General features: G+C 39.0%; 6 protein-coding genes across 6 annotated transcripts; 2 read left to right on the forward strand and 4 right to left on the reverse strand.

Annotated features, from left to right (window-relative positions):
* Nucleotides 1-1630: 1630 nt before the first annotated feature.
* Nucleotides 1631-32523, reverse strand: cep76 (centrosomal protein 76). The gene is given in 16 exon segments (XM_028470780.1): nucleotides 1631-2000; nucleotides 2002-2071; nucleotides 4935-5152; nucleotides 5501-5674; nucleotides 9418-9577; nucleotides 13463-13629; nucleotides 19130-19147; nucleotides 19149-19262; nucleotides 19264-19326; nucleotides 20297-20425; nucleotides 23075-23172; nucleotides 27706-27891; nucleotides 27970-28194; nucleotides 28277-28361; nucleotides 28478-28633; nucleotides 32261-32523. Coding segments are annotated over 16 exon segments (1995 nt in total). The 5' UTR covers nucleotides 32324-32523; the 3' UTR covers nucleotides 1631-1931.
* A 3160-nt stretch (nucleotides 32524-35683) lies between these two features.
* On the reverse strand, nucleotides 35684-58353 carry LOC114478451 (tyrosine-protein phosphatase non-receptor type 2). The gene is given in 11 exon segments (XM_074783834.1): nucleotides 35684-36640; nucleotides 36643-36724; nucleotides 36837-37027; nucleotides 39378-39503; nucleotides 39505-39543; nucleotides 45214-45423; nucleotides 46252-46388; nucleotides 48535-48637; nucleotides 48786-48886; nucleotides 48977-49067; nucleotides 58041-58353. Coding segments are annotated over 11 exon segments (1248 nt in total). The 5' UTR covers nucleotides 58098-58353; the 3' UTR covers nucleotides 35684-36529.
* A 2381-nt stretch (nucleotides 58354-60734) lies between these two features.
* On the reverse strand, nucleotides 60735-82336 carry zufsp (zinc finger containing ubiquitin peptidase 1). The gene is given in 11 exon segments (XM_028471791.1): nucleotides 60735-60870; nucleotides 61953-62173; nucleotides 62805-62962; nucleotides 69419-69584; nucleotides 70675-70749; nucleotides 70752-70862; nucleotides 72111-72279; nucleotides 74684-74793; nucleotides 74899-75009; nucleotides 76419-76908; nucleotides 82254-82336. Coding segments are annotated over 10 exon segments (1650 nt in total). The 5' UTR covers nucleotides 76900-76908; nucleotides 82254-82336; the 3' UTR covers nucleotides 60735-60822.
* Nucleotides 82337-82851: 515 nt separating this feature from the next.
* LOC114477962 (importin subunit alpha-6-like) lies at nucleotides 82852-91983 on the forward strand. The gene is given in 13 exon segments (XM_028470699.1): nucleotides 82852-82954; nucleotides 86060-86193; nucleotides 87115-87203; nucleotides 87306-87350; nucleotides 87352-87391; nucleotides 87484-87588; nucleotides 87701-87733; nucleotides 87735-87797; nucleotides 87799-87834; nucleotides 90874-90962; nucleotides 91045-91100; nucleotides 91103-91143; nucleotides 91816-91983. Coding segments are annotated over 12 exon segments (894 nt in total). The 5' UTR covers nucleotides 82852-82954; nucleotides 86060-86064.
* A 2672-nt stretch (nucleotides 91984-94655) lies between these two features.
* LOC114477961 (importin subunit alpha-6-like) lies at nucleotides 94656-100600 on the forward strand. Its single transcript, XM_028470698.1, has 5 exons — nucleotides 94656-94734; nucleotides 94831-94955; nucleotides 95034-95161; nucleotides 96580-96758; nucleotides 99414-100600. The coding sequence occupies exons 4-5, from the start codon at nucleotides 96611-96613 to the stop codon at nucleotides 99599-99601; spliced, it is 336 nt and encodes a 111-aa protein (XP_028326499.1). The 5' UTR covers nucleotides 94656-94734; nucleotides 94831-94955; nucleotides 95034-95161; nucleotides 96580-96610; the 3' UTR covers nucleotides 99602-100600.
* Nucleotides 100601-111642: 11042 nt separating this feature from the next.
* Nucleotides 111643-124153, reverse strand: LOC114478452 (G-protein coupled receptor family C group 6 member A-like). The gene is made up of 7 exons (XM_028471549.1): nucleotides 123883-124153; nucleotides 120902-121193; nucleotides 118560-119363; nucleotides 116697-116912; nucleotides 116394-116517; nucleotides 112969-113948; nucleotides 111643-111708 (listed from the first exon to the last, which is right to left on the reverse strand). The coding sequence occupies exons 1-7, from the start codon at nucleotides 124122-124124 to the stop codon at nucleotides 111643-111645; spliced, it is 2724 nt and encodes a 907-aa protein (XP_028327350.1). The 5' UTR covers nucleotides 124125-124153.
* Nucleotides 124154-144179: the final 20026 nt, after the last annotated feature.

The following is a 144179-nucleotide window of genomic DNA, read 5'->3' on the forward strand; positions in this document are numbered from 1 at the left end:
TCATGGCTAACACCCTATTTCTCCTGGGTCATAACTACTCTGTAACATCTCCGCTGCATAACTGCTGCGCTGTCCGTCAGTCCCTTCGCCTCCGTCTGTGATGTGTATCTGTTGCAGCAACGACAGGAGATCAATTACATTTTTCATTTACAATTACGTTTCAACTACCCCAGGGTTTAATTACAATTACCAGCATTTTTTCCAATTACAATCAAATGACATTTTTTTTGACCCCTGAAAGTCTATTAAACATTATGTTTTCAATTACTACAGTTTAATACAATTACTGAGTCTGAAATAACCTAATAAAAGTTAACCTTCCTCTTGTGTTAGTTTTCTGTTAGCATCTCATATGATAGCGAGTCCAAAATCAGCTGTTAAATGCACAAAAAACAAACATCTATCAATTCATTCCTGTGATATAGCGAGTTGTAGTGAATACAAAGAGAACCACAAAGCCATACAAACAGTTCATTGTGTCCTTAAAAATGAGCAGAAAGAAATCGACTCGGTCCTGCCCTGTAGATCTTTGGTTTTTGTTGAGAGTATTGTGATTCAACCACGGATAAGAGCAATATTTATATGTGAAATACGATCCACTGCGTGCGTTGGAAATTGACACACTGACTTTAAAGAAAACGTATCAGCTCCGTTGCTGTTACGCAGCAGAGATGCATCCAGTGGATATTGAGGGTAACAGGTCAAGTTTGTAGTTTTGCATGCTAGTGATCACATCATGGTCTTTTTTCTAATATGACATGTGCTTATGTATACTGTGAGTTTGTCTTTTTGACATTTTTAGGTGTACTCTGAATAATACACTAAATACCTTGGCATTAAACTCTGCACAGTGTAGATTTATAGATCATGAGAAGCAACCACAAAGACATTCTTATGCACAGAGGCAGCATCTGCCTTCTTTAGAATTGTCCTGCAGCACCATCTAGTAGTTAAAATACATAATGCAATTTAGAAAAAAATCTGCATTTCTGATATTGGCAGTTACCGGTGCTACAATCAGGGATAGTGATCATAGTACGAGATTATTCAAATTTTAAAGGCTTGTAACACATTTCTATTGCTGTTAATAATGATAAAGTAGGTTGAAATGATTGAGTATCCATATAGTTTAAAAAAAGATTGTGATTAAATGCGCAATATGGATAGGATCCTGATTAAAGTTGGTGGGATAATTGGGTAACAAACCCCACATAACAGTGAAATTTCATAAACATTTGTCAATTACAAACCAAGATATGAATAGATGAAATTTTGCATATGATGAGAAATAGGGGTTTTTCATTTTTGAAAATGATCCAGAATCAGTATATTGATCCGGGTCAATATGGAATCTTTCATGGAGTAAAATCTGTCTTTGGTTAAAAAAAATTCAAAATCCTCAAAGTACTGTTGATGTAATTCTGCTAACAGACAGACACCAGTGAATATAATTACCAGTACCTCTGATAAGTAAATAAACTATCTATTTAGTAAATAATGCAGCTAGCAATGCTAGCAGCATTTTAGTTCTGTAAAGTTAAAATATTTTTTTAATCGTTCAATGTTAAGAAATCTCATGCATCAAAACAATTAAATGTATATAAACAGTATTTCTTATGCAAATGAAAACGCCTGTGTAAATTAGTTTTAATATATCAAACAGGAGAAAAAGTAGATTTGTAAAGTACAAAACAGATAACATGCTTTTAAGAGCAAATAAAAATCAACTCGATGTATTTGCAAAAATAAAGTGCAACCTATTTTACATAACAAAAGTGAAAGCATGACATACAATCGAAATAAAGCCATAAACATCTGTACAACTGTCGCTAGTCGCCGTGTAGCTGTTCTGACAACAAACGCAAAGCGGTTGTCCTGTGATGTCGCTTTTATAAAAGCATTTTTTGGGGGACATATCGACCAGGTGGGGGTCAGAGCACAGAGCGATATGTACATGCAAACATGAGCCACACAGCACAGACGTTCTCAGGATACGCAAAAAACTCGCACACGAACGGCCAGCCTCACGTGGTCTCCACGGCAACATACAATCTCCTCACAAAATGGAGATCTGCAGAAACAAAAAAAGTACAAAATTGTGAGATTGTATGAAGGAAGGATGTTATTTCTCTTTCTCTACTCTTGTTACCTCTCTGTCCTACACCATGCACATTAGGGTAAATGAGTGACCTCAATATATATATATATATATATATATATACAGTATATATAAAAAACTTTATTTCAGACACACGATTGGTCCATAGATAAAAATAAAAAGTATGAAAGAAGTACAATACAATAAATAACATAGCTTACAATAAAATTATGTAAGACTAAAACGCCAGTGTTTCCAGAGGCTAGACATACATCTATAACAGCTTCTCTTAGGACTGGTTAACGCCAGTATGATCCCATTAACAAAGCAGTGAAGAATAGAATAGATGTGTGTGTGTATATTAGCATGTAGAGATGAAAAAAGCATAAATGTAAGTAAGTTCACAATGTTGCTAATTAGTTTTCTTAGTTGCCTTGGTAGATTCCTGAAATTATCCTCAACATTTGAACAACAGTAAAAAAGATCTCTTAATTCATACAAATAGCAAAACACCATGAATGTCCTGCAAAAACCAGTCACAAAAACATGGCTAAAGTTTTGGTTGTAAATTGTCAGCCTTAGTGTATGTGGACATTGATAGCAGGAGACTATCTACTAAGATTCACATTTTTACTGTTTGTACTGTAATTTGTTGATGGACCATGTCATTGCAATACAGAAGGGCAAGGCAGCACTGCATGGCACAAAGACCAAACACTATAGTAGAATGTGAATGATGACAACCTCCTTGGGAAAGCGTACATGCAGTGCTCAGTGTTGCCATCGATGAAAAGTATGATGATTGAGGACACAATTGTTGTCCCAAACTTTGGCCGCACCCTTGATCCAGCCTCAGGCCACTGGCAGCCCATGATTAAGGAGAGCATTAATAAGAGTGGGATTTATCTCATCGGCCCAGTTCTTCAAAAGGTTCTGGATAAAACTATCAAGATTTTGAAATCCCTTTTTTGCTTATCCAAGCTTTCAAGTTACCGAAGCATTAATGTGCCTTGAACAACTTTAAATAATCTTAACCCACATCTTATGATATGTAAACCATATTAGCAAAGTAGAACTGACAAAAACAGAGCACTTGGTCATTCAAGAAAAAGAGATCATTTTATTCCGTGTACCCCACGCTCTTTAGTTATTTAGTTTCAAAACCAAATAAAAATAAAAACAGATTGTTTTTTTTTTGTTTTATTAATTTAAAACAGAAACAGGAAAATGAAAAAACCAAATACCAAACAAGCAGCGTTTTTCTGTTTTAAAATTAAACCTTTTTTCGTTTGTGTGATATTGGATATTTAAGGAGAAACTAGGACGACAGCTTCATGTTTTAATCTCACCACACAGAACGACTTACAGAGGACTTTTACTCTGCTGCGTTTGATGAAAATGATATTGTGTCATGTTGTCCACCTCACACTGATGGCAGAGGTGTCATTTGTGTGTCAATGACGTTTGTTAAAGAGTTATTGATGCTAGAAGTCTGATCTGTGAATATCTTGCCAACTTTACCAAATAGTATCCAAATAAACTGGTGAGTGGGCAGACATAAAAAAAGCAAAGCATAAGTCACATTAGTGGTTAAGTGAAATGTTATTAATACATAAATAAATTACATAAACATGCACATACTGTATGTGGAACAGAGGTGGTGTAATGAATCTACTGGTGCTCCTTGTTTCTTGTGATCAACTTAAGTGTGGTGTTGACGGCTGCTGCTAGCTGTATTTATAACGTACAAATAAAACATTTACTGCCCTGAAAAAAGCTGTTATTGTTTTTACAAAAGTGTGAAATCATAGAGTTTTAACATCTATTGTTCCTCACACCAGCCTCACAGTTGATAGTCCAGTCACCAGTTTATTTGGATACTATTGGACCATAACACCCGCGAAACAAAACATAAACGTGAGCAGCTTTTTACGAGCTAAAACATCCACACACTGAATGAAAACATGAGCAGGAGCAGAAAACTGCTGGAATGAATCCTAAACAGTCTTATTGTATTGTGTGTGGATACCTGGTCCAGGACCTGTGGAGGGAAACCAGGTGCAGCGGACTTCAGTTCTTGCTCTAATTTTCCCGTCACACAAACAGAACAAGTTTAAACATATAACAAAAACGCTGCTTATCTGGTTTTTCTGTATTAGTTTTTAAATCAGTAAAAACAAAATCACACGATTGTCATTTTGATTTGGTTTTAAAACAGAATAACCAAAGAAAGAAAAATACATTATTTTATTCAACATATTAATTGCTTTGTGCGGTTGTATATTGGTAAGCCTACAATGTTATGCAGGCTATATTTGAATAAATGTAACAATTTCATAAAATCATACTTATTTTGGATTAATGTTGATTTCTGAGCTGAAGGTGAGTGTGAGCAACCATTCTCAATGTGACTTTTTAGTTTCACTTTCTTCCTTGTAGCATGGTAGCCTCTTTTTCTTGATTTACATTCAAACCTTGTGATATTTGACCTTTTATCAGCGGTTTAGAGGCACAAAGAAAATAATTATAAATGTGCTTTAAGTAGTCCATTTTGGAAATTTGTAGTTTTTTCACCACGGCAGATGTCACTAACCTTCACCACTGTGGGATTATTACGTCACCTAGTGGAAGTGCGTCTGATTGTCAAAACAACGTGATGGCCTTTCCCTAACTTGTTAAGAAGTCTCTTAACACCTTTCCTTAATCCTGTGACATCATCCATGGGATTAAGGAAAAGTGGATAGAAAAGAAATAGAAGGGGCTGATTAGGAACTTGTTGGTGAAAGTGTTTATTATCTGGTGGATTTCCTAACCGTACACACCAACAAACACTTACTTGAGGCAGGTGACGAAGGCTCTGCGAGCGTTGCGGTGCAGGAAGTGGATGGGAAAACCTTTAAAGGTGTGTCCATCTGGCACGGCTCTCCTGACAGCATCCTGGAACTCATCATTTACCGCAAGAAATGCAGTGCAACGCTCTAGTTCATACACTGACAGGGCTGAAGACATCAAGTAGGATAAGTGGTCATTCCACACAGTGGCCAAGTCCAAGTCCTGAGAGAGAAGCAGAGAGGCACAGTCACAAAGCTCTCCACCGCTGCCTACTTTCTTACAGTGAAAACTTAACTTTGGGTCAAGCAGAGATCTAGTAACGCCCTTTAAAGGATCAGTGCAAATAAACCATGCCTTTATTTTGAATGGGTTTCATATGAGGCTGAAATTTTTGGATAGGCAATAGTTAGACCACAAAATTATAACTACATAAAACTAATTCAGAAGTGTTCTCTTTGCCATAAGTTGCTTATCTTATATGATCTGTTTAATTTCAGTTTTTTTCTCCATCATTTAACCTCAAATAGTGAAGTCACATGATCAGTGAAATATCTTGGTGCTCTGTTTTACCTTCCTGTGCTCTGACACGAGGTATCGCATCTCCAACTCCAGCATGTTACTAGCTGCTGCCGGATCCAGAGAAGGAGCACAGAGTGGGGGCAGAGGGGGCAAAGAGGTGGTGGAGCCTGGTGCGCACACAGACTTTAGGGCCTCTTTACTCATGGCTTTCCATCGTGACTGATTCTGAATATTAAAAAAAAAAAAAAAAAACACATCAAGCTGCAGTTTAGCCCACAGATAAGCTTTTGGGTGACTTGACAGGACAGACAATGCTGATTAATAATAGTGCGGCTTACTTTAATTCCCTTCCCAGTGAACTGGTTCCTGGCACACATATTGAAGATAGCAATCATGCTGCTCAGTGCTCACAGCTGCAGGCTACCTCTGCCCTCTATCTGACTTCAAGCCAGCACAATCTATTTCATCACACTGATCAGTTATGCAGCTTAAATGAAGCTGTACTAAAGGTAGTTTACTTGTACAGCCCAACTGATTAATCGGGCCGATTTTAATCATCATCGACTAATCAACATCAGTCAATAGTTCGGTCGATTAACCGGTCAGACTAAATTTTTTAACTGATGTATAAACTTTTTTGCTCCGTGAAGATTCTGTGGCTGTGTGATGTGCTTTCAGCATTATAATAAATGATCACAAAACTACAACACTGGGAGAAGAACACTACTTACCAGTGCCAGAACTACTTCTAGTACCCTACTATATAGGGCAAGCATGGCTCAGGTGCAGAGGGGTCATCTACTGATCAAGAGGTTGGAGGATCGATCTATACCCGTCTATGTGTCCTTGGGCAGCTCAGTCCCACTGATGTGTAAATGTGAGTGTGAATGGTTGAATGAGCTGATATTGTAAAGCGGTTTTTGGACTACCTCAGTGGTTATAAAATGCTATATAAAGTCCATTAACTTCATTGTTTACATTTTTTCCTTTTTTATTTATCCATTGTTACTTTTTAAGATTTGAGCAATTTTAATGTGAAAATATATTTTTACATTGCATTCCAGAAATACAGTTTGTACAAGTTGGCCTTTGATTATCAATCAGTCCTTACTTTGACAGAGCTACAAACTTAGATTCCGTATTTCAAGTAGTGTTTTGCTTGTTTGTTTTGAATCATAATTTGGATTCTGTAAACTTTTCTGTTAATGTATAGTATATATCTTGTGTGCATATTAATGTTATTATTTCATATATCAGCTCTTGACCATCAGTTATTGTCAAATACATTGGCTATCAGATTTCCAAATCCCCCAATATCGGTATTGGTATCAACCCTAAAAAAGTCAGGCTTTATTTACTTGATCCAATATGGTCAGTACCACAATAAAATAAGAGGGGAGCTCTCAAATGTGAAGCCCCTAATTCATTAATAAACACAATTTACCAATGATGAACAGTCAGACTAATTATATTATGGTGTAACCCAGGGGTGTCAAACATACAGCCCACAAGGTGAATTTGCACAATATGAGAAAAGAAATCAAATTAACTGCAATGTCTTAATTTGAGCACCAGGCAACACACCGTTTCAGTGAGAGTGGGGTGTGCAGTAGTTGGGCGAGTGCACGTTTGCTCATTCAGCCTGTCAGTCATTCTGGTATTGTTTTCAGTTAAACCAATCAGAGCCAATAACACACACAGCGTGCCTGCAGAGCAACGCCCCTTTGACACCATTCTGATTACAAGAGATGGAGCTAAAATTGGTTATAGACATTTCTGTTTGTTATGGTCCGAGTCCTTTATCACTTAGGGGGTAAGCTACGAAGCGAGATTACCTCTTATCGCGCTAACTTCCGAGATTGAATCAGTGTGTGCTGACGCCTTATGGAGCTAAATCACCATGATAACATAGCCTGAACAATTAACCTGGTCGGGAGCAGTGTTTGTTCAGGCTAGGATCTGAGCAAGTGCTAAAGTCATGCCTCCTGACCAATCAGTTCTCTTAGAAAGCTTAGAAAGCTGTTCCTCCATTGTAAAGACGGTCGCTCTGCCAGGTTCTCTATTGATTGATCAGACACTGCAATCTCCACCCTGTTATGTGAGCGCACATGTACCCAGGCTGAAACCACTTAGCTTAAATTAGCGTTTTGTTATCGACCTTCATAGGACAGCTTCTCTCTGACAGGGAATGTTTGGTTAGATGAAGCCCGCTAACAGAGATTAATCCAGGATATAACTATCTAGCTCCGTGGCATACGCCCTGTATGTTTACTTGTTAACCTAAGCTGAGGTTTATGTTGGCCACAACGCAACACCGAAGGTTGTAGTAGTGTATTGGCTCTGAGGGAAGGTTTCGTGTCAATGCGGCTTTTCAGTTTGTATCTCTTACCTAGCACTATGAATGAGTTAAAAATCCTAAAACTTTAGGCTGCTTTTTCCAATACTACAACATTCAGATGAAGATATTATTTAAATGTTATCTCCTAATTATTTGATGTACAGGTATGTTCCACCATTGACAGCTTGAATTTACACTTGTAATAATCAAATAAAAATGGTAAATAGACTTGATTTATATAGCGCTTTTATGCCTACCCTGAAGTAGTCCCAAAGCACTTTACAATATCAGCTCATTCACACCAATGGGACTGAGCTGCCATGCAATGTGCTGGTCAACCACAGGGAGCAACGTAGGGTTCAGTGTCTTGCCCAAGGACACTTCTACATATAGACTGGGATCGAATCTCCAACCTCTCTATCTGAAGACGACCCCTCTACCACCTGAGCCACGGTCGTATTAGTTCATGTGATAAAGATTATCACATACTGTAGATGTAAAACTGTGTTCCCATTAAATATCATTTTAAAATGTTATTCTGTTATTCTGCTCAAAATGTATTAAGTCTAGGGATGTAACGATTCACTCAACTCCCGATACGATTCGTTCACGATACTGGGTTCACGATACGATTCTCTCACGATTCATTTTACAAATGGGACTGTACTTAAATGACTGAAAAATATTCCTTTATTTTAGAAAATACTGTATATTTTTCTTTTATTTTTTCATTGTCAAAAGAATCCCTTGATGAACTATTCAAACAATGCAATTTAACTAAAAATAAATCTTGAATGAATAAAATAAAGGAATAATACAAATGAAGAAGCCTATTCATTAAATTCTGGTTCCATAGTAAACAATACAAAACTGCATAATAGTTTTTTTTTTTTTTTAAAGTGCAACTGAAAAGTATTTTGTGACAACAATTGGACCTTAAAAAAAAAAAAAAACAGTCTGCACTATATTTGCGTCAGATATTTGTTTGAACCAGCAGAGGGCGATGGTAGCACAGTGGTCGGTTGGCATGCAGCTAAGTGCAGTGAAGAAAGAGATGCTATGCTAGCAGACAGAGTTAATAGAAAAACGTGACTTTTACAGATATTCACTTAGTATTACAGACTTCTTTGGTGCTAAAGGGGGATAAGGAATCATTTATGAATATGTTTAAGAGTAGAAGGCGGCCAGAAAGAAAGTATTCGCAGATTTCGCCCGCCGCCATGACTTCTGGTTAGCGCCCTCTGCTGGTTAAAAAAAGTACTGCGATTCAATTTTCACAGCATCGATGTGAACCTTGATACCTATGAATCGATTTTTAACTGCCTTACGATTAATCGCTACATCCCTAATTAAGTCTATATCATTAATATCCAGCTACATGTGACCAAATGTTGTTTAAAAAATGCACATTATTGTAAATAACACATTTTTACCAAATAACATTCAACAGATGCTAATGGTCAGAGAGGAAAATAAAGGTTTTTGGCATCATCTGGTCAATAAATAAAGGTAAGGCCTGCTTGAGATTAACTGTGCTGAATGCGGCCACTGAAACAAGATGACTGACACCCTTGGTGTAACCATTTGATTGTGGTGCTGCTGGAAACTGTAAGGAGAGTCATGCTTCTACCTGGAAATCAAAGACACAGAGCTCAACAGCATCGGATGGCTGGCAGTTGGCCAGGAAGGTTTGATGGTTGAAGACGCAGCCCACAGTGCAGTAATGGGAGGAGCGTTTGGGCTGAGGGGCCAGTGGCGGGGCATCTGGATCTATAGGCCTATGCAGGTACCTAAGAACCAAGTGGGTAAAGAGACAAATTATTACTAACATGCTGCATTTCCTATGGATGAAAGATGATTGAGTCCTTGCCATATATAATATTAGTTACTAACAGTTACTGACAGAACAATACTATTTCCTTTTTTTCAGTGGATTAAATTCAGAAATATTCCATTATTTTTGTTGAGTGCCAACTTATTTTAACTTAGGTCTTAACTTTTTACGTCTAAAATTCTAAATGGAACATAGAAGTTGTCCAATTGATTGACAAATTACCCAATCGACTGATTAATTATTTACCCACTTAAAAGGTGCAGTATAATGTATAGCAGCAACAAATTTCAAATGTATCATTCCTTTACTTATGAAAAATATTTTTTAAATGTCATATATATGATATTTATATTAAAAACAAAACAACTATTCTGTATGTCTGAACTGGACATTTTCTTTAACATCACTTTCTTTACACCACCATATGGAATGTACACAGTCGGACTTTCTGGACGAAATCACAAAATTGATCAATGAAAACGGTTAAAGGTGGAAATGGACAGAATCGACATGAAACGCCGTCACCATGAGGCAAGGAACATTTTTTTAATGGGGAAATGCCAGGAACTCCAGGCTTGTCTTAAAGACATCACATCCTGGATGAGCCCTAACTTTCTCCTTCTTAACCAGGATAAAACCAAAGTGATTTTATTTGGTCCTCAGAGAGAAATTATCAAAGCAAATAGTGTGGATGTCATTACTCTGTCACCCAGCACCACAGTAAAAAACTTAGGCTTTCATATTTGATACTGACTCATCCTTTAACTCTCATATTAAGCAAATCTGAAATACAGCCTTCTTCCACCACCCGTAATATCTCTGAAATCAGGAACGTCTTGGCCCAGCGTGATGCTGAAAAACTAAACCATGCATTTGTAACATCTAGACTAGTTTATTGTAACCCTCTACCGTCAGGATGTCCAACGCTAAAATGTCTCAGTTAATTCAGAATGCTGCAGCTAGAATACTAACTGGAACAAAAAAGGAGAGCGCATATTTCTCCAGTATTGGCTTCCCTTCATTGGCTTCCAGTACAAATCTAGAATATAGTTTAAAATCCTCCTCTTAGCCTACAATGCTCTACATAATCATGCCCCTGTATATTTTAAAGACCTGTTAATGCAGTGGTGGCCAATCCTGGTCACCCCTGAAATGACCAGGATCGTTATCAGGCTTCTGCAGAGCTTGATGATGCGTTAATCATTTGAATCAGGTGTGTTGGAAGAGGGAAACATCTAAAACATGCTGGATAGTGGCTCTTGAGGACCAGGATTGGCCACCCCTGTGTTAGTGCCCTATCGTCCAGGCAGATCTCTCCGCTCTCAGTTTGCTGGTCTACTGGAAGTTCCTAAAATGTCTAAAAGTAGAACAGGAGGCTCTTCGCCTTTGGAACTAGCTTCCAGTCTCAGAACGGGAGGCTGCTACTCTCTCCACCTTTAAGGCAAAACTCAAAACCTACTTATTTACTAAAACTTATACCATATAATAGTGTAAACCTAACCACAAGGAACAAAGCCCTAACCCTAAACAAATTAGGAACTAAAAACTAAGATCATGTAGTAGAACCCCAACACCATATTCAACCACAATCCACCATCTACACAAAGCTCTGGTTGCAGCCAACCCCCCACTTCTGAACCTTGTTGTATTAAGATTAAGATTAAAGATTAAATCGGGGCTTTCGCCTTTAATTGGCCATGTAATGTTATTACATCAATGGAATTTGTCCTCTGCATTTAACCCATCCCTGAGGAGCAGTGGGCAGCCATTTTTGCGGCACCTGGGGAGCAGTTCGGGGTTAAGGGACTTGCTCAACATCCCACAGTGATGGCCCAGGTGAGGCTTGAACCGGCAACCCTCCGATTACAAGCCATCACACTACTCACACACCATTTACACTGATGTCTACCCCATACTCATTCTCATTCCACTCACATACAGTTTAGCACCAAGTGTTTCCATGCAGGCAGACTTGCTAATACTGTATCATGTTTTTCTGCAGTCTGTGCTTTCTCCTCGCCCTTCTCTCTTTTCTGTTTCAGGTGTCTTGAAGCTGGCAGTTCCTGATCAATGCTTCATGGCTCAACTAGTCTGTGACTCTCAGATGTTCTATCTCTCTATCCTGTTCTGTTCTTCTTCCTGTCCACCAACCCCAACCAGTCGAGGCAGGTGGCTGCCACCTCTGAACCTGGTTCTGCTAGAGATTTCTTCCTGTTAAAACTCCATTTTTAAAAGGGAGTTTTTTTCCCCACTGTCACATGCTTGTTCATGTGGATTTGTTGGATTTTTTTCCTTTTTATTACAAATGTTATATTTTGATAGCACTTTGAGATTGAATTGAATTGAATTATTTAAATTAGGTTACTTTAAATTAAGTTGATCAAAACTTAAACAATAAACCTGATCAGATTCAGTAAACCATTGATCCCTGAGGGGAAATTGGGTGACAATGGTGTTCCACATCTTTATGACATATAAGTAATTAAAAAGGAGCAGTCACAATAAACCATGTCGCTACAACTTATATCTACCTTTTAATTGTATCTTCCTTTATTTTTTTAACATACATTTTTGTTAAATTATGGGGTTTTTTTTATTTTGTTTCCTCATAGGTGTTAAAAACTAACATTTTCTGGAAATAAAAAAATTAACATTTCTAAAAAAAAAAAAAAAAAAAAAAGAATTGAAAAAAATTTAAGTGGAAAACACAGAATTTGGGAAAAAAAATTAAACGGAATTTGGAAAAAAAAAAAAACTGATTTTATAGGGCCCTAAGTCGGCTGCAAAAGAAACAGGATCCAAATAATTCTAAGAACAAATGAGAAGCAAAGTGATTGGAATCCATTAGTTTGGAAAAGGTTACAAAGACCTATCCAAGGCTTTGGGACTAGAGCGAACCACATTATCCATAAATGGAGAAAACTGGGAACAGTGATGACTGTGCGGCTTGTTACATCTGGCACATTTGAGAAAAAGAACACTATACTAACAGTGAAGCATGATGGTGACAGTTATTATCTGGAGCTGCTTCACTGCTCAAGGACCTGGACAACTTCCTGTTATTGAAAAAACAAATAATGCTGCCATCTACCACAAAATCCTGAAGGTGAATGTCCAGCTATCAATTTGTGCCTTAAAGCTGGACCGCTCTTGGGTTGTGCAGCAGGGCAACGAACCAAAACATGCAAGGAAATCAACCCCTGAATGGTTCAAATAAAACCAAATGAAGTTTTTAGAGTGGCCGGGTGAAAGTCCGGAAATCTCTCCAATGGTGATGCCGTATTGTGACCGTGAACAGACAGTTCCTGCTTAACACTTATCAAATATGGTTGAGTTAAAACTTTGCAAAGAGGAGTGGGCCAAAATCCCTTGACAGCGATGCAAGAGATTTGTCATCACTTATTGCAAAGGCTTGATTTCAGTTAACTACAAACGGGGACAACACCAGCTATTAGTTTCAGGGGCAACTACTTTTTTACATTGGGTCAGATGGATTTTGGATTTTTTTTCCCCCTTAATAAATTAAATAATCATTTAGAAACTGCATTTATATTGACTTTGCTTGTCTTTGTGAGATAATAAAATTGCTTTGATAATTCGGGACGTTTAACTGTGATAAATATGCACAATATTCAGGAATAAGGAAGGGGTGAAATACTTTTTCATGGCACTGTATATTTACGTAGGGGCAAAGTGAGAGGCAAATTTAATTCCTCCTCCTGACAATAAAGTGGACTTTGACAACTGTAACCCTTTTGAGTTTTCTACAAGTTAAATTTAAAAAAAAAGGAGAAAGCAGGAATCCTGAATGACATTTAGATGAATATTGGAAAAAGTTTGCCTGTGTGCTGTCAAGCTTTCCCAGAAGGTAATGCTCCCATTCGAACTGCAGGTCAGGACCCAGGCATGAGGAACTCCTTTGGCTTTTGTCCCCACACACACGTAAGCATCCAATCCAAAGCCCAAGAGGAGACTGCACAGCAGAGTTGCATGGTCCTCACAGTCACCCTAAAGAGAAGAGACAAGGAACAATTGGGCAGTGGGATCTTAAACGCTGGACCATGAGCATTTTTAGGACCAAAACAGATTGGCAGTCTGACCTCAGCAAGAGTTTGGTAATTATTGGTTGGCTCAGTTTGTCAGATTAAGTTCTCCAACCACAATGTAGTTACCACCCTGAAAACACATATAGTCGTTTTGTCTGAGATTGTCAAGCAGACTATGCTACTTCACCTGACATTTCCAAAAGAAAAGCACTTTAAAGAGGTCATTTGAAGGAAATATACAAAAATATTGAACTGGTCAGTAACTGGATGGAGGGCGAAGTGCTTTTTTGTGAAGGTGCAGGAAATCTGTGACAAAATATATCAACATCGCCGATTCAACAAAAAACCCTTTTTGTGGCTCGAGTTCAAGAGAAGTACAAAATGATAGTAGTAAGAGGTCTGGAGAACCCTAACTGAGTCAGCAGAAAGAGAATGTATGATGGTAAATGACAAAAGACTTAATAAATGTAATACGTTTCAGAACTCAGGTGACTCATTTGGACGCACAGATCAGACACCCGAGTGTGTAAAAACTGTTGAGGACTTTTCTAACAAGCCGCTTAAAGCTGCAGTATGTAGAATCGTGATGCTCCATGCTCCTCCACGTCCTGACCAAAACCTTAACCTCCCTTACACACAGAAACTTCACATCCAGACTGTAAATGAATTGCGTCTGTTCCCTCCACCTTGGATTTGTTTCTCTTAGTTTTTCCAAGTTTTCCCATCTGTTATCACTCTCTCTCTGACTCGTTTTGTAGGTCAGACTGCATGCGGACTGAAAGCGGATCAAGCGCAGTCCGCTCCACATACCGAATCACAAGGACCTTCGTAGAGTCCTTTCCTCCGTAACACATTTGTGCCCTAAGACTGTTGTCTTCTTGCTGTGCTGTGGAACCATTCTGTCTAACGCCGCAATGGGTACTTCTGCTGGGGACGCCATTGCCCTTTCCCTACCCCCTCAGATCTTGAACGTGCATAAACTTTTGACGAGCAGGTCGAGCAGCCAAAAGTAATGCCCAAATAACTCATGGATCACTCAATTTCTACAAGGATCTCTGATTGGCTGAAGTCCAGCGTCACACTAGGATTTATGAAGCCTATTTACAGGGCCAAGAGAAGGAGAGGAGATTCACTGTCCACTCAGACCACTTTGAATTACAATATGCTCAAACTCGGCTGTGCAGTCATCAAATTGTAAATGATACTAAGCAACTCTTATTTTACGAATACAACTCTTTTTATGATAAGAGGCCCAGGTGAATGTAGGACTGTGTACTGGCTCAAGCTAACGGGCCGGTCAGAATGATAGATGTTCACCTAAAGTGCTAATATAGATGGCGGAGATGGAACAAGCTGGGGACTGATGAGGTTTAATTAATTTTCCCTGGGAATGAAAGTCGTAAATCACAGATGACAAGGGGCACTTTGTGAGAGTTGTGTTGTGTCTGTCTTTGCCAACAATCACGGAGAAGAGCAGAGGGGAACATTTATCCTATGGTGGTATGGGAGATTCACAACTATTTGGTGGATAGGTTGAAAAAGTACCAGTTGGTAACCTCAGTTTACCAGAATTGACTCTGTTTTACTGAGAAGAGGAGGGATTGCAAACAAAGCTCAGTTTGAGTTTACATGAGATGGATAAACTTTACTTAGCCGGCGAGCACAACGCAAAAGTGTGGCATTATTTAAACACTGCAGTGTAGCCAGCAGAGTTAAAAAAAACACACACATATTATAATGCAACATGGATCCAAATAAATCAATTATTGAGGCACAAATGCTAGAGTTAAAAGCACTACAATAACTTTAAACAATATGGGAGCAGATTCACTAAATGTCTGCGCCTGTAAAAATGTGTGCAAATGTCACTGTTCTGAAGGCAAACAGGACTGCATGTAGTCTTTAGTTAAGGTGTGTTTCCCAGGCTGTCCACTAGGTGACACAGCCATTTTAAGTGACTTGCATTTATCGAACCTGTTCTGTTTTTAGCAGTTCATAACTCTCAGCTTTAAACAGAATGATGGCTGCAGTATTATACAAGGAGAATACACAGGGAAAATGAAAACAACGGATGTTTAATGCTCCAGTATCTTTTTGGTATCAACTGATCAAAAACAAATTATATAAAACTATAGTCTATATACCGTAAGCTCTATATTGTCCCTGATAGCACCCAATTTTGTTGTACTTTTTTTGTATGACATTAAAAAATTCTGATTTTGATAAGCGGGTACATGGATTCATCTGGATGGATGCACGGAAGTGGACCGCTGTCCCACTCGGGAAGGGATGCTATGGTGTGGCGCACTGTCTTTTTTTACCCTTGATATTATGACAAATTAAATAGCCTGTGTGACACTACTTCCTATTTTTAGGCAGCACTTGCTGGGTCACTGTGTTCCAGGAGCTAGAGCAGTGCATGCCACACAATTCCTCCCCGTTGCCTTCCCTCTACTCTGCACAAATGAGATTTTGTGGTTCACCAACGTCAACTGATGTGACACGAGCAAGTGTCAGCAAAAACCGCGTTGACAAGCAGCATGATGTGAAGACCGATGGGCCGAGTGTGCAGTCTGACACAGCACCAGGACAAGGACTGCTCTGACCTCCTGGGTGATGACCACTAGCAAATTTGTGCAGTGCGACGAAACCCAAGGGACAGTGCCATGAAAAAGTATTTGCCCCCTTCTTTATTCTGCATATTTATCACACTTAAATGTTTGGGATCATCAAACCACTGCTGCCCAGACGCTACACCGTGGCTGCCCACTCCTCCTCAGGGATGGGTTAAATGTAGAGAATTTTTTTTTTTTTTATATGTACCTATACATATACAGTGGCGTGAAAAAATATTTGCCCCCTTCTTTATTCTTGATTATTTTGCATATTTATCACACTTAAATGTTCTGTATTATCAAACTAATTGTAATATCTCACAAAGACAACCCAAGTCAATATAAAATGCAGTTTCTAAATGATTGATTATTGAGGGTGAAAAAAATCCAAAACCCATCTGACCCAATGTGAAAAAGTAATTGCCCCCTGAACCTAATAGCTGGTGGTGTCCCGCTTTGCAAATAACTTGCAGTAACTGGAATGAAACATTTTCAAAAGCGATGACAAATCTTTTTTGTATTGCTTTCAAGGAACTTTGGCCCACTCCTCTTTGCAGAATGGTTTTAATGAGTGTTACAATAGAATAGCTTGCTTAGGCATTGAAGCCGTTTTAGTTCTCCACTCTACTAGACGACAAAATGGGAAAATATCTGTAATTTTATATACGTGGTCCAGGGTTCTCACCAGCGCTGTTGAGTGTCAGGGACCCATACAGTGTAATTTCCGATCCGAGCAAATCGCCTGTATTAAATAGACGTATGTGTTTCTTGGTTATGCAAAATAAAAAGAAAAGCCCTCCTAATCTGGCTGAAACACATCGTAGGGCAGGGGTGGCCAATCCTGGTCTTCAAAGAGCCACTATCCAGCATGTTTTAGATGTTTCCCTCTTCCAACACACCTGATTCAAATGATTAACTCATCATCAAGCTCCGCAGAAGCCTGATAACGATCCTGGTCCTTTCCAGATTAGGAGGGCTTTCTGTCCTTTTTTACTTTTCAATCGGTACACCGTCGTAATATTTTTTGCACACTTGAACTTCCAGGTGTGCTCGTGTTTGTTTAACTTTCTTTTATTTTGCATAACAAAGAAACACATACGTCTATTTAATACAGGTGATTTGCTCAGATGCTCCTGTCTTTACCTGAGGACCCTTGCAGCTAATTAGCGGCGCCCGATGGTTGCTTGTTTGCATTATATGCTTGGTAACCGTAACCACCATCCAATATAAACATGTGCCTCATCTGGGACGTAGCGTGTAGCGTCATATGAAGCTGCTTGTCATGTTTCTAAATTGCCCCGGATCATTCTACATGCACGTGTCGCGTATTGATGTGGATCGTGTCGGATTGAAACGGGTTTGGGCTTAAAAAGACATCAGCTTCATTTGGGTTTAAGTCGTGTTCTGTCGGGCTCAGGTCTTCCTTTTAGGCCTGATTAAAGCTCCACTGTGAGTGTGTGCATCCTCCGCTTTGTAACCCATAATCACCGTCTAATATAAACTGTGCGATTTATAATCTCAAAATGAATGAGTTAGGGCGAGGGTTCCGTGTTCATAACAGTCCCAATATTACTACGGGTCCCACATAATACCTCATTTAAATATGAAAATAGATTTCAGATATATCAATAGATATCATTGACCCACTGAAGCAGAGGATGAATGCTGTAGCAATCAGTGAAGAAGTGCACTCACAGCTGTGTGATACACATTGATCAAAGTTTCCTCTTAGCCTGTTGTTCCTTTTTATAAATTGTCTTGCGTCAGTAAATTTAGGGCCACATTACTGAATAGATTTATCACTTACATTTGACACTACATAGATGTTTATAAGTGTGAATGAAGTGATTCACTATAAAAAATAAGACATGAGGGCACAACAAATGACTTTTTAACCTTGATTAAAGTCACATTTTTATGCATGTCAAACATTGATTTCGATTGTACATGTGACATATACACATTCTGTCAACTAGACCTTCCAAGCTGTTGGGGGCTGTATAGGAAGAGGGATGCTGGACGTTTGGACACACTAACTAAGAGGAGAGCTGGATCTGTGGTGGACACAGAGCTGGACTCTCTGGTGTCAGTGTCAGAAAGACAGACATAGACGCACTCTCAGAACAAGGCCTACCAAAGAGCCCTCGGACCTCCTGTATGGCTCTAATGACCCTGTGACCCCAGATGTCTTAGCCCCATGATGCAATTGGCTACGTGCACAATATGGCGTCCAATAACTTCCGGTCACAGTTTGTGAGGGCGCTGACTTTATAGCAGCAGATAAAAGCTGTTAACAAGCTGTGAGCTTATTTTTATAATATTTTATGTATTTTTTGTTTGAGAATATTATTATTACCAGGCAGCACTTTACAACAGTATAGTATTTTTTTTTAACTTCATTTCATATTCTGTATAATGTTAATACATTGTTGGTTCCTAAGTTTCGAATAAAACAACAAGCAAATTTATGTTTTGCTTTTTGTTCCATACTGTCCGGAAAATGAACTGAACCGTGACCTCAAAACCGAGGTACGTATCGAATTGTGATTTTTATGTATCGTTACACAACCCCTAGAAATTATGTTACCATGACCCCAGCTCCCTCATCCAGATAACTGCGGACATCTGTCACAGAGGATAGTTGGCGCTTGGTGGAGGTCTACAGTAAGTGCCTTTGTTCTGTACTTTTTACAAGAGCAACAAATTTACCAGGTCGTGCTACCAAACTGTGGCCTTATGTCGGTGACCTCTGACTAAAAGATAACAATGCAAATGTTGTCCTTGTCTTGGACAAACACAACAGTAAAATATATGTTTTTAAAGACATTTGTGAAGGGGGCTCCTTACCTTCCCTCTGCACAGGAAAAGCCATGAGTGTGCACCACTGCCTCGTGCTTGCCTCCTCCTTCCCACCACAGGAGCTTTCTCATAGGCTTAGCAGGCTGACAAAGCGTGCCGCTTGTCTGGGGCTCTCCAGGAGGGCGTCCAGCATGGAGTACGCGTACATAGGAGCACACAGGTCTGTTGATGCCATTTTCATCATCCTGCATACACACAAACATACATGAACAAAGGTGGTGGGAGGACACAACCAGACACATAAAAAGTCTATTGTGTTTTGTTAAATCACTATTCTTTTTACTGATAAGTTGTAGCTACACTGGATCAATAGGAAGCCATTAGAATCTATCAAATTGCGATATCAGAATGAGAAAAGTTTTTATCGCCAAGTAGAGTTTTGAAACAATACAAGGAGACTCGGTTGGAAAGAAGAACAAGGATCAGAGGAAAGCTTTTCGTTGTGACCAGAAGAATCACCCAGAAGTTAGACATTTCTGGAGTAAGACGGGTTGAGGTCTCATGAAATTAGAAAAGTATGGCCGGGTTATATTTCCTTGATACGGCGATATATCGAGATATTTTTTTTGCACAATCGATTATCAATTTTGGTTTTTTTTTGGATAGCTTTTCACTGAAAATTTTGTCAGTGTTTGTTGAAGGAACCAATATTTTGTTTACTAGAATGTTGCAACTATAATGGTGTCACTAGTAAAAAAGACCCTATTTTTTGTTTACAAAGAAAGAACTATTGGAGATACCTTATATGTTTACATTGGTATGTTACATTTTTGGGCCTCGGGAGGGACACTTATTGACACTTATTTACAGAAATGTTGCACTAAAATAGTGTCACTGTTCATAGGACACTTTTTCAATTTCTTGTCTTTCAGTGATATAAAATAAAAATTGTATTTTTTCACAGTCTTATTTTCTTATGTCATAGATTATCGTAGATTGATTTCTGACCAATATATCGATAATCACAGCATCGTCATATCGCGAGATAATCGTAAATGAATAAAATCGTGAAATGAATAAAAAAAAACGATATTTGGCGGCAGTATATCGATAACGTACCGCATGACAAAATATTACGATATATCGTATCAATATTTTGGCACACCCTACTACAAGCCCTCATTACAAATGAAATTGCTCATTTTTCAGTACAACCTGTGCAAAGATCTTGACTAGTTTGGACTGGTGGGATGGTCGGATCTCCAAGAACTCCCTCCACCATTGTTTAGCATAAACCAGGAAGAGTCTCTCTTTCTCTGCTGTCCTCTGCCTTTCCAGGGATTGCTAGAAGACAACAAGTTGATAACACCGTTGACGATTTTCTGGTTACTTTGACAGTGCTTCTGTTCAAATCTGGGACACAAAGTGTGAAATAGAATTGGTTATACATGTAAATGTTTTCAAGATTGCATGATTGTCCTGAGGGGTATTCCATAAAAGCGGGTTATGTTCAAACTCTGAGTAATGTTCGGGCTCAAATGAGGGAAACTGAGTATCCCATTTCTAAACGTGAGGTATGTTCTTCTCTGAGTATGTCACCATGGTAACCATGGTAAGTGTCGTGAACTAAAACTGGTCGCTGGCAGGTTTATCAAAGAACTCTGGGTTTCTACCTGGCTCCGCCCACCTGAACACCATTTTCTCAAAGAACACTTTTTTTTTTTACTTTAACTTAACACTCTTCTCTGAAACACATTAGTAACATCAAACACCACAGACGTGCTCACAATCATATTAATGTTGTGCTGCTTTATGTTTTTTTTAGTTTTTGCTAACGGTAGTTTTTCTTTATAACATTGTGGATGCAGAGCATTAGGTAAAAGACACTGAGAGGTTGATCTGCATTACAACGGATTGAAAAGTGAATTATAACCCCGCTCTTGAAGCATAGTGTCGTGGGTTCGCGTCCCGCTTCAGTCTTTTTTTATGACATTTTTTGGACATTGAGATGACTCTGGTGACAATATTACATCAAAAATCAATATAAATGATGCAATATTAAGCGCCAGTCACTGTCTTTATATCCAGTGTAACAGGAGGGCTCTCTATGCAGACATCCTATGCTGCTGCCACGTCTCCTCAGACACATTTTATTCATATTATTCACCGCTCGTCACGTCACTGAATCAACAAAGTGATGAAGGGACCAAAAAGCGTGACTAATCACAGGTGATTTAAGCCACTATAGTCACTGAAGTGGCGTTCTGTGTGAACACACCTTTAGAACAGGCTCATATTCCACAAACGCCAGCTTATTTCACCCATCAGGGTGAATAAATCATCCTCTTCTGGGTGGTTACTATGGTAGTTTGCGTAACCTTTGATCCATTGATGATGGCTTTTTATCGCGCACGTGCACGGAAGTAACCCAAGGTTTGCATACTCAGGGTTGATTGACCCACTTCATACCAGCTGTAATGGAATCCGATACCCGGAGTTTCCCATCGCGGGGTATGTTGACCCAGAGTTTATGGATAAACTCAGAGTTTCTTAACCCTCCTTTATGGAATACCCCTCTGGTCGAAGTCTCCCATTTATTTCAATTTAGCTCATTCTTTGGCCAGGAATCATTTGTGTCTGGGTAATGGCACGTCAGTGCAGTGTTCAAACAAACTGTTAAGATTTCTGCTTGACGGAAGAACCTCCAGTCGTCCATTCATATTTTTTGTCTGTTGTTTATTTGGGGCAGGGTATGAAATTAGGAAAATATTATGTGGGCAATTTTGGCTGCCATAGCTGACTCAAACAGCTCATGGGCTGATATTTTATGCTATATATTTGTGCATGTCAGGCAATATATAGTATTAGTGTTATTCTATGCAATTCATTTTCTTCCTCATGTAAAACCAAATTATTTTCTAAAGAAAAAAAAATCACATGAAAAGCAAAAATAACCGTAATAGTGTTTTTACTGTTTAATATAAACCACTGCTGCTGAATGTTGATTATTTTGTATCTAAGAATAAGTTGCATAAAGTTGCTAAATATCACTGTTTTCCTATAATTAAACCAGATCAGGCTTGATGATTTACCGGTTAATCATTAATCTACTGAGAGCAGTACTAAAAATATATATACAGGTGCTGGTCATATAATTAGAATATCATGAAAAAGTTGATTTATTTCAGTAATTCCATTCAAAGAGTGAAACTTTTATACTATATTAAGTCATTACACACAGACTGATATATTTCAAATGTTTATTTCTTTTAATTTTGATGATAATAACTGACAACTAATGATCCCAAAGTCAGCATCTTAGAAAATTAACATATTACTTAAGACCGATACAAAAAAAGATTTCTAGAAATGTTGGCCAACTAAAAAGTATGAACATGTACAGTACTCACTACTTAGTCGGGGCTCCTTTTGCCTGAATTACTGCAGTAATGCAGTGTGGCATGGAGTCTATCAGTCTGTGGCACTGCTCAGGTGTTAAACACTTTTTCACACAGGGCCATGTAGCTTTGGATTTACCCTTCATTTAAAAACTGCATTTTGTGTTTACTTGGTTATCTTTGACCAATGTTTACATTAAAACACTTTCACACCACTGTATATATGGTATATCACACATAATCAAAATAGCTGCATTACTGTCTAATAAGACCAGCTTTGTCTTGTGAACATATTAAATATAATTTAAAAATATTGCATTGACAGTGAAGATTAATGCTTTTGATACGTTTATTTCAACTAGGGCTGGGACTTTAACACATTATTGTGATTAATTAATTACAGAAAATAAAGAACTAAAAAAATAACGCAGTTAAACGCTTTTTTGCACTCCAAACAGTGCGGAACCGTTCTCAATAGACGAGTTCCCGGTATACCCATATACTGTAACTGATGCACTTAATACAATTGGAGAACCTGAGAAGTTACATGTATTGGGAAAGGGAGAAAACAGAGTAACGTAAGAATCTATCAGACCTGTGTGTTGATGACATCAGTGCATAGAGTCTCTGAAAGTGGAGGATATAACTCCAGACTGACGGTTAAAATCCCAGTTGGAACTTTGCATTCACTTCCTGTGGACAAAAAAAAAAAAACAATTGCGAGTTTGTAATTGCAAATGTACTTTTACTAGAAGTTATTTACTACATTGCACACAAGAAACAGTTCTATAGTGTATGTGACATGTGTATGTTTGCATCAGCTAAAATCATCTAAAAAAAAAGACTTAAAACCATTTTTTAAACAATAAAATATAACACTAAGGGCCTTTTTTACAAACAGTTTGCATGTGAAGTTCACAGCAAGCATTAATACTTGTTATTAATAGGATACAAAAGATTATATTATACAAAAACAGTAGATGGGCAATATATCAACATTTATGTTTTAAACGATTTTGAAAATTACACCAATAATTACGTTTTTATTTTATAACTTATTTTGTAATAAAGGAACATAGGGCAGGATTTGTGAAAACTTAAACATTAAGTTTAAGTCTTTTAATGCTGATGATTGATGAATGGTTGATGAAGCGCTCATAACCAAAGAGAATGAGCCCACATATTTCTCCTTATTGCCTTGAACTGATTGTGTGATACATTTTGTTCTGCTGTTCTCGGTGTAAATTTCCCGCGCAGTTCTGCAGACGTAATGTCAAAAGATGCTGGTACGTGTTCTCAACAGCTTGGAGCAGAGTCTACTCAGCTGAAAATAAAGAAGAATGAGAAGAAGATGACTTGGAGACTGAAAGAAGACAAGCACAGTGGACTAAACTACTGTTTGGTTCCACAGTTGTACGCAGAGGCATGTGCACAGGTCTTACAGTAAACTGTCACAAGAACAGCGATTAAATAATAACCATGTCACAGTTGGAGTGCAAATCAGGCCACATTTTGTCGTCCGAGTCCGACCCGACAGTGATAACCACATTTTTTTCCCAAAGAAATGACATGTTGATGATATGTTTGAGTGGTACGCACCGATTATTAACAAACAGCTGTTAATGTCAATATCAGATCAGCGCATGTGTAACAAGCGAAACACAACAGGGGCCCAGTGCACACAAGAGACCCATCAGATCTATTTACATAATACATGAATCAAAGATGTTTCAATATAATATAATATAATATTCAATGTTTCATTTATAATTGTTAATAATAATTGCTCTATTCTTCCTCTACCACAGATCACAGCTCTCACTGTTACAAGTTGCATTCTTCAGAGTTACAGCAGCTGCAGCAGGAAAGGAAGAACGCTGCACACAAACAAGACTGTGACCAAACCCGACCACCAGTTTTAAATATCTGTCCGAACCCTTCTAGATCCTTCCCTATGCTCCTTTAAAATACTCGGTTTAGGAGTCGCTGCTTTTGCTACTGCTCAGAACAGCATTAAAAACACAGTTTGATGGATTGCTGCGTAAGCCCTAACCAGACCTATCCCTCAACAAGCTACACTACAGAACTCACTCACACGTGCTGTCCCTTATAGGAGAAAAAGACTAAAGTGGCACATATTGTCCAGCTGTTTGTTAAATGTGCTTGTGTAGCATTTTGCATCAGCAAATTTAACACAGAATTGTCTTTCTTGTAAAACTTTATTGAGTTAAACAATATCAAGATTTATATTGTATATCGCCATTTTGAAAAAAAAAAATATTGAGATATGAATTTCACGCAGCCCTAGTTTATGTGTAAACATAGTTCAGACTGTTAAGAAACAGGCACAATTTTCACTTTTTTTTTTTTTTCTTTTAATTTGAAATGCAGTCCCATCCTTATTTTGTGAATGGGAGAGCATTGTGTCTATAGTTATATGTATACTTTCAGTTATATTATATACAATATATTAAACAATGGGACCGCCCAGACTTCATCCCCCCTCAAACCTCTGACCTCCTCATCACAGCAGCACAGCTGGCCACAGAAGCTCTCCCCTCCTTCTCCTCCTCATCCCCTGCCACAGTAACACCTTTCTTCATCCAGAAGAAGGAGGTCAACAGGCTTTTCAGGAGACAGAACCCCCCATAAGGCAAGTGGACCAGACTCTGGCCCTGTTTAGACAACGTTTTGAAGTGAAAATGTAAATGTTCTGGGTGTCCGTTTACACGACAACAGCGTTCTGGTGCTTGAAAATGGAACCTTTTGAAAATGGGCTCCAGAGTTGAAGTTTTAAAAATGCTTCCCTCTCCATCTAAACAGGGAACCGACACTTTCTGTGTCACGGGCATGCACACTGCTGTTGCCACTGCCTCAGAGGCACACTGAGGCAGTGCTCTTTGGAATTTAACTGTACTTCTCCAACATCACTTGGATCAGCGGAGATGTATTTCTTGCCTGCACCAGATTCTGACGACAAACACAGTGCTGCAGTCCTACTTAGAGCTTTAGATATTTGCCGAAACCTGGGATCGGCTTAATTTCTATCTTTTTAATACGGACTCTGGTTGTAAACAGCCCGTGAGCTGCAGCGGAGCAACTTACAGTGGGTTTGTTCCAGAAGAGAAAACACATTTAGTGTTTCCTCAAACATCTCTCTTCCAGCTTCCAACACTCAGAACTGATGGAGTTTTACAGAGGACAGACAGACATCTGCACTGAGCCTCAGACAGCCGCTAAAACAGAGAAATAGCAGCACAGCTCCTCAAACTCTTCATGCACGAGGAGCATGCTTCTGCTCTGACGGAGCTCTGATTAATTCTTCGGTGTGTCTGTACTGCTGACACAAGCCTGACTAGCAAATGGTGTGATTTGGCAGTGAAAAATTTTTTTTAGATGTGCCGTGTATGGGTACAAAGACACATGGCACAGACAAGGCACCGCGAGGAATAAAGTGTACACTACAGACAGCTCTACGATTTCTCTTGGCAGATAGTCATGTTTTAATCCTTCATGATCTAATATCGTCAGATCGCACACCCCTAAGGCTACATGACAATAAACATAATAAAAAAACATAATTGTACAGAATTAATTTGATTTAACAATCAATTATTGATAATGTGTAGATGTTGATATAACTACAAGAAAACTTAAATACAAATTACAAAACATGATTAGACATTCTGATTTTTCTGACCTTTGCTTCAAAACACTTTTGCTTCTTGGACCTTCTTGACTTTTAGCTGAATACACTTGCTCTATATAGACCTAGCAAGAATGTGTGTGTTCTTGATGAAAACGTCATGTTTTTTGGTCTAAGTTAAATTAAAATTGGGAGCAAACCATGCAGTTGTGCAAACTTTTTTTCATTGCATCGTAGGCCTTTTTGATCCTGCACACTGCTTTCAAAGGGATGTGCGTGTTTTTTGATTGTGATACAAACAAAAAGGTAACATGTTCAGTGAGCCCCATGTCTCACAGACTAACCCTGGATTTCCACTGGATGCGTATCTGCTCCGAAACTGCAATCTGCCATTCTGCAATCCCCACTGCCTCTGGTTTTGCTGCGCATCTGTTGCTGCCGCTAATTCACGTATAATCACGCAATATATATGTGACTCAACCATGGATGAATGCAATATTTACATGTGAAATACAATTTTAAAAGTGTTCGAATCCGGCCAACCATGCTATCAACGGAAAGGTCTGGTCCCCCATACGCCCCTCCTCAGGGTCAGTCAATAAGAAATGAACCCAGTCTTCTGTAGGTAGGTTGATAGTAATGACTAGGGATGTAACGATTAATCGTAAGGCAGTTAAAAATCGATTCATAGGTATCAAGGTTCACATCGATGCTGTGAAAATTGAATCGCAGTACTTTTTTTAACCAGCAGAGGGCGCTAACCAGAAGTCATGGCGGCGGGCGAAATCTGCTAATACTTTCTTTCTGGCCGCCTTCTACTCTTAAACATATTCATAAATGATTCCTTACACCTTTAGCACCAAAAGAATGTCTGTAATATTAAGTGAATATCTGTAAAAGTCACGTTTTTCTATTAACTCTGTCTGCTAGCATAGCATCTCTTCTTCACTGCACTTAGCTGCATGCCAACCGACCACTGGGTTAGCATCGCCCTCTGCTGGTTCAAACAAATATCTGACGCAAATATAGTGCAGACTGTTTTTTTTTTTTTAAGGTCCAATTGTTGTCACAAAATACATTTTCAGTTGCACTTTAAAAAAAAAAAAAACTATTATGCAGTTTTGTATTGTTTACTATGGAACCAGAATTTAAATGAATGGCTTCTTCATTTGTATTATTCCTTTATTTATTTCATTCAAGATTTATTTTTAGTTAAATTGCATTGTTTGAATAGTTCATCAAGAGATTCTTTTGACAATGAAAAATAAAAGGAAAATAGTACAGTATTTTCTAGTTTTTTTCCCCCCCAAAAAAATAAAGGAATATTTTTCAGTCATTAAGTACAGTCCCATTTTGTAAAATGAATCGTGAGAGAATCGTATCGTGAACCCAGTATCGTGAATCGAATCGTATCGGGAGTTGAGTGAATCGTTACATCCCTATTAATGACGGATAGATGAACCAAATAAGTCTTTAACTAATATATCAGTAATAAACTTTGTAAATCATATGATTTTGAAATGAATGCACACGAATATGTATTCAATAAAAATTGTGACACAGAAAAATGACGTTCTCACCTACTCCCATCAGCTCCACAGCTAAGCATGTCTTTCCACTGGGCTGGCTGAGGACCACTCTCCAGTCAAGGAAGCATGACGAGAGCAGTGTTGTCTCACTAGATGTGTTTGTCATTGTCAACACAAACTGAATAGGGTCGGACATGGACAGCATTCCAGTCGCACCCACCATCATAGTGCCCACTCCTGTAGTGTAAAAAAGTATGAAAACTTCAGGCGGATGAATTATCAAAGCATTAGTAAAACACTGAGTCGTACACTTACCCATTTCATCTTTGAAGATCTCAAAGAGGAAACCCTCTCTAATGTCAGGTTCACAGGCACAGGGCACTGGTTTTGAGCGAAACCTCTGGTTACGAAAGTGAAGGTAGAGCGTCATGGTAGAACACACCTGACCAGGTAAAGGTTCTGGCTCCTGCAGATGCTCCAGAAAGGCTTTACCTCCAAGAACCGACAGATATAGGCACCGCCTGGAAGGGTCAATGTTGGCTGCAAGAAAAAAACCAAAATCACAGCTTTGGAATATTTCAATCCTGATATTTAGTGTTAATATCATAAATATTGTTCTCACTTTTCTTGAGCTGAACAATTTCTCTATCAATAAAGTGAGTTGCAGGTTTGGGGGGATATTTGGTTTCAAGATCTGTGCCTCCTTCCTACCAGTAGAAAGATTTTTGACACAATTTAGGAGAATGACATTTCAAACAACTATAGTCCCAAAACCATTTGGGGTGAGTAGATCATGTGCACAGGATCAAATGTGTTTACCAACCTGAGTAAAACGGAGGTCTTTCATCACATCATCTATGATGCCCCTGCTCTGCAGAGCAAGAAGGAGGTCTTTCTCTGACAGAGAACTCTGAGCCTTGCCTTTGTCACTCCTTAGAGTCTCTGCCAAAACCTCTCGGATCTTCCCATGAATATCCATCTGCCAGTAAAAGGGAAAGAAGCTCGAGCCTGTTAAACTAGGGGCCAATTAGGCACGTCACACGTGAATCAATATCAGGTCATATGTAACCGATGTTAAACCGATGCTGTCACTCAAAGATCTCCTGCGCATGTGAGACATCACAGCAGCAACTCTACATGTGCTGCTCGGCCTCTCCTCTCCCTCTCACACACACAAACACACAGACTGATTGTATAGCCCCGCCCCCGACTCACGCAGCATTAAAAGCACAGCTCATCTGATCAAAAAATGAGAGAATGAGAATATTTTTAATAATCCTTAGTAAACTGTGATTTTGCAAAACAATATAACTAAACACTGCACTTTAGTAGGGCCGCCAACTTTGGTCGTTAGGTCGACTAATTGGTCGATGCCGTCGTGGTCGACCAAGATTTGCATTGGTCGACCAGCAATGTTATCAGTTACAATACCATTTTTTTTAAAAAAGCAATGCACTTATATAGGTGATAAGGATTAAATATCGAATATGATTTATTTAATGCCTAAACATGATTCTATGTCCAGCAACAGCTGTGTGAGTGTGTGCTGCAAAAAAATAAATAAAATGTTGTGCTTCAGCTGTTACTGTACAGTGTGCAGTCCTCAGAGAAGATCAGAGCAGAAAGGAAACAAAAAAGACATCCACTATTGAATCAATTCTTTTTCTGCACAAGAACATAGATTATGCTTATAATTGTTACGTGGATTATGTAAATAGATACACTATCTCTAGCGCCACGTGTTTGACATGCTGGTTTCCCTGTGCGCTGATCTGATGTTGACATTATCAAATGTCTGTTCATAAAAGCAGGCTTACCACTAAAACAAACGTAATATGTTATTTGTATGAGGAAAAAATAGGTTTTAATTGTCGGTTTCAGGTCGGGCTCTGATATAAATACCTAATGTCTGTTGGACCTGTAGGTTTCACTTTTGCTTTGTCGGGATCTGTTCAAAGCTTGAATAAGGTTCATATCATAAATGGTCTGTGTTTAAAAACAAACTGACTCCACAAAATGCCACAACTAATCATTTGTCTCTCTTTTCTTTCTCCTCGTCCTCCTCTCCACCTGCTCATTAATTTGCCTTTTTTTTTGGTCGACTAATCGACTAACCATTTCCTTGGTTGACTACAGCCCTACACTTTAGTGTGCCATGTCAATAAAGTCCTCAAAGAAATACACTGTTAAAGCATGCTAAGGAGAACATTCTGGTTGATTTACTCAACTTTCAGAAAGCAGATTATTGGTGAATTTCATTTTTTTTTACAAAATATGCTAGTTGAAGTCACGAAAAAACACTCCCTGTTTAAATAACTTATTGGAGGTTTTAAAATGGTAAACTTTGTGTTGAATTTGATGTTTTTTTAATGAAAAACTTCTGCCGGGTTAGGTTTTGGCGGAAGATGATTATTCAGCATCACTGATCAATATACCAGCATTATATTACAATTATTATTCGCACCTCATTTACATGCTTTGCAATTAAACTGCCTGCACCGTTGCCACGGTTGACACCCACAATATCGGTATCTTCCCCAAATTTACCGAATCGGTCAACCTCCAGTGTGGAATGTTAGAAAAGATTTGATGGAGTTATATTAATCTAACGGCACAATAATCAGCAACAGTAGGTATAAGAAAAACTGACCCATTTATTATTACAGAGAACCTTAAGCATATAATTATTCTAAAATGTCATGCTGATATTAGAGAAGATCCCAGACCTCACTAGAACTCTGTTCTAATCATGTATGTCAACTTTCACATTCTGCTGCAAACAGCCTAGTGTTCCTACACCTGTTTTCCTACATTTTCTGCCATAAATATGGTCTGAAAATAAACTAAAAAATGGTTACACTTCAAAACTGAGAGCCTCTCTTTTTTTCTGTTTCACTCTGTTAAATATAGAAACCATTCATCTCATCAACACGGAAAAAAAAAAAAACATTTCCTATAAAAACAGAAAAATAGGGCCATTTTATACATTTACTTATTTTTAGCTCATCAATTCAGAAAAAAAATTGTTTTTTTTTTCTACAGTGAATGCAATAAGCTTCAGTAGCTAAAAGGTGTTAAACACAAGCAGAATAAGAATGACGGTTTTACAAACTCCAAGGTCTAATGAGAGGTCTGATAGTGAACTACACATCCTTTTAATTTTAAGGTCATACTACTACAGTTATTTGACACTGACGATGTGTTGCCATTAGTCTGTATCTAGCAGAGTGAATTGAATGGTTTATTGTTTTTTTTAACAGAGGACACATACCGTACCTATCTATCATGTGTACGTCGCTACCTTTGGTGAAGCAATCAAGGCTCACCGTACCTATGCCGTATCAATATACCGACATTCTATCTGTACGCAGCGCCCCTATTTGGCCAGTTTAGGTCGCATAACTAATACTAAACATTACCCTAAACTTAACCCTAACCCTAAAAATTGTTGCAATATAGGGTTATAACCTATTTCAGATCAAATTAGCTGATTTTCTGAGGGTGCACAGATGACTAAGATAGTTTGTAAATGTTATGACTGGACTACAATAGAGTTACAAATAAGTAGTTTGATATTTGCAACTACTGTTTATCTGTCAAAGGTCACAGAATATTAATTCAATTAAACTTTATTTATATAGGGACAAATACAACAGTAGACATCTCGTAGCACAAGATAACAAATAGTGTGATCACATGGTTTCTAAGAAGGGTTGACAGGGGCTGAACAGTAAAAAAAAAATGTTTGAAGATGAAAAGGTCTATTATAGCTAATTGTGTGCAAATATGCAAACTACTGTAATTTACAGACTTTATTAGCAGATATTTACAGTAATGTGAGACCTGTGTTTCTTGGTGTGCAAAGGTTACAGATGTGTCCGAGTGAGTCAATATTCTTGTGATAATTTTATGAAAATATTTCCCAATTAATATTTCATCACAAAGAGCCTTTTTTAATGCAGATATGGAAAACAAAACCAATTCCATATATTCACGAGTAATACAACTTTATAACCCCCTCATGTGATGAAACTATAACACTGCATTTTCTATATTCTATAAATGTTTCACATTCATTACTAAATAATGATAACATGCATGGTGACCATACATCCGGTTTTACCCAGACATGTACTCTTGTTTTCACGTGGTGTCGGGGCTGTCCGAGGATATTTGACAAATTAATGAAATTTCTGGGTTTCCTGGGGACTTTGAACGCATCTCGAAGGACGCGTTAAAATGAAAGGCAGCGGCTATCCGTACGGTTGTCGTATCTATATATGGAAATTCTATCCGTACGCAGAGTCCCTCATTGGCCAGTTTAGGTCACTGGATTAAAACTAAACCTAGCCATAACCCTAAAAATTGTTGCAATATTGGGTTATAACCTAACCTGCTACGTACTTGTACTTCGGTAACCGTACCAATAGCACCACGGGCTGTCTATACGCCAAACGTGCAAATAGACACTTTCAACAACTCAACAGGCAGACTTCACGGTGCTTTACTTTCGTCAGCAGCATATGGTGAATATAATGACCCAGTGAAACCCTAACAATAATCAGTGTGTAACAGTGTGCAAATGTGACAAATGTGTTGTCCTCACCTTAACCAGGTGGTTGTGAATGATTTGCTTCAGCTCAGCCGCTTTTTCAGGAGGTAAAGACATGACAGCCCGGCTCAGTTCTCAACCAAAACAGCGGCCAATGCAATACAAACTATACTACGAGGCTTGATAAACGTCGCTATGGTTTATTTCCTTTGCTTAAAGATGAATCGTTTGTGTAAATAATACACAAAAGCATTATTTCAAGCGCAATCAAAGAATCATAGAAGGACCAATTTAAAACTGTGGCGGAAGAGTAGGCGGCAATGTGCCCGCTCTGATGCCTGTTAGCAAATGTATTATTTATTTAATTAATTGACACTGCATTTTGTTTCGCTATGCAACAACTTAACTTTTATTCATAAATGCTCATCTGTTTTTGACATAACGTTGTAATGTATTTATTTATTTATTCAGACTTGTGTTTATTACAATTTACGACAGGACCGAAAGGGAGGTTTTGTAGTCCAAAGTGTAGTTTGTATTACAGAAATATTCAGGCACAAATTAAAAGTCTTCGATTGATTAATTCTTATTCTTTGTGGGGAAAATACCTTCACGGTTCTGCCTGCCATTAGCAACCATTCAGGAAATGATTTTCGGATATTCAGTGAATCTTTGAGTGTATATGGAAGCTTTTGAAGCATTTATAGTCAAAAGACATAATAAAACAACAAAATACGTGATCACCCTTTAAAATAAACTGCAGCAATAATAAATGAAATGTTAAACTTTTGTTAAGAAAAAAACAATAATTTAAAGCACATCTTTTACAAACTCCTTTAAATTACATTATGTTAATCTCTATTAGTTTATTAGTTACTTTATGGGTGATTAGGCTCTAAATTGGAATAATTAATAGCTTTAATTGGCCAATGACCAGTTTTATTTCCGAGGTGGTTTGTTTCATATTATTTCAATTTATATTTCAAGTAATTAATGTGGACCATTGCCCTCTCGTCACTTATATTTATTAGAAAAAAATAAGGAAACTCATAAAAAAGTGAAACATATGCATGTCCTAAACTAAATTTAATACTCATCCAATGGTTGTTGTTCTCAACTGGTGATGTCTGTATCCTGTGAGGACAAAAAATAATACAGCCTTTATGTTACAAATACATTTTTAATAGGTTGACCACGAGTTTTTAAAATTTACATTGTATAATTTCTATCAATTTTTGTCCATATCTATATATATATCAGCTATATATAGTTAAAAATGTAGTGTCTTGTGTTTTGCAGGCGTTATTTTATTCTAAAATTGTATTTATTTATTTGATATATTCAGGAAATATCCAAATAGGATAAGAAACAAGTACAGTATTTAGACTTTCAGGGATGAGCCGACTCGATGTACTAATTTAGTAAATTAAAATAAATCCCTTCGTTCAGCTCTTTGAGCTGGTTCTACAACACCTTCTGCTGGTGACTTTGCACATTACATGTTTTAGTCCAGTTCCATTTCACTTTCTTTCTGGCAAAAAAAAATTATGCGGTTTAAAAAAATTATTACAATTTAGTTTTTTGGATGACCTGTAGGTTCTGGGGGTCTGTTTCAGAAAGCAGGGTTATCAATTCCCTAAGTGTGGGAGATAATAATAATTGATTCTTGCCTCAGGGTTGTCAAATTATTCTGGGCATCTGTATCCCAGTCATGTGACCAAAATACCCATTTTGCCAAGTTGTCTATCACAGTAAGGCTGCACAATTTATCACATTTTAATCGCGATTACAATTTTGGCCTCCACGATTAAATTCATCTAATAGTCTGTGATTTTTACATTTAAAATGCGAGCTCAGCAGCAAATCAAATCAGGCGAAGTACCCGTCTGCAGTCCGCAGCTCGGGGCGGAGCTCAACGTCGGCATGCTATTGGCTTTCAGTCTGTAGTTTGGGGCAGAGATCAATGTGGCATGCTATTGTGCTGTGTGATTATACAGTTAAAAAATAATCAACTTTAAAATAAATAAAGGTTAGTGTTACTAAGTCTGAAGCGATTGGTTAATTTAACTTTGAGCGCCGCCCCGAACTGCAGGCTGCAGTCAGGGGCTTCTCAATCAGGCACTGTCTCTGCCCCAGTACCCATCCAACCACCAGGGGGTCAACACATGATCAAAGCATTATAGACCCTTTGATTGTTTGTAAACACTGACATATTTTGTTGGGCGGGGCTTAACCTGGAGGCGAAACCACAATCCTATAAAACTTTAATTTACGTCCGCTAACATTATTCCTCCTATTATTCTGGCACCCAAACACACAAGACGACATTTTAAAGCTGTAACATTATTAGCCTCCAGTCTTTAACCAGCGGCGGCGTTTCCTGTTATTGCCTCCAGCTAGAGTTGTGACATCACTCTTTATACGCTGTAATTGGTTTTAAGGAGTTAAACTCTGAGTGTGACTGGGTCAGTCAGTCCAACACACAAACACACATGGTCTGTTTAGAGACTCCAAAAAAAAAAAGAAAAAGTTTTGGGCTTGGGGAGACAACTGTAGAATGGAACCATTCGCGATGACATCAATCGGGACACTTGGCCTAGTAAGCCCACCACCCTTCCCATTTTGAGAGTTGCCAACAAACGAGCTAGGAACACACGACTCTGGTGAAGAAAACGCCATAGAAAGACTGAAGTATGAAAAGAAGCTGTCCTTGCTCAGTTTGGAGCGTTGTCCATACCAAATTCCTCATGGTTCATGGAAAGATCTGATCTAGAGTGGACGGCTTTTTACGAGTACCCGGTCGAGACTCCTGGTGTGTTCACAAAAGAAAAAAGTGAACATACAAAAGTCTTGAGGCATTCATCTTTTTTTAGGAAAGACTAAAATCCATGGCTATTGACGCATATATAAGTCATTTCAAATCGAGTACCGTTGGTGTTGATTCTACTCAAAGCTTGTGCCTCTTTCAATAGTTTTTCCGACTCTGTTGGGAACAAGAAAAAACGATACCTTCTCGCCTTGCCGCATTCAAAAGCAGCACACCTTTTAGGCATGATAAACATTCTACGGGAGCTCAAAAAGGTAGAGAAATCTTCTATACTCCTGAGTAGAAGATGCATTTTCTTGGAGACCGTCCATACTTCCTCATAATCAGGACAAATACAATAAAAATGATCAAAACTAAGTATATTCTTTAACTATATTTAAATATAAGAATTTAAATTTTTTTTTTTTTCTACATATGTGGTTTGATACAATGGAACCTTTTGGATTAAATGTGTTAAAACAAAAATACACATTATGTATGGTTTGACGAATTTAACATTACTATTCTTATTTCTGCACTACGACTTCCTGGTCATAAATGATAAGTCAATCAAAAGAACATAAGCTTTGTTTGACCTATGTTGTGTACGTACACACAAACTCACACTTAAATGACTTACAGCTGTGGAAAAATGAAGAAAAAAAAACCACTATGTGAAATGTTTTATAAAGCCATTGTTTCTCACCAATCATGAACTGTTACATTTTCTATCACATAGGAAGTTGTGTCCATATTCTCAGTAGCACCGCCAAGGAACAGGTGACCAATACGAGTTGGCAAATAAAGCATTAGGTTTACAATAATGTGAAAAATATTCAACAATTTTTTTTTTTAAAGATTATAATTTACACAAGAATCTTGACACTCTGTTGTGCCCCGACAGCCATTCAGAGGGAGAAGAAAACAAAATTGTCAGTGAACAGCTCAGGTAACAATTGAGTTTACTATCTTAGAAAAAAAAGCAAAATAAATTCACCTTGTGTCAAGTAACGGAGAATAAGCATAAACCTGCTTCTAAAAGAGGCCCCTTTGATTACTCCTAAATGATGAAAATATAATAGGCCGTCTCAGTGAAATAAGAAAAGCAAATGATGTTCATAGATGATCAACACACATCTGACTGCTACAAACAAAGAATGCAAAAATAAAGCTATCACAAATGGTGTTTTTTTTCTTCTCTGTACTGCACCTTTAGTAAGTTTCTGTCAGAGCCACTTTTGCTCTGATACATACATTCATCAGCAGTAACCAGAAAGTAAAAGAAAAGAAATAATTATGCTGGCACTGAGATCCTGAGAAGTTATTATGTTTGAACAATCTTGAATTAAAAATAGATGCACACTCGTTTGATCTGGCGCTCCCACCTTTTTGACCTTAAGAAATAAATACCCTCAGTTATGCACATATTACCATCTAAACCTACTTAGAGAAAAATAGTACCTAATCCCAGGTACCAGTGCAAATTGGGAGTCAGCTTTTCATTGATCCAGATTATTTCAATGGGAGAACATCCAGCATAGCAGGCCCACAGCCAGGACGGCCCCAGCCCCAATGCCCACATTCAGCATAATGGGCCTCCAGTGCTGCCAATTCTCTCGTTTCTTCTCTCCGAGTTTGTCAGTCTCTGTTTCATCTGCTGGACCATCTGTGTTGTATTGGCAATCCTCTCCTCACGATTTCGCTTTCTGAGACTGAAACCACAGACAGATCGGGTTGGGTGAGGCAGCCTGGCAGTAGCTGTGGCCAGAAGTGTTCTACATAAAATTAAACACTGTAACTAAGGTAGGGGAGTGTGCTACTTACTGCCCAGAGTTCTCTGCTGCACCGTGGTGCTGGCTGCCTGGCTTGCCTGCAAGCATATGGTGTTCTGAGGTGGTCTCCTGAGGGTCCAGGCATGGTCCATTCGTCCTGCTATCATTTAAATTTGGTCTGGGTGGAGGAGGTGGAGGTGGCAAATCTGGCTCAGAGTCATCATCTCCAGACAGCCGTCCCAGCTGGTAGAGTGGAGGAGGAGACAAAACCATAGTAGTTTTCTCACACTTTGTGTCCACAGCAGGGTTGGGGTCAATTACATTTTTCGGTTACAATTACGTTTTCAATTACCCATGTTCAATTACAATTAAATTCTGATTACAGTGACCAGCATTTTTTTATCCTCAGAAATTCAATTACAATTACATTCTCAATTAATGAAGTTCAATAATCACAATTATTGAGCCTGACATAAATAACCTAATTAAAGTTAACCTTCCTCTTGCATTAGCTTTCTGATAGCATCTCTTATGATAATGGATCCTAAATCAGCTGCAAAATACACTAAAAACAAATATCTATCATCTAATTTCTTTCCCATCTATTGGTTACCTTGTTATGCTTCCTAATCAAAAAAAATATAGGTTTTAATAGTTTTAATATGGGTGTCAGAGCCTTTTGTGTCAGTTTACCCCTTGATTTCTTTTTTTTTTTAAATTGGTAAAATGTGGTAAAGCTTGATATGAAACATTTTAATAATTGTTAACTACTTACGTGTAAAACTGTACATAGATCTGCAACATGATTCCCCAGTTTTGTGTTTAAATTATAATTGACAATTTTTATAGAACTTTCAAGGCAATTACAAATATAAAGTCAATTATCTAAATTCTATAATACTTTGATCACGACAGCAACAAATTACAATTATAATTATTACTACATTTAGAAATAACACTCAGGGTGTACTCAAACTGCCAGCTCGGGCCGTTCCATGCTCACAGCAGGAATCCCCCCATCCCTGTCCCTTTTCTGGCACGGTAGAAGGGACGTGATCACCAGCTCAACTGCATGAGCAGTCAGGTCCCCAAGATGACAACCATTTACGTCCAAAGGCAGCGTAGAGAGCTGCCTTAGGACTTAACCGCGCTATGCTAAATGCTATAAGTAAGTTCACAGTGCATTAGTGAGTTGATGCCATGTGACCGCTGCTGCTACGTTCTCTAGCGAGTGGGCGGGATAACACTAGAGTCAGGATGACAGCGCTAGAGATGATAGAGAAACTTTTTTTTGAGGAAAAACAACAGCTTTTAAAAGATGGGAGACCAACTTTCTACAGTGAATGGTACAAAAGGAAGGATTGACTTTGTGGATGCTCCTCACTGAGGCTGTTCCGAGTTGTTGTTGTTGTCATTTCCTCCGTGTTTCTGTGTTTCCAACACAAACAACAGATGCGCTGCCATGTCATGAGATATATCTTGTTGGGAGAGTATGGAGGCTATATTAAATAATTGTTTTTTGTTTCTTTAATGGTGTTTATAACGTTGATTTTGTTAGATGGCTAGATGTTAGATGCTTGTTCATGTGGATCTTGTGTTTTTTTCTTTCTTATTATGAATATTATATTTGATGAGTGCATTGAGATGACTTTGTTGGAAATTGCTTTATACAAATAAAGTTGATTTGAATTGAAATAACACTTGCCAGCAGAAACATATGAAAGTGTCATTGGTGGTCTCGATTTGCAACGTGCCTACCCAACCCTAGTGGTCACGGCACGTCACTGTTTGAGATGAATCTTGCTTCATCTCACCACCGGCACAGTCGTTTTCCCATGTCTCCAAAGTGTTCACGCACCAGGTTCAGAGTTAGCATACGAGTGCACACATTCTCACGTTTCTTTTTATTAATCACAACTTTTGCTTGGATAGTGGTGGACGCCACTTTCAAGCCCCGTTTTTTGCGTAATCAAGCTTTATTACCTGTCCAGCTTACTTGAGATCAAATTGAATTGTAAAAGGCCCCTGAGCAAGAATGAGATGGACACCCTTAATTTAGAGCATGAAAAGTTTTGCTTTTAGATCCAAGCATTTCATAGCTCATTTATAGTTACTTTTTATTTTAAATAAAAGGGGAGGGGAATGGGGGAGGTGTCTATTACTCCACTAGCAAATTAAATTTCCCCCTTTTGCCAAGTATGGTAAGTACTGTGATCTTTAACACCAAAGTGAAACAAATCTGTAAAGCAGAAGTATAACAATATATTTGGAACCAAGAAGGAAGAATGTTTAGTGTGCATGTAACAACCCATAGTTTCAGCTGTATGAACTGGTAATGTATTACTGTGGGGCAATGCTGTTATACTCACCCTAAATACATTTATCTGAACAACATGTTTAGCCAAAATACAATAAAAGCACACTTCCAAAGACAGCTACTCATTCCCATAACCTGCTGGTTCACATATACTGTATGTGGGAGACTGATTATATTAACGGTTCAGCTGATTGTTTTGACAACCATGTGTGTTGAAGAACACACGTACAAGCTAAAATTGAGCATTTGTATTACCCAGCCATGTAAGTACGGTACCTGTTTTGCTGGGTTGCCTGTCAGTGTGTGCTTGGCTCCTTCGATGACTGCCATGTAGGAGAAGCGCAGCTGGTCAGGGGTCTGGATCAGGCCCATGCGGTCCTCCCTCATGCTGAGTAGCACCTTCTTGTATGTCCACTGATGAAGGGTTTTCTCTGGCGTTCATCTAGCCGACAGATTAGCATGGTTAAAGAGGGCAGCTGGATAGTACTGTATATCCAGTTCAAACCAGTGTATCCACTATATATCTATAAGCAAAAAAGGTCAGCATACGTGCAAGTGTGGAGTGAATATCTCCCCGACGCAGTACGAGTTTGACCTGAAACTTTGTCAAGGGCTTCTAAATACCACAAGTGTGTGCATCCGTTATTTTGGAATAATTTGGTGTTGCAAAATATTAATTTTAATTTTAAGATTACGGCTCCTTCTCGATAGTGAGTGCGGTATTGAGCTTGCTACTTACGAGTCATATGACGTCAGAGTGTCGCAGTTTGCTTGGATTTAAAAAATAAGGTAAATATTACAAACAATTTTGTACTGCTAAAAGTTACTTAAGTTAATAATTCATGGTTATTTAAAATTATTCCAGAGATCCCAAACTTTCTTTAAATCGTGGGTCACGGACACCACTTCCTCCAGGACGGGGGCTGTGCTGAAACACACACACACACGGCTGATGCGCATGCGTGTGAGAGTGCTGGGATGTACATGCTGAACGCACACAGAACCGTTTAGAGAGAGACTTGCGACTTCGGTGTTGCAAACCTTTATTTTTCGTGGTACTATCCGGGTCTCTTTTTTTTTTTTTATCTCTCAACAACCTGTGATGGATTATGTGCATGCACCCAGCTGACGCGCGTGTGAGAGATAACCCATGGGTGAGATGGAGGTATACACACAGTATTTAAAATAAATATACTAAATGAGTAAAATAAAACAAAAAACGAAACAATATTTAAACAAAAAGTACACAAAACGACAATAGAAATGCACAGAAATACACAAATAGGCTCCAAAAAACATACATTACAGAAAAATACACCAAACAACAAAATAATGAAAATTACTCAAAATACACAAACTAGATATTTTTACAGAAAATGACAACAGAAATGCACACAACTACAACAAAAAATAGGGATGCACCAAAATGAAAATTTGAGACCGAAGCTGAAGCCGAACAAAATATAAACGCTTGGCCAAATACTGAATATCAAATGCGGTTGTTAAATTTTTCACCTTTTTTTTTTTTTTTTTTTATAAATAGAGCATAAATAGCCTAGAATACACTTTTAGACCTGTTTTTTTTTAAAGAAAGTAAATGTTTATTAATATTATGAAATTTTTTAAGTATTCCAGTACCCTTTGCTTTTTTCGTTTATATTAGCCCTTCAAATAAAACAAAACATGCATTCAAAAAAAAAGCTAAAGTGCATTAAAGGGGAGGTATGATGAAAAAAATCACTTTATAATGATTTTGCTAAAGTGGTATACATCCCTTTAGCCCCATTCACAGGTACAAAGTTGAAAAAATTGTTTTCTCCCTCCGTTGTTACACATTTTGTAAAAAACAAAGTCAGCTTTAAAGGTGCAGTCTGCAACTCTTATAAAAGTGACTTTTTGTCATATTTGCTAAAACTGTCACTATGTAAGGACAGCTTAACATAAAACTAGTAGTTTGTGTAAAAAAAAAACAGGCTCATTTAGTCCCCCCTGCTGCTCCTGCAGCCTTTGGCAGATTGCCAGAATGCACCGCGACCGAGCAAGAAGAACCAATCAGGACCAGGATTGTGTTTGATGGATTGTCTGACAGCTGTTGCTCACAGGCCCCGCCCCTTTCCCGGAGCTAGAGTGTCGTCTTTTTTTTTTTTTTTTTGTTACAGTGTATGGTCTGGAGGATTAGAAGATGGAATTGGTGACTTTTCTGCTTGAAAGGTAATTACTGCTGCTTGATTTACATTATGTTTGATTTGTAATTGTTACACTAGAACTCTGTAGTGCATGTGTTGTTCATGTGTGCGCAGCAGCCTCCGTGTGGCTGCTGTAAGTGACACTGTGTTGTTGCTGCTGAGATTTGTGCACATAGAGAGAGAGAAGCGCTGCAGTAACATGCTTTTAACAGTGCAAGTTATATTACTGTGATGTTGCAGTCGGACTAACATTAGCTTGTTAGCTCCTCTGAGGGAGGGACTTTGGAAAGTTTGGAGGCAGGGCAAGAGAGCAGCGGGGAGGGAGGGGTAGAGAGGGATCTGAGAGTTGTGGATTGCACCTTTAAATGGGACAGTTGTATTTTGCCCACGTTGGCAGGTGACGTCACCTAACACGCCTCCTAGAATGTGAGCTCCTCCCTCTCCAACTATTTAACAGCTAAAACAACACTGCTATTTACTATAGAATATATATTATACTTTATTGCCATACATGTAAATGCAAACGGCACTACTAGATGCCCAAACTGCGCTACTTTTTCTGCTGCCGATCATATTGGGAGTCACTGCTTGGAGCCACTGACCCATTGTTTACACATATCAGCTGTTAGCACTCCGTGCTAATGCTACACCAGTTTAAGCAGTGCAAGGAGGAAACGGTGGGGATGTTTACGCATTCGTGGCTCACAGCGCCAACAACGGGCTCGGTTGTGGAATTGGACGGTTTACGCAGTGACGAACAATGGAGAGCAGTAAGGAGAGAGTCTTGCTGTGTTTGTGAGTGAAAAGGAGGAGCTGCTACTCCTGCTGCTGTGCTCCTGCACAGACTCAAAATCACTGCACATTGTTTTGTTTGATTGCGTCACACACTACTATTCGGCCTTGAATTTAACTCACAAAACCGAAGGCCAAATGTTCCTTTTTTTGCAATGTTCGGCCGAATATATATTCAGTGGCCGAATATTCGGTGTATCCCTACCAAAAAACAATAATTATACAAAAAATGCACAAAAAGACAACAAAAAGATACAAAAACACACATAATGACCCCAAACAACAGACTTTACAGAAAAATACACCAAACAAAAAAAATATAAAAATAAAAACATTTACAATGCGCACGTCCCATAGAATTAAACCATGGAAATCGCGCACACTATTTTACTTTGCACCGGCAAATATACCCCTTTATAACACTACAGAGTACAGAGTATGTACACCTCTTTGTACACCCAACCGTGAAACACATCCTCATTTGACCATAATTGACAACTCTACTTAAGCTCCCACTATATGAATATAGACTTCCGACGGGCACAGTACTAGTGTAATAAATCACAGAGGGTAACCGCTAGGAGACCATGCCAAGTGAGGTCATGGTCGAGTAATCAACAAATGCAAGAGTCCTGTGAAAACAAACTGAAAATTACCTTCTGTCACTTTATTACATTGACTGCTAGTTGAATTTGTTAAAAAATCATCATGTACCCACAACATGTCACTGTCAGTCTTGGGACTGTCACCTGTACTGTAGTGAGAGATTCAGACAAACTGATACAAACACACATGTTAATTTATTGTAATCCATAAATAAACCTAAAACATTACACTGAACAAAAACACAGTAAACATACTTTTTAAACAGCGACGCTTCAGAAAGGATTGTCAGTGCGTGAATAAACAACTTTTATTTCATTCATGCAAATGACCAATTGGTGAAGAACGGCACCCAATATCTCTGTCCAACGAAGGACACACCCACTACAGAGCAGGTAACAGGTAGTATTACAAAAGAAAGAATGAGACAACGGATACTTTAATTTTTGTTTGTCGTTCAATTATCCATCAAGCATCTTGCTTTCATTACATCCTCCTTAGGCTGGGACGGTATACTGGTTCATACCAAATACCGGTATACATTTTCGTTATGATATGAATTTTTAATACACCGCCGTACCGGTGTATTTGATTATACAACTTTCAGAACACTACTCTGCACCGCGTTTCAGACCGGACCCTTTTCAACGTTGCACTTCTAAATGGGAAGGTAAACAGTAGCGCTCTGGTGTTAGTTACAGTGTAAATCATACGTGCAAATGGATAAGAAAGAGACAATTGAAAGCTATGAAGCGGCATCTGACCCGGGGTTTCCACTGGATAGGTCTCCGCTGCGCCACGGCACCGATCCGGTTTTTCCACGCTGTCCGGTAATCTACACTGGTTGCGTTTTGAGTGCGCCGCGGTGCACTCCGGTTGAATGACTGTGAAGTCACAAGACAGAGCAGTTCCAACAATATTTATATAATCGTGCGAGAACGCAGTTAAATGTATGTGTTATAAACGCAACATTAAACAAGTCAGTGTTCCTAATGAAGGAGAACAAGAAGGTTGGACTCACTGGTTTTGTCATAGCCACATATTTTAGCAACAACCAACAGAGAAGAGATAAAACTGCACCAGTAAAACATGAACTAAATCTATATCTATATATATTAGTGCAGTTACAGTATGAGAGGAATAAATATAGTGGATGTGAGGCACGCACCGCAGCGGACCTGGTGGAAATTAACACATAGAATAAAGTGGGAAACCTATCAGCTCCGGTGACGCGGCGGTGACGCAACGCAACAGAGCCGCATCCAGTGGAAATTGGGGGGTGAGCGTGTGCCTGCGTGCGCATGCCTCTGCTTCAGGAAAACAACATTCACAGACACGAGGCATGGTTAGCTTAGCATGTTGGCAGTTATACACAAAAAAAGAGAGCAAAGGATCGCAATTTGTCAGTTCTATAATGCGGACTTAAGTCCTGGTGGAGTTGCAAACAAAACACTACCTTATTCACCAGAAGAAACCACCACATCACTGAGTATGCAGCATTTAAAGCTAGAAATCAAGCTAATGCTAAAGCTAAGCTAGCACGGAAAAGAGCCATTGGGCTGCTGTTGCAAACTTGTATTACTACTAGTGTAGAATTATTCTCCAATATTCAGTCATTGGTGTACTGCAACCAGTCAAACTCCCCACCAGCCACTGTCTCCGGAGCAGGTCACGCCCAGCAGACTGACGCCAGAAGCGAGAGCCCTGCTAACACACTCGCCTCCCTGCCTCAGAGAATAAGTGAAAAAACAATGAGTAATGGTATTTCACCGCTGTACAATCAAACAAACTTTGTGCATGGTGATATAACAGGATTTATTCATCCTGACACACAGAGTTGAAACAGACTGCAGACAAGCTCAACCTCAGAGCAAGGACCAAGTGCGCTGTAATGTGCCCTCTTATGTGTGCTGAGGACTGGCACCTCACTGAGGATGTTAACTCATTCAGTGCCAGCCATTTTCAGAATTTCTACCCCCCTCAGTCCCAGCCGTTTTTGAGCATTTTGACTGATTTTTAAAGACCCACAGAATAGTTTGTACTATGACTATCTGTTTCTGGCTTGTTTCGTTCTCCCGTAATCAGCTGTTGAATAGAGCAAGTTTTACACAAATCACCCGGCTTTTTCTTAAAAAAAAAAAAAAAAAATCTGTCAGTGACTTTGAAGCTATATTGAAAACTGTAACAACTGCTCCATCACACCTGAATCAAATTAATGGCTCGTTATCATGCTTCTGCAAAGCTTAATGACAACACATTGGTTTCAACCAGGTGTGTTGAAGCAGGGAGATATCTAAAGTCTCAGGTATCCGGCCCTCAAGGACTGGAGTTACCTACCCCTGCAATAGTCAATGTTAACGCTACTGAAAGAAAAAGCAGAGTAAAGTGTGTGTGAGGGAGAGAAACAGCTGAACACCCGGGGCAGCCCGTGTGGACATTACACATTTCTTGGAAAATTCTTAAACTCTTTGCTGCCAGGGCCCCTCACATCTACCAGCACTCTACCATGAGTATTTGTTTTCTGCCCTTACCAGAAGCAGGCAGGTGTCAACCAAGGCAAAAGTCCCAGAGCGGCCAATCCCAGCACTGCAGTGCACCACGGCAGGCCCATGCTCTGTATCCAGTGAGCCAGACTCACGAACCTTGAAGAGGAAGCTGAGGAAAGCAGCAGGAGATTCGGGAACACCAAAGTCAGGCCATGTGGTGTAATGAAAGTGGTAGATCTCTCTGGATTCACCAATCTGCAGTGGAAAACATGGAATGTTAACTCAGACAACACAGACACATACGGCCTCCAATCTATCACGATCACAGTGAACAAAAAGAAAAAAAATAACTTCCTGAAACAGAAGTAGCTAGATGACAGTACTCCAACATGTTTTAGGGGAAATTACACATTTTATCCCTATTTTCCTCATTAAACAGGTAGTTAAATGTGTAGCATGTATTTGGAAGAGATAAACACACAAAATCAAAATATTGCGAGACCGCTCAGTTGCGATCAACCTTAAGAGATTTAAGCGTTCTATACTGTATCGTCATACACTTCTGAAGCGTAGAAAAATATAATCATTGACAAGATTTGAAGCTGCTTAACCACAAAGTGTGACCCCAAAAACAATTTCAAGATGACATTTCTGGTGTTTTCACAGATTGAAAGTTGCTTACAAAACAATGGCGGATGTTATTATTGTGGCTTCCATTGAAGCACCTGACTAGTAACCGTTAACAGTAGACACGATAAACAAAGCAGGACAAAAACCACAACAAGTGAATCATTGTCTTGTCTAGTGAAGAAACAAGAAATCATGTTAAAAATGAAGTTGAATAAAACTAAAACTTCTAAATACTGGTAACACAGGAAAGCACATTTAAGTGCAATGTGATACTTTAATTTGTTAGCCAAAAAAGTAATATTGTTACCGTCATTCCTTACTTAGTAACGCGTTGCCCCAACACTTTTCACATGAGAATGAATGACAAACATTTAAAATCATTAAATCCTTGAAAACTATATTCCACACACTGTAACATGCACAGGCTATAACACACACCACACACCCACAAACCTTTAGGTTTTGAAGTTCCAGCACTCTCATTATGTAATGGGAATGGTCTTCCTCTGACAGGAGCCTTACAGCAAAGCCTGTATCTGAAAAGGACATCTGGAACTCCTCCGTGGTGGGCCAGTACTGTGCACACTTTCCTGTAGAGATAGATAGAGACCACTTCTTTACAATCATTATGCTAGGGAAACATTACGTCGACAAGTTCTCAGAATCCATCCTGACCTTATTCTCTTGATCAGCTGAGTCTGAAAGACAGCTTTTTTGTTTTTAACGAGGAACAATCGTGAAATTGGAATTGACACCAAAATTAATATTATGAAACATGCAATATATTTTTTTACTTTTTTGCTGATATTGTAAAGTGCTTTGGGGCCACTTTGGTAGTAAATAAAGCTATACCCATCACTCTATAGTGGTCATCATGACGCCTATTATGAAGGGGCAACATGTTGCAGCAGTTCTGTAATTTTTAAAAAAAATGTATGTTATTTTATTTGAATAAAACCATGCATTCCAGAGGCCCTGAAGAGGCGTCAAGGGACATGTGCCGGAGTAACACAGAGTGGGAGGCCAATTAAGGAAGCCTGGATAATGTCTTATTATTTGGATCTCCAGTTATCATGAGCGATGGAGGAGCTTGACAGCCTTGCCATGAACCAAAAAGTCTAAAGAGAGTAGACTAAGGGCTTGCTCTACTTTTAAATAATCAGTGGTGTAAACCCTGCACATGCTACCATCAAAGAACAGTTTTTCAGCTGTTTACATCCCACCTTCAGCACACGCTGAAACTGCTCGTTATGTATTCCAGGTCGATCTGGTTTCAGTCTGTCAGCGCACGTTTCTTAGGAGTCTTCTGAACTTTATAAACGTCTGTACTTGGTCCGCGTTATAAAGATAATTTTTTGATGGGATTAAATCAAACCAGCGTGCACAAGAAATGATCAATGCCACAATCAAAGCACACGGAGCGTGTGCATCTCATGCTTGGATCATGAATAAAGTTAAGAACTTCAATTCACTTTGTGTAATAATTTCCACTCTCTTTCAGCAGCCAAGTCAGTTATAGGCCTGAACAATATTATTTAATGTATGAGTGGGGTCAAGTTAAACATTTTATTGTTTTATTTTATATTGTGCTTTGTTGGAATGTCAGTGCAATTGATACATTATTTGAAGCATTAATGTTAATGTAAAACAAATTTATACAATTGCAATGTTTTAATTTTAGTGAGGTTGGTACACATACATGCAACAGGACTTCTAATTTGCATAATAATTTCACTCTGTGTTTCGGTTTTCGGTCTTGGTTTTCTCATTTTTGGTTTTGGCCAATAGTTTTCATTTTGGTGCATCCCTAAAAATTAGTTTATCAAACTAGTATTTGCCCCTCTTCTCTCAAAATGTGCTATTTGGTGTGGTGTTAACAATCAGACAGAAGGCTAACTCGTACTTCAACAATGTTTTCTACCTGTGCCCAGAGGGATTCGACTTTCAGTTAACATTTAAAAAATAATAATTTTGAAGTGGCAGAATGAAGCTGAATAAGTTCAATTTGAAGAAATATTGTAGTTAGTTTGTTACTCTGTAGACAACAAAAACTGCTCTAAATTCAGGTGTAGGATTCAGATTCATTCTATTAACTTTACTGGCTAAAAAAAGTTTTGATGAATTAAAAAAAAGTTTTTAATCTTCATCAGTATCATTAATTGAAAGAAATGCAGAGGAATGGTGTTAAGAGCTTGATTGTCTCGGGCAGGGATCAGTAACCTTCAACAGAGCAACATAAGCCAAGCACATCAAACAAACAACAGGTTCAGAGCCACAGATCAATTAGTATTAAAAGTTAATTATAAAACATATACATTATCTCTCTTACTGTGTGTGTCTGTATATCACAGCAAAAGACTGAGGACTGAGTTTTTTTTTCCAATGAACCACCCCAACTCTGGTGTTGACATTTTTTTCCACCCTGTACAAGTGTAAAACTAAGTTTCACTAATTGGGACAGTAATAAACCTGTCGTGCTGACTCTCATGATCGCTGAGGGGGCGGGACTTCACTGTTGGTCATACACTTACTGTATATTGTTGTAAATGAACAATGTTGCTTACTTTACAACTTTGACATGGAGCAAAGATGCCTCCTCTTTTCATGCTGCGATTAAACGTGCATGGTCAGAGTTACACAGTGATTGTCACAGAGTCAATGGGGAGATGCAAGGTAGCCCAAAAAGGCAGGTTGCCAACTCCTGGTATAGGGACTACTAATAAATGTGATATGTACTTACAGATCCTTTTTCAATTACTCTGTTTAGCATTATAACAGCTTTGGTACACTGCTCCCAAATCATGAGCCAGAAGTGACCACAGGTATTCCTAAGAGGGCCCTGTGCAAGCAAAAGATTCAAAGGTTTAGTACCACACAAGTAAAAAAAACACATCAAAGTCAACTCCTGGATGATTTTTTTCAAAATCAAAGATATGTTCAACGGTTAAGTGGACATGGTGACATGTGCTGCTTAACCAACAACATACCTGAGAAAGAATGTAAGATCTTTGGGCTTCTTCCACCGTGACCAAACTTGCATTGATGTAATCATTTTCAGCGTTTTTAAGTTTGACTCGGCTGTGATCAACTGAAACCAGATCATGGATTATAGAGAAGTTATAAATATGTCATTCTGTACAATGCGTCAGTAAATATTCTAATTTAACACAACACTCACACGGGCTGACATCTCTGTAGCGGTTCAGGTTCCGATTGACTGGAAGTTTTGCAACTTTGTAAGGATATTCACCGGCTTGGTTGCGGATATCCTGTAATATAGAGAAGTACTCTTAATAAGAATGCAATTGGGTCAATGACACATTGTATTTCAACCATGAGAAGTGCTGTACTAATTGTCTGGTTACGATAGTTGACTGAACTGAATATATCTCATCAATCCATGATACAAAATAAATGGCCACTTTAAGTTTAATGAAGTACAGGTTTATTTATTGAAATTAGTGAATTTTTGTTTATTCTAGGGCTGGGCAAAAAAAAAAAAAACGATGTAATCGATTAATCAAATTTGTAGATAAAAACTATTTTTATTTGCAAAATTGATTTGAAATATATATATATATTTTTTTTTTTTTTTTTTTTTTTCCCCCACTACAGTTTTTTTCCGAGTTTTTCACGTTCCGATGTGAGCCAGCAATCTGATCGGACGATATTTTGCATTTTATGCACTTATCGTGCTCGGCTTGTAATGTCTTAATTCACTGATCCAATCAAGTCTTTGTCTTTGACACTTTTTGTAGATGCTCCCATTGCATTGTTTAATCCTTCTCATTTACTGTTAGCCAACAGGCTAACCACTTAATGCATGTCGAGCTGCTGCCGGTGGGGCAGTTAAGTTACCTAATTAAGTTGCTAAATTTTCTTAGTCAACTAGAAATGCAACTAACAATTATTTTTGAAGTTGACTAATCTATTGATAATTTTTTCGATTAGTCGACTAGTAACGATTATTTTGTTGTTTTGAAGCACATATTTGGACTGCTGTTCAGCCCACCTGCTTCCAATCCTTCAAAGCACCAGTGACTGTGTTCCTGTTGTACTGTGACATCATGTTTTACAGAAAGGAATTAAAATAATGACAAACATGTATTTGTAGTGTAGTTGTTATATTTAACACATAAAATATAATTGAAATTCCAATTAAATATCACAAACAAAGTGTAAGTTGTCTTGAACCAAGTGGTAGTAGTAAACAAATAGTGTAAATAACTAACTTTAAAGAGTAACTAAACCGCAAACCCACTTTTTTTTTGCTGAAAACACATGTTATTTGGGTATTAAGTAGTGCTGTTGATTGATCCTAGTCCAACTTTTAACATTATAGTAAAAGTATTTTAATTTTGTGTTTTTAGTTGTATAATGTCTGAGTTACTGGCCTCTAAGGGTTGAACACCAGCTTTTACAATTTAATTTCTGTCTGTCTGTCTGTCTATCTGTAGTAAACCTAGGAAATGGTTGGTTGACCAAGACAATGGCACACGAAGTGATTAGTCGACCCAAAAAAATAAAACAACAAAAATAAACGGAGAATGGAAAGAAGAAAAAAAACGGAAAAAGAATGAGCAGGTGCAGAACAAAAGAGAGAAATATTTTTGTGGTGGCGATTTGTTTTTTAAACACAGACCATTTATGATATGAACCTTATTCAAGCTTTGACCAGAACCCGACAAAGCAAAAGTGAAACCTACAGGTCCAACAGACATTAGGTATTTATTGAGAGTGAGGAGTCACGTGGTGAGTTGGGTTTGTTTTGGGGGGGTCTGAGCCCGTCAGCCATGATGGTGCTAGACGCCCCCAGAATTTCACGCATTCGCCAGAGCTTTACTTTTTGCGCATTTACATAGAGGAATACGACAAGGAAAAAGAAGAAAAGCAATGCAAAAAGAGAAGGTGAAAGAAAAGGGGCCTTACAGGGACAAACTGATACCAAGCGCAAAAAAGATGTATTTGGAGAAGCTAGTGGACATTCGCAACATCGACCCGTACGAGCTATCTGCAGCGGAATGGCACAGAGACCTGTACCTTTTACCTCCGTGCACATACATGGACATCGTAAATTACCTAGTTTTTTGGTGTACGTTACTACACAATGCAGGAGTTCAAAAGCCACAAGTCTCTGGAAAGTTACGAGACTTTCTGCTGCGGCTGGGTCCAGGACTTGGTCATCTACAAGCCTCCAGCTGGTGAAAACAGTGTTGTACTGGCAAAAGTAAGTTTCTTCACATATGTGTTTTAGTGTGTCAGAGACAAAGGCACTACAGCGTCCATAATCAAATAAGGTAACCTACACTTCCTAGCTTTAAGAGACAACTACATAAAGACATTTTAAGAGAACGTTCCAGAGTGAAAATGCAGAGAACACACTCTCATCCACGGGGGTGTGCAATCGAAAGTAAGGTCCTTTCTTCTAATTGCAGCCAACCAAGCAATCCGACGTCTCCTTGTCCGGTCAGATACTTGCTCTCCTAGATGCTGTGTCCATTTCGGTAACCTAAAAAACTGTATCCCGTTGTTCCTCCATCTTCCATGGCTATCGTGGGAGGTATTGGAGCAGTTCTTAACGCAGCAGTGACTTCCAGTCATGGTTCAAACAGTGCGGAATAGCAAGTACTTCCGCTACTACTACTACTAAAAACACATGTAAACAATCTGTTTTGCCATGGGACTTATGCCAACATGGCGGCGGGGAGGATCGGGGGGAGGGGCTCGAGGCCGTGACGACAACTCCTCATTCTCAATATCAGAGCCCGACCTGAAACCGACAATTAAAACCTATTTTTACCTCATACAAATGACATATTTATGTTTGTTTTAGTGGTAAGCCTGCTTTTACTAATAAACAATGTCAACATCAGATCAGCGCACGGGGAAACAAAAACGCACGTCAAACACACAGGTGCGCCAGAGACAGGAGTGGATTTATTTACATAATTGATGTAACAAATAGAAGAATAATCCATGCTGCCTAGTCATTTCAGACGTGACGGCCAGTTGCTGCTTTTTTTTAAATTTATTTTTTTATTTACACGTACAACTATTACAATATATACAATTCACATATTTACCCGTTTATATAAAACAAATTATTTACAGTCATATACAATTTACATATGTACATAAAGAAAAAAAAATACTTGGGGTACTTTTACTTATTCAACAGATTTAAGGATTAAAAACTGCTCTCATACTCCATGTAAAAAGGTCTTACATTAGTCTATTTTCTTTTTAAATTGGTGATGAAATTTTTGTGGCTTTAGACTCTAATTACATTTCTGTATATATCTTCCCTACAACATAAACAAGTTAAAAATATAACTTTTTTTATAGTTCCTGTTTCCAGAATATTAATAATTAGGGATATAACGATTCACTCAACTACTGATATGATTTGATTCACAATACTGGGTTCACAATATGATTCTCTCATGATTTATTTTACAAAATGGGACTGTACACAAATTACTGAAAAATATTCCTTAATACTGTACTATTTTCCTTTTATTTGTCATTATCAAAAGAATCCCTTGATAAACTATTCAAAACAATGCAATTTACCTAAAAATACATCTTGAATGAAATAAAGGAATAATACAAATGAAGAAGAAGCCTATTAATTTAAATTCTGGTTCTATAGTAAACAATGCAAAAAGGCATAATAGTTCTTTTTCTTTTAAAAAGTGCAACTGAAAATGTATTCTGTGCCTTAACAATTGGACTTAAAAAAAAAAAAACAGTCATTGAACTGATTTACGTCAGATATTTGTTTGGACCAGCAGGGGGCGCTGGTAATCCAGTGGTCGGTTGGCATGCAAATTCTTGCAGTGAAGAAGAGATGCTATGCTAAGACAGCGCTAATAGAAACACGTGACTTTTACAGACATTCAGGTAATATTACAGATGTTCTTTCGGTGCTAAAGGGGTAAGGAATTATTTATGAACATGTACAAGAGTAGAAGGCGGCCAAAAAGAAGTAGTAGCAGATTATGCCCGCCGCATACACTGCTGGACAAGAGAAGGGATAAATATATATAGCCCTCTGCTGTTTAAAAAAAGTACTGCGATTCAATTTTTTAAAGCATCAATGTCAACCGTGATACCTATGAATCGATTTTTAACTGCCTTACGATTAATCGTTACATCCCTATCAATAATCTTTCTCAACAAGAACTGGGGATTGATTTGTCACATGACTGCTCCAGCGTTTGAGTTTGATTTATTTTGTTTCACATCTACCTGGGCTGTAACTTTGTTTTTTAAGACTGCTGCCAACTTGATTGCAGTGTTACTTCAGCAAGTTTCAGTTTTACAGTTACAGTTGGGGATCTTGTAATTGAATACCCTAGTTACAGTACAGCAATCAATTTCAACTGTGTCAACTAAGTGAATTAATAAAAATGGCCTGTGTAAGGCTTTTTCAAATGAAAAAAATATCCTGTGAAATCTGTGAAGTGCTGACCAGAGGGGTATTCCTTAAAGGAGGTTCAACAAACTCTGAGTCTATCCATAAACTCTGGGTCAACATACCCCACGATGGGAAACTCTGGGTATCTGATTTCATTACAGCTGGTATGAACTGAGTCAATCAACCCTGAGTATGTAAACCTTGGGTTACTTACGTGCACGCGTGCGATAAAAAACCATCATCAATGGAGCAGAGATTACTCGAGCTGCCATGGCAAACACCCGGAAGAGAGTGATTTATTCACCGTAATGGGTGAAATAAGCCGGTGTTTGAGGAATATGAGTATGTTCTAAAGGTGTGTTCAGTCTTCAGTGACAATAGTGGCTTAAATCACCCGTAATTAGTCACACTTTTTGGTTGCGTCATCACTTTATTGCTTCAGTGACGTGACGAGCAGTGAATAATATGAATAAAATGTGTCTGAGGAGACGTGGCAGCAGCATCGGATGTCTGCATAGAGAGCCCTCCTGTTACACTGGATATAAAGACAGTGGCTTCTGCTTAATATCGCATCATTTTTATTGATTTTTAATGTAATATTGTCACCAGAGTCATCTCGACGTCCTAAAAATGTCATAAAAAACGCTGAAGCGGGATGCGAACCCGTGACCATCGCTTCCAAGAGCAGCGTCACCATTCTCTGCGCCATCATACCTTCAAAGATACGTTATTTACAGATTTGTATTCAGGGAACTTTACTACAGACGTCAGTAGATGTTTAATGCAGATCAACCTCTCAATGACTTTCACTTAATGATCTGTATCTACAATGTTATAAAGAAAAACTACCGTTTGCACACAAAAAAAAAAATAGTAAAGCAACACAACATTAGTAATGATGTGAGCACGTCTGTGGTGTGTGATGTCACTAATGTGTTTCAGAGAAGAGTGTTAAGGTTCATTAAAGTGTTCTGAAATGCTCAGGTGGGCGGAGCCAGGTAGAAACTCAGGGTTTCTTTGATAAAACCTGCCAGCGACTAGGTTTAGTTCACTGACAATATATAGTAATGGGATACTCAGAGTTTCCCTCATTTGAGCCCAAACATACTCAGAGTCTGAACATAACCCGCTTTATGGAATACCCCTCAGCACAACTCAAAGAATAAGAATTGTTTAGAACAGGAATTGAAATTGAGAATTGGAATCAGATAAGTTAAATCCAAATGAATCCCAAAACCTAAATACCACTGATATTTCCACATTAATTTGTTAAAATTCTGTTTTTTTTAAGAAATATTAATCTTTTTTTTTTTTTTTTTTAAGAAATTTTGGTTTTAAAAAAACCCATAATTAAACAAAAATGCATGTGAAAAATAAAGTAATATTCAATTAAAAGGTAGGTATAAGTTGGTTATTTTTTACATACATTTTTGTTTAATTATAGTTTTCTTTTTTATTGGTATTTATTTGTTTCCTCACAGGAGTTAAACTAATATTTTCTGAAAAATTGTATTAATATTTCAACAAAAAAAACAAAACAGAATTTAAAAGAATTGATGTTGAAAACAGTTTGGAAAAAAAAAATAAAACGCATATGCATTTAAATGTATGAAATATTTTTTAAAAATCAAAAATCAAAATCGCAATATCTGTATGAAAAATTGCAATTAAGTTTTTTGTCAAAATTGTGCAGCCCTAGTTTAGACTGTGTTTGAAGTGGCCAGGATGGGAGGGGGGGTGCACCATAATAACAGGGCTCTACACTAACATTTCCAGTGGTGGCACTGGTGCGACCAACAGAATTTGGTCGCACCCTACTTTTTTAACGGGGGGGGGGGGGGGGGGGGGGTACAGCATAGCACGCATGCTGATGAATAATTGACTTAACTAGCGTACCGTAGTTTTGTTTTCAGGTTTTAGTGACAATATTAAGTTGTTCTGCAACAGCAGTGGCTGAAATAACTGGTAATAATTTTAAAAAACGACATACAATTTTTTTTAATAACAGCAAGCATAACAACAGGTTACATGTATTCTGGTTTTTTTTATTTTGCAGAAATGCTGTACTTGAATTAAGTTAATAGTAGCATAACCAACTTAGCATCTGCATTGCTTCACCCCATGGAATTAAATACAGCGGGTCCAGCTCTTATAGTGGGGTCTCCTAACCTCTTCCCCTGGTCAGGGGTCTGCAACCTTTACTCTACAAGGAACTATTTAACCTCATCTCACCTGGATTAAAGTCCTCCTGGAGCCAAAAAATACCTTCTCAATGAAGACAATACAGTGTATTAAATTCTATACAGTTAAAATGATATAGAATAATGTTTGATTTGATTTTTATTGATCGTGTAAATGGGAACTTAAAAACATTTTAAAATAAAATTAAATAATTTGACATCAAGAAATAAAACAGTATCTTGCATCTTCAAATTCTACGCATCTCAGTTTACATCAACACAATGTTATATAAATGTTTTTTTTTAGTTAATGTATTTGAAAGGCTACAAAAACGTAAACTTGAATTTGATAACACATGATCATGTGGTCAACACCATGCTAATTGCTAATTTCTTGCCACACATAAAACATGCATATTTAACCGGCACATTGGTGGCTAAATGAATCTGTTCCCACACAATTAAAATCTCTATTTTCTTTCAGAATAGAGTTTTTATTGGTTTAGTTTCTTACCAGGGATTATAAACTTAAGGTTAGCTACAGGTGCAGGAAAGTTGATGGTCTGTAGATATTGCAGGACGTGAAGTAGGAAGGTGTTATATCTTGATTTTATTTGTCATTAATCATTAATGGACTCTGTAAAAAAATAACTATTTCAATAGTTTTTTTTTTAAAGCTATAGGGAGCCATTTCAAAAGAGTCAAAAGACCACATTAGGCCCCAGAGCCGCAGGTTGCAGACCCCTGCCCTGGGAGAACAACAGCTCAACATCAGTTCTGGTCCCTCCATGTTGAATCTGATGAGCGTGTACGCTCTATCGCTGAGCTCGGCACATTCTTCATTTTTACTGCTGCCCTCTCGCACATTCACCGTTGCATTACCCGCAGCAAAGTTGCGAGTGCGCACCATCTGCTCACCCGCAGTGCAGTGCGAGAGAGAGAGCGAGCGAGAGAGCTCCCGCTCTGACAAAGCGCTCAGCCGCTACGTCCAAAATAAGGACACCCACTCGCACGAATGCGATCACATAAATTATCACTCAAACACACTGAAAAAATACTCGCATATGCAACCATTTTGGTCGCAGTCTCGAGCCCTGAATAAGCAGTCCCCCAAAACATTTCCCCATAAAAAAACATCTTTTTCCTTACGGCGATGGCGTTTCAACCCGATTCTATCCATTTCCGTGTTCAACGGTAAATTCCGTTTTCATTGGTCGGTGGATTTTATAGGGCCCTAGTGTAGTTGTTGTTAGCGCACTCAACTGAGGGGTAACTGAGACTCGCTGCAGCGCATACAAGCTTGTGTCCTGTAACCATCTCTGATTGGCCAGCAGCCTAGGAAGGTGTTTTTTTTAGTATTTCTGCTTGATAAACATATATTTCACTCAAATGATGGAGATGAAACAAAAACCTCAGCATCTGAGGTTAAGTTATCGCAGTAGTGAAAACCTTTATATCGATGTGATTAAGGTTAATCGTTCAGCCTTAGACGTCTTACATTGTTTTCATTCTGAATTGCTAAAGCATGGTGTATGCATTAACAAAAAGCTAATACCAGTTTAGTGTAAAATAAAACTACCGTGAAAGTTTCCTACGGTAGACAATGGGCATGTTGAAAAAAGATGAGAATCTTTCCTTTAATTTTTAGGGTTAGAATTAGGGTTTATCATACATACAAATATTGTACACACACGTAAATATTTACAACGCTATTAGTGCGCATGCGCCTGTTAGAGGCTTTCACACATAGGATTATTTTTCACCCACACCGGTAATAAATTGGGGGGGAGCAGGCTCATATGCATTTGCGGTAGGAAGAGCGTAAATAAAAGATACTATAAAGTTTAAAATGTAAAAGAACTCTGCCAGTATTGCGTGAGTCCTCAAACATGGTAAATAATTCAATGATCCTGACTTCTGGCGGTAATGAGTTCAAGAGAAATTGGTTTATAATCAATAAAGATTTCAATAATCGGTATCAAATCGAGAAAGTGAGCTGTTCAACCAACACTAATAGATAGCATCCTAAGTAGATGAGCTACGGCACAATCATTGTATTGAATAGAAGACAGTGTACAAGATGAACCATAATCAACAAATGTTTTCAGTTATGGTTTGCGTCCCCAAATCTCGGGAATAAAATAAACGCCCATACCATCAGCTGCATTAACCCATCTACATGAGCACAGAACAAATAAAAAAAGTTCATATTGATGTTCTAATGCCTGGGGAACCATCCAAAAGCACGAATGAGAGTTGTTCTAACGTGTTACTTGTCCAACAGACCCAGACAAAATATGAAAAAAATGGGACCAACCATGTGGTCTGTGACTATAGCTGGAGGAAAGCAATGTACTCGTTCTGTGGAAGTGCCGACGATTTCTTAGAAACCCACAGCTGACGTCTGATAACGTCAACCAGCGTTAGCTAGCTCGACTGCTACCTGCGCGTTTTCAGCTACGGAAGTCACTGGGTTATTGTTAAAGATTGAAGTTTATTTCCCACTAACTGCTCTAACTAATTCCAACTACGCGTTGCTAAGGCAGCTAAAAATCACAATGGTCTCCAACAGAAAGGCTAATACTGCTAGCTGAGTAAGTTAGCAGCCATAGAAACAAGCAAGGCCCAGTAACTTGACTTACGTTGTACAGGTTTTGCCATCTCCCGGACGAGTCGATGTTATCAAATTCTTGTTCCATGTTTAATTAAGGCAGACGTGATTACAGCAGCATCCACAAACTTAGTCCAGTGTGACAGCCATCTAACTGGCAAAGTGCGTAACCCTGAGGATCCCTGACGTTCGTCCGTCTGCTCTTACACTGCATGCTGAGCCTCCCGGGTTGCCAGACAAGTGTTAACCACAACCCAATTTAATTGGAACGGATTGTTACGCAAACCTGGCAGCCACTATGTGCGTAAACAGAATACACTCGTGAACTAACGACTTCACACAAGACGGAACGTGTTGAGTAAAAATGAGTCTCATAATATTAACTGGAAATATTTGCCTCACAAAGTAAGGGACGTTAAATGTTTAGCCTTCTGGCCAATGTATGTTCATTCACTGGATCTTTTTTTGTAAATGATGGTTATATAGGGTGACCATGGGTGTATTTGATCAAAAAAAGTGTCTATTCTTATGGTTGTCGTACGTAAGTACTATTGGTACGCTACAGCGAACTACACGAGGTTATAACCCTATATCCCAACATTTTTTAGGGTTAGGGATTATGGTTAGGTTTAGTTTTAGTCACGTGACCTAAACTGGCCAATGACTAACCTATCACGTGACTTAAACTGGCAAATGAGGGGCGCTGCATGGTTTTTTTTTTTGTTTTTAGATTCACAAATATATTCAAAATTTTCACATGTATTTTTTTAGATTTTCACGTGTTTTTCAGATCCACAAATATATCCACAATTCACAAGTGTTTTTATATTTTGTGTGTGTGTGTTTATCCTGTGTACATCTTCAATTGTGTTTGTGGCTCGGTCGGTGTGTGAATTTATTTTTGAGACAAAAGTAACGCAACTTCGTTCAGATCCACACACACATAGCTGCCGACCCACACGTGTGGAAAGCACCACCACTCCGCTAGGGGGCAGGATTGAATTCTCTGCTGATACAGTGACGTTCAGTCAGGGTAGGCAAGGTAGGCAGTGCCTACCCAAGGGTGAATTGATATTTTGATTATTTGTTTTAATTATAATATAATTATAAATTATTTATTTTTCCATTTCCAATTGCCTATACCTATAAGTTTGAAAGTGTCCGCATTTTGTGTTTCATAGCCCAAATTACTAAACAGCGCTATTTCCTGGAACGACTGCCGTCTCACTCCGCTGCAAGGCAGGAGCAGGCCACGCCCCCTCCCAAAAGCACACGGCGGCTCTGCCTCTGTTCCCATAGCGTGTTATGTTTGCGCATGCGCAGTCAGTTTCCCAAGATGACAACCATTTACGTCGAAAGGCAGCGTAGAGAGCTGCCTTTTGACGTAACCGCACTATGCTAAATGCTATACGTAGGTTCACAGTACATTAGTGAATTGATCCCATGTGACCGCTGCTGCTACGTTCTCTCTCGCTCTAGCGAGTGGGTGGAATAACACTACAGGCATTGACGATAGAGAAACTTTTTTGAGGAAAAACAAAAACGAAGGATTGACTTTGTGGATGCTCCTCACTGAGGCTGTTCCGAGTTGTTGTTGTTGTCATTTTCTCCGTGTTTCTGTGTTTCCAACACAAACAACGGATGCGCTGCCGTGTCATGAGATATATCTTGTTGGGAGAGTATGGAGGCTATATTAAATAATTGTTTGTTTCTTTAATGGTGTTTATGATGTTGATTTTGTTAAATGGCTAAATGCTTGTTCATGTGGATCTTGTTGGGTTTTTCTTTCTTAGTATGAGTTTTATATTTTGATAAGCGCATTGAGATGTTTTATTGTAAATTGCTTTATACAAATAAAGTTGATTTGAATTGAATTAACACTTGCCAGCAGAAACATATGAAATTGTCATTGGTGGTCTCGATTTGCAACGTGCCTACCCAACCCTAGTGGTCACAGCACGTCACTGCCATTTACTAATACAAGAACAGATGCTACAATCATATCTAATAACGTCACCGGTATTCACCGCTCCTTGAATTTTTCTCGGGTGTGTATGTGGGGGTGGTTGTTTCCTCTTGGTCTGGGGTCTGAGCAGGGCAGCGCCTGGAGTGGCTCTTGCACACACATTGGTCGTGGATGCACTGGCATGCCTTGGGCTGTGGGATAAACTCATACTGGGCTTAACCTTAGATACGTTGATCCCAAATACCAGTTTTAGGTATAACCACTCACTCCTTCCCTCTGTTCACAGCCACCACTATTATACTTAGTCTGGGTGCTGTGTCACCTGCTTCAATTTCTCCACACTTGTCACCAGACTGGCTGAACTGATTTCAAAACACAACACAATAAAACAAACTATAACATCACATTGCAATCCCATCTTAAACTAGTACACTCTTCAGCGCCCCTTCCATTATCCTACCCTGACCCTCTTCCCTGTTCCTTTCCCCTTCACCTAGGTGTAACACTGCTCTCTTTTTATAGTTATAATTAAAATAAATTATTTAATTTAATTAGAATAACAAAACATGTATTGCTGTCACAAAAAGATTGCACTACATGAAGTGTTGACCTTCGACAGCATGTGCAGACAAGGTAGGAGAAAAAGAAAAGAAAATAGAGAGAGAACCCCTGCCCCAAACTACATCAGGGCTACCATGAGACTAAGTGAAGTTTAGTGACTTCACCTTTTTAGCACTGGCAACCGAAAAATAATTTGAATCATTTTAAAAATCTGTATTTATTCACAAACCAAACATGTTAAACAAAGAATTACAAATGTAAAACACGGACAGACCAGCACTTGTACTCATGGGATCCTTTCAGCGCAGAGTGTTCTGGAGTTGAAGATGCAAACCTGAAGACACAAAAGTATGGATACACACACAAGACATCAAGTTCAATCACCTTTAACAGTCATGAAGAAAACACATTTCAGCCTTTATAAAAACACTTCTATGTACCAAGGTAATGACGTGCTTGATTGTGTTTAGGAAAAACTAATAAAAGTGACAGCTTAAACCAGGGGTTCTCAACCTTGGAGTCCTGAGACACTGGGAGGGAGTCGCCAGATGCCTTCAAGAAACAGAATATTTTTTGAACAATCTGAGCTAATTTTTGCTTATTTTCACCCTTTATCTGCAACTACACCAAACTTGCCATATTTCAACCTATTTTCATCACTTTTTCTTGCCATATTTTTGCTCTTTTTAATGCATTTTTGGTGGATTACTCCCATTACTGCCACTTCTCCATCAAATTGCAATGCTTTTTCTGCAAATTTTTCCACTTTCAAGACATTTTTGGCACTTATAAACCCTTTCCACCACTTTTACCACTAAATTATTGTCACTTTTAACCTCTTTTCAAAATATTTCATGCTTATTTTTGCAAATTTAACCACATTCACAATTTGTCAAGCCCATTACATTACCCCCCCCCCTTTTTCCACTCTAATTTGCAACTTTTGACAAATTTCTGTGGTTTTTAAAATCCCATTTCACCACCTTTTCCTCCATTTTTGGTCGTCTTTAACCCATTTTATTTCTGATTAAAACAAGGATTTACATCTTTAAAATAACGATATACTATGGCACAAATAATAATGAACTTCTTGTATAACAGTGGATATTATTCAGAAAAATAAATAAATGTGGTTATCATAGAACAATGAACCATCATTTTGCTGACTTTATGAATGGACCCCAAAAAGCTCTCCCCAGGCTTTATTCCCCCTTATAGATGGCCATGTCTCCACATGACTGTTCTTCAATGTTCATGTCTGTGTTCAAACACCTTCAGGTACAGTGGGGGTTCCCGGTCTCTGGGACCTTTGTTTTGGGGTCTCGGGCTGAAAAGGTTGAGAACCACTGGCTTAAACCATGAAAAGGAATGAAACACGCTGTGGTGGACACTGGATCATATCAAGGACACACTCGCCTGTTTTTCCTGAGCAGACAGCAGTCCCTGTGCTGCCACCACCTGGTACTGTCTGTGCTTCAGGTTTCTGGGGAACTTTCGGATGTGGCGCATAGCAGAGGAGACGGTGTCCGTGTGTAGCAACCTGCTGGTGTCCGACACGGAGGAGGCAGGATCCAGGAGCAAGACGCACAGGGCTCCGTTCTTCTTCTGCTCCAGACCCACGATGGAGCAGCTGTGACCTATCAGGACACAACGTTTACAAAGTTGGTTTGTAAATCTCTAAACGAATACATAATTTCATTATCAACATGGCATGCTTCAACATGGTGTTTTAAAATGGGAACCTTGGGAGAACCTGCAAACTGCTAGTTTAGTCCTTTTCCTTGTTTCAAATAGCAAGCTTTGTTGTTTTGTATTCAGACCAAAGACCCTTTTTTTGTTATCAGGGCCTAATAATATTAATAGTAGGGTTCTCTTGGAATTACACATAATAGTGTCTATCTGCAAAAGCAGGTCATCCATCAATAGCTGCAAAATCTAAATAGAGCAATAAGGAGGTTTGGAGCGTCCGTCTTTCTGCAGCAAAGTCTCGCAAGATGAGATTTCACGGGAGTTACGAGGCTCCTGTCCAAAACAACGTTCATTGGAAACACGTTCAAAGCGCAATTATACTTTGTCGACATTTAGAAATACTGCATTTATTTAGCGAAAATCTGTAATAGAAACCCAGTTTATGAAGGAAAAGGAACCAGGTTTGGATGAAAGGGAACGTGTAGCAGGCCCACATTCTGACCCGTGGCCCTACTGAACCCTTTTCAGAAAGCATTGTTCCAAGGGAAGAACCCTCAGTGTTGTTGTGGTGTTGAGTACCTTGGTACTGCAGGTACAGCGGGGGTAAGGAGGTCTGGGTGAGAAGAGCGGCCCGTCGCCCACTCCTGCTCCAAGAAATGAAGTACTGTTTCACCCAGTCCACCATGCGAGGGTGCGTGTCTCCAGGCCCTGTCTGGTGGAAGTCAATGATGCGAGCACTGAAACAAATGCATATGAATACAAATATTTGATCTAGATTTAAAAATGTAAAGCTGCTAGAGACAATATTTTTAATCAGATAAATACAAAATGTAGATCTCATAGATCAGTAAGGCTGCTTTCACATCTATAATCTGGTGGACTCGGTGCGGTTCAGGTGGTGAATCTGCGACATTGTTGCATTTTAATTTGGTCCGGTCCGCTTTCACACATGCTATTTGCCGAGCGCACCAAACTTTCTGAACAACGTCACACAGGTAAAACGCTCGGTTGCCTATTGGACAGAATACTTCAGCCTCCAGTGAAGATTTAAACAACACTTCTGTCAGAAAAATGTATTTTCCAAAGGAAATCCTCAAACAATACCCTCAGAAATGTAATTAATGATGATTTAAAATAACCCATAAACACAATGAATGCAGAAATGTTTGTGTCGTGTATGTATGTGTGCTGCCTGCAAGACGTAAGAGCGCTGGGTGTGTTCATGTGTGCGTGTGCTCATTGCTGTGACAACAGTTTGTGTGACTGATGTGTGCCGCTGCAGTCACTGACAGTTGCACCGTCACGTCCTATATTTGGTCCATCTTCCTATGTTTTTTTTTTTCTACTTGTCTGCACATGCTGTCAAAGGTCAACACTACAATCATATATGAAACAGCAATGAATGTTTTGTTATTGCAATAAAATAAATTGATTTATTTTATTGCTTAATTGTGACCCTAACCCATGATACCACGACATAGCTCCTCCACAGGGAGGCGGCCCCTGCCTTCCTGACGAGAGAGGACGCCATCAACCGCCCAAGCAGGGCCACCCCGCCAGCCACGGGCCAATAGGCAGGCAAACCCAAGCACCCCCAGCCAGGCACAGCGACCCCACACCAACGCCACCAGCAGAGCCATCTCCGCAGATCTTCTGTGACTTTCTCCAACAGTGGATCTAGGTTCAGTTTAATTAATTCATTTAAGTTTGGTGATGTATTTAAGCCTAGATATTTAATTGTATTTGTGGGGAGGGGTATTGTGGGTTTTGGCTTGCCGTGTTCCATGAATTTTTTGTTAAAGGGAGGATTGATGATTTTCACCAGTTAATGGAATAGTCTGATAGTTTAGAGAAGCTGTTTATTAGTTTAAATAATTCTTCTAATGAGGATTGGGGTTCTTCCAAATACAGTAAAATATCGTCCACATAAAGATTTATTTTGTGTTCTGAGATGGATGAGTGGATTCCTTTAATAAAAGTATTCTGACGAACAGCTGCTGCGAGAGGTTCAACGAATATTGCAAAAAGCAAAGGTGAGAGTGGGCAGCCTTGTCTGGTTCCCCTCTGCAGTGTGAAGCTTTGGGATGTTATTTTGTTTGTGGTTACTGAGGCCTTAGGTTTAGAGTATAGGGTGGAGATCCATTGTATGAATGATTCTCCAAAGCCAAATTTGCCAAGGACAGCAAGGAGGAATGACCAGTTGACTCTATCGAATTCTTTTTCTGCGTCGAGTGACAAGAATAATATTATTATTATTTTCTTTTTAGAGTTCTGTGCCATGTTGATCAAATTAAACAGTCTTCTCACATTGTCTGTGGAGTGTCTATTTTTAATAATCCTGTCTGGTCTTGGTATATAATTGACTGTACTACTTTCTCTAACCTGGAAGTGAGTGCTTTGGAAATTATTTTTAGGCCTGTGTTAATAAGTGAAATGGGACGGTAACTTGAGAGTAACATGGGGTTTTTGTCTGATTTAAGTAATAATTTAATGTTCGCTGCATTCATGTGGCCTCCTACTTAACCGTTATTTTTTAATCTCTGTTACTACTCTGAAAAAAAGCGGAGCCAGCATTGACCAGAAATGTTGTAGGAATTCGGCAGGGAATCCATCTGGACCAGGTGCTTTGCCTGTTGACATGCTATCCAAAGCACTTTGTCGTTCTTGTAAGGTTAATGGTGAGTCTAAGGTGGTTTTCTGCTCTATGGTGAGCTGTGGTAGGTTTAAGTTATTAAGGAAGGTTTTAATATCTTCAGGGTCAGGGTTTAAGTTTGATGATTATAGGTTTTGATAATAATCATGAAAAACCTTATTAATGTCCTGAGGTAAGTTTAAAGTTTGACCTGAATTATCAGAAATTGCCACTATGGAATAGTTTTCTTTGTTGTGTTGAAGCTGATTTGCTAAATATTTTCCAGATTTATTATTGTAGTCAAAGTTTTTGTACCGTAATTGCTGCAAAATAAAATCATTTTTTTAGATAAAATTATGTCAAGATTAAGTTTTGTAATGTGGAGTTTTTTCCATAAAAGTTCAGACGGGTTAGCTGCGTATTCTTCCATAAGTCGTTTTTTCTGCTATCTGTTCCTGTTTTTTCTGCTATCTGTTCCTGTTTTTTCTTATAAGAAGAGTATGACAGCCTTGCCGGTTTCCAAGAGTAAGGACTGTGACACTTCCAGGGAGTCGTTTGTTCATAGAAAGTCCTCCCATTCTTTTCTTATCATTTTTCCAAATTCAGTCATTAAGTAATAAGGTATTAAAGCGCCATAGAGAGGGTAATTTCTGATTAGAGTCACACTTCAGGGTGAGGGATATTGGCGCATGATCGCTAATGATTATAGGATGTATTTTAGAGGAAATCTTATGTGCGATGGAATTATTTGAGAGAAAGAAGTCAATTCGGGAGAAGGATTTATGCACAGGGAGAAGGGGAGAAGGTGTATTCTTTTTTAGTTGGGTTGTTCAGTCTCCATACGTCTCCTAATCCATGTAATTCATTAATACTTTAGCAGATCGAGACGGTTTTGTATTTAGGCACTTACTGGATCTGTCTAATGATGTGTTGAGTGCCAGATTGAACTTCCTATGTTTTCCAAAGGAAATCCTAAAACAAACTCCCCAGAAACATAATTAATGATCATTCAAAATAACCCATAATCACACGATCCTACAACCTGCGCTAATGTGCTACATAAACACAGAGATGACGCTACTCTGTCTCCACCTGTCAGCGCTCAGAGTCGTCAGGTCACCCAGTAAAGATGTTTCATGTGTTAAGATGTGAGAATGTATGCGCAAATAAAACACAGAGCAGTCAGGTGTGCAGTCATGGCTGACTATGTGAACAGTTTGGGGAAAAGAGAAGTGAAATAAATGAATGATATAAGAATAATACAAAAGGGAGTGAGGAAATGTTTGTGATGTACGTTTGTGTGCTGATAAAGTGTGTCTGTGAAAATTGATGTATGTTTGTGTGCTGCCTGTAGGAGCGCTGGGTGTGAGTGTGTGCACGCGTCCCTGTTGTTGCTGTATTCCACTGCTGTCCTGTCACTGAAGGAGTTGCTCCGTCACAATAGCGCTTCAATGTAAAGTCCTATATTTGGTCCTGGTTTGCTTTCCCACATCATTAAAAACTGCACCAGGCTTTGCTCGAGCCAAACCGAGACCCACATTTTACAGAGGACCAGACTTCACTTGTTTGCTCCGCACCAGACTTCGAATGAGCAGTCACACTATCACAAAAAGACCGGACTATTCGAGGAAACGAAACATGGTGCAGATCAAAAAGGTATGTGTGAAAGCACCCTAAATAATAAAAAAAAAATACGCGAGGGGCGGTGTGTAGCTCAGTGGGTAGAACGCCCGCCCATGTACGGAGGCTGTAGCTCCTCACCTGCAGCGGGTCCAGGTTCGATTCCCGGTCTGGGACCCTCTCCTGCGTGTCATTTTCCCTGCTCTCTCTGACCCCCTTCCTGTCTAGCAACTGTCATATAAAGGCCACTAGAGCCAAAAAAATCCTTTAAAAAAAAAAAAAATAAATAAAAATACGCAAGAGGTTGAAATTGCTGCTAGAAAGTTGGTTTTGAGCCCCAATGTAAATACTCCGTTTGCGGACATGTTGTAAAAGTTTTGTGGTTTACGCAGAAAGATCTGAATCCTGCTGGTATTAAATGTGTGGTGTGAGTGAGGTGATATCACTGGGAATACTGGGTACAAACTATAATAAAAATATAGTCAAATAATCACTGACCCGAAGAATTAGGGTGAATCAAATTTTACAATTTCATTTGCGTCTTCATTTATCCATGTTCAATTACAACTCAATTACCGTAACAGTGAACAGCATTTTTTCCAATTACAATTTGAAGTATTTTTTCCCCCTCTGAAAGTCAATTACAATTCCGTTCTTAATTACTGCACCTTAAAAATAACCCTATAAAACTTAACCTTAGCTTTCTGTTACCATCTCATATGTTTTGACCCATGTCTTAAATCAGCTGTAAAATGCTTTACAAAAAATATTCTGTATCATCCAATTTGTTTTTCATCTCTTGTTTACTTTGATAGGCTTCCTATTCAATGGAAATATTGGTTTTATTTTTGGTGTGGGCATTTTACCCAGGTTTGCATTTATTAAATTGTTAATGAATGCGTTTACAGAATTTCCATGGCAATAACAATTACAAAGTCAATTATCTGAACTCAATTACAATTCAATTACGATTACAACAGCAACACATTTTCCCAGTTACAGTTATAATTATGTCATAATTGTAATTAATTATCAATTATGCAATTACAATTATAATTGACCCCAACCCTGATGTCCTCCTTGTCTGGGAGAAGAAACACAAGAAATCACAATAAGAATGAAGTAAAAACACTTCTGTGTAACCATCAAAAGGGCTCCACATCCCACAATGCAATGCACCAAACTTTGGAGCTCTGAGGTCTACACTGCAGCTTTATCTGATAAAACAGTATTGTGTCCAGCAGCTTTAACATTACACAAATAAAAACACAACCTGCCTGATTGCTCAAGTATTTCATTCACTTGATGCATATTAAACTGTATTTATTCATAATTACAATGCAAGGTGCCACAGGCCTTAAGATCACCCTGATGACATATATTACAACACACACTTGAGAGTAATTGAGCCAATTGCCTAACATGATTTAACCAAAGATTATTTACAAAAAAGTTGTTAAAAACTTCAGCAGGTCAATTATGTGACACAGAAATGTGTTTCATGCAAAGCTGAATTCTGCTCCTCCTTTGATACAGTTGATGATGGTTTACTGCTGCACAGACTGGAAAGTGTTACTGGGATTAAAGGTTTAAATCCTATTTATCTGACACTTTGTTCATGTTTATAACCTCTCATCATTCAGAGTTAATTCCACATGGTTCAGTTTGAGGACCAATACTCTTTACATTTTACATGCTTCCACTGGATAACATGATCAGGAAGAATCCTGTAAACCAGGGGTGTCAAACTAATTTAGTTTAGGGGCCAAAATATGGACTAGTTTGATCTCAAGTGGGCCGCAGATTTTAGATGGGGAAAAAAGAATGGAATTGTTTTTTGGGAATTTACAATATTTCTGAAAAATGTTAGAGTTCTTTCCACAATTTGCAATTACAAATGAATGTATACTAGTGATATAAGCATGGGAAAACTGCAAGCTCCAAGAAATATTGCGGAGTTTCACTAAAATTGTGAATATGAGATATCAACAACTTCATTATTTGGTATTTTACACAATAATTCATGTTTTCCCAATTCTAGAGTATCCTGCGGGCTGAATTGGATGTTGTGGGGTGGTGGCCTGGGGCTCCTTGGCCCCCACTCCTGGCCTGGCTGCATCTGAAGGTCCGGGGGGTGGGCTGGGTTTGCAGTAGCAGTTTTTGCACATACACTGGTCTACGATGCACTGGCACGCCTTGGGATGAGGGACAAAACTCGTACTCGGCTTAGCTTTAGACACGTTGATCCCAAATACCTGCTTTAGGTACTACCACTCACTCCTTCCCTCTGTCCACAGCCACCACCATTATACCTAAGCTTCACACTTTTCACCTGACTGGCTTGATTACACAACATAATAAGCACAATATGTTCTACTACAAATTCACATATCACTCTCACTTTTTAAAAAAATCAATTCTTCCCCTTTCTATATCCTGCCTTGAGTCTCTTCCCCCTCCCCCTCCCACCACCCCCTCACCTAGGGTTAACACTGCTCTCCCTTTTTATATCCTTCCTATTATAAAATGTTTCTTACCCTTCCTTGGGGAGGGCCGGCGATGGTCACAATTATGCAATAAAATAAATTAATTATTTCTGTTGCAATAGCACAACATGCATTGCTTGACACAAGTGCTGTAAACTGTTAGCAGATGACATACAGCTCTGTCTCTGAACACAGATGAAATGCATTTGTTGGCCTGTTCTGAGTTTAAATTCTCTTATTCATGCTTCATGTAATACCTGAGTATTAGTGTTGTGTTTATCCAGCATCAAATACAATGATGTGCCTAAATCTAATTTGAAACCTTAAAAATGATTAGACTAAGTAGTAGAAGTCTATATTGTCTTAGTGTTTCTGTAACTGTGCTACACTGGGTGTTAGTCAGTGTGTTTCTGACAGGAATAATGATCAGCAGCTTAAGGGAAGCCATTGTTCACCTGACTCTCAGCGAGGTGAGCAGAGCATAGATCTCTGTGGCTCCGATCCATGCTCGTGTTCCCCGCACTTTATGCTTGAAGTGGGACGCTCCCTGTGGATCCAGTCCTTCTTTCCACGCCTCCTCTATCATGCTCTGCAGCCGAGGAATGCTTGGCACCGTCTTTTCTGCTAGACATGGATAAGAGTGAAATGGGAAAAAAGATTTAGAATAGACATGGACAACCCTGGGCCTAGTTTTGTGTGGCCCCCAAAGTAAACGCAGAAAAAAGCAAAAATACACAAAATGACTCTAAGAACGAAAGAAATAAAAAAGAAATACAATATAAAAAAAAAGGACATCAAAATCCACAAAAGACAAGGAAATGACAGAAACGACTTCAAAAAACACAGGACAACAAAAAAAAACAAGAAAAACATAAACACTACTCTAAAAAAAAAAAAAGCTTCAATGAAAACAACAGAAATATTGATGAAATGACCTTCCTACTTAACCCCTCTTCTTTCTTACAACACAAAAGATAACAAAACACATAAACGACACAAGATAACACACACACATTGTACAGAACAATGCACTAAAGGACAACCGAAATGCAGAAAATGACAAAATAACACATTAAACAACAACTATGAAAGAAAAACACACAAAATGACTCTAAAGATACACAGACTTGTTGTTTTCATATTTTTCATTAATCTAATGCTGACGTGAATGTTGATACTCACTGTTGTGGCAATTTTGAATGAAATCATCATCATTGCTCCTAATGAATGATTTTTCCATCTGTCTATATTCAAATATTTTTCTTATCATCACAGGAACAATAACCAAAACAACAACAACAACAACAACAACAAAGACACCACAGTGACCAATAAACCCTTTCCTTTAATTATTAATGTATTTATTTTTATAATTAGTTTAGCATCATTGACCAAACTCTAGTGTGATTCAGGTAATATGGGAGAAAATATTTTTCAGATCAGACACAATCACATGTTCGCGGCCATGCTGTGACAAAAGTTGCCCGTCTCTGCCGTTAGCAAATATGAATAATCAAGATTTTAGAAAAAACAAAGTAGTGTCTGAAATACATCACCCTGTGTGGAATGAATCTATATCATATATGAACTGAATCACTGAAACAAATCATCATTTCATTGGTATACTAATAATTTAGATGCATCTGTAGTTGGATAAACAAAAACCCATTGACGTGTTGGTAACTAGTCAAAGACTTGTGTGAACAGGCACCGTGCAGGACAGCAGCATATCCGTCTATTCTGTGGAGAGAGGAAAGGAGCATCTGGAAGTTTCTGTATCCACATCCCAGCCTTTGTCTCCAGCAGAAGAGCAGTAGTGGTCTGTGTCGGCGCTAAGCCACACGTGGGCGTGGTCTCTGCTCCCACTTTGGTAGTAGTCGTACAGTGCACTCATCACACCTGCACAGAGAGATGAACAGCACTCAACCAGGTTAGAGTCTGACTAATCCTTATGGGATACACTCTGGATTCCCTTTATTATCATCATTATTGATTTTTTAATTTATTTATTCAATTCATATTATCGCAATTTTTTTTTATTGTTATCATTTTTGTTGTTTTTGGTTTTTTTAATTCATTTTTCTCGTACTATTTGCATTATTATTTTCCCCTTGTTATTCATTCATTTAATCCCAACGTGTGAAGTGCTATTTATTTTGACTCTTCTTGCCGCTGTAATAAACCTAAATTCCTCACTGTGGGATGAATGAAGCTTTATCACACATGTTTCAAACTCATGGCCTGAGGCCCAAATCCCTTTGGAGCAACCAATTCAGCCCACAGGAGAAAGTAAAAAATGACAGAAAACTCACAAATAATTGTGCAAATGAAACTCAACAATACTTTCAGGTGCTCACAATTTTTCCAGTGAGCACCTGAAAATATTAGCATGATGGCAGTCATATTTAAAGTTAAACTGTTGAAAAAAACCCCCTCCAAATTCTTGTAAATCTTTAGATTGTCATTATCATATAACATTTTCCTTAATGAAATATAAATTGGTCACAAATCTAAAGTGAAAATCCTGTTGGGACTGATATCTATCATTTATTGCTTGGATATAGTCAGTTTCTTACATATTTTGTATTTTATGTATACATATAAGTGCAAACTAGGGCAAAATATTGTTGAAATGACTCGTTTTCCAGAATAAAATCTGTGGCCCTTGAGATCAAACTGCTCCGTATTGGCCCCTGAACTAAAATGAGTTTGACACATCATATCTGTCTTCATAGCTTGTATTCTCCTAAAACGTACTGGACACAACAAATGTGTCCAGTACGTTTCCAGTTTCTCTGCCTCACCCTGTGAGGCAGAGAAAGCCGTGACGTAAATAGGAGAACGTGAGCCCAACACCTTCTTAAAGTGTTAAGAGTTCTACTGGTGTATTTAATTTCATTTCTAATATATATGTTTATATGTGTGTTTCAATTGTCTTTCATAATCAATGTGCTTTAAAAAAAGAGTATATTGGGCTCAAATATCAGCTTCCAAAATCGGCTGATTTTTTTTTTTTATATATATATCGGTATGTGCATCGGCTTTTGAAAATCCTATATATGTCGACCTCTAGTACAGAAGGCCCACTAACAAAAAACAAAGTGACAGTAAGAATTTGTGGCCAGTCCAAACTCAAACCTTTGGTACCTTTGGTTGTAGTTTTGCCATCATCGATTCCTAAAGCCAGAGACTCCATCATCTCAGCCCTCTGGGAGTGATAATCTGCAGGAGTTAGGAGGCCACGAGACACAGCTTTCTCCATTGTTCTCTCCATCTGCCGGGAATATCCGCCTGCACCATCCAAACCAAACTGCCTCTGCACAGCCCACAGGACAGGAACAAGACAGGATTAAGTCAGGAACAAGACAGGAACAGGATAGGAACAAGACTGGAACAAGGCAGGATAAAGACGGAATCAAGACGGGAACAGGACGGAAACAGGACGGGAACAGGACGGGAACAGGATAGGAACAAGACTGGAACAAGGCAGGATAAAGACGGAATCAAGACGGGAACAGGACGGAAACAGGACGGGAACAGGACGGGAACAGGACGGGAACAGGGGAAAAGACAGGAAAAAGAAAGGACAATTCACTAAAGCAATACAAACAAGCCTGGTGCACAAGTCTACTGTCCACAAAAACAAGGCTCCTTCATGGTAACTTCATAATCAACCTTCTTTAACCATTCTTCCAACTGGTGATGGGTGGGTATCAAAACTAAGGAAAGGATCAAAACTCATGATGGAACTAGAACACAATATCTGGGTGCCGATTCGATATATATTTAGGGACGCTAAACCCCAGAAACAGAGTACTGTATGCACAGGCGGTAATGTCACCAAGTTGATCATTGTACTGGTTGGGTAGAGCTTCTATCTTTACCAGGGAGCAAATATTTATATTCTATAGACCCATGACACATGACCTCATAGGTCACGTGATGTACGGCCCTTCAACATGTTGGAAGAATAAGCCACCGCAGGAGCTAAGCAGAGAGCCCACAGCAATAGAAAACTTTTGTGCTGTGTTTGGGTGTTCTAACACGGCTGGGACTGGAGTGCAAAAGTCTTTTTTAAGGGAATTTAAATAAACTAAACTAAATTAACTAAATTGTTTTATTTGCATTGATCCATGTGTGCAGATCTATTTTTCACACAAATTGATCATCAATAAAATAGCTTAGATTCTGAAAAACCAGTATTGCACACTGATATTATAGATTAATTATGAAAAATGAGCCTTCTTACCCTGGATTTAACCACATTGAGTTCATTATGAATAAAAGTAGCTACTTCACAAATCCAGCCACAAACAAACTGATTATAAGCTTCCAGTCCCTTGAAACTTTTCATGTGGTCCATTGTGTATGAGCTAGATGTAAAGACGAGGTACTTCACAATGTCAGGATAAGTCACTCCCGGGAAATAAGAGACATCTTCATTTCATTTGTCAACAGGAACGTTGTAGGGGTCATTCCCGCTGATCAGACCCAGTTTCTCCTTGTACCGACTTCTCTCAGCTTCTGGTAGTGTCAACATAATCAATGGCCTCTGACATATTGAGGTCAAACGGAGACGACCTTCAACAATCGTTTTAGCACATGGGCTGTTTTTGTCAAAAATAACACTATTATTCAAGTAAACACACCCACACAGGTGCATCCGTATATGGCCGTCATCTTCCAAGATGGCGCTGTGTCAATGTGCCATGACGTCAGTCGCAAGGGTCTATATTAGTTTCTCGCGGAAAACTGTAACTGGTTTCGAAGGGATTCCTAGCCTTGCTGCCGCCTGGCAAAATGCAATAGGAATTAATTAAATAAAGCCCAATAAAACTCTGGAAAACAATAACCACAAATAAATATTTGCTCCCTTGTAAGATAGTAGCTCCAACAACCGGTACAATGATAAACTTGGTGATATTACCTCCTGTGCATGCTGTACAGGACAGCTTATACCCTGTGTGCGTTATGTTTCTGTATTTTTCAGGAGTTTACCGCATCCCTAAATATTGCAATTCTGATTTATTGCGATTCCATAGTAACGATTATTGTGATTTTAATTTCATATTTTTTCCTTCCCAAAAAACGAAATGAATCCTACACTTCTAGAAACAATATACGAGTCATAGTTCTAATCACTAATGTACATCCCAGTCAGTCAGTTGCTCTGACATTTATTTACATTGCACATAAACGTGCACCACTCTACATGTAGTGTTAACCAATGAGCACATGGGAATAATAATAAATGAATGAATTACATTTAAAAAATAATTAAAATGTATTTATTTTTCAACAAGCAATTCTGGGGTGAAATATTGATTTTTAGTATTGCTGTAAAAATATTGTGTAGAAACCATGTACAAACAAATGTTCAGTTCAGTTTTGTTTATATTCTACATCCATGAAGTGTTTTAGAATTCCGGTCTGACTCCAGGTTAAGTTCTCAAGTGCATGAGAGCATCCCAGCCCAGGAGTAAATAGTTGGGGGAGGGGATGTTTTTACATTTTCTGAACACAAAATCACTTATTAGAGTCAAAATCAAATGATGTCACTTATGTTTCTACAAACTTCAGCTCTATTGAAGATGATACAGGGACGTGTGCCAATAATGTGTGTGTAAATAGGCTGTAAAGATTTCCCGTGCTGACTGATACGTCTCATTAGAACCTTAAATCCATGAATGCTGAACTGATCTGCTCATTGGGAATCAAACCTGCAGCTTCTTGAACTCCTTCCTCTCCTGCCATTCCTCCTCATACTTCCTGCTCTCATCCTCTGCTTGTTGCAGCTGTATGGCCATCTTCAAGTCAGAGCAAGGGCTTTCTGCAGGAACACACAGGAACCAAAGATCCAACAGCTGATAAGTAATTCAAAGTGATCCCTGCAGTCGGAACCAGGAGGGAAAAATGAAGGAATGTGCGTAACCACCTGCAGTGTTTCCACATGCGCTTTGGTCCAAGTGCAGCTCCACATGTTCCTGCAGCATGGAGCTGTCGCTGCACATGACAGAGCACATGGGGCACGCCAAACTCCTCTTATCTACAAGACAGTTTCACAAGTCAGCACAGTGCTTCTCAAAGTGTGTGGCCCTGGTGGGGACTGGAGGTATGACAGGTAAGAATATTCAGGCATAAACAATGAGGACTTTCAAAAACCACACATTTCACCATTTAGAAATTTGAGTGACACTCAATGTCTTTGGCTGTAAAATAGTATAGAATAGAATATATTGCACATGCCCTCTCAACTACATTCAAGTACACTTAAAAGATTCAAGCCAAACAGACATATGTAGTTATCATAAAAACAACATAAGGTATGGTAAAAATCTGTCAGAATAAAAAGTATATGGTGTGTGTTTATTGTTTAAGCTGCACTGTCATATTCTGTAGCCCTGCAGATGCTTCTGTGGGTCGACGCAGTGTGGCTCAGTGGATTTGATTGTAAATAATGATAAATGTGAGTCATAGGCAGAGACTTTAAAGGGGCATATAATGAAAAAATCACTTAATAAGGGCTACAGATATACAGTACATCCCTTTAGCTTATTCAGAGGGCCAAAGTTGAAAAAGTTCTGTTTTCCCCTCCCTTGTTATTCCACATTTTGTCATAAGTCAGCTCCAAACGGACGAATTTGATTTTTCACGCTACTTGACATCAGGTAGCGGAAACTCCTCCTCCTGACAATCCAAGCTCCTCCTACCGTATATAAGAATTTGAGCTCCTCCCTCTCAAACTGTCTCACAGCTAAAACAAACACTGTGGTTTAATGTAGAATATATTATACTTAAAGTTTATTGTCATATATGTAAAGCTACATACACTAAATGTCTTCTCTGCATTTAACCCCTCCCTCAGGAGCAGTGGGCAGCAACGGTGTCAACCCGGAGCAGTTCCAATTTTAGTATCCGTTATACCGCCTCGTATCGCCTTTGAGATGATCTGACATGTTTGTGACCCAATGCGACGCAGCAGTCGGACAAAACAAATGAATATCACCTGAAATGGACTATTCATGTAATCAGTAGAGGAGAAGATGACAAGAAAGCGTAACAGCTCTGGTGAGTGTTTGAAGCAGTTGACACAGCTGATTGATTCACCTGCTGCTTCCGCACACACACCGCAAACAGTGTTTGTCTGACTCACAATCACAATAACCGCTTAAATAGCCGTGTGTTTTACTGTAATGTGCAGTTTTTTGGCTGAAAACAATAACAAGAGTGTGTGAATAGCAAAAGAAAATCACGAGTGATCAGACACGACTACTCATGAATATGCATAAGTAGGGCCCAAAACAGCCTGTTTTTAGAACTGCTCAGAAAGTGACTTTTCAGAGAGCTAAAACTCCAGAAAACAGGTGAGTTTGGGAAAATAAACCTCAAATACTATGTTGTTGGGTTTCTTAGGACAAATAGAGATGGGATGGCGTTGGGTGTAAGGAGTCTTACCTTCAGCTGAACACTGACCCTGCAGATGCAGCTCTACATGCTCCTGCAGGAGGGAAGTGTTGCTGAACACTGCAGAGCACATGGGGCAGGAGAACGGCCTCTCAGTCAGTGATGGCTGCTGCTCTGGTTCTGAGTCAGTGCCTTCCTGTGCGCTTGCACAGCCACATGAAGCCAGGGCTGACGTCCTTGCTCTATTGTTCTTAGGATGTGGACAGCTATGACATAAAGAGGTCTTCTGTCCAGGCCGAGCTGTGGCACCAGCGGACATTTTGGTGGATGTAGTGTGCTTCAGGTTTGTTCCAGTACTCTGCGGCTCCTCTGGGTGAGCAGATGTGATGTGGTAACAGAGTTCATCATAGGACACTCCAGACAGGCTGCACAGAGGACAGTGCATGTCGTTCTCCTGGTGACTGAGAAGGAGGTGTGTCTTCATTTCCTCCTCCAACATCACCTCCTCACCACAGATCTCACAGGTTAGCATGACCACAGCCTAAAAAACACAATGGTAACAATGGGACTGGAGCACAGTCTGAGACGTCCTGGTTACGAAAGGTGAGATTTTACATTTTTGGATTAGAGATGCTGGAGACAATCATTTTTTTTATTTTTTTTTTTTATCAGATAAAGACTTAAAGTATAGTCCTCATCATCTAATCCAAGATCATTACAGGTCCAAAGTTTGTTTTGATCTCTACTGTAAACACACAGTTACTGGGTTTTTTGTGTTTCTTCTCCAGATAAAGAGGATAGTGATTGGTTGACTTTGTTCCCAGTATTCCACAGGATATCATCTCTCACGCCACCACACATTCAATTTAGGCCGGATTCAGAGCTTTCTGTACTCTAAAATAAACCTCCATTGTTTTGCTTTCAGTGAAAACATCAGAAATGTGTTGAAGTCACTTTGGCAGAGCTTTTTTTTGGGGAAAACACAATTTTTTGGTCAAAACTGCTGTGATATTGTGTGTTATATCCGCTAAAACTGCTCCTTAGTTTATTTAAGTTGAATTTTTTCTCAGTTTGACTCGTATATGTGAGGCTCATTATTTGAAGGTGGTCAGGTGTTAGTTGAGAATCACTACTAGGGCTGGGCAATATATCGTGATCTAAGATATGTTGAGTTTTCAATTTTGGCTATATACAAAATGACAAAATCGCTATTGGGATATATCTATATCTTTTTTCAACTTTATTTATACAATCACACAAAACAAATCACATAATACTATTCAATTTTATTCATAGAGTGTAGTCAAAAAGTGTAAGTTACATTTGTTCCATATTTCTGCCATATGTATTTTTTATAGCTAATTTGTATTAAAATACAAGTTTTATGAGTTGCTGCTTTTGTTACTTCTTAGAACAGCATTAAAAGCACAGGTACAGTAGATGGATTTCTGAGTGGAATCTGATCCACTGTCTCTCTCAGAAGACCCCCTTCATTGACGGAGGAACCATGAGACAGCTTTCTCTCTACTAGCATAATTAGCTAAACACTACCTACAGTATGCATCCCTGGTACTAGTGTTGCAGCGGAGAAAGCATTCTCCACCGCTGGAGATATTGTGACAGCACAGTGAAGCAATCTCAGTCCAGAACACGTAGATCAGCTTCTTTTTCTGCAAAATAACCTCGATGTTCCTGATGGACAGTAATCCCACATGGACATTTATGGACTGTGTAATCCTACACACCAAGTCCAAGATGTGTCCACCCTTGTTATGTGATTTGTTGAGAAATCACATAAAATAGTAGTTAAAGTTTGCAGTGTTATTTGTACAATTTTATTTTTGAAATATCAAAGAAAACACCAGTTTCATTGCTGTGTATGGGCACTTTATGTGAAAGAAAAAGGCAGCCAGCCTAAGCATTTATCTAGGCAATTTCATTTATTAACAGAAGCTTTATATTTTGTATGCCTTAACTTATTATTGTTGTCACTGAGAATTAAGACTTGCTAAAAAAAAAAAGTTTCTAATTTGAAAAATCACACAAAACACCAATTTGTGTAATTTGTGTACAGTTTATTTTTGTAATTTCTGGGAGAAAAAAATGCTTCTATTTAGGCAATTTTGTTTATGAGCAGATTTTTTTGTATACCTTGAATTTATTCTTGTTGTCACTGAGAGTTGAGACTTACTTATGAAAGAAAGGGGCAACTAAGCTTTTTTTATTTAAGCAATTTTATTTATACAAGTTATTTCTTGTACAGTAAGTTTTTATTTGTTTAGCATGTATAAATGTTACCTTTTGTCTTAAGTTTGCCTTTGTGATCATATCATTGGAATCAGTTTATTTCAAATTATTATTATTCAATCCGTATTGTTTTGATGCCATAATTTGCCTTAACACACTATGCATTGTATAAATTCTTGAATCGAGAATCGTTTGAATCAAGAATCGGTTAAAACGAGAATCGATTTTGAATAGAATCATGACCCTAACAATCAGAATCGAATCGAATCATGAGACACCCAAAGATGCACATCCCTAGTGAAAAGGCTTATTAAGTAGTGCTGTTGATTGATCCTAGTCTACTCTTCACATTTTAGTAAAAGTATTTAAATTTTACATTTTTAGTTGTAAACTGTCCGATCTACTGGCCACTAAGGGTTTAACGCGGCTATTACAAGTGAATTTTGCTGTTGGCTAAAACAGTTTTTCCCGGATTCCTAGAAAAATTGAGAGGAGGGAGGGGGTTTCCTCTGAATAATGGAAGCTCAACTCGGATTGATGTTAATACAAACAAGACTTCTTGCCTTGATCTCATTTTTACATACCCTTCATTGGCAAAGATAGCAGAGTGGGGAATTTGGAACGAAGATACACTTGGTCGTGATCATTTTCCTGCTATGGCTATTTTAATAGAGCACTTATGGTAGAATTTCAGACAGAACTTCCAGATTGGATTTTTCCTGGGCGGATTGGGACAAGTTCAGTGAAGGCACTAATAAGGGGTTGGATGGTGTAGATAGTAATGGCTCTATAGATAACGTGCACTTCTCTGTCAGCTATGATTCTGAGAGTAGACTATTCTGAGTCGAAGGTTGCCCCGTGATCGAATAATTGTTCCATGGTGGAACAAGGAATGTTCTAAAGCAGTAAGTAATAAAAGGAAAGCTTTTAAAAAGTTAAGGACGCATCCTATTCAGGAAAATATTATTGATTTTAAGAGGTGTAGGGCTTTGGCTCGGAAAACTATCAAAGAGGCAAAAAAGATATGTTGGAGGGAGTGCTCTAGTACGTTAGGGCCTAATATCCCAGTTAAACAAATATGGTTCAGGATTCATAGAATGGTGGGGAACAGCACTAATATTGCTGTAACTGTGTTAAAGAATGGCAACACAGAAGCTGTTTTTAGCAAAGAAAAAGGAGATATGTGTGTAGAAGTATTCCAAGATGTTCATAACTCAATTTTTTGGGGGGATGAAAGTCTTAAAATTAGAAATGAAGTTCTGCGAGATAATAGTTGGAAGTTAACGTGCAGTGAAGATACAAACAGTTCTTTTAATGAGTTTTTTTTTTTTTTAAAGGAGCTTAAAGACGCAGTAGAAGCTGGGGCTAATACTTCATCAGGACAAGATAAGTTATAAGCTTTTGCAGCATCTGGATTATCCAGTGCTAGAAGAGATCCATGCCTTGTTTAACTACATTTGGGAAGCTGGGTCTCTACCAAAGGTTTGGAAACGTGCTGTAGTAATTACAATCTTGAAGCTAGGAAAGGATCCATTCTCTCCGTCGTCTTACAGACCTATTGCATTGACTTCAGTGTTGTGTAAGGTGATGGAGAGGATGGTCACTAATAGACTTCTGTATTTTTTAGAAGTTAATGGTTTTTTGTGAATTATCAAAATGGATTTAGGTTTCGTAGAAATATCATGGACTCTGTTGCAGTATTGGAGCATGATATTCGAAGGGCAGTGATTAACAAGGAGGCTGTGATGACAGTTTTCCTCAATATAGAAAAGGCTTATGATAGTATGTGGTGGGGGGTTTGATGTTTAAACTTTTTGATGCCGGCATTAGCGGAAGGAATGTTTCTATGGATTACAGATTTCCTCTATGGTAGAACAATACAAGTAAGAATAGAAAATCAGCTCTCAAAAACGGTTAGTATTTTGAATGGTGTGCCTCAAGGATCTGTAATTAGCCCTGTTTTGTTTAATGTAATGATAAATAGTATGTTTCGGTGTGTTAATCCAGTTTTTGGAAAATCCTTGTTTGCACATGATGGAGCTGTTTGGCGTACTGGTAAAAATAAACCTGAGATGTCGTATATTTATTCTGATTCTATGGCTGCCTTACAGGCAATTTCTGACTGCCCCTCTGGAGCAAGGGCAGATAATGTGCTGGAGATTTTGTGTTGCCTTTGCCGGATAGAGTTGGTTTTTCTTGGATCCCATCTCAGTCAGGTATTGCGTGGAATGAAGCTGCTGATAAGCTAGCCAAGGAGGCTCTTCTCAAGACAGAAATTGAATATGTGGTTTGTTTGGGGAAGACTGAGTGTGTCAGTATTTTTAAAAAATACTGTGATTCAACAATGGCAAAGGGAGTGGGAGAATGAAACTACAGGGGGGGCACTATTATAATTGTCAACCTCGTGTGCAGGGCAGTAGACTCCTGTGGTCAACCAGCCAATAAAATCAAGTGAAAATAACCAGATTAAGACTGGGGCATTGTGGGCTTGCTGCATATTTAAATAAAATGGGCAAGCATCCAGATGGGCTATGTCAGTGAGTTCAGCTTGAGACTATTCCACATGTTTTATTGTCCTGTGTCCATTTCTCTGATGAAAGAGGAATGTTATTTAAAGAACTTGCAATCCTTGGGCTTGCAGTGATTTCAATGAATTTGATATTTTCTCCTCGAACAAATTTGCGTTTAATAGATAAGGCAGTTGTGAGCTATCTTCTCTCTACCCACCTCTATTTGAGAATCTAAAGTGGAGTGATTCTATTGAACAGAAGAGGGCAGCATTACGCTTCTTTTAGTGTACAGCCTGCCGGAAACCATTAGAAGAAAAAGAAAAAAAAAAAAGGTTTCCTCTAATCACAGATCACAGCCCTCAGTGAGCATTGATTGACAGCGAAAAAGTTAGTCCACTGCGTTCCGTGTGAAACATCACCCCTGTTTTGGCTCCGTGCTGCTATTAAGAGCAAGTTCTGGTCTAATCAGATGGTTCATCAAGCTGTGTGTGTATTCCTGTCTGTCTCTGCATGAGCACGGATGTGTGTGTAAGTGTTATCGCTGTGTGCCCGAGGTGGGAGAGCAGAACTCTTTGTCCCTGAGTGATGTTTGTAAGGCTGCGTGTGAGCTTCACGTCGTGATTGTGTGTGCCTGTAGTTGCAGTGACAAACTTCAGCTTATGAACTCACTGTGTGTGTACACTGTACAGACACATCATTGTGTATTACAGTACTGTTTTTCTCTGCGCACAGCTATGTGGGTGTGTCTTACTGCTACAGCAGTAACGCCCATTATCAAAGCATTTTTTAAATTTTCCTGCACGTGTCAGGTCAGCAGAAAGCAGGGGCTTAGTTACTCTTTAAGTAATATTTTGTTTTACTGTAACAGTAGTTTGCAGTACAAAAAAGTTTTAAAACCACTGCCATTTCAATAATTATTTAATGGAAATATTAGGAAGAATCGTGAGGAACCTCAGAGAGAATCACAACACAAAACAAATATCCTCTAATGTAAAGTAGAATTGAAATCCCTGCTCTCTTAAACTACACCTTGTGATTGCTTTCTTTCCCCACAACAGGCGAGTTTAACCAATAGTATAAAAACTACTGTCTGAGTAGTAGAACAAGCTGAAAAACAAAGCTGATTTACCCACAAACAGTCCGTCAGTAGCTTAGCTTTCCATCAGACTCTTCTTCGCTTGTTTTGCATCATTGCGTCACAGGAAGTCCTTGTGCTTCCGACCAACCTTTCCATAAGAAAAGCGAGAAACCTTCTCAGCTCACAAAAAATGTTTGATTTTCATAAATTGATTTTTTTGTACTGAAATTTGGTTTACAGACATAATTTTACGCCACCTAGAACGGTAAAAGGTATTTTCTGTTTGGTAGAAAGGTTGTGTTATACTGATCGGTTTGAGGAAGGTTATTTGGTCTGTTGTTGATTTAATTATTCGAGAGGAAATTTGCTGAGTACAGATTCATTATGATCAAATTTGGTTGGGTTTGTTCCTTAAAACAAAAAGAATATTCAATGCAATGGCGTCAAAAATTGCACGTGCAATGAGGTGACAGTTACTCTACAGCACACTTGGCTTTACAATGGAAGCTCATTCCCGACAGTAAAAAAAAAATAAATTCAAAGGGCTTCCATATATATATATATATATATAAATATGTACTTTATTATTATTATTATTTATTTTTTTAAGAAAAGAAAAAAAAACTGGCCACAGCTGACGGATGTGACGTAAAGTATGTTGTTCCCGCGCAAGGTTTGCTGGGAAAGTGATAGTTAGACGCCATTTGCGGAGATCAGCAGAGGTTTCATCAAACAGTTCCACACGGTGACAGGTGAGTCTACTGCTGTGTTTCTGTGTTTATGCGCGTGTGATGGTCGCGCACAGCTCCAGCTCACGAGCTCGGAGACGCCGTCGGCATGTTTCGTCTGGAGGTGGTGTGAAGCCCAGGCTGCTGGTCTGGACAAGCCGGGCCTGCAGTGGGACCTGCTGTCATCCTCCGTCCCAGTCGCTCAGTCAGTGCTGCTCTCAACACTCCACTCACTGTCATTGCGCGCTTTACTTTTCATCAGTTTCTCTTCATGTCAGTGACATAATGGGGGAGTGATTCTATATTATTGCAGGAGCATAAATATATACACGTAAGGTCGTTACATTAACAACCACACCTCTGATATACAGACGGGAGGTCATGTGAAGCCCACAAAGACGCAGTGTCTCTTAGGTTTCCATTTAACACTTTCTGACATGAGAAGAGGGAACACCACACAAGCTCTAAATTGAATTAGATAGTGTTTTTAGTAGGGCTGGGACAATATTTGGCCTTAGCTATTCATACGGAAACGTATGAATAGACTACCAGTCTAATGCCCCTCATTGGCCAGTTCAGGTGACTTAATAGGTGCACCACGTGACTTAAAGTACCATCAGTTTAAATTGGCTAATTTTTAGCTACCCGCTAACCCTTTTTTTTTTTTTTTTTTTAGCTTTAATCCTAACCCAGGAAATACCTTAAAATGTAAATTTTGTTGTATATGTATTTTTAAAGGTGGAATTTGCCATGTTAAATATGTTAAAATGAAAACATATATATGACAAAAGCAGGATTTGAATCCACGGCAGCGGAAGGAAAAATTGAGTCAGACGCTTAAACCACTCGGCCATCCTGGCACGGTGAAAACACAGGCACATTATGCCTATGTACAAAAAATCCAGTTTGTTTCCGTGTCAAAAGACTTGATGTTATTTTCTCCTAATTTTATTTTATCACCGTATTTGGGTGCTGACTAGATTTATATTGCGATTCAATGGTGGTGTTGATTATTGCTTTTTTAATTTTTTTATCCAAAATTAAATGTTAAAACCTAAACTACACCTATAGAAACCAAAATTCAGAATTCCAAAAAACAATGAACATCAAAGTCGGACTGTAGCATTAACCTATAAGCACATGTGCAGACAAAGGGTATAATACAGATTCTGGAGAGAAATATCTATTTTTAATATCATGACAAATAGGGATGTAACGATTCACTCAACTCCCGATACGATTCGATTCACGATACTGGGTTCACGATACGATTCTCTCACGATTCATTTTACAAAATGGGACTGTACTTAAATGACTGAAAAATATTCCTTTATTTTTTGGGGGGGAAAAAACTAGAAAATACTGTACTATTTTCCTTTTGTTTTTCATTGTCAAAAGAATCCCTTGATGAACTATTCAAACAATGCAATTTAACTAAAAATAAATCTTGAATGAAATAAATAAAGGAATAATACAAATGAAGAAGCCCATTCATTTAAATTCTGGTTCCATAGTAAACAATACAAAACTGCATAATAGTTTTTTTTTTTTATTTAAAGTGCAACTGAAAATGTATTTTGTGACAACAATTGGACCTTAAAAAAAAAAAAAACAGTCTGCACTGTATTTGCGTCAGATATTTGTTTGAACCAGCAGAGGGCGATGGTAGCCCAGTGGTCGGTTGGCATCCAGCTAAGTGCAGTGAAGAAGAGATGCTATGCTAGCAGACAGAGTTAATAGAAAAACGTGACTTTTGCAGATATTCACTTAATATTACTGACATTCTTTTGGTGCTAAAGGGGTAAGGAATCATTTATGAATATGTTTAAGAGTAGAAGGCGGCCAGAAAGAAAGTATTCGCAGATTTCGCCCGCCGCCATGACTTCTGGATAGCGCCCTCTGCTGGTTAAAAAAAGTACTGCGATTCAATTTTCACAGCATCGATGTGAACCTTGATACCTATGAATCGATTTTTAACTGCCTTACGATTAAGCGTTAAATCCCTAATGACAAACGATCGATCGTGATTTTTTTTTTTTTTTTTCCATTAACCGTCAGTCAGTTAGTGTTGAGACCTGTATGCTACTATAGAATGAAGCTTCTGTCCATTTCAGGGTGAACACAAAGCGCTGTGTCATTTCACACATTTTCAGGACAATCCCAAGCACTTCATTTTTTTTTAGGAATTGTTCTTTAATAATTCAGTTGGCAGACTTTACATTTTTTTGTTTGATCAGATAAATACTTTATTTAGATTTAGCCAATTAAGGGGGGGGGGGGGAGATGTGTCGATTTTATTTTTTATTTTTTCTGCGTCCAATATCTCAGGAACTACATCACATAGGACACTGAAATTTGATTTAGTAATACAGCTCTACCTAGTCTCTCAGATTATATAAAACGTCTTCTAGACATCCTATCTGGTCAACATGCCAGCCCCTCAATATTTGAAAAAAGGGGTTTTGGGTTTGAACATGGGTGGGCCTTCAGTAAAGAACTATGCCTCAGCTCCCTGTAATTTTATCAGCTTTGAGCTATGTACATAGACTGTTCAGATCATTAATGATTAGTATATATGCATTGGTTGACAGTCTCTTGATATCTGAAAAAAACAATTTTTAGGGTATATTTATTGGCCCCTAACTGCATGTGGCAATGTAAGGAAAAAAAATCAGATCTCTGTTTTAATCTTTATAATAAAGATTACTCTTTCTTGGACTATAAAGCTATTATTCTTCAATTTAATTAGTTTTTGGACCCCAACTTTGAGGCTATTTCACCACTTGTGAATATTGAAAATCCTTTACATAGAATAGAATAAAGTTTATTGCCATATGTACAACGGAATTGTTGTGCATGTCCCAGAGTTGGATTGAGAGAGAGAAGAAGAAAAAAACTGAGGCAATTGTAGCTTGCCTCAGTGTCTAATAATTATTTATTAGTTTTTCACTAGTAACATAAAAAAGATAATTTAATGTAAATTATAATCTGCATTTTTCTGTTTAGCAACCCTGTTTCTTTCTTTAATATGTGTCAATAAAACTTGTTTCACTCACTTGTTTGATGCTGTTTTCTCTACCTGTTTGATGCTGTGATTGACGCAGCTTCTTCTTTTGCCTGTCTCATCAGACACAATGGCTAGTCCAGGAAAAGACAACTGCAGGATGAAGAGCTACAAGAACAAAGCCTTAAATCCTCAGGAGATGCGTCGAAGAAGAGAGGAGGAAGGAATACAGCTTCGTAAGCAGAAGAGAGAGGAGCAGGTAATAGCCACGCTTAGTTATCACTTACTCCACCACAGAAACACACAAAATCCAATGTGTGAAAGATGTAAAACTTTGGATTCATGTTGATTCCTGTATCACATTTTAAATAGACCTAGGACAGGAACACATTTTTCTGGATGAAATATTGTCCCACAAATTATTGACGATAAACAATATTATTGACAACAAATATTTGTGACCAAATTACCCACTACTACTACAGTACACCCTTTCAAATGCAAAAACATTTATTTTTTCAATAGTATTTGTTACTATTGTAATTGTAATGTCAAGAACCTTTAAACATCCTAAATGAATAAAACTAAAGAAAAAAAAGATTAAAAATCACAGGCAAAAACAAAAATATACCTTATGACCTCCACCATAATTTGCAAATAACTTCATTAAAAATCCTACAATGTGATTTCCTTGATTTTTTTTTTTTTTTTCTTCTTCTTCTCATTTTGTCTCTCATAGTTGAGGTGTACCTATGATGAAAATTACAGGCCTCTCTCATCTTTTTAAATGTGAGAACTTGCACAATTGGTGGCTGACTAATAATAATTTTTTTGCCCCACTATATATACTTTTGTACTTTTTTTCATCTTTCAAATTTGGCTCAGTGGTCAATGACACACGTTTCTGTGGTGTGACAAACTCATCACACATGTTCTGTCACCTGTGTTTATCTTTGTGAGTTTGAAGATTGGCAAGGAAATCAGATCTTAGACAAAGCTCATTGGTTACTCGTGCTCCTGTTACAACAGGCCTGAGAACACCTCTTATGGTGCCCGCTGGCGCCATGTTGGTTACTCCTGGTGTAAAAGTTTCGCTTCATCTGTAATTGATGGCTGGGCGTGTCATAATGTTATACCACATGTAGTGCATGCTGGTCTGATGTGGATTTTCTACCCACAGCTTTTCAAGAGGAGAAACGTGTGTGTTCCCTCGGGTGATGAGTCCATGCTGTGAGGTCCCATCCAGGAATCCAGACGTTACCCTCCACAGTGCCGTCACAGGGGTGAGAACTCCCGCACAGCATGGCCCCTGGCCCCATCCTTCATGGCTGTGTTCCTAACGCACACCATTGATTTGATGTGACTTTTCAGGATGCAGTCTACCCCGGACATGATTCAGATGATCTTTCTGAGATCAAGACCAGCAGCTAATCGCAACACAGAAATTTAGAAAGTTAACTCTCCAAAGGTTTTGTCTTGCTCATGAGTTCATTCATTGCTCCATGTTTTAAACTAGATGCTTTGACAAAATGTTGTGGTTGTTGTGTTCCTCTCTGTAGAACCAACCCCCCCAATAGATGAGGTTATTTCCACCGCTGGCGTTGTGAACCAGTTCGTGGAGTTTCTGAAGAGAAGTGAGAACTGCACATTGCAGGTGAGATATAGCAGCAGCACCTTGGTCAGAAACACGCCTCAGCCTCTTTCATGTGACCACCCACAATAACTCACATGGTTAGTAACGTTACTCACTGTGTTTGCTCCAACAGTTCGAGGCAGCCTGGGCACTGACCAACATTGCATTCTGGAACCTTCCTGCATACTAAAGTGGTGATTGAAACAGGAGCAGTTCCCATTTTTATAGAGTTTGCTGAACTCAGAGTACGAGGATGTGCAGGAACAGGTGAGGCTTTACAATGGTTTCTATCACAGGATTGTCAGCCATTATTTGAGAAATACTCATAACTGAATTTGTCTTTTTTCTAATATGAATTTATCACTTGTAATTAGGGATGTTACGATTCACTCAACTCCCGAAACGATTCACGATACTGGGTTCACGATACAATTCTCTCACGATTTATTTTACAAAATAGCACTGTTGATAAATGATTGAAAAATATTCCTTCATTTGTTTGGGGGGGGAAAAAAACTAGAAAATACTGTATTATTTTCCTTATATTTTTCATTGTCAAAGAATCCCTTGATAAACTATTCAAAACAATGCAATTTAACTAAAAATAATCTTGAATGAATAAATAAAGGAATAATACAAATGAAGAAGCTTATTAATTTAAATTCTGGTTCTATAGTAAACAATGCAAAAACTGAATATAGTTCTTTTTTCTTTTAAAAGTGCAACTGAAATGTTTTTTGTGCCTTAACAATTGGATTTTAAAAAAAAAAAAAAAAAAAACAGTCTGCCCTGTATTACGGTCAGATATTTGTTTGGACCAATAGAGGGTGCTGGTACCCAGTGGTCGTTTGCCATGCAGATATTATAGCAGTGAAGAGAGATGCTATGCTAGCAGGCAGAGCTAATAGAAAAACGTGACTTTAAGATATTCACATAATATTACAGATAGTCTTTCGGTGCTTAAGGGGGTAGGAATCATTTATGAACATATTTAAGAGTAGAAGGCGGCCAGAAAGAAAGTAAGTAGCAGATTCCGCCCGCCGCCTCAGCATTTGGACAAGAGAAGGATAAATATATAGCACCCTCTGCTGTTTAAAAAAAGTACTGCAATTCAATTTTAGAAAATCGATATCAACTGTGATACCTATGAATCGATTTTTAACTGCCTTACAATTAATCGTTACATCCCTACTTGTAATATTTTATACCATGCACTTTTATACTGATTACCTTTTATTCCAACAGACTTTTACCGTTCCTTTTAGGATTACTGTGTCTGTTTGGCTTGAATTTTTGAAGTGTACTTGAATCTTGTTGGGGGTGGGGGGTGGGCATGTGCAATTTCCATCATTTCACTTCGTGCATTGACAATAAAAGGATTCTATTCTATAATAAACAAAAATACTGACAAATGGGCTTTAGCAAAGTTAGCAAGCTAACTGCAACACAGCGTTTGCAATGACCTATGATCACACTGGCAGGGTTTGTCATGTTCTAGTGGCAGAAATGGCAACTTTTATCACAGCGGGAACACAAAAATGTGAATATCGGCTCTCGGGGTCACATGATCAACATTCATGTCACTATTTAGAAAAACAATCAAAGGTGGACAAAGTACTGAAAGTACAAATACTGCTTGTTGAAAACTACTCGTAAAAGTTGCTTAGTTAAAATAGTATTTAAAGGAAAGTGTTTAAGTAAGTGTGCACAAAAAGTTACTCAAGTATTGAAAGTAATTTAAAATGAGTTTCATCGAGTGCAATAATAAAACTGATGCGCAATCGAGTATGTGTTTATAGTACTACTGCTGAATAACACTGTATTGTGTTTAATTCAAGTACTATAACGTTTAGGTTTGTCTTTATTAAACCAAATCACAGTTAATCACTGAATGAACAAAAAGCTGTTCAACAGGCTCAACATTACACAAATAACTCAGTAACAACTGAATTCACTAACCATTACAACTGTTTTATAGAAGACAAATCTAACCAACAACTGTGTTTGTATCAAAAAAACACATTTCCGTTACTTCTAGTAACATGCATTACGAGGTATATTACCAAAACAGTATACACTAATAATGCAATGTTCAGTGTGTATTTTGATGAGCTAACCAGGCTTTTTCTTGGCAGTATTAAATTGTTATTTTTATGATATGAATCACTGTTTATTTTAAAAACCTCAAACATGGACAAACAGTTTGGAAAATATCCTTATTTCTCATCATTTGTGAAATTTTAAAAATTCACATTTCAGTCCTTAATGATTGATTATTATTATTGCAGGAGGTTATGTCTCTGAGTGCTTTTGTTTATCTTACAACAATCTGAAAACATAATATACATGCAACAATTGCATGTGCTCTTGTAGTCTTTTAGTTGAGTATGATGTATTAATGCAGTGGTTCTCAACTGGTTCCACCCTGGGACCCACTTTTTTTTTTTTTTTTTTTTTTTTAAGAATTCAGACAACAAAATTTAGTTTTTTCAAAAATAGCTGTTGAAAACACAAATATATAATATTTTTTTCAACAGAAATCTACATATTTTCCTGTGTAACATGCATTTCACAGCATGCCTATCAAAGAAAAGTTTTTTTCAAAATAAAATACAACATGAGAGACATTTATTAATTTTGACCAGTTGTCCGCGACCCACCCAGTACAGGTGCGCGACCCACTTTTGGACCCCTGACCCACCAGTTGAGAATCACTGTATAAAAGGAATGGTAGTAGAACTAGATCAAACCATACAAGGATGAATCCAAACTGTTTCTGTTAGAACAAAAGTGATTTAAAAAGAAAATAAAAGAGCAGTGAGTAACAAGGGCATATGTAGAAATGTAGGGGAGTAAAAGTACATTATTTGTAATGTGAAAGTAACAGGTACCCCCCCAAATATATAATTAAACTAAAGGTTCATTTTACTTTTTTGCTGTCCACCACTGATTATGACCAATCCTAGCATTTTGTTGTTGTTTGGGTGTATTTTTGGAGTCCATTGTGCATATTGTTGTTTATTTTGGACACACCTTTTTTTCTCCATGTGTTTTTTGTGTTTATTTTTGTGTTTTTTTGTTGTTTTTTAAAATTTTCTGTTATTTTTGTGTTGTTTTTGTAGTCATCTTGTGTGTTCTTTGGATTAATTTTAATTGTTTTAGTCATTTTGTATATTTTTACAGAGTGGTTCTGTGCGTTTACTTTGGGGGCAACACAAAATTAGTTTGAGCAACCCATATGGCCCGCGGCGCCACCAGTAGCTCATGTCATTTCTAGCATGTTCCACTGTGTGCTGTGGGTTTCAGGCTGTGTGGGCATTGGGGAACATAGCAGGAGACAATGCAGAGTGCAGAGACTACGTCCTCAACTGTGGGATCCTCCCGTCTCTGCAACAGTGAGTGTCGTTCCTCTCTCTCTCATCTCTCTCTCTGCTGGTGGATGTTTGCTAACATCTGCCTTCTGTCTGTTGTGTTCAGGCTCCTCACTAAATCTAACCGACTCACAACAACCCGTAATGCAGTCTGGGCTTTGTCCACCTGTGCAGAGGGAAGAACCCTCCACCAGATTTTGCCAAGGTAACTTCACCTGAAACCTTTTCACCCATGACAAAGTGACATCTTTGTGAGTCTAGATCAGAGATCACCAACCTTCTAATTCTGTGAGCTACTTCATAGGTACTGTATAAGGCTACCAGTTAGAAAAGCTCTGGATAAATACTGAATCTCTCTCAGTCTTACTTTAATTAGAGGCTAAGATAATAATTAAGGCTAGCAGTAACTTAAAGGTTTCAACATGCAACACTTTATTTCTCCTAATTTATTCAATTTCATTACATGATCTTATTTTACTCTCTTTTAAAAAACAACTTTTAACTAATCGTATAACACGTAATATTTGTAAAAGGTAACAATTATCTCATATTCTACAAAATCCACCTTGCATTTTTAAAAATATATTTTTTATATAGCACCACCCACCATACACAAATCTGCAGCACCTAAAAACATTGGTCACAATGTTTTAGTGGAATTTTTTTTTTAAAGATGGTAATTTCTGTCATATGTATTATCTTTGTGAGTCTGAATCCTAGAAAGTAAATTAGATTTTAGATGTTCATTGGTGACTAGAGCTCCTGAGGGCCCCTCACATGGTCCATGAGGGCTATGTTGGTGACCCCTGGTCTTGGGTCTTGATATGTTCCTTTCTATTTGTCCAGCTCCTGTAAAGGTTTTTTCTCTCTTTGTTAGGTGTCTCCTTGTCTCAACGTTCTGTCCAGACTTCTGTTCAGCAGTGACCCAGACGTACTGGCCGACGCCTGCTGGGCGTTATCGTACCTGTCTGATGGTCCCAATGAAAAAATCCAGACAATCATCGATTCCGGAGTCTGCCGCAGACTAGTAGAGCTTCTCATGTAAGAGCTTGATCTGATGAAGAGGCAAACCTGTTTTGAATTATAACACAAGCCTGCTTATTAGTTTATTTATATAGCAGTTGCTAGTGGCTATAGTATAGGCTAAAACTAACTAGAAGCAACAAAGAGACGGAGGCACTATGAAGTTTAAATGGTGATGGTACCTTGTATTGTAGTGGTTACGAAAGTATTTACAAAATCAAAGGAAAGAAAAGGTTTATAATTATAATCCAAACAATATTTACAAATACTGCACTATTCCCTTTTATCAGTTCATAGAGTTTAGTGAATGAGGGAAAACCCGGCAGTTAGCAGTGTTCAAAAAACAAACATCCTGGCATCCAATTCCTTTTTTTGCCCTATAGATGTGACAACCCACGGTGAAAGTTCTTTAGAAGAATCACTACTTGGCATTGAGATCCATATGATTAAGGCAGTGTCAGCAGTAGAGTTGGATTGAATATCCATGTTTAGTAGTGAAAACCTTAGTCCTAATTCTGTTCCAATATTGGGTGATCAATATAGTTCTTATATATTGGGTGAATGAGCTGATATGTAATTGCTTTGAGACTGCTTCAGTGTGGTGATAGTGCTATATAAAATCAAGTCCATTTACCATTTATATACATAATTTATAGGCAATTATAAAATCAGAAATTAAATGCATAAGTTATAAATACCTAACTCTCAATACTGTTAGTTAGATGTAAATGGCTCAGTAATTTCTCAGTGATAGCAGAGGTTACTGTTAACCCAGTAATGACCTTAATTTGCTCAGTCATTGCAGAGTAAATTTAGTAGCAGGTGGAGAGCTTTTGGGTAGAAACCTAACACGTATACAATGTTGTTTGAAGCTGAGTGTCTGCATTCTGATTGGAGAACGGAGAAGAATTAAAGTGCCTAAGACTACATTTCTCATGATGCTAAATGCAAGAAACAGAATATGAAATATTTTATATTATGTCCATTTTAACGTTGCATTTTAATGTTGTTTTTTGCACATTGGAGGTCTACCCCTCTGAGAAATGGAATGTCATTCTGTAACTTATGCTCAGATTCACTCACGTTACGTTCTTCACTTTGCTGTGTGTCCATGACTGTGCTTTGACTGGTTGCCGGAAAAGTGTGACGTCACAAGATGGCTGCTGTTCAGAATTTTTTGTGATTGTTTACTAGTGGATGGCAACAGTATGACACAAACATTTTATTATGTGAATACTGTATTTTTTGTGGTATAGAGCACATCACTGTTTTAGCCGCTTCCCAAGAAATTAACAATATTCCTGGAAAAATCCACGTATTGGTTACTCCCTTACATAGGCCGCCTCAGAGTCCAACCATCGCTTCTGAACAAATCTAACTAAAACCAACAAACATTCAAATCAATACAACAGCACGATGGCATAGGGAATGGGTCTTAGGATGGGTAGTTCGCAGGTCGGCCACAGGATGGTGCTGCCCTTACGGCTCACCTCCCGCCACCTGCGCAGGAAGGGAGGAGGGGAGGGGGCCAGAGGAGATGGTGAAAAAACAGGTTGTGTATTTAAATATGGGAGTGAAGTGTTCAGTGTCGTTTGAGATAAGCCTATTTACTGAGACTGCTCTAGCGTTTCATAGTTCTCCAGCCGATTACGTGGAACGGCATTGACGTAGAGATGACCTCGAGAGTTTGTTAGCCGAGCCAGATCACAGGTGTTCATGGAAAGTAAGGGAAAGGTCAGAGCGTTGAATCAACATCGATCTATTGTATATTTTATTAACGTCTTACCTGCTGTAAGTGCAGATGAACCCACAGCCCACTCCTGGTTCAGAAACTTTAATTTAATACTGGTATTTTTTTATTGACGCAAACGCCTTATTTTAGGCATAGAAAATAAAAACAAGTATATGACAGCTGTGAGTGCATCACTTTACCCACAATGTCTGAAGCTTGCTTTTGAACATTTGGTTCCCAGAGATGTGCATTGGTTTTGTCAGTTTAGTCATCCCACTGCAGGGTTGATGGTCAGTAATACACAGTTCTGCCTCCAACAGCCGCTTTCATTGGACAAATGTGTGCCATGTGCTGAAACACTATTATTATTATTATTTAGAACTTCTTTTTTTATTTTCAAAGTAGACAACTGGTACATTTGCAAACACAATTTTCTAACTTACTACATTTGCTAAAATTCTTACAGGTGTATCCATATTGTGTGAATTGACAGATGGTAACAATCATATTTGACAGATCAACCACAAATACATTACTTTAGAAAAGTGGTGTTATTCATGAAGGCAATCAGGTGAGGATAATACAAAGAAAAAAAGAAAGGTGGAAACAAAATGAAAAATAAAAAAAATACATGAAATAAATACATTTAAAAAAAAAAAAAAGAAACAAGAACCAAATATGTGGGATTGACAAGATTGGTTTGGAGAGAGTGGATTAATACTGTATGTGGGTGGATTCAGATAGTTTTATTACCTCAGCAGGTTTAAAGCATATGTGATTTCTCCATGTGGAATATTTCTCCTAGTGTCTCAGTTCACATATTGTATGTTAGGGGGGTTTGGTTTTAAAACATTAGTTTTTTGACGTCATGTTAATGAATCTATCATCAGGTATTGACGTCAGAAGAAGGTTGTTCATTATCTTGCTGTGAATGACGTGAGTGTTTGTTCCCCTATTTACAGGCACACTGACTACAAGGTGGTTTCTCCTGCCTTACGGGCTGTCGGCAACATCGTGACGGGGGATGACATTCAGACTCAGGTAATGGCCTTCCACCCCAACTCTGAGGTGCTTCCACTTAAAGGAGTCATTGAATGTAACGTTTTCCTTCTAATGTCTGTTTGTTCACCATCTCAGGTGATCTTGAAACTGTTCAGCACTGCCATGTTTACTCCACCTCCTCAGCAGCCCAAGGAGTCCATAAGAAGGAGGCATGCTGGACCGTGTCCAACATCACAGCAGGAAACAGAGCTCAGATTCAGGTGAACACTCCACCACTCAGCAGCACATCAGAGCTGATGTGTTAAAATAAAGTTGATGTTTTTTCCCCTTCCAACCAGAATGTCATTGATGCCAACATCTTCCCCGTGCTCATTGAGATCCTGCAGAAAGCAGAGTTCCGCACAAGAAAGGAGGCAGCCTGGGCCATTACCAATGCCACCTCTGGAGGAACATCTGCTCAGATAAAGTGAGGTTATGGTGCTTCATGTTCTCTGATCAGAGCAATGGTTGAGGTTTTATTTTGTAAAGAACACTCAATCCAGAGTTCCATGGCATTTGTTTCCTACTTGGAAAAGCAGCATCTTAATCCTTTAGTGTTTAGATTTAGATGGATGAGTTTGATCCATCGAATATATTAAATGAATAGTTCTACGAGCTCAAGTTATTTTAAAATGTTTTAGTTGTTGAGCATTTTAAACCTGTTTGGTTTTTTAAAACATTGTGCTTAGTTAGGGACGATATGATGACCCGTTTTCACGATTAATTGCAGTATTAAACTTTACGATTAGTTAATCATAATACCGACAAATTTCCAGAAAACATTATGCCCGAGTTATATTCATTGGCGGTACATCAGCCGCGTGTCACCGCCTTGTGTTGCTTCGTGCAGTTGCAGAAAGAGAAACAAATGCTTAGTCAGCTGTGTTTTCAATACAAGAATATAACCTGGGTGTTGTGGAAGACAGACAGCCTGAATGTAAAACAAGCCACAAATAATTTACAGTGAAATCAGGCAAAGTAAATCTAGTAACTGGTCATGTCAATGTTTACCGAATATAACAACGGACAAATTAAGCTGCAATCATGTAACGTTAAAGCCCAGCATGTCTGTAGATCAGTAGTAGTTTCACTGTTCGTATGCAAATATGATTGTTGATTTAATTTACAGGTAGAGATTTTCTAGCCTTTGTTTTCCTATGAGAATTTGATTTGTACGATTTATTGATTACACAGCAGATGTGATTTTAGTTTGATTCCAAATGGGTTATTATTAACGTTTTTGGAGTTTGTAGTTTTTTTTTGTTGGGTTTTTTTGTGTCAATTTGTGTATATTTCTTTTTGTTTAGTATGCATAAAACATGCAGGACAGCAGTTCTCCAGAACCAGACTTCAGCACCCCACACAGTCAATTAACATGTATAAACACCATCAGTGCGCATTTTTTTCACAAGAATTGTTCTTATACTTTTTGGTTATTTTACATTGTTAATATATCTATTGTTTTCCTATGAGAGTATCCAAAAATGAAATGAAATTAAAATAAAAATAGATCACCCTTTTATTGATCTCCAGAGGGGAAATTCACATTTGCAGCAACACAGTATAAGAGCAGAACAAAAATAACTGCTAACATAAGATAATCGTGCAAAATGTAGGACCTACATAATTTATAAAAACAACAACAGTGGAAAGAAAAAAACTGCAAATGTGAAAATGACAATTGAGGAATTGAGTTGGGACCTATAAGGAGTTTCATTTGTTTTACATATTCATGATGGTGTGTGATTTATTAATGCAAAATAATGGTGAAATCATAATATCTCTGAAAACAATCATACCAAGGTGGTCATCTGTAACATCTCTGATTGTGTTTCGTGTCCACAGATATCTGGTGTCCCTTAAGACCATCATACCCATGTGTGACCTGCTGACTGTGATGGACTCAAAGATCGTGCAGGTGTCTCTGAACGGTCTGGAGAACATCCTCAGACTGGGAGAACAAGAGGCCAAGCAGAATGGAACAGGCATAAACCCTTACTGCGCTCTAATAGAGGAGGCCTACGGTACGTTCTGGGCTCATGTTTTACCTCAAACCCCTCAAACACTTTACAGTCATCTGCTTCATCTCCACCTACAGAATGTTTTACTATTCTACACTCTCCTGTGTTGTTACCTCCTCCAAGGAGGTTATGTTTTTGCCAGCGTGCGTTTGTCTGTGAACGGTCACTAAAAAAGTAATGCATGGATTTTGATCCTGGATCATTTTCATTTAGGGCATAAACTCATAAATATATCCTGGATATTTCTCTCTGTTAGCTTCAGCTAACCAAACATTCTCTAGCTGTGTTTCCAATACCTTTGGAAATGTGCAAAATCTAAATAGCGCAAAATCTAAATAGCGCAATGAAAACTGGTAATGGAAAAAAGAGGTTTTTCAGATGTTTTTATATTGAAATTTATCGCAATTACGCAATGGAAACACTTTTCCACAATTACACGTCACTGGGCGAGATGTACTTGGTCACATGTCTGTCTGAGAAAACGTGGGCATGTGGACAGGTGGTAGTGGGTCGTCTTCTGATCGAGAGGGTGGGGGTTCGATCCCAGTACCTGACTATGTGTCGAAGTGTCCTTGGGCAAGACACTGAACCCTAAGTTGCTCCCAGTGGTCGACTAGCGCCTTGCATGGCAGTCCTGTCCCACTGGTGTGTGAATGTGAGAGTGATTGGGTGAATGAGCTGATGTGTAAAGCGCTTTGAGACTGCTTCAGTGTGATGATAAAGCGCTATATAAAATCAAGTCCATTTACCATTTACAGAAGAGACCAAGACATTTCTTTGCATTATACTTAAATATTATTACTACAACATTAGACAGCAAACCATAAAGGAATGCAGACGTCAGTGTTTAAGGAGGTTCTGAGTGTCCGTCTTCCTGTAGCGAAGTCTCGCGGGATGAGTTTTCACGGGAGTTATGAGGCTCCTGCCCAAAACAACCTTCAATGGAAACTCGTTAAAAGCACAATTATACTTTGTTGAAAATTACAAATATGACTTTTATTTTGCAAAAAACTGTGATGAAACACAGCTTCAGTCATAGAGCAGATGTACTACGAAGCTGCTTATCACAACGTTCATTTAAGCCAGGGGATTCATACCTGACTGCGTGTGCGCCAATATAAAACAAGCGGAGTTTGCAGCGTCTGTCCAATCACAAATGCGGAGAAACCGTGCAGAACAACTTGTCACCATGAGGAACAGACAATTATTCCTAACAAATGTAAAGAATTTAGATAATAATTGTATAACCCAGGCCTAAAACAGCACTGTTGCTGCAGCAAAAGCAGGAACGAAGGAATGCAGGCAGACTCTGTTGATGCTTAAAATCATGAAATTATACAATATGAATTAATCGGACAATGAACAGACACACTTTGATCAATCACTGTCAATTTATTACAGCACAGACGTATTTCTATTCACGCAGTTCACTTAAAACTGATTGGTCAGGAGGCGGGACTTTTATACTGGCTCAGATCTTTTCCACATGTTAACTTGGTCCTTACCAGGTTAGCCGTTCAGCGTCAGTTACTATGGTGATTTATCCTAGTAAGAAGTTAACCAGTGGCCTAGAACAGAACACACAGAATAAAGGCTGGAAGTTAGTGCGATAAGAGGAAATCCAGCTTCATAGTCAGACCAAAATGGTCACACATGCGAGTATATTTTCAGTGTGCGAGTGAAAATTTTATCTGGTCGCATCTGTGCGAGTGCGTATGGGTGACCTTATTTTGGACGAAGCGGCTGAGCGCTTTGTCACGTCCCACAGAGTGCACTTCTCTAATATGGCCCTTTGACTCTTTTGTAATGGCTCCCTATAGTTGAAAAAAAATTAAAATAAAGTTATTTTTTTACAGAGGCTATTAATGATTAATGACAAATAAAATCAAAATATAACAATTTGTTAACCTAAAATCAAATCACGTTGTGCAATGACTCAGCACCTCCCTACTTCACCTCCTGCAACATCTACAGACCAACTTTCCTGCACCTGTGACTAACCTTAAGTTTTAAATCTCTGGTAAGATAATTGAACCAACAAATTGTATTTCTATACTTTCAATTTCTCAAATATAAATCGAGTTAATTCAAGTCAACTTTTTTTGTATTGTGCAAATTACAACAAAGTCATCTCAATGCGGGTATCAAAATATCAAATTCATAATAAGAAAGAAAAAACCCAACAAAATCCACATGAACAAGCATTTAGTGACAGTGGGAAGAAACAACTCCCTTTTAACAGGAAGAAATTTCCAGCAGAACCAGGTTCAAAGGTGGCAGCTATCTGCTTCGACTGTTAAAATACAATTATTTATTATTTGTTTATTAGTTCAAATAAAATGCAGTATAAAAATATCTAAGCTGGCGCATATTGTCATTACTGTGCACTAATACTGGCATTAGTATTGTATTTGTAACGCAGTATAACAAACATGAAAAAACAAATTTTTGAGAAAAAAAAGTGTCCGGGAGTCCCCAGAAATGTGTGATATATAAACGGGGTCATGACAAGCCACAAACCACTGCTTTAAAGTGTGAACAATCATGATGCCATAATCAGATCACTGATCACAGGTGGAGCTTTGATTGTGATATTGGAACATGTTCTCATTGTATTTTACTTCTTACAGCTGACATGTGCATACAACCTTCTTGCAGGTCTGGACAAGATCGAGTTCTTGCAGAGCCACGAGAACCAGGAGATCTACCAGAAGGCCTTTGACCTTATCGAACACTACTTTGGTGTAGAGGAGGAGGACGCCAGCCTGGCTCCCCAGGTGGACCAGAGTCAAGGCCAGTTTGTCTTCCAGGAGCAGGAGGGGCCCATGGAGGGGTTCCAGCTTTAACCTCACCCCCATTTTTCTTTCCTTTCCTTTCCTTGTTTTTCCTGGTCACTCCTCCTGACCAGGACAGAAACGGCAGCCCATACTTCCAGGGTATGTCAAGTAGGCCCGCCCCTCTCAGAACTGGACTTCTACTATGCCTTCACATCAGATCTGGAGAGGCCTGTCATTAGATATGGAAGGGTGGGGCTCACCGAATGCTGTTTGAATTAGTCAAAGTGTGAATGGAAGACTGTGCTTTTCTGCTCTCCATTCCCTGGAATGAGATGTCCAAACCGTGGGACTTTATTTAGTTAGAGCTACTCTGTGGAGATCCTTCCTTCCACTTCCTGTGATGTTATTCCTATTGTGCTCAGAGATGTGGAAAACAATGAGACAGTTAGAAATTATCCTAATCAACATTCAAATCCTTATTTCAAAGTGTAACTACCTCTTCAGTAAACACAGAGTGATGAGGAGGAAAGGCTGAGATGGGCTCATGATGTAAAAATCCAACTGGACGTTAATCATCATCAGGTGGATGCATGTTTATCTGTTGTGCTGTCTAGTTTCTCATTAGGACAGAATACGATGCTAATGATGATATGCACAGTGCTATTCTCATGTAGTCTCATTCTGAGGGTGGTTTCCCTCACATCGGTATTGACTCATACTCTGATTGGTTGAGGCAGTCGGACAAAGGCGTCGGCCTTAAACTGAAAGAAATGAATATTACAAATGCCTATATTTATGTGAATAAGAGAATCTTTGTAATGCACAGACTACATTAAGCACAATCATTGTGTATAGTTTTCTAATACCGGCCTTTTTCTAGGTTTCTTTATTTGGTTGTTTTGTTTTGTTTTGCTGTGTGTGGGTGACGCTCAGCAGCAGGAGGAGGAGTGTATGACTGTACGCTGCCACAGACCTGCGAGGGAAGCATGGCTTTCTCCTCACTGTCAACATGCACACTTTACTGGAAAACAAGAGTTATTAAACTGCTCTGTTTAATTCAAATATACACCAAAGACTTTTTTCTTTGTTCATTCTCCAGGTTGAAACTTGTTTCAATTCAACTGCTCTCATCTCCACTTCCACATGTATATAACATCTAAAGCACTGACAATATCCAATCACATGATATCAGTGCCTGCACAATCTCCACTTAAATGTCCATTGTTGTGACCAATTTTTATTTAGTTTGGGGAAAGTTTTTGGAATTATTGGAGAAAAATTGCAGGATTTTGGAAAAAAGTAGAGCTGAATGCCAATATGTGGTTTGTTTGTTTGTTTGTTTATTGAACAGAGACCGTGTACATAATTATCAATACTGAAAATGTACCAGATTCTATTTTTCATCTGCACTCCCTGGACAGAATGTTCAATTGTTGCCCTAAAAGAATACTAATTACACAAATTACAAGAAATATACAGTATACTGTGAAAAATGCAACTACAAAATTTATAACGCTGCCATTTACATATAAAAACATTAGTTGAGAGGAGACAATTATATATTAAAACATACTGTACAAGTTCATAAAAAAGGAGGCCCAGGCAGTTGGGGTGTTCGCATGACTTTAAACAGACTGTTAGTGACAGTGAATAATCATGGGGGAAACTGAACCCTGTAAATATTGTAGAGTTTCATTGATTTTGTATATTTTGAGGGACTGACATATCTGATGTATAACTGAATTTGTTTTTTCATTTTACAAAATTATTTTTGTTTTTACTTTCTCCTGCGTGACACATTGGATGCTTCAAAAGGCCGGATTTGGCCCCTGGGCCTTGAGTTTGACACTGGGATTTTAGGCCATTTAATTTTTAACCCTTCAACATAAAAAATGTTAAGTTTGTGTTTATCCATATCAAATTCATCAGAAGATCTAATTCTGCAGTTGGAGATCAAAGAAAAAAAGACTCAATGAATCGGTCCCATTAACTTTAACCAATAGTTTAACTATATTAAGAAAGTCAAAGTATAGAAATATAGTTGTTTAAGATTTTGATTTAATTAAAAAAAAAAATTGCAAAATTTAAAAATTCTGTCATAATTTTCCTGAATAGATTTATTTCACTAGTTTTTATCCTTTGCAGTCATCTTATGCCGGGTTTATTTTGTTAATTCTCTCTCTTAACCAACTGAGCTGAGAAAAAAGAGACAAAAAGCCTCAGAAATACCTGAAAACAGGTTGTTACAGACACTTCCCAGCTTTCTTCTGCTGCTTTTTCTAAGAAAGAGTACCACAATTTCTTCAGTTTATTTATTTTTTCTCCCCCAAAAGAACTCTGGCCCCCCCAGCGGAGACACAACCCACACTTTGAAAACTCCTGTTCTAACCATAGGTACATTTTGTGAAACAAACATTTTCACCGGCACCACACAGACGTTCACGGGAGACAGATGCCCACTCCGCAACCAGACCTTGTGTATATGAAATATACATATATATATGAAAATGAGTCAAAATACACAAAACTAAATATTTATACAAAATATACACAAAAGACAACAGAAAAAAACTACACTAAAAAAAGATACAAAATGGCTCCAGAATCAGACTACAAATGCAACAAAAAATAATTATACAAAAAATGCACAAATGACATAAAACAAAAAATTCAACAATATTTATACAGGAAGTACACAAAACAATAACAGAAATGCACAAAAATATACAAAAAGGCTCCAAAAACACACAAAATGACTCTAGAAAACATATATTACAGAAAAATACACAAAATGACAACAAAATTATGAAAATGACTCAAAATACCAATATTTAAACAAAAAATACACTAAAATGACATCAGAAATGCACAAAACTACACACAAAAAAATTACACAAAATGACTATAGAATTGCATTACAATGGCAACAAAAAACAATAATTATACAAAAAATGCACCAACAAAACAACAGAAAGATACAAAAATACACATAATGACTCCAAAAAACATACATTACAGAAAAATACACCAAACAAAAAATATTTAAATGAGTAAAAAAAAAACCAACACATTCATCATGCACGTCTCATAGAATTAAACCAGAGAAACTGCACACGCTATTTTACTTTGCACCTGCAAATATACCTCTTTATAATGCTACAGTGTGTCATTATTATGCCCATAATTGACAACTCTACTTAAGCTCCCACTACATGAATACATACTTCCATGGGCACTGTACTAGTATATATACTGTAAACACTGGATGACTTACCCGAGCTGTTAAGACATTTCGGAGCGACGTAACAAAGTAGCAGTTATGTTGTCCCAGTTCCACGAATTGTTTCCTGTCCAGTAATCTAACTACTCACCCATCCCATACCTTTCCAATATATTGATCAAAATGTTCTGATTGATCATGTCAAATGGTGTTTTGAGATCCACAGTAACTCCAGCTGTAGATTATTGAAATTAATGAAGGCGTACACTACACCAGTACAGTCAGTGTTTTAAAATTAATGTTTTAAACCCTTGTATTCCTCCTGTATCTTACTGCTTCATTTCAAAGATTAAAACATGTTCATGTTTGAATGGGCCACCAGGTTAACACTGCACACCTGTAATTACCTGCAGGGACATTGGAGGTGTTTTAAAGGTGTTTACACACACTACATTTCTTCTGATCCATGATATTACACCACTAACCATTAGATTCTTGTTTTAGTTCAGTCTACATAACTATAGCTAGTTATGCTTTGCACACCTAACTAACTACACACATGAATGTGTGCATTCTTTTGTAAACCATTACATGTGTGAAGATGTCCATGTCAGACATATTGGGAGAGCACTGGGATCCATCCATCCATCCATCCATTTTCAAACCCACTTGCTCCTGTTTTACAGGGTCACGGGGGTCTGCCGGTGCCAATCTCCGGCTCTCATTGGGCGCTGGGCGGGGGTACACCCTGGACAGGGCGCCAGTCACTGGGAACCATTACATTGTAAATGATCAGTAAATCAACATCAACCCTGACAAAATCCTGGTGTCAAATAATAATAAAAATAATATCATTAATAGTAATAGCCATAAATAATAATAATACATTGGCAATTTGTGGATAGAAATTGACTCAACTTAAGCTAAAAAAAATACTTGTTAAATTGAGTTTGGAATGTATGCATCATATTGTTAAATCACTCAGATTTCAATATTAGAACCTTATATTAGGCTAATCTTTCTAAATAGCAGCCTCTCGCTCCCCTCGTAGTCAGAGGCTTGAGAAAGCCATCATAGACACCACAGCTTAACCAGCTGAGCTGAGGAGAAAGACACAAAAACGCTGGAAACAGGCTGTCACAGACACTTTCCCCTTTTCTTCTTCTGCTGTTTCTGAGATTTCTTCTAGTTTATTTTTTCTCACATGCTGCAATTCCCCTGCAGAACTCTGGCGACCCCCAGCGGGGGCACGATCCACACTTTGAAAACCCCTGTTCTAGAGTATAAGTACATTTTATGAAACATAATCATTTTCACCGGTATCACACAGACTTTCACTGCAGACAGATGCCCCACTCTGCAACCAGACCTCATACTGTATGGTAGGAAGGAGGCGCTTCGTGTCTTGATGGGCATGGCAGGTGCAAGGGCCCGTTATCACCGCTTGCAGTTTTAATTTCCAATTACAATTAAAATTACAACTATTATTTTTTTCCCCTGAAAGTCAATTACAGTTGATTACTCATTTTTAATTACAATTATTACTGTTAATATTGGTGTTTTAATTTTTAGTGTGGGTGTCTGAGCTTTTTTCTGTCTGTGTACCCCTTGATATAAATCATTAAAGTTGATATGAATCACATTTTTGTTAACTATGAATGTGTAAGCCATAGAACTGTAACATGGTTCCCCAGTTTTGCATTTCAGTTGTAAATGACAGTTTTTATCGCATTTCCATGCCAATTACAATTACAAAGTCAATAATCCCCACTGAATTACAATTAAAATACAATTGCAACAGTAGCTGATTTTTCCAATTACAATAATAATTACATCATAACTGTAATTAATTATCAGTTATGCAATTACAATTATAAGTAACTTTCTGGAACAGACTACAGACAGGCCTTCACTCTTTAGCCTTAGTGCTGCTGATCTATTACAGGTCTACAAAGCGTCTATCACCTCTGTATTACTTTTGTGTTCATTGCTTTTCTCAATTTCTTCTCTAAGGAAATACCCTGAGGCAGACAAACAATCATCTATTTAGTTTATTTTTGTTGAGTTATTGTAGTTACCATCAGTCAAATGTAATGAGATACTATCAAGCGCAGCGTTTGATGAATACTCAAGATTGTCACAGCACAAATATTTGTCATTGGACTGTAAAGTTTTTTTGTATCAAGTCAGCTGGAATTTCCAGTGACAATTTGTTGGGGAAATTTTTGTTCCAATAGTCTTTGAGAACTTGTTTTTACAAAGGCAAACAGACAAAAAGACCGCCCCTCCCCCCCCCCCCCCCCCCCCCCCTTGAGAATGCCATGAGCTAATCCAGGATGTACATTTCAGGGTTTCGCTCTCTGGTTCCATCTTGTTGCTAAACCAGACAGACAGGATTCAGGCCGGGGATTTTCAGGATGAAACTGCACCTGATCAACACTTCAGGCTGTTTACAATGTCATCCTGACAGGTTAACGACATTCCCATTCTGTGGAATTCTCATCTCAAATGTCATTTGAATGTTTTCCTAGTGTCAAATGTCTCGTTGAATGTCTTGTTCCTCCAACAAGAAGAAGAAATGATGCTGGTGTGAAGGTCAACATCATTTTATTTCACTGCGTCTTGTACATTAATGAAAACAGAAATTTCATTGACTTTATACCTGACAAATTATACACCTCACCAAAATGCAGATTCAAAGATCTACTATAAAGGAATATTAAAGTTGAATATGTTTTGAAGTTCCTGTCTGCATATGTGTATGATACGTGCATGACTGTGTGTATGGTTGTTATTGTAACTTGCCTGGAGTATTTAGGTAAGATCAAAGTTTAACAGCCTCTCTGAGTCACCGTACTGCATGTGTGAAACATCGGAAGCTTTTGTAGTCAAATGAAAATGGAATGTGAACCATTTTACAGCAGGATTTATAAATAGCACAAACATCTCCAACTGTCTACAGCAGTGTTTCTCAAATGGGGCTGACAAGGTCTACATTTAGATGAAGAATAATAGTTATAATATTTATCGTGATTAGAACACAAACTGTGTGTAATTCAATCTATGTGTCTGTACCTTGATCCGTGTGTTTAGAATTAGGATATGTTATTGAAGTTGTCTGTGTGTAATCCATTATGTGTGTCTGTATTAACATCCGTATGCGTGTGTCATCAAACCGTGACACTCTGTTGGCTGTGTCAGAACATGGGACTTTTGGAACTTATTTAGCCAATGCATCTGTAACTTTTAAACATGTAACTCCTGCATAAACGCTAGAAAGCAGCAGTTGTCACTGGTACCAAGTGGCAGACCCTCCAATTTGAAGCAAACTTCATAATACACTTTTTTATACACAGTATATATATTTCTAAGTGTAACTAAAAGTCATATACATTATATAACTATGTCATATAACTTATTAATAAAACATGTGTTTAAGAGAAGCGTTTTACAACCAAACTATCTCCAAAAACGCAGAGGAAGAGGAAGAGAAAACTACAGCTAAAAAAAATCAGAAGAGGAACAGGGGAAATGGACACTCAGTACATGCACCAACACACCTTTATTTGTCGTAACAAAAAGATTAATAAAGCTGATCAGTTACGAGGCCCCACTGCGTCTCTATGGATACTAGATGATGACTTGACAAATCATTGCCTCTGCTCCTTGCGACAGTGAGACATATTCCATCAAAAACGGAAGAGACTAACATATACAACACCAATCTGTGTACTGTTTGTTCTTTGGTCATTTTGTTTCAAAACAAAATTAAAATAACAAATAAACGGTGTGGGGTTTTTTTTGTTTTACTAATTTAAATCCAAAAGAGAAATACAGAAAAATCAAAAACCAGACAAGCAGCGGTTTTACAGTATGTGGTGTAATGAATCTACTGATGCTCCTCATTTCTTGTGATTAACTTCCATGTGTGTTGATTGATGGCTGAACATGAGCATCTTGTAACGGAAACTTCCACATACTTCATGAAATCAGGAGCATAGGCAGAAAAGTGCTTAAATAACCCCTAGACAGTCTTTTTGTGTGCGGAGACATGGTCAGTTCTGGTCTTGCTCACTAAAAATGTGACGTACTTAAACTCTTGCTCTAATTTCACTGTATCCAAATATCTCACAAAAACTCACAAGATTTCGCCCTTAAGATTTTGAGAATTAAAACATAAAAAATGCAGTTTTTCCAGCTAGCATATATTACATAAATTTCTTCATCCTCAAACTTTATGAACAGTTTGCACATAGACTGAGTGTGTGCATGCGTCATTTTAGAGTAATTTGGTGTTTCAAAACGTTCATTTTACACAAAACTACACCAAAAAAGATACAAAAATACACAAAATGACTCCAGAATCACTACAATTGCAACAAAAAACAATAATTATACAAAACATGCACAAAAAGACAATTGAAAAATACAAAAATACACATAATGACTCCATAAAACATACATTACAGAAAAATACACCAAACAAAAAAACAAAAAAAACACAAATTTATCATGCGCATGTCCCATAAAATTAAACCAAGGAAATCGCACACGCTATGTTACTATGCACTCGCAAATATGTCCCTTTACAACACTACAGAGTACAAAGTATACCTCTTTATACATCCATTCTTCAAACTCATACTCATTTAGCCATAATTGACAACTCTACTTAAGCTCCCATATATATATATATACATATATATATATATATATATATAGCATGTTATGAAGTTTGTCAGCAACAGCAGCTGGTTTCTAGTGGTATTGCAGGAGTTACAAATTTAAAAGTTACAGATCTCATTCACCAAATGTGTACAGCCAACAGAATGTCCCGGTTTGATGACACATGCATACGGATCTCATTACAAACACACAGAATGGATTACACACAGACAACTTCATTTACAAATCTTAATTCTACACATGCATATTGAAACACACACGGATCAAGGTACAGACACTCCATATGAAGGGATTTTCAAGTTGAATATGTTTTGAAGTTCCTGTCTGCATATGTGTATGATACATGCATGACTGTGTGTATGGTTGTCATTGTAACTTGCCTGGAGTATTTAGGTAAGATCAAAGTTAAACAGCCTCTCTGAGTCACCGTACTGCATGTGTGAAACATCGGAAGCTTTTGTAGTCAAATGAAAATGGAATGTGAACCATTTTACAGCAGGATTTATAAATAGCACAAACATCTCCAACTGTCTACAGCAGTGTTTCTCAAATGGGGGTACGAGGCAGAAATTCAGAAGTCAGGCCAGGATGAAGAGGTAGTTAATAAAACCTGGGCATCCGGCTAAAGATCCAGAATAGCCAGCTGGAAAAAAATAAACCTGAATCACAGAAATCCAGATGGTCTTGTGATGAGTGCGTTTGGATGGACTTCACATGCACTTTACAGGACCATACTGTCATATTCTGTACAACTGAATGAATCATTATTGGGGAACTCGACCTATTGATAGTGTGTGGTGTAACAAAAGTCTACCCTGACAAAATGTTAGCCCAGTACTTTTATACAGCAATCTGCTAGCTAACAGCTACATGCAGCCCTCCCATCTCCAAACTAAACACCAATGGACAATGGACTTTTTCAGGAGAAAACTGACTGAAATCAGGTCATGCAGAAAAAAATGTTGAAGGCTAAAGAAACATCAACAAATGTGCTAGAAGCTTCACCTGCAATGTTGCTACTTTTAGCAAAGGCTAAGGAACAAGCTGAGCTTCGGAGCTAACTCTCCCAAGTGTGGAATTCATGGATCATGTGGCGATTGTGAGATAAAACCATAAAAACGGGGTAAGCAGTGACACTCTGTATGTCTGGGAGGAGGAGGAAGTTGCGTGTGTACAGACTGACGGGAGAGAAAGTTACAAATAATACAGTAAGAAATCCATTCAACTCTGACCCAGATGGATAAATAATAATAATTTTGCCATCAAAAGCCCGGTCTGTGTGTGTTTTTTTTTAAAGTTTTATATAAGTAAACGATGTTCAGATGTTAGAGTTGTCACTAAAGCAAAAAAAAAGGGTTTTTTTTACAAAAAGGCTTTTTTCTCAGCTTTTTGCTCTGAAACTGAAGATTTGTGTAAAACTTGCTCTGTTCAACGGCTGATTACAAAAGAATGAAACGAGCCAGAAACAATTTTTTTTTTTGATGAAAGTAGAGGCTTCAATCTTTCAGAATCTGGTGTCAGCTTTCAGATAGTCATAGTAGAAAATATTCTGTGGGTCTTTAAAAATCAGTCAAAATGCTCAAAAACGGCTGGCACTGAGGGGGTAGAAAATCTCAGAATGGCTGGCACTGAGTGAGTTAAGGCCCTAGATGTTGTAGGGCTGTCATGGTTGACACAACTCTGCATCATGGCATGGACATTGGGGGCAGTGCCTCTGAACTGGCAGACCACGTGGTGGTCCCCCTTTTTAAAAAGTACCTCAGGGTCTTGTGAGGGAGGGATCGAGCTGGAGGTCGACATGCAGATTGGTCTGGCTTCTACAGTGATGCAGGGCCTGCTATGATTTGTCATGAGGGAGCTGAACCAAAAGGCAAAGCTCTTAAATTACCCTACCAAATAAATATGTTGTTTAATAAACTTTAAATCCTAATGATATTTTCTTCCCCTAATGTAATGTGGCTGTTACACCAGGACCTGTGACTTTGCTCTGATCAGTCCATGAAAAATAGACAGATGAAACCATCCTATTGATCTAGCATTGATCTGAGTTAATACAGCATCACAGTCTGTAAATCAGTATCTGCATTCTTTGAAGATGAACTACTGACCATCATCCAGCGCAGCTTTGAGCAGCGCTGTGTCACACTCTCATATGTGAACATTGTGCCATCGTAAATTACGCATCTGATCTGCTGATTCTGGCCTGACATCATCGTGACAAGAGACTTTGACGGTCAAAACTTGGTGAGAAAGGAGATCAGTGGAGCGATATCAATCCATGGTCATATCCATATATCTATCACACACACACACACACACTATCTCCGCTGTGTTTTCTGTCAACTACGTGTGTGTCTGCACCTTCTTCTCAGTTGTACTCTTTTACCATACAAAAACAATCACAGCAAACAGATCCAGATTTCATGTATTGCTTTGCGTCCCCAGCATTAAATTATTTGCATTTCCTCCTCCCATATTTTTGCTTCCCCTGGGAGATCCGCCTACTATACATATTCATCAGAGGGAAATGCGCTAAATGGAATGAGGGCGCAGGTAGAAAAGCAGCAGCGGCACACACCTGATTCCCTGAGCTTTGTAATCCTTATTAGCGCATGGAGTGACGTTTGCACACAATTTAATACCACTAAACCTTTTGTGAAGGTTTTAGTGTTTTGTACTATTTGTATAGTTTAGAGGGTGGACCCTGGGTGCGACAGCCTCATATAGAGTTGGCCCAGTGTCCTCCCTACTTTTGTTCAATTTGGCTAGGATCTTCAGTCCCTTTTGTTTCGTTATGTTGCTACTTTTAATAACTTTGAGTAAATAAAAAATTTGATAATTGTTACCTCTGTGTTTGGCGTCTTTTATGTTGCGGTCCCTCAAGCCTTTGGGTTCCTGTCCTCGAGGGGGCAGTAACATGAACTTTTAAAGTGTCCTTTTTATACTATGCAACCTGTTGTCTAACTCAGTGATTTACAACTGAGACAATTTATCTAATAATATCTATCCCTCCATGTTAAAGCTTACCTCCAATATTAAAGTACATGTATCCAGTGTCGTAAATCTATCTATCTATATATATATATATATATATATATATATATATATATATATATATATATATATCACTACTTGATTTGAACAACGTTACTCTCTCCTTCTTTAAGTTACAGGGGTTGCTGAACATTTCAAGCTGCATTTTGGATTTATTTTAGCAGGTTTAAAATGCAGCTTTAAATTTTCAGGACCCTCTGTAACTTAAAGGATACCTGTAGTGGAGATGTATATAACACAATATGTTATACAGTGTAAATTTGTTTTCATTCTTTATTTGTGAAGCTAAACACACATTTTTTGATAAACAAACATTTGTTTCACATTTGTTACTCTTCATTGTAATTTTTGTGATTTTATGTTTTGCACACCGGGTTTCAAGAAGCAACTGCGGACATCGAATTGCCTTTTAGTAGTAGCTGCAGCCTTCACCCCTACAGTATATTCTCAAAAACATGAGAAACAACATGCTTTTCAATGGTATTTTTAATGAAAAATTATGAAAACAAAAACTGGACATTATTAAAAATATGACAGAGGCCTGTAATTTTCATCATAAATATACCTCAACTATGAGAGACAAAATGAGAAATAAATTCCAAAAAAATCACATTGTAGGATTTTTAACGAATTAATTGGTAAATCCCTCGGTAAAATAAGTATTTGGTCACCTACAAACGAACAATATTTCTGGCTCTCACAGACCTGTAACTTCTTTAAGAGGCTCCTCTGTCCTCCACTCATTACCTGTATTAATGGCACCTGTTTGAACTCGTTATCAGTATAAATTACACCTGTCCACAACCTCAAACAGTCACACTCCAAACTCCACTACGGACAGGACCAAAGAGCTGTCAAAGGACACCAGAAATAAAATTGTAGACTTGCATCAGACTGGGAAGACTGAATCTGCAATAGGTAAGCAGCTTGGTGTGAAGAAATCAACTGTGGGAACAGTTATTACAAAATGGAAGACATACATGACCAATGATAATCTCCCTCGATCTGGGGCTCCACGCAAGATCTCACCCTGTGGGGTCAAAATGATCACAAGTAAGGTGAGTAAAAATTCCAGAACCACACGGGGGACCTAGTGAATGACCTGCAGAAAGCTGGGACCAAAGTAACAAAGGCTACCATCAGTATCACACTACGCCACCAGGGACTCATATCCAGACGTGTCCCTCTGCTTAAGCCAGTACATGTCCGAGCCCATCTGAAGTTTGTTAGAGAGCATTTGGATGATCCAGAAGAGGATTGGGCGAATGTCATAAGGTCAGATGAAACCAAAATAGAACTTTTTGATAAAAACTCAACTCGTCGTGTTTGGAGGAGAAAGAATGCCATACCTACTGTAAAGCATGGGAGTGGTAACATCATGCTTTGGGGCTGTTTCTCTACAAAGGGACCAGGACGGCTGATCCGCGTAGACAGAATGAATGAGGTCATGTATTGTGAGATTTTGAGTGAAAACCTCCTTCCTCATTTTGTTTCTCATAGTTGAGGTGTACATATGATGAAAATTACAGGCCTCTCACATCTTTTTAAGTGGGAAAACTTGCACAAATGGTGGCTGACTAAATACTTTTTTGCCCCACTGTACAAAATGACAAAACATTAAATACATGTTCTAATTGCAATACAGAGGAAAACAAACCAGAAAAACTACTATATATATATATATATATATATATATATATATATATATATATATATATATATATATATATATATTCATAGTATTTACATAATGTACATGCAAAATACACACATGCATAAAATATATATAAACCCATATACTGTATATATATATACACACACATAACAAAACAACACCAAAGCACAACAATAGATGGGTAGATAGAACACATTTCAGTTACAGGCGGGGCAGGATGAAGGTATAGTTTATCTAGTCCCGCCCCTTCTACTATCAGTGACCAATTCTTAGCATAAAGGGGTCAACTCATCAGCAATATGCAACCTAACATATACAGTTTATAATATTGTAACAAAAAATTAACAAGTTAGTCATTTTCTTCCTTGCTTTGCTTGTAAGAATCAAATAATATTAGTTTGTATTGTTTTTTTTTTAAATATCACTGAGTTTTTAAAAGACTTTAAAGTATAATCAAGTTTGTTCAAAAAATGTATAGTACATTTTGAAGTTGTGTGGAACAGAAAATGAGAACAGAAATACACAAAATTACAATAAACTATGCAATATATGATAACAGTTGCCCTTCTCTGCTCAATGTTGTTGATTCATTGTTTGGTTGGATGCGTGTTGATGATGCTCACAGAAGTCACAGGCTCTCGTTTATTGAAGAAAAACCAATAGAAAAATAAAATCTCTGATACAAAGGCAGTGTCTTTAGGAGTAAAACAGAAGGACTGTAATAGTGAGCACAGTTTAACAGCTGATACTTCTGCTGAGGCCAAGGCGTTTCCTTGAGCCTTTGTGCACATTCACACACACTGTTTGGAGAGGACACGGAGGTGGAGCAGACAGGGAGGGAGTAATGGACTTTTCAGGTAACTTCCACTCTTTGGGTCTGCTGGAGTATTCATACAGATCCTTTCTGAATGCACTGACAGTGTTCTGTTCCTTCTTAAAGAAGATGATGTAACACTTTGGGAAGAAATGGCAGCTGAGGATACCGTAATTGGAGATGAGAATGACCACCATTTCTACAGCTGGCAAATATACTCCTGTGGTGGTCACGTAGACAGGGATGAAGAGCAGCCATGAGATGAGATACAGCAGCATGCTAAAGGTAATGAAGCGTCCCTCGTTGTACTGCTGTGGCAGTTTACGTCCTTTGAAAGCGCAGATGAAGCAGACAAATGCGAGGACGGCGATGTAGCCCAACATCACCCCAAACGCCAAGTGTGAGCCCTCGTGACAGGCCTCCAGCAGCGTGGTTGGATTCCCGGTGATAGAATAGCCAGGACTCTTCAGAATCAGCCAGCAGATACAGGTCGCGACCTGCAGAGCTACGCACACACTGACGATGACGTAGGGCTGGTGGAGTTTCCTCAGCAGCTCCTGCAGTTTGGGGTTGAACTGGAAGGCCAACAGGATTTGAATGGTTTTGACCAAGATGCAGGAGACGCACAGGGTGAAGCTGATCCCATAGAGAACCTGTCGAGCTTTGCACTGGAGGTCATTAGGTTTGCCTACAAACAGCACTGCACTGATGTAACTGACAACTAAGGAGAAGAGGATGACCTGGCTCAGCGGCCCTCCAGCAGCCCTCACCACAGGAGTGTTCCTCCACCGCAGGAACAACGCAGACACCAGCAGAGCCAGGACAATGCCCAGTGCAGAGAAGCTCAGCAGAACCACAGCGAAGCCATCCTGCCACGAGAAGAAGAGCAGGCGCTTTGGGATGCAGCCAGAGCTGCCTTCAGGAGACCACTCAGTGCTCGTGTTACAGCTCAGACACTGGCTCATATCTACAGGAAGCACAAAGAAACATCACATATAGGAAATCTCCTGAAAGATGTCACAAAAATGTAATCATCAACATTCATGTCAGCATTTAGAGTAATGACCAATCTGAGCATTAATATAGAAAAGAACACATGATTTGTATTGTTTTTGAGTAATTTTGTATTGTGAAGGTAGAGGTAGAAGGTAGATTAAAAAATATGAGAGCTTATAGAACATGATGTGAGCTTGTGTATAAATAATCCACACAAGTGAAATAAATTTAACGTCACAAATGATGAGAAAAAATGTATAGACAGATATATATATATATATTTACACATAAACTTACAGCTGCAAACATGTAATCCAACACTTTTTTTAATTACTTACGTAAATTATCGTTTACAACCACAACTCTCCGGTAACAACTTCTCAAATTTGACGCTACAGAAACACAAACTGCTTTTCTCGTGTGAATTTGCGCTGATTGAGTTTTGCAACAAATCTTTCTTTATTTTTATGAGACAGTGCACATACATGTTAATTGTTTTGTTGTTTCGTCACATTATACAGATTGTAGATTTTGTAAAATACATTAACCGCTTGGCCACTGCTTCAGCTGTCAGCTCTCGATTATCATCTCCACATAGCGTTAACCTAAATATAAACAAGGAGAAGCACTCTCCATGACTATTTTTGTTCAGAAATGACTCTTAACAACCTTTTTTAAACAAACTGTGGAGGCAAATTTCAGCATCCTGCCTCGACAGTGAAGAAAAATGACTTTTTTTCGGTCAGATCACCGGCTGCTGCACTAAAAAGACGCAGCGCTCTGTCTCCAAATCCTCGCTTCTGATTGGTCACACACACACAGGGGAGCGGGTTCGAAAATGAGAAGCGCGCAATTATTTTTTCTGGAGTTATTGCCCTTGTTCGGTTTTTTTTGGTGGGGGATGTTAATGTCTTCATTTTTGTAATTTTGTATGTTTTTGAAGTAATTCTTGTGTATTTTGGCTATTGTTTTGTATTGTTGTTTTTGTGTGTTTTTGTAGTCATTTTGCATTATTTTGTCGTCGCTTTGTGTATTTTTCTGGAACTCTGTGGGGTTTTTTAAAAAGTTTTTAGTTCATTTTATCTGTTTTCCGATGTTTTTGTAGTCGTTTTTTGTTTATAATTTCTTGTGGTATATTGAAGGCATTTTTTGCATTTTTGTTGCCGTTCTGTTTATTTGATGTTTTTGTAGTCTGTGTATTTTCTATAATTCATGTTTTTTGGAGTCAGTTTAATTTTATGCAATTTTTGTATGTTTTTGGAGTCTCTTGGCATTCTTTAGTGATATTTTTGTTGTTCTATAAATCTGTATTTTTTGAAAGCATTTTGTGTATTTTTTTTGGTATTTTATGTGTTGTGTATTTGCAATTTTGTATGGTTTTTTGATGGTATTTTGTGCCTGAGAGATAGATTTCCTCTTCTTTTGGCATTGTTGGGGGTTTCCACAGCACATCATCGTCCTTCCTCTGTCTCCTGTTCAACAATTTCCTGTATGTCCTCCTTCACTGCCTGGCAGCTCTGTTCCTGACATCTTCGTTATCATCTCTCCTATACGGGACCAAACCAAGCATCGTCTCTCTTAAATGTCCAGTATTATGCTGATTTTCACCCATCTCCTTTTTCTAAGAACCCCAACAACAACGCATTTGAGGTTTGTTCTCCCAAACTCGCCTGTTTTCTGAAGGTTTAGCCCTCTGAAAAGTCACTAGGCATTATCACAGCAGCAGTAGCAGCAGTACATCATTAACAGTTTTCCTTCTCCTCCTCTGACCACAGAAATAGTGCATAAGACGATAGTCTTTTTTTTGTCCGACTGCTGCGTCGCATAGGCTCACAAACACGTCAGATCATCCCATAAAGGCGTTACAAGGCGATATAATGGCTACTAAAAACGGAACTGATTGTAAACGCACGCGCTGCAGCGCAAGGAAGTAGGAATGTATATCACTGTTGCAAAACAATCATAAAGGAAATTTTTCACAATACTATCCCTTTAACTTCCCACCAAACTGTCCTCCTTGAGCTGTCCCTGTGATGGACTGAGCTTATCCTCAGCTCTTCTGCTCAGTGGTACCCTCCCAGAACTGGCAACAGAAAAACATCAAAGGAAGCTTTGTTTAACTGGTTGTATGCAGGCCAGTCTTTGAACTTCTATAATCTCTGCCCAGTTTGTGTTCCACAGAGATGTGATCATGTGTTTTTCCTGCTGATGCGGCGTGTCTGCCAGGCTGTAGACAGAAACTCAACTAATACGGGCAAATGTAGACACTATTATAAAGGACCAAACAAACCGGGGAAAAGAGGGGAACGGGAAGAGAAAAAAAGAAAGAAAAGAAGCTGTAGCTGTAGAAAACTCATGCAAGCTATGGGAGAATACTGAAAGTCCACACAGGAAAGAGCCACACTGTGTGTGTCACCTGTGCTGTTAGAGTAGTAGTTCTCGGTGCAGTTGGTGCACTCGTAGCAGCAGGTGTGCTGACCCTCTGCGGTTTTCTTGAACTCTCCAGGTAAACAGCTTTCAGAGCATTTGGAGACGATGTGCTTAAAAACACAGACACATCGTCATCGTCAGGCTTCAATTCTCTCTGCTGTCTTTTTACTCTTATCTTTATTATGTGTGGATTTTGTCTTTTGGATTTTCTCATATTCACACTTGACCTGTACACACATTTTGTTGAGTTTTGTGTGTGTGTGTGTGTGTGTGTGCGTTTACTACCTACCCGTAGCTCCTTGAATTTTGTCACTGTGTGATGGTTGGTGTGAGTAAAGCTCTGGTTTTGCAGGTGATACTCTGCTACAACATCGGACACGTGGATGCTTCCTCTGTCTGACCTCCACATCACCACATTGTAGCCCAGGTTAATGTCTCCTCTGCTGTCAAACCTGTAGTTCTTTCCTCTGACCGTAAACTCTTCCATCCACAGGGCTTGGAGAACCTGCATAAAGCAGCAAGGCCCAATGGAATAATAAGAGGTACAGCTACCCTGACACCAGCACAGGGCTGCAATAAACAATATGTGAATCCGTTTTAAGTTCATGGTAAATGGACTTGATTTTATATAGCGCTTTATCACCACACTGAAGCAGTCTCAAAGCGCTTTACACATCAGCTCATTCACCCAATCACTCTCACATTCACACACCAGTGGGACAGGACTGCCATGCAAGGCGCTAGTCGACCACTGGGAGCAACTTAGGGTTCAGTGTCTTGCCCAAGGACACTTCGACACATAGTCAGGTACTGGGATCGAACCCCCAACCTCTTGATCAGAAGACGACCCACTGCCACCTGAGCCACGGTCATGATAGAAATATGAAATGGAAATCCACATTACTTAAGATGCAAAGTACAAAGTTGATAGTTGATTTACGCGGCATCACTGGTTTCAAATATATCCTACCGTTTGATGGAATGAGCCTCGAAAAGAGTATTGACGAGCAATCAGGAATTCACTTTTAGAGTTCTTTGCCTTCAGAAAGGATCCCATATTGCATTAGAGGGAAATTATTTTACTATTTATTCTATTCTTGGGGAGAACTGAGCTTACTCATTGAGCTGTTTTAACCTTTTCCATTACTTATTCACAGGCAGTAATGAAACCGACTCTTATCCCAGCAAAACAAAGTTCATGTTTATTTCTGTTCATTTGAAAGCTTGTTTCTTTAGAGGTGTATTTCATTAAACCCAGCTCAGGGTTATTTCCAAGTTTAACGGAAGAGTCCTGCTCAGTGAAGCCAGGTTCTACCTAGAACAGCCATTTTAACAAGGAGAAAATACCTTAGTTGCCATGGAAACAGTCTGTGCAGCAAACCTTCTCCAACCAGGTTTAACCAGCAGGCTTGGTTTACCTGCAGGCACACTCATAAAACCACTTCATCATTTTAAAAGATGTAATTTTGTGGTGCTTTAAAACACTCAACAAAGATCCACCAATGGAAAAAGGAGTCAAACAGACTTCAGTCTGTCATCCAACATCGCACACAGCACCGCTGCTCCCTCCATTGAGTTCAACAAACTATTCATCAAAACACTCACAAGTCTCATAAATTACAGATTATTTAAATGTCAGATACTGCATGGTCTTTTTTTAAATGTTGTGTAAAGAATAAAAAAAAGCCTCAGTAAACTCATCAAACTCACATGGATCAGTGTGTGATCACATGGTTCAGTTGTTCTCTATAATAATCACACCTACTTAAACCCTTCACAGTTGAAACCACAGAAATTTCTGAAACTCTCTTTTTCCTCTTGTTGCTCACTGCTCAGCAACAAATGATGTCACATCCTGTTGGTCTCAGCATTGGTTTCTATTGGCTGATCTCGTCAGATCTCGGAAGCTAAGCAAGGCCTGGCCTGGAACACACATGAGGATTTGTCTGAGTTGCTCACCGTTCCACACGCCTCAAGGTGTTTGTTCTCATTTGTTGTATTTACAATATTTTTGTTATACAAAGGAAATCAAATTGAATCTTTTTTTTTTTGTTTAAAATTTTGAATGAAATAAAACTCTGCTGTTGTGCATGGGTATAATACTATCACATTTACTGAAACATTACTTTCACCCATGCAGACACATAAATACCTCCCAGGGTTGGACTCTGCCCGCCGTCCTACAGTCTCTCCTCTGACACACTGAAGCCACAGCCTGTGCTATGGCACTCACAGCCATCTCAATGCCGAAAACACCGTCTGCAGAAATGTGTTTCCTGAGGATGGATAAAGCTTTGGATGGATGATCAATGTTTGAAGACATATTACTGCTGCTCAGCTTTGAGTAGAACTCCTTCAGGAAGGAGTTATTTTCCATGTAATTGTGCTCTGCTGTCTCCAGTCTGTTCAGGTACTCATTGAAGGATGTCAAATTCTCTTTTTTGAAAGCAAAGCCCACAACGTGTCCGATATCTTCCAGAGATAAGTTGCCCCTCACAGAGCTGCTGGAGGACCAGCTGTCACTTGCTACCCACACTCTTCTCATGGTGTGCAGGGCGAGTCCTTCTCTCACAGCTTGGTCATGGAGTTCCTGATACAGAGCTTTCATGAGAGAAGACTTAGCAAAAGACACAATGACCTGGACCTTATGGTTGGTGAGGATGGTTTCAGCAGCCTTCGTCATGGTGGAGCTCAGATCCTCTCTGCTCACAGAGCGAGGTAAAACCAACTTGAAGGCCACACAGATTCCCATCTTAGAGGCTTGACTGCTGAAGTGATCTAGAGCTGATCGGCCGTAGTCTCCATCTGAGATGACGACTCCTACCCAGTTCCAGCCATAGCTTCTAAGCAGATTGGCCATGGCAGCTGTCTGATGCTCGTCGTTAGGTATGGTCCTCAGGAAGGAGGGGAAGCGCTTCTTATCGCTCAGAATCACCGCAGTGGACGAGTAACTAATCTGCAAACATAGAGTCAAAGATGATTCATACTAAATAAAAACATTGTTATTCATTTTTCTCAAAAAGTAACTAAACCTTGAGGTTTTGGCTGATGTATTATGTGCATCTAGGTTGAGAGGGCAGTCACTCTTAAATTTCTACCAGCCTGTCATTGCCCGATCCCGTTAGATCTCGGAAGCTAAGCAGGTCTGGGCCTGGTTAGTAGTTGGATGGGAGACCACTGAGAATTCCAGGTGCCACAGTGGGGTGGCAGTCACCCAGTGGGATCTGTCATTGTGCCCTTGGGCAAGGCACTTCACCTACATTGCCTAGTATGAATGTAGTGTGTGAGTGAGTGTTGGTGGTGGTCGGAGGGGCCGATGGCGCACTATGGCAGCCTCGCTTCCGTCAGTCTGCCCCAGGGCAGCTGTGGCTACAATAGTAGTTTACCACCACTAAGTGTGGAGTGAAAGAATAATGCCTTAATTCTGTAAAGCGACTTTGAGTGTCTATGATAAAGCGCTATATAAAACTGATGCATTATTATTATTATAACAAAAATGTAACAAATTCAAATACTTTGATTCATGTCCAACTGTTCTTGACATTTTAGTCAATCAACAACTCTACTTTATACTAAATGCATTTGTTTTGGTCATGTAGGGGTTAAGGAAAGTGGCTTGTAATCATAAGGTCAAATCCAACATGGGCCATCACTGTGGGATGTTGAGTCCCGTAACGCTTTGGAAAAAGGTGTCTACTAAATTAAATTGTAATCTTGTGATAATAAGGAAAAGCACTTGGAACTGTTCTTGTATTAATTTATGTTGTATTTTGACTACAAATATTTAGTGTTAGCTCACTGATTGTTCTGCCTCATTGGAAATTTTTTCTAGTGCCTTGTTTGTCAGAAACTGGCAAAAACTCAGACATTTTATGGTCTCGGTTTTGGTCTCGACTCCCAAAAGTCTTGGTGTTGACTTGGTCTTGGTGCAATCTGGTCGAGAGCAAGTCTTGGTCTTGGATATTGTGGTCTTAGGTACAACACTACTATCTAGTATAGTAAAAATGACTATTGTGCAGGTTTATACAGAGTTTTGGGACTATGAACTCTCAGGCTTGTGTGTAGAGTACCATTTGCCTTTAGCTGTTAGAGACAATAATCAAGTCGTAGTGTAGGCCTCATTTAGCAATAAATCAAAGATCATCTGCTCAGAAAAAAGATTGTTATTTCTACTTGAAAGTTTGTTTTGACCTCCGAAGTCACTCCACATCCCACAATGCAATGCATGAAACTTTTCTGACAATGTAAAACTGACTGTTTACAGTGGAGATCATTTTATATTTTATTCCAGCAAATGATCTTTGGTTTGTTAATCTGTGATCAACATGATATAAACATGGTGCATTGGTTGGGTTTCCTCTCATTGTCAAACACATGGCATCAATTGCTGCTTATTTTATTGCTTCTAAAAATGTATCTCTAACGGCGAATTTTATTAAATTTCAAAAGATATCATCAGAAATCTGTCACGTTGGATTACTTTTCATCACGTACTTGGGGAATCATCTGGAGAGTCAGGTGTCTGGCAACAGCAATTGACATTTCAGAGTGACCTGCACCAATGACGGCCATGATAGGCTGCTGGCAGGCAGAGGAGCCGTTGTGGTGGCAGTCAGCTGGCTGAGTGAAGGCGGCCGTGGCTCTCAGAGCCGTGCTGACATCGGAGCAGGAGTCCAGCAACCAGTAACCCAGAGTAATGTTGGCGTCTGTCAGAGCAGGGGATTTATTCACCACCTCGATGGCATTGATCATGGCCAGGACTTTCACCAGCTGGTTTTCACTAAACCTAAGAAAGCAGCATAGTGCATTAGAGATATGTACAGAACAGGTCTATATGTTTGACTGGAGGTTGAAATTATGTAATAAAAGCTATCCGTCACATTGAGTCCACCTCTTTTCATCCCTTCCTGAGGTCGGCCTTTCTCAGGGCTATACACAGTGTCATTCCCATCTATTTCATCGTCTTGTTCTATATCTGCTCTTGCCTGCCTCTCTTTCTCTGTCCTCACACTGTTTTTAACAGGATGGTCTTGCTAAGCCCTGATGGTCTCATTATGCTCCAATCACTTCACTTTGTGACTTTTTACTGTAGAAAGGAGGTTATCGAAAGGTCTGTAAACTGTTTCTCTACCTTCTTCCCAGATCTTTTAATTGAACAGCTCAGAGGAAAGGTGAGAAGACTAGTATAATTTCAATGTAATTTATTCTAATCACCGTAATCACAAGGATAGTTTAGCAGGCCTGCTGCTCCTGCATACAGCTCACATGCAAGTGAGTACCAAAAGCAAGAGTGTGTTCAGAGAATTGGAAGTAGACATTTTGTCTTCTTGTGCTAGGCGTACCCCATACAATAGTTTGGTTGGTGCCAGACATTTGGGCCAGTTATCAGTCTCACCACAGGCCAACCACTACAACTGTGATTTCTTTGTGTTTATGTGGTATCAACAAAATGTGGGAGTGTGGGTGTTGAGACACAGTGATATACAGCAAACATGCAACAGGTCTTCAGAGATAACAACTGGCAGAATAGAGAAGAAACCTAAATAATATATTTCAGGTTCAATAGCTTTGGACTCGGTTCCCTTCTCACCTGTTTGTGTTCACGTAAAAATGTTGAGTTTTTTACTGCTTGCAACAGGAAATCTCTGTGGCGTCTCTGTATTTCTCTACTGTCCATGACTTAAACCCTTTTACGACATTTTAGGAAACATCTACTTTATATATTAAGTAGATTCTCATGTATAAACTTAAAAAGTAAGAGACCAAATCTTGCACAATTGGAACTTAATTAAATATTTACAAATGAATTTATATAAAATAAAAGGTTTGTCAAAAACAATTCTCTTTTGAAATAAAGTAACACCAATGAATTCAAGTCAAAATTTAAAAAAATTAGTATTATGGAGCCCAAAAGAGTCATAATTAAATAAATAAAAACAACATTTTGAAATAAATACTATTTTGATAAGTAACAGGACCCCATAGCATCAGTGTTGGACGCACGGGGTACCCCTTTGGTGTTTATTTTTTACGCTGAGGGTCCATGTTCTACCCACAGGCAATGAAAAACATGGCGGACACGTATATTTTAATAGCAAATTGCCTTATTTCAAGATAGATTGTGGCTTTAGAAATGTTTTGATGGCATTTCTAGTGAGAAATGTACCCTTAAATTTCATAGTATCCATTCCGTTTATGTAAACAATCTGTAGTTTTTTTGTGACAACGTACATTCTTCCGTGATTGCTATGACAACCTTTGATGCCAAAAAACTGCAAGCCAAAAGCAGATAAATATCCATTCACAGACCGAGTAATGTTGTAATTCTCTTGTTTCCTTTACTGTTTCATCTCCTAACTGTGGTTGGGGGACACAAGGGAGGTCCATAGGGAGGTCCATAGTCTCCAGAGCTAAATGTTGCTCCTCCTCCGTTAAATCCTCAGATAAAAGTGGAACCGTGCAGAAACACGCTGTGTTGGTGCTGTACTTTATTCACTACCTGCGCTGTAAACATAAACCTCGCTACCTGTCACGATCACCGTGTTGGATTGAACCCAGGTCTTAACACACACACACACCTGCTCCACTGACACGCACACACGCGCATCGGCCACACGCATGCACCCGCTCCCTCACTCAAAATTAATACATTCGAGCTAGACACATCTCAAAGCACTTTTCTTGCTTTATTTTTTTTTTATTATTAATAATAATTTTATTTATATTTCCTCCCATTGCTACCACTGTGTCGGTCAAAGAACGGCCATGACCAATGTCCAGGAAAACTAATCGATCTTAAAGGATCAAGCCGAGGTCCAACCCACTAGCTTTGATTGACAGACCGAAGTCATTCTGCTGAAAAACGACATTATGAAATAAAAAGGCCATTGTGGAAATAGATATTTAAGAATAATAAAACGTATTCATAATAATATTACCTTATTTAACAATTTAATGGCCATATTATATATTTGTCTGTTATTTATCAAAATGGTATTTATTTCAAAATGTTGTTTTTATTTTTTTTTTAATTATGACTCTTTTGGGCTTCCATAAAGTACAGTGTCGTGCCAAATGTGCCATGTTGTTAACAACACAATAGGTAGAAACCACAACCTGAACCAAAGAAATTGGTATGTATTATGAAATACATACTGTATGTATTATGTTCAACAATGTGCCAAAAATGAAAACAACAACAATAATAATAATAAAAATTTTGTCAGTATGGTTGGTTGTAGAAATGTAATGACTTACTTGACTTTTTTTAAAATGTGCTTAAGTACTGATTTAGAAATATACTCAAAAAACTACAAGTACCCATAAAAAAAAAAAAACTCAATTACAGTACTTTTGTTCTTGCTCTCTTGTGTGTGTGTGTGTGTGTGTGTGTGTGTGTGCGTGTGTGTGTGTGTGTGTGTGTGTGTGTGTGTGTGTGTGCGCGTGTGTGCGTGTGCGTGCGTGAACAGGCTTACATGATACATGGCTGCAGGTGAGGGGCGAAGGAAGAGATAGATTTGTTCACATCCTCGTGAATGGGAAAGATTCCTCCGATGAGAACATCTCCTGGAGCAAATGCTCCTGCCATGCTTGTGTCCATTCCAGTGCAGCATGGAGGAGAGAAGATAATGCACATCAGAATGAATGTGGCTTGATGCCCATGTGGTGCAGCAGCAGCATCCATGTCAGCAGGCTGTGTCAAGTCTCTGCGCTTCATCCTTATGAAGGAGTCTGCCTCTGATAAAGGTACACTCCCTCCTGCTTCCTCCTTCAGGTGTGTCAGTTCTCATATTCTTTCCCGAAGCCTTGCCTCCTGACGCTGAGTGACAGTGAGCTGACTCATGACTTTGACAAACAGTGTATGTTGTTGAAGGAAATGGTTTCACACTGTATGAAGAATAATGCAGCTGCGGTTAACAAAGCTCATGAAAAACATCTCACGCCACATATTATAAGGTCCTCCATCTAATTTTGTGAGGCCCCTCGCGTGTTTTGGACTTTGACAGCCGCATGGAAGGCGGCGTCTCTGTTGGCCTGAAACTATTGTATACTTCGGATGACAAGGTTACGTTTTGGGTTTTAGACCTGGCGGGATCAGTAGTCCTGTTCGCTTGTTTTCTTTGGGTGGGCTTTGGTTTTGTTTCATAGTTCAGGTGTGGCTCGGGCTCCACGGACTCTGTACAGGGTTAACCTAGAACTGCATCTTTTTGTTCTGTTTAGCTGACTCGTCAGGTCCAACTTTTAGTTCCTACTTTATAAATTATTATCTTCCATTTTCTTGTTTTCTAGTTAGTTTTGTGGCATGGGATTTGGGGATTTAATCTCAGCAATCCTGGCAACACAAAAATAAAAACTTAAAAAAATGTCTATCCTGGTTTTCCGTGTCCTTTATAAATATGTTCATTCCTTTCGGGTCGTAACAGGCCCCCAAAATGAATCCAATAAATACTGTGGCCCTGAAAGTCGTGTTGTACTTAAGACCATGCACCATGTGAGGCCAAGGCTTTGGTCAAAGTGGCGCACTCCGTACTATGCACTACAAACTGAATGAGTACATACTGTCTACTACAGTATATGTATAATTAAGATGATGACTGGTCTCACTGAAGTACATTTGCAAGTTTCCCAAGATGCATTTCAAACATCCAATGACAAAAACCTGAAGCATACTGAGGCTAAATATCTCCGTTTATTCGCCACCTTTGAAAGTTCTGAAAATATTTTAAGCAAGAAAGTGACCAAGTAGAATATCAACATGTGGTCATTTGATCCATAGAACTTGCGTATACACATTTCATGCCGAGATTTTCGGAGACTTTTCATTGTGCTACTGACACCCGGTTAACTTCAAAACAAGATCCCTATTTACAGAAGTGTTAAAAAAAACTAATGGAAGACAAAATTAGATGCTTTTGTTTTGAAAAGGGGATGTTTGACTTTTAGCTTGAAGTCAGTCCCAGGACAATTTCACGTTCCGCTAGCAATGCATCATGGGGCTGTTGAGTATGAGTAGTGTGCCCCCTGTGCATACTTAATCTTTTCATACTATCTAATGTGACCGCACTACATATTCATTTAGTAAGAGTAGTACGTTAGTATGACATTTTGAACAAGACCAAGACTTGCCTGAGACCACATCGCACCGAGACCAAGACAAGACCAACACTTTTGGGAGTTGAGACCACGTAAAGACCAAGATCATAAAAATTAATTTCAAAAACCATGACAAGGTAGAACAGTTAAAGAACATTCTCACTTTAGTTTTAGTCACTTTTAAATAAATTTGACAGACAAAAACAAGGTGTCTGCATCTCTATCAAAGCAGAACATGTAAATGTAAATCTCAACTCCTAACAAATTGGTTTAACTAAAATCGTTGGGGGAAAGAAAATATGCTCATGTATGTATTAAAAAGCCAGGATTATTTTAAATATCTGAAAACCAGATTTGTATTTGTCAGGTGAATGTACAGTAAGTCTTTAGAGGGATTTTTGACTAGAAATAAGATGTGGATGCAAGTCTGTGACCCAAAAAAATCTGTGACCGGTGTGGCTTCTCAGCAGTGCTAAACCTCTTTGTAGCTACTAAGGAGCTATTTACTCCCCCCTTAAACATGACACTTTAGTGAGTGAAGTAAATGCAGACTGAAGAAGAATTACAAACGTGTATAAGGGGGAATAACTGTCCGCCGAAAAGCTGCAGGGGTTGGAACTGTCGCCACCTCCGGTCACAGATTTTTTTGGGTCTTCCCCCGCTAAAAGAGCCTCTGTCCTGCACTGCTGATGTTTTGCAGATCTGTTTAATACACAGACATGTTTTGCCACTACAGCTAACGTTAGCATGTATATTAGCCGTAGTATCTGCCTACCAGCTGCAGTTTGATGTTGTGCTGCCTTTGGCGTGCAGGGGTACTAGGACCCTCGTTTGCTGTGTTGCACCGCCATCTTGGGCAAAAGTCAGGTACTGCGACTCGTCGACGTCAAGTAGACAGACTCGCAAGACAACATTAAAGTCGACTTGTCTGTTCAGCCCCGATTATGAACACGACACCAATCTGTCACAGAACACACAGAGACTCACTAAGTCGAAAAACACTTTCACTCTTTTAGGCAAAATCAGCAAAAAGACATGGTTTTTGAACTATGAGAGAGCAGAAACAAATTCTACATGTGCAAGCACAAGGAGAACATGCAAACTCTGTTGTGGCGGTTTGAAAGAATGAGAAGGACTTAAGCTTTAGAGTTGCTGGTCAGATGCGGACACAATGTAACCATGGTTCTCTGGGTGAATGGACTATATTTCCAGCCAGATACATATTTCATATGTATGGGGAATGAACCCTCTGTTCGTAAGGATACATGGGTAATTATTTAAGACACTCCAGCTTGCCCCACAGGTTACCTGTAAAACACCTGTGCAGGCGTGGATTCAGTGATAGTTTTGATCGACACGTGTCTCAGAGCGACCGAAAGAGCTGGAGAGAGTCTCTTCACTCAGAGAACCATGATTACATTGTAACCATACGTTCTCTATCGTCTTGAGACTATCTCTCCAGCCAGATACATATTTCATATGTACAGGGTAACTTTTTAAGACACCCCGTGAAGAGACAGCGCAGCCCATAAACCAATATATGACAGATTAACTATTTACAAATGTACTATTTACATGCCAATCAGGTGAGCCCCTGCAAAATGCAAGGGCCAAGCCTGAAAGGCAGAGGGTGTGCCTAGGTCGGTCCGCAAGATGCCAGAAAGACCCAAGCGGCTCCGATTAAGCTCTGCAAGAGGCAAGGCAAACATCGTCAATTAAACTAAGATCGACAAGTTGGTCCCAAAGGAGACCTCCCACATAGGCAGAGGCCTGCTCTTTGTCCAGTCATCTACAGAAGAGCCACATCCTGCACCCGGGACTGGCGGCTACATTTAGGTGGTATAATTTAACAAAGGTGGATTCAGATGACCATGTGGCAGCTGTACAAATGGCGGCCAGGGAGGCACCTCACCATAAGGCCCATGAGGTAGCCATGCCACGAGTTGAGTGTGCCCGAACCCGAACCCCAGATGGACAGGCACTCTCGAGCGTACATATGCCTACTGAACTGTTTCCACAATCCAGTGGGACAGTCTAGATTTTGACAGGGGCATGCCCAATTTGCTGTTGTAAAAGAAGACAAAAAGTTGATCTGTCTTCCTATTGAACCGTGTTTGCTGGATGTACTCTGCCAAAATCCTACCCGGGCATAGCATAACCAGGCGCGGGTCCTCCTGGTCTCCTTCAGAGGTGGTAAGAGAGCACAGCTCAATTGACTGGGACAGGTAAAACTTGGATAGAACCTTAGGCAGAAAAGCTGGGACGGGACGAAGAATTACACCTGACCCCCCCTGGCAAGAACCTGCAACAGTCGCTGTGAGCTTTGCATGGAGCTCACTTACTCTCTTAGCAGATATTATCGCCAATAGAAATGAAGTCTTGGGAGAAATCCATTTCAACCTGCATATTTATGTGATACTTTGACCCCTCATCAGCCCACCAGAGCCCTTTGTTCTGCCCAACACCACCTGCTCAAAGTGCCCAGGTCACATTACAAACAGTGGGATGATGCTTTTGCTGTGGCAAGTCCAAAACTCTGGAACTCGTTGCCGCTTGAGTTACGTGCCATCAAAGACTGCCCCGGTTCAAAGCAAAATTATGTTTAGAAAGGCAATGATACATAGTTCTGTGGCACTTGTTTTAAATGTGATAATGGTCTGTTTTTAATTATATATTAGGCTGGCTTTAATTTTTTTTTGTGTGTGTACAGCAGTTTGGTCAACTTTGGTTGTTGATTTGATTTGATTTGAACCCTGCCACTCCAAGAGGCTCTAAGGGGGGATGCTGAAGTTCATTAAGAACCATACTTATGGTAAGTCACATGGAGGAACCTAGGGCCTTTTCCTCTGGGCTGTAAATATCCGGGCACCTCTGAGGAAATGCAAAATCAAGGAGCAACTGTTCTTGCTGAGTATGCACTCACCGATACAAACAGCCTTGATCGCTGCCACCATACCTCGCAAGGTAACGGGAGACCTTCCTTCCTAAAGTCGTGACTGCAAAAATGGTAGAACTTCCTGGGCTGTTGCTCAGTAGGGATTCACCTTGCGTGCTTCGCATCAAGCAGTGAAGGCCCCCCTAACGGTATAAGTAAGCAACCCTGGTGGATGGTGCTTCCTGCATAGTCCGGCCTACAGGCTCGAACAAGCCTAAGGCAAGAAGAGTGGGAAAAGACTGAAAAGGGGAAAGGCGTAGAGCAGATCCTTAGGCCACTGGTGCTCCAGAGCATCCCATCCCAGAGATGGATTGTCGTTCCTGAAAGAGAAGAAGAGTCTGCAACTTGTTGACTCACTCTCGACATGATGTCCGCCGCTGTGTTTAACAGTCCTGGTATACGTACAGCTCTGAGTGAGCAAAAGACGGGGTGAGCCCACTGCCATAGTTGGGTTGCCAGCTTGCAAAGGGCAGGGGAACCTAGGCCTCCCTACCTGTTGATGAATGCTGCAGTCACGGTACTGTCTGTCCTGATGATGACGTGGTAGCCTCTCAACCTTGGCAGGAGCTGCCAAGGTGCGAGGACGACAGCTCTCATTTCCAGAACATTTATGTATTGGGTTACCCAGTGGCTAGTCCAGAGCCTTTTGACTGTCTTCGTGGACAGCACCCCAGCCTACTAGGGACGCATCAGTGAATACTAGCGGGTGATAGATCACAGCTCCTAGAGGGCTCCCCCTTGCTATATTGGCCTTGTGGATTCCCTGAGAGACCACCACTGGGGTACAGTGGGACTTCGGTGTTCTCAACGGACACCTTTGGACAGGTTGCATATGCAGGAGAGTGAAAGGGGCTACTTGTACCATGGAAGCCATTAGACCCATGAGGCAAAGACAAAGACCCAATTGACCAGAGATTGTAGCTGGAAGTGATTTAGACAGGCTATGAAGGTCTGCTGCCTTTCTGGAGTCAGCACAATGGTCCCCCTCCTGGAGTCCAGGACCATGCCCAGAAATACGGTCACCTGTGAAGGTTGAAGCCTGTTTTTTTTTTCGCTGTTCAGCTGCAGGCCCAGTCCATGAATGTGCTCCAAGAGGAGAGCCACACGATGGCAGGATTGTTACTCTGAGCTTGCGCATATCAGCCAATTGTTTAGATAGTTCAGGATCCTGAGCCCTTGCTGTCTCATGGGTGCAAGGACAGCGTCCATATACCGGGCAAATGTATGGAGAGCCAGAGATATACCGAAGGGCAGCACCTGAAATTCAAATATCCTGCTCAGGGGTGGAGATATTTGTTGAGCCCTCTGAAGTTCAGAATAGGACGAAGGACCCGTCTCACTTTGGGACCAGGAAGTAGTGGGAGTAGGACCCAGCCTTGTGGTCCTTGAGCATCACCTCTCTTATGGCCTTTTTCTCTAGGAGGGTGGACAACTCTTCTCGCAGTATACGAGCATGCTGACGGCCGTATACTGAGGTCAAGGTGGCTGACTTTGTTACGGGCGGTTTGTGGAAAAACTGCAGGCAGTAGCCTTGGGACATTAGTTTTCACCACCCATGGGTCCGCGCCCAGGGCTAGCCATGCTGCTCTGCGATGGGCTAACAGAGCCTTTGTGAACTGTCAGGACGGAAGGGGCTGCTTTGAGGACCGCTGACCTCTAGTAGTGGGTTGTCCTCCTCTCCCCTGGCAGTCAGTATCATGACGGCGAAAGGCCTCCAGACAGGCCTGAGGTCCCCTGGTCCCCATTGTGGGATGTGGTGTTGGGCGAGGCATTCAGGCTCTTGGTTGCCTTGAACCTCTAGCCCTCCTACGTAAGTCACCAGAAAATGCTTACACACAGTGGCGACTTTCTTGAGCAACATTTTAGCTGCATCCGCTCCGAATACAGCCGAAGGATCCACTGGCAGCTGAGACTGAGACAGCCACAGGTGGCATCTGGTGAGCCAGAATTAAGCCAAGGCTCTGCTTGAAGCTACTGTCTTCTCCTTCATCAAAGAGGAGAGGCATGAAGAAGCAGACTGGAGCTCATCCGCAAAACAAGATCCCTTAGAACCATCCTGTACCTGCAGAGACAGGATGTAAAGGAACATAATGGCTCCAGTATTAGCCAGTCTGGTCTGTGTAGCCATAGCCCTGTGTATCTTTGCAAGCAGATCATCCATCATCCTGCAATTCTTGCTAGGGCAGGTAACCCTATCTAAGACAGAGCTGGAGGGAGAGACCAGTTGCGTGACAGCCGAGTCCACAGGGGGTAGCGGCCCACAGGCAAGTTGCACGCTGTCCTGCATGTTAGACAGTATCCGACATGATCCAGACCACCTGTGTGTAACCGGTGCACCGAATTGGTTGCACACTAGCTCCTTAAAATCAAACAAATGAGGCACATGTATTGATGTAGTGGGTGCCTCTCCAACCTCCTCAAACTGGGAGGAGGGTGCCCAAGGTTCTCAGGGAGGGCAAGCGGTAGGCTCCCCCACCTGCCATTCCTTGCTGATAAACGAGGTCACATTTTTCAGAAGAGAAGACAGTCTCCACATCCACATCTCCCCTTTCTTCTCCTCCTCCTCCAACTCCGGAGTCGGTTGAGAGAGTGGGCTGGTCTGAGGACTGACTCATGTAGGCTTGATAACAGGGGTAGGAAGAGTAGCCTGCCATGGCCCCACCATGCGTGTCAGCTGCACCACAGCACTTTTCCAGTATCGAGGATCACAGCCACAGAAATCAAAGGATTTTTTTGGAAAAAAACAAGTCTAATGAATAAGGAAACAGCAATGCAGGGAGGCTGCCTGCAGACAGACAGCAAAACCATAACAGGTAAGCGGATAAATGCTGTACCCATACACAGAATTTTCTAAATTGAACGGATTGACACACTGCACCCTGACTGAGTGGAGATCAAACAATCACTGAATCCACACCTGCAAAGGTGTTTTATAGGTAACCAGTGGGGCGTGGCCAGGCAAGTCAGATTGTCTTAAAGAACTATCCATGTACCCTAACGAGCAAGGGGGTCATTCCCCATACATATGAAATATGTGTCTGCAGTGTTAAAGCACACCGTAAACGGGCCTTTATATGTTGGGGGAAAACACCCAATCAAGCAACAGCAGCCACCACAGAGTCGCACCGCCACATGCGTCATCAAAATGCAAAGCGAAACACTGTACTGCCCTCAAGCGCTTCAGTAGAGAGACTCTTCAGCATCGGTGGCCTAATATTCAGGTAGGGATGAACTGTGATTATATTCCATAATTAATTGGAAATAAGTACAGTAAATACCCGGCCTCAATCATAGTTCTGTCTGGGTGGTATTATTCTAATGCTTATACAGCTAATAGTCATTGTGGTTTTCAAAATAAAAATGTGGTCAATTTTTTTCAGTGTTTGCATCAGTATACAATTCCTTTAATACAGATTACTGTTACTATTTTGGCCACAATGATCATGATGTTAAAATTTCTTGTTTCATCTCATTCAGGCCCAGGAGAAACCGGCTGGGAGATGCCAACTTTGAGAAGCAGCTGATCTTGAACAAAATGATTTGAAGGTATACTCAATTTTGCTGTGACCTGTTTATTGGGTTATAGAAGTACAATGTATTGGCAATAAAGATTAGTATATTGGTGTGTATAGGTGAGCTGCATAAAAATAACAGATCATATCTTGTTTTTACAGGAAGCAAGAAACAGCAGGGATCCACCAGGAAGAGACCAGTGTGACCAGTGACAGAGGATCTTCATTCAGATAAGCGGTTTTCAGGCTGGACAGGAAGTAACACTGCCTTTGGCTCTGCACACCATAGGACTTTTTCCCTTTAATTATTATTATTATTTTTAGTTATTTATGTGCACTGTAACCAGTGACAGATCTTCATTCAGTTAAGGGGTTTTTCACTCACTGGACAGAAAGTAGTAGCACTGTTCATGACCTTGGATTCTGACTGACTTTTTAAAGTTATTGTTGTTTTTGTTGTTGTTGTTTTTGTTTTGTTTTGTTTTTTACTTATTCATTTGGACTTTGTTGTTAACAGTATACTGCAGTTCAGAATGTTTTTTTTTTTGTTTTGTTTTGATATTTCCTCACTTTTAAAAAGACCATTCAAGCAGCAAGTTTTTCCTCATGTTTTTGAGAATATACTGTAGGGGTGGAAACTGCAGCTGGCTGTGTGTGGCAACAATGGGGAAATGCCAGTATTCTGAGGGTAATAGCTCGCAGCAATATACGTTCATAAGAACTATGAACTAGTTCATTTTTGGAAGTGTGAGTTTAGTTAAAAATTTTGAATTATGAAATATGAACTGAACTAGCTCATTTTAAAATTTGTGAACTGAACTTTGTACTAGTTCATGTAGAAATTGAACTTTCTCAATCTGGCTGGAGAAATAGTCTCAAGACTTTTGAGAACAGGCTTTCACTGTGTGTGCCTCAGTGAATCTGCTGTTGTTACGTTCTCTCAGTGATATGTATGTGGCTGATAGCGGTAGTGATAACATAGCAGAGCCTTCTCAGTCAGAGGCCTTGGTGAATGGGCAGTCTGACCAGAAGTGACCAGAGGGGTATTCCATAAAGCAGGTTATGTTCAAACTCTGAGTATGTTCGGGCTCAAATGAGGGAAACTCTGTGTATCCCATTCCTAGATGCGAGATATGTTCTTCTGTGAGTCTGTTACCATGGTAACATTGTCCTTGAAGTAAACCTGATTGCTGGCAGGTTTCTACCTGGCTCCGCCCACCTGAACACCGCTTTTTAAGGAACACTTTAATGTACATTGGCATTATTCTCTGACACACATTTAACATTACACACCACAGACAAGCTCAAATCATTACAAATGTTGTCGCTTTACGTTTTTATGTTTTTGTTTTTTGCAATCTGTAGTTTTCAACATTGACTTTACGTTGTTTGATACTGTAATATAGGTGGTTGTATGGATATCATAGTGCGAAAGTTACTGTGGTATAACTAGTTAAGGCTCCGTTCTCGGGAGCATAGGGCCGGGGGTTTGATCCGAGGCTTTTCTTTTTTTTTATGATGTCTCTTTTGGACATTGACATGACTCTGGCGACTACATTACATTAAAAATCTATATAAATGATGTAATGTCAAGCTGCCTTCACTGTCGTTATAGCCACTGTAACAGGATGGCTCTCTATGCAGCAGCCCTCTGATGCTGCCCTGCCTCCTCAAACACATTTTATCATTTCCTGGTCATCACATCCCTGGTGTGATGAAGTGATGACCAAAAAGCGGGACTAATTACAGATATATTAAAAGACTATCATCGCTGAAGTGACGTTATTAGTGAATGCACCTTTAGAACAGGCTTATATTCCATAAATCACTCTCTTCCGGGTGGTTGCCATGGCAGCTCGAGTAATCTCTACTCGATTGATGATGGCGCGTGCACAAAAGTAACCCAAGGTTTACATACTCGGGGTTGATTGACCCACTTCATACCAGCTGCAATGGAATCAGATTCCCAGAGTTTCCCATCGTGGGGTATGTTGACCCAGAGTTTATGGATAGACTCAGAGTTTGTCAACCCTCCTTTATGGAATACCCCTCTGGAGAGAATCTTGTAATTACATATCAAACTCTACACAGAAAAGTTCTAGGAAGGATATTATTATTATTATTATTATTATTATAATAATAATAATAATAATAATAATAATAATAATAATAATAATAATAATAATAATATTTATATATATATTAATTACAATAATAATAATAACAACCTTCCTAGGACCTTTTTATTATTATTATTATTATTATTATTATTATTATTATTATTATTATTATTATTATTATCAGAGGGGTATTTCATCAAACCCAGCTCAGGGTTAAGTCCAGCTTTAACCTGAGAGTCCGGGGGGTTATTTCACAATGGTCAGATAAATACATTCAGGATAAAGGAGAATGCCGGCTTAGATAAAATCTGGTTGGATCTTGGATAAATTTTTTTTGCACGTTTGCCAAGGCAGGATAAAGAGACGAGGCTTCGTGAAGCCGTCTGTGGATGTTTGAAATAAGTGGGCGGTCACGGCTTTCTTCAGAACACCATGAATTTGATCACGGATGTGCAGCTTCGTTTACACCCGCCGAACAACTGATGCTTCTGCAGCAGGATGAAGAAATAAAAGACGGAAACAAAGGAACAGCAGCACCGCTAAAAAGGAGAGAGAGATAGGCTGGCAGACAATAGCCGACTGCCTTAATATGTAAATATACAAAACATGTAGAATTAATAAAGTGAACTGTTATAGTTACAGTAAGATGAGGTGGAGCTGATCACTTTTTTAAATCATTGATTATTAGATTTATACCTTTTTTTTTTTAACATTTATCATATAATAGAATAGAACAGAATAGCATAGAATAGACTTTTATTGATCACCCAGAGGGGAAATTCACAAAATGGTAAAGTGTATAAAATGGGATTCAAATTCGGGTCCCCAGCTTGGGAAGCAAGAAATTTACCACTGACCTTGCATTACAACAAACCATGACCATACGCTATGTTACAGTACATATACAAATAGATAAGTCTCTAGAAAGGATCTGCCATCTATAATTTATCAAAAAAATGAAAAATAATTTCAATAATCAATTTAAATCAAACCTCTGACAGCAATTCCACAAGCATGATTTTTTAGTACTACAAAATAGCCAGAGGCCTGACATAAAAATAAATTATTAGAGTTATTGTAAAGTTAAAAAGTCAGAATAATGTGAAACCTTTCAGTTCCAACAGTACAATATCAATTTTCTTATTTTTAGGGCACACTTGAAAAAAATATCTTCTATTAGTTACATTGCAGTCATAATGAGTAAAGTCAAATTATTGTGAATGATTTTTCTAACTTTTCAATGTTGGTGTTTTATTGATAAGGAAAATATTCCTAATAAACCATCTGCCTTCTCACTTTTTGCTGCTCAAATATTGTCTTTTTAGGCGGGCTACCAGACTCAAAACGCCACTCACTTCTTGTTCTTGTTCTTCTTCTTGTTGGGTGAAGAAACATGTCGAAACACCATGGACGTTCTGTAAAACACAAATTTCTCACAGCACTGACAGCAGAGCCAAAACAGGGACAACTTTATTCTGGTTGTTAACCTGCTCTGCAGCAAGTTAGCTGTAGAGGCTAAATCCCCATTGTTACTAGTCCTGCATAAACTTGGTCGACTTTCGTTCAACCGACTTGGGGTTAAGTTTATCCACGATAGCCAATTTTTCTGGTCTTTATCCCCACAAGCTCTGCAGCACTGTTGCAAAAATCAACAGTCAGTCAGTCAGGCCAGCCTAACTTGTCTTTTGATTGTGTATGCAGACAGTAGTTGACCTGTAACTTAAGGATAAGGATTGGCTCTAAGGGCTGGGCTCGCGTCGCAGCGACACTCTATGGGCTAGAGGAGCAGCCGCTACCGCCACGCTCTTCTCCCCGCTGCTGCAGACCCAGTGCTCGTGTGGTACCCCCACAAATAGGTTAGCTACAATTTATAAATAGGTTTTTGTTTATTTTTTTATTTATTTTATTTATTTATTATTGGCAGTATTTTTGTAAACATTTAGTTAGTTTTTTACTATAATTTGATCAGTAGGGCTGAGTAGCGGAACTTCCATGGGGACCTGGTTGCTTGGGGGACAAGTAAAGGTGTGGCACGTTCCCCCGTCTCTTCAGAAGCGTTCTGGAGGGCGTTGTGTGAACATCCTGTCCTGATTCTTCTGTTATATCTACTTTTACAGGTCAGTAAAAGTACAAAAACACGATGGAATGTGGGGACCGGGTTAATGTTGACAGCACTAGAGGGGTTACGTGATGTTTAAAATGTGTTTTCATAAGTTATGGGTGATTTTGGGGACAATTACATGTGCGGGGGTTCGGTCGGCGGCCGCCATCTTGGCACAGGCAAAGATCGTCCTGTAGCGGCCAATATAAATTTTGTCTTTTGTTTTACAGTTCTTGTTAGTTCATGGAAATTATAACACACATCATAAACATAATGCTTTGGTCCGGGCCCCTTGGTAGAGGCAAAGATGGTTTTTTTCATACACAAGTAAATGAAACTTGTGAACCTGTATAGGTAATGACAAGATTTAGGTTATCCTTAGAGTAAGACACTGTATGTACAGTCAGGTTAAACTGTATGTAGGTAAATGGTTATCGTTTAAAATTAGATTATGTATTAATTATATGTGTATTGTTAAGTTGATGTAAAGTGAGATGTGGAAATTGTTTGATGTGAAGTTTGTTAAGTGAGAAACTGGACTAAGTAAATACTGTATGTTATATGTGATTGTGATTGTGTGACATTAAAGAGAAGCGTTCTGGAGGGCGTCGTGTGAACATCCTGTCCTGATTCTTCTGTTATATCTACTTTTACAGGTATTTATATTTGTTATTGTGGTCATTCATTCGTGTGACCCGTAACACTCGGCCCACATGGCGCTTCCCACCATTTAAAGTAACTCATATGGGTCACGTCATCATTTTGAAAGAAGTAATTTAGTGATGCTTTAAAACACTCAAGATCTATAAAAGGATAAAGGAGTGAAAAAGACTTCTGTTATACTTTTTTTATATACCGCTTTAATACGGTGTTTTACAAAGAATAATTAATATTCAAAAATATTAATTATCAATTTTAATATGTTCGTTGCCAGGAGTGCCATCTAGAATTGAGGATTTAAGTGTTCTAGATCACTTTATTCTAATTAATTGTTACAGTTCCCTGTTTTGTAGTGGGTTTTTGACATCAGAATAGAGGTTTCATAAAAGTTTAAATGTCAATAAAAACACAGCATTTACAATATGTGCATGTTTATTTTACAGGCTAGTGACATAAATACATGGATGATGATAAATTAAGCAGTTTCACAATTATTCAGTTATTTTGACTCATTGGTATCACACAAAATGTACATTTTAGACATGGATGTGCGGTATATACACTCTGAGTGTTTTTGATGTTTGTGTGAACTTGGGATTTATAGGGGTTTTCTAACCATCTGAGGAGGAGGAGGAGGAGGAGGAGGAGGAGGAAAAAGGAAAAGTTAAAGTAATGAAATTAATAAAACTTTACCAAAATTAAAATTATGGACTATGAATCTAGAATTTTTGATTGAGAGAAACCACCTTTCTGCCAGAATTGTGTGTGTGTGCAGTTTTACCCTCCTTCGAACAGGCATGATGACGACAGCTCCTTATGCGTAACCAGCAGCGTGTGGGGAAAAAGCTTTTCCACTCATTAACTGTACGGGCCCGCAGGGATTGTGTCGGCCTGGATGGGTTCTGGTTCTCCTTCTCACACGGCACGACTCCTGGGCGTCAATAGTTTAACCGAACAAGTTCTCAGATCAAAGATGCTAGAGTTTGTTTAAAAGTTACTCATAGAAAGGTATAAAAATTGATTGGCTCCAAAAAGGGAAAAAGTTGCTTGACTAATTTTAAAAGATGGAGATAAAACTTAAAGTTAGTCGTTGTTGAAGTGGCTTGCAGCCACTTCCTGACTAGAGAGAAGTTCAAATAATTTCTCAAAAATTATGCATAAATAAATTGAAAACTTCTGACTATTTAAGACACAAGCAAGAAGAGGATAAGAGAGAAGACCGAGGGGAGAGGGGACTAGGAGCAAGAGAGTAAGAGATAAAGGAGCGAGGTCTTTTATAAACATGTCAAGAAGTTATCTGAATGGGTAAAACACATCTGCAGTGCAAGAGTGAGTGAGACCTGATTGGTTAGCAGAAAAAAGCGTGAGTCTTAACGTTCCTGTAAAGAGACAAGATGGTGGGGTTATATTCACATGTACTTTTAAAAGGCTCAAAATGGAGGATGCTGTGTATCTGTGTTACAGAATTATTTTTCTTATGTCTCTTTAAGTCTCTTAGATAAAACTTCTGTAAACATTATGAAAACCTTATTATATGAGTCAAATGGTGCTAAGTCACCCTTCAAAGTAATTATTCCAATGTTTACTCTTAATCTGTCTAAATTGATATATAAACTTTACCCAAAAGAGAAAAGCAGAAACACTTGATCAATAATCATGGAATATGAATAGTTATAACCATTTCCCTTGAAATATGTCCACATTAGTGATTAAACATATGTCAGAAGGAGGTGCAGAATAAATATCTTTCCTGTTGGTGAAGAAAGTGGTTAAAGTCGGGGTCCCATGTCTGGGATTAGTTTAAATCACAGTTCTGCCTTTAAAACATTGGATGGTGTTGTAGGTTTTATTTCTATTTCTTCCTTTCCAATCTTCATGTTGTAGGGTGTCAGGTTACACCCATGTTGTCTCTGTGGAATGTATCTGTTCTTTGGGGAGGATGGGCCTGCAGGTTGCTTGCAGCTGCTGCAGGATTTGAAGAAATTTTCCATGGTCCTTTTTCCGGCGTCTGTTTTTGAGTCATAAAATTGTGATAAAATTCCAAATGTGCGCCAGTGTTTAACCGCCTTTGGACATCGACCAGGGTCTCCTACACAGAATATCATGGTAAATGTTTAAATATGATTTTAAATCGATACAAATGACAATAGAATCATAACCTTATTACGTGACTACTGGAATTTGATGATGTGAAGGTTTTAAAGTCAAATGAAAGATCATTTATAATTATAGTAGTATTAGGCAATGTATATGAAGAGCACGCAGATGAGATGGTTTCTGAGAGTTTGTGCAGGAATTCTTTGGTTATGCAAACCAATTGTTGCAGCAGCTGTCCGGGTGGCTGGTCTCAGACGATTAGTGAACATGCTGGAAGTGGAGGTCCTGAGCTGGTGTGGTTACACGTGGTCTGCGGTTGTCAGACCGGTTGGATGTACTGCAAATTCACCGAAACACCCTTGGAGACGGTGTCACGGTACTGAGTTCCTCTTAAAATCTCAGTACGTGACTGCTACGTACTGAGATGTACCCGTACTGGGTTATACTGATTTTGAAAAATAAAGTTACATTAGGTTAACTGTTTTTTACTGCAATGTAGTTTATAATTTTGTTTTTCTTACTGTTTGTATCCCAGACATGGTGCTTGTCTTGGTACCTGAGATTCCTGAGTGTCTGGTGATGGCGTGCCCTTCAACATGAAGAAGATTAACTTGTCTATCACTTCTTTGTGGCGTTGGAACCTCTCCTGCCTCGTATATTGAGCAGTTGTACATTTTTGTATAAGAAAAGCCATTCAGCACTCGTCAAATAACAATAGCTTTGAACCTTAGCTTTGAAATGATTTTTTTTATCTCAGCAAGGCGGAAGTAGAAAAAAGCTAAGCGGAAGTAGCATAAATTCATTTTCCGGTAGTGCGCATGCTCATAGCCGATCTCAGACGGATGTGAACTCAGACCGTGACAATGGCTTATGGTAGAGAAATTACATTCAATTCACGGGCAACAGCTCTGGTGGACATTTGTACAGTCAGCATGCCAATTGCACGCTTCCTCAGAACTTGCGACATCTGTGATACTGTGCTATGTGATTAAACTGGACATTTTTAGAGTGGCCTTTTATTGTGGCCAGCCTGGGGCACACCTGTGCAATACCCTTGCTGTCTAATCAGTATATTGATATGCCACACCTGTGAGCTAAGATGGATTATCTCTGCAAGGGAGAAGTGCTCACTAACACAGCTTTGTGAACAATATTTGTGAGAATTAGGTATTTTGTGTACAATAATCACTCACTATATCGCGGTTCACCTTTCGCTGCCTGCTGAAGTGAGGAGCTGCACTCCTTTTTCTCCTCTCATAAACATAAAGCACCAGTAAAAAAAGCCGGTTAGATTAGCGGCTAATGCTATCCCAGCTCAGTGCTACAGAGAGAACTTTTACCTGCTACTACCACCTCCTCGCTGATTCTCCTCCACGCCAAATCCTTCCTAGTCCAGTTCCGGTTATAAAGGTTGTTTCATACAGCTCCAGGTGGTCACACACAGCTTCTACTCCATGGTTGAATGGGTGAACAGACCGGTGTCCATGTTGACGTGATGTCATCTTCAACAAAGACCCTGAATGCGTTTGGCATCAATGTCTGATTGCTAGCAGTGTGACTCTGAAGTGCTGTATGTTTGAAAACAGGTTTATGTTTTAAAATCTATGAAGGTTTGAACTTTGAGAGTGTTTAATCAAGAGAGAAATGTTAATTCCTGTCTGAAAAAAGTGTATAAAGTGTGTGGTGGGGGTTTTTACAGCCTTAAAACATGTATAATAGTAAAAAATAAAACTGACTACTATTGCGGGTAATTTTTAGAATGAGGGACTACTGTATATAGAAAATGTTTTATATCTTTGAGTTCAGCTCATGAAAAATGGGAGCAAAAACAAAAGTGTTGCTTTAATATTTTTGTTAAGTGTAAATAGGCATATTATGTATGAGCTTTTAACGAACAAATCATTCTGATAGGTAAACATTAAATAAATAAACACATTAATATTTTATTTTATGCATATATTCCCTAGGTTAAAAATGTTTGTAGAGATTTTTGTACATTGTGGTTGTTCCCAAATTGGGGTACATTTATTTTCATTTATTTATTCAGTTTATTTCCGACATGGTTACATTCACTTTTTTTTTTTTACATTTTTTTTTTTTTTTTTTTTGTACATGCCGAAAAAGGAGACGAGAGAAGCAGTTTGCTTATCTGGGTCCCTTCCCCTGTTTTACCATCGCAAATTTACATGGGTTTACATCTCATACTCAAACATTCTTGAGTTGTTCTGAACAGTCCTTTTTTGTGTATTCTCATCTGTAGTCAGTGTTGTCTTTTTTTTTTTTTCATTCCTCCTCCTCTATCTTTGTTCGTGTTGGCCTTGTTCCCTGCCAGACGTTGTTTGCATTCCTCTAGTTCAAGAATAGTTCCTCTTTCGAAGGTGTTTGGAAGGTTTTTCCCTTTTCATCCATAATGTCACCACTCGGGAATGTCTCTTTTGGACACACAAGTTTGCAGCTTGTTTTGTCTCTACAGCAAGGTTAATCCAGCATTTCCACTGTTAGATTTAACTTGTATAAACACATTATTATATCTTAGTTCATAAGCAAGGTAGTAATTTCATTGTACAGGAAAACGTGTTTCTAACTGCACATGTGACAATAAACACTTTGAATTTAAATTTAATGTAATCCTTAATCACCCCACCACCTAGCAATTGAAATGAATAAATGACAGACCTTTTTTACTCTTGGTTTCCACATTTAATTCAATCTCCGTAAAAAAATCACAGTCTGAGTCTTGTTTCCAGTGTTTATATAGATCTGGGTCCATATCCATGATTACCATCAGTAATGTTGTTGTTTAGGTGGATCCTTCGTATTTTCCCAAGTCTTCCATCGTTTTGATGAGGATTGGTTTTCCGTTCTCTTCTTCCAGTGGTGTGATATAAATCCTGCAGTTTCTTGTCCACGTCCTCACAATTTTTCCTCCTTTTTTTATTTGGCGTGCCTTCCATGCAATGCTTGCATTTTGTTTCGTCAGGTTTTCATTGATGTACACCTTCGTTCCTATCAGTTTATTTCCTTGCTTCAGTAGTTCTGCTTTAAATTTCATATTCGTGAAGGTTATTTTTACAGCTCTGTTATCATTTTTCTTTGGCAGGAGATGTTGTCAGGGTTCAGGACAATGTCCTTCGACTCCAGGTAGTCAATGGCCTGTTGTTCAATCGATTTTGTTTCTTCGTCATTCGCGTAACTCCTGGGTTTTATCTTTAGGCCTGTGATGATGACATCTTTCTCTCTTTCCTTTTGTTCCAGCTGTTCAACCCTGGCGTTCAACAATTTTATCTCTTCAGCATTTCTTTCAATCTTTTCTTTCAGTACCTTTGCTTCGCTTTGTAGGTTTTCCAGTGAGTTTTCCAGCGTCTTTTCCAACGACTTTATCTCGGCAGATAGGTTTCGTAGACCCTCGCGTATCATCTCCTTGACCTCTTCCAAACCCGAATTGGATTCTGAAGGGCCTCCCTGCGGTTTTTTCACCATTTTCCTTCAGTCTTGGGCCCAATTTTTCAGGCTATTCAGCTGTAGCCAGCTGTAGCCAAGGTCGTGTTATCGGAGCGAATGAAAAACACATCTGCTCTCTCCAAAGACCAGAGACACATGATGTATCCCTAGAGATACTTGAACACCTTTCAGGAGGTACACAGAAACATTTCAGTTTATTTTTTACATTATAGTGCAGAAGCAGTGAAAGAGGAGACGGACAGGTATTTCGGCTTTCTTTATTGCTTCACACACAGTAGACAGTTCATCTGTCAAAACATTCTGCTGTATCACTGCACTTCCTCCTTTTACACATCACCAGTCACTAACACACCCCACACACGTCATCGACACACTCACTCCATTCTGAATGAGAGATCATCCTCTCAGGTGCACCACACAGGCCCCCTCCCAAACATTTAGAAGGGCACTACAATGTCATTAACAATGGTTTATTATGTCCTCTTTACAAGGTCTTAGAACCCGACTATAACAACTGCATTGCAGCTCCACTGGAGTAGGTGCAGGTCCCGGCACCAGGGTTAGGACAGGTGCAGGGGACATTATAGCCGCTGACAACTTAGGGGGTCGCCCACGTCTCGGGGGCAGCGCCACCTCTACTGATTCCTCTGGTATGACATGTCAGATGGTCCACTGAAACCCGGACCTGTTTACCCCCCATGTCCACTACAAAGTTCTTCGGCCCCTTCTCTAGGACGTGAAACGGACCATCATACGGTGGTTGAAGTGGGGAACGGTGGGCATCATGTCGGATAAACACATATTTAGCTGCCATTGGTTCTTTGGGACATAGGACCGGGGTAGGCATTGATGAGCCAGAACTGGGACCAACATGCAGGCTGCATCTTTGAAAACCGGCCGTTTGGTCGTAATGAACCAAGGTTTCGATGGCTCTGGCAGGAACTCTCCAGGGACTCGCAGCGGCTGCCCAAACACCAGCTTGGCCAACGATGACTGTAGATCTTCCTTTGTGGCCAAACCCAGACCCAATATGACCTACGGCAGTCGGTCGATTCAGTTACTATCCGTGAGTGTGGCCCGGAGAGCAGCCTTCATCATGCAATAAAAACGCTTGCACAGTCCTTTGGCTTGCAGGTTAAAAACTGTGGTTCAGTGTAGTTTAACACTGAGGCTCTTAGCCACTCTTGTCTAAAGCTCAAAGGTGAACTGGGAGCCTCTGTCCGACGTAATATGCAACAGCATCCCGAAACGGGCCACTCATGTGGAAATGAAAGTGTGTGCCACCTCAGCTAATGTTGTTGATGAGAGAGGAACGAACTCTGGCTATCCAGTGGTCCTGTCAGCCATGGTGAGGAGGTGAGTAAAGCCTTAAGAGGGGGGAAGTGGACCCACCAAGTCCAGATGAACAAAGTCGAACCTTCTCTTGGGAATCAAAAATGGCTCCAGCGGGGCTTTGGTGTAGCGATGTATTTTGGCCCGCTGATATTCTTTCTAAGGCCTGGCCAAATTAACTTTTCCACCACTAGTTTGGTTGATGCTCTCACACCCGGATGAGATAGTGTGTTTTGCCTCAAAAATCTGCTATTGCCAGCCTGCAGGTACCTTTGGGCGGGGCTGACCAGTAGAGACGTCACAGAGGAGTGTGGTCCCACTGTCCTGGAAAACCACATCCTCTCGCTGCAATCCTATAGCGGCTGTCCTGAATGGCTGGATTTCAGCATCAGCCTGCTGGTCGGTGGCCATAGCAGGGTAGTCCACACCCAGCTGCATTTAGTTTACTCGTGCTCTGGAG

This window comes from Gouania willdenowi, chromosome 16 (assembly GCF_900634775.1).
Source record: "Gouania willdenowi chromosome 16, fGouWil2.1, whole genome shotgun sequence".
Taxonomy (NCBI): Eukaryota; Metazoa; Chordata; class Actinopteri; order Blenniiformes; family Gobiesocidae; genus Gouania; species Gouania willdenowi.

Excerpts from the sequence above, each read along its gene's own strand:
- LOC114478452 (XM_028471549.1), bottom strand. The coding sequence starts at position 124,124 with ATGAAGCGCAGAGACTTGACACAGCCTGCTGACATGGATGCTGCTGCT. Across the intron at positions 121,194-123,882 it reads CACCTGCAGCCATGTATCAT|GTTTAGTGAAAACCAGCTGG; the intron begins GTAAGCCTGTTC and ends CTGCTTTCTTAG. Across the intron at positions 119,364-120,901 it reads CTCTCCAGATGATTCCCCAA|ATTAGTTACTCGTCCACTGC; the intron begins GTACGTGATGAA and ends CTATGTTTGCAG.
- LOC114477961 (XM_028470698.1), top strand. The coding sequence starts at position 96,611 with ATGTGTGACCTGCTGACTGTGATGGACTCAAAGATCGTGCAGGTGTCT. Across the intron at positions 96,759-99,413 it reads TCTAATAGAGGAGGCCTACG|GTCTGGACAAGATCGAGTTC; the intron begins GTACGTTCTGGG and ends ACCTTCTTGCAG.